At 53.0% G+C, this 124,967-nt stretch overlaps 6 protein-coding genes and 2 long non-coding RNA genes across 12 annotated transcripts; 5 read left to right on the forward strand and 3 right to left on the reverse strand.

Annotated features, from left to right (window-relative positions):
* Positions 1-2,605: 2,605 nt before the first annotated feature.
* On the reverse strand, positions 2,606-17,759 carry TTI1 (TELO2 interacting protein 1). 2 transcript variants are annotated; one of them, XM_052783104.1, is made up of 7 exons: positions 15,391-17,758; positions 14,711-14,899; positions 13,794-13,942; positions 12,796-12,936; positions 11,157-11,361; positions 10,357-10,444; positions 2,606-4,163 (listed from the first exon to the last, which is right to left on the reverse strand). In XM_052783104.1, the coding sequence occupies exons 1-7, from the start codon at positions 17,681-17,683 to the stop codon at positions 3,929-3,931; spliced, it is 3,300 nt and encodes a 1,099-aa protein (XP_052639064.1). In that variant the 5' UTR covers positions 17,684-17,758; the 3' UTR covers positions 2,606-3,928. The 2 variants fall into 2 exon arrangements, with proteins under 2 accessions (XP_052639064.1, XP_052639073.1); XM_052783113.1 differs by lacking the exon at positions 12,796-12,936 and having other exon boundaries at positions 15,391-17,759.
* A 257-nt stretch (positions 17,760-18,016) lies between these two features.
* RPRD1B (regulation of nuclear pre-mRNA domain containing 1B) lies at positions 18,017-60,053 on the forward strand. Of its 4 annotated transcripts, none has more exons than XM_052783143.1 (7): positions 18,017-18,381; positions 19,947-20,076; positions 21,234-21,367; positions 29,642-29,754; positions 31,618-31,744; positions 32,767-32,942; positions 59,138-60,053. In XM_052783143.1, the coding sequence occupies exons 1-7, from the start codon at positions 18,231-18,233 to the stop codon at positions 59,321-59,323; spliced, it is 1,017 nt and encodes a 338-aa protein (XP_052639103.1). In that variant the 5' UTR covers positions 18,017-18,230; the 3' UTR covers positions 59,324-60,053. The 4 variants fall into 4 exon arrangements, with proteins under 4 accessions (XP_052639103.1, XP_052639121.1, XP_052639131.1 ...); XM_052783161.1 differs by lacking the exon at positions 59,138-60,053 and adding an exon at positions 43,927-45,431 and having other exon boundaries at positions 18,023-18,381; XM_052783171.1 differs by lacking the exon at positions 59,138-60,053 and adding an exon at positions 43,805-43,837 and having other exon boundaries at positions 18,024-18,381.
* On the reverse strand, positions 55,949-71,211 carry TGM2 (transglutaminase 2). The gene is made up of 13 exons (XM_052783127.1): positions 70,938-71,211; positions 68,422-68,601; positions 65,685-65,927; positions 64,420-64,538; positions 63,455-63,583; positions 62,659-62,839; positions 61,496-61,631; positions 61,264-61,367; positions 60,901-61,140; positions 60,444-60,716; positions 57,569-57,729; positions 57,169-57,305; positions 55,949-56,878 (listed from the first exon to the last, which is right to left on the reverse strand). Exons 1-13 carry the CDS (start codon positions 70,945-70,947, stop codon positions 56,722-56,724), a joined length of 2,070 nt encoding a protein of 689 aa, XP_052639087.1. The 5' UTR covers positions 70,948-71,211; the 3' UTR covers positions 55,949-56,721.
* LOC128139972 (uncharacterized) lies at positions 63,590-79,527 on the forward strand. The gene is made up of 2 exons (XR_008234571.1): positions 63,590-63,941; positions 76,256-79,527. It is a non-coding gene; the product is annotated as an uncharacterized LOC128139972 (long non-coding RNA).
* Positions 79,528-81,664: 2,137 nt separating this feature from the next.
* KIAA1755 (KIAA1755 ortholog) lies at positions 81,665-92,267 on the reverse strand. The gene is given in 15 exon segments (XM_052783091.1): positions 81,665-83,168; positions 83,251-83,442; positions 84,184-84,306; positions 84,591-84,729; positions 85,675-85,823; positions 86,037-86,135; positions 86,514-86,630; positions 87,317-87,403; positions 88,529-88,622; positions 89,022-89,145; positions 89,825-89,989; positions 90,099-90,588; positions 90,590-91,399; positions 91,895-92,092; positions 92,172-92,267. Coding segments are annotated over 15 exon segments (3,777 nt in total). The 5' UTR covers positions 92,175-92,267; the 3' UTR covers positions 81,665-82,181.
* On the forward strand, positions 85,989-87,373 carry LOC128139978 (uncharacterized). The gene is made up of 3 exons (XR_008234574.1): positions 85,989-86,157; positions 86,427-86,906; positions 87,262-87,373. It is a non-coding gene; the product is annotated as an uncharacterized LOC128139978 (long non-coding RNA).
* A 9,426-nt stretch (positions 92,268-101,693) lies between the features above and the next one.
* On the forward strand, positions 101,694-111,553 carry LOC128139981 (bactericidal permeability-increasing protein-like). The gene is made up of 15 exons (XM_052783209.1): positions 101,694-101,971; positions 102,901-103,015; positions 103,546-103,674; positions 104,432-104,587; positions 105,067-105,130; positions 107,084-107,147; positions 107,628-107,719; positions 107,884-108,060; positions 108,283-108,342; positions 108,469-108,636; positions 109,064-109,131; positions 109,405-109,447; positions 109,819-109,882; positions 110,418-110,494; positions 111,218-111,553. The coding sequence occupies exons 1-15, from the start codon at positions 101,728-101,730 to the stop codon at positions 111,269-111,271; spliced, it is 1,575 nt and encodes a 524-aa protein (XP_052639169.1). The 5' UTR covers positions 101,694-101,727; the 3' UTR covers positions 111,272-111,553.
* A 455-nt stretch (positions 111,554-112,008) lies between these two features.
* Positions 112,009-120,003, forward strand: CDK5RAP1 (CDK5 regulatory subunit associated protein 1). The gene is made up of 13 exons (XM_052783221.1): positions 112,009-112,232; positions 112,929-113,032; positions 113,500-113,534; positions 114,261-114,361; positions 114,537-114,747; positions 115,582-115,702; positions 115,998-116,228; positions 116,481-116,578; positions 116,689-116,744; positions 116,841-116,971; positions 117,858-118,007; positions 118,435-118,575; positions 118,723-120,003. Exons 1-13 carry the CDS (start codon positions 112,010-112,012, stop codon positions 118,801-118,803), a joined length of 1,683 nt encoding a protein of 560 aa, XP_052639181.1. The 5' UTR covers position 112,009; the 3' UTR covers positions 118,804-120,003.
* The last annotated feature ends 4,964 nt before the right edge of the window (positions 120,004-124,967 follow it).

Consider the following 124,967-nt stretch of genomic DNA (forward strand, 5'->3'; position numbering starts at 1 on the left):
AGGGCTGTGCCCCCCACGCAGCCCCTCCGGCTCTGTGGAGCGGGGGGCAGCTGCCCGCTGCGGCCAGGTCTCCTCTGGGGTGGCGAGGGTGCTCAGCGGGCTGGAGCTGGGCACCCCTCCCGCACCCCAGGGTGCTGTCCCTGGCACAGTCCCGGACCCCGGTGGGTTGGGGGGGCTGCTCGGGCGCCTTCTCCAGGGAGGAGGGTGCGGGCAGGGCAGCAGAGAAGCCCCTGGGCTTGCTTGCAAACAGGCTGAGCTTAATATGCAAGTCACTGCTGGGGAGGAACCAGCCTCATGAAAATGCCATTTCCACGCAGTCACTCTTCTGGCCATTATCCCGCTTCAGACAAAAGCAATTTACTCTGCCTGTAATAAAGCAGGGGTGATAACGAAGCTGAGAAGAGCTGTGACAGGTGGCCCTGTGACTGAGACAGGCCAGCTTCTCCTCGCTGCCTGTGCTGAACCGCTGGCTGGAGACTGTGGCCGTGGGGAAAAATCTCTGGAAGAGCCATGAACCCTGGAGAGATCACCGGGAGAAACTGGCGCTGGGACTCTGCGGGTGTCTCGGTGCAGTCGGTTGTGCTGGAGGCCCAGCTGGGTGTTTGCAACCGGTTCCTGGGCACCGGGGCATGGACTGGTGCAGTGACCAATGCACCGACCTGCTCATCGGGCAAGGCAGGAGGGTCGCCTGGGGGAGCGGGCATCAGCCCTCCCCTGGGAAGGGGTGTCACAGGAGGGACAGAGTGGTGGGTCCTGCCCTGTCCCCGAGGGGCACGGCAGCACTGTGCCCTCGCTGTTGAAGGACCTGAGCACCCTGGTCCCTGCTGTGCCGGGGCAGTGACCCGCTGCCTCCGTGCAATGTGTCCTGTCAAGCCACAGGGTGAAGTGTGGCAGCAGCCCCTGAGCCCTGTCAGCATCTCTCTGGGAGCCCAGCTTCGCACACAGCAGCAAGGGCTCCATCAGCCCCAAAACCAGTCGCCTGCGTTATGGGGTCACCAGGAAGCCCATGCTGGAGCAGCAGCCCAAGGCCCCCTTCCCGATGGATGGAGCTGATTCCAGTTGCCGCTCTCCCACCCGCTCTACTAGATGGGGAAGATGGTAATTAAGAGAACTCTTCTAATTCCTCTCCTGTTGTCACAGCCCTCCTGCTGTCTGTACCGTCGTGCTCAGAAACAGCAGCCACCTCCCTCGCCTGGCCCACAGTCGGGATGGAGGTGGCTGCTCTGGGCTCTGGTGTGGTGCCGTGAGACCTCTGACCATGGGGCGCATCCCGGCAGCGCTGGGGGTCTGCAGCCCCAAGATGCCGTCCGTACCCGCTGGAGACAGCTTTGCTTCCAGGCCTGCCTGTGGGACCCACGGCTGCGCGGTCCCTACTGGGGCTGTTAAGAGCCTGGGAGTGGGACCTCGGGTGGACGTGACCCGAGGGGGATGTGTGTGCATCGGCAGGTGTGGGAGCAAGGACTCTGGGGTGACAGTGCTGCCCTTGAGCCTCACGCCCGTCCTCCTGCATGGTGGTGTGCCTTGACGTGGGCGCAGGCAGGCTGGTGTCCTCGGAGCCCACCGCTGTGTTCTGCAGGGTCCCTGCGGCTGGGCAGGATGGGCTGGCTGCTGCAACCCAGGCAGGTTTGCAGGGCTGGTGCTGGGGAGGTGTTTTGCTGTGGTAGATGCTGCAGATGCCATTTGGATTTATGCTTCTCCTTTCAGAAACATGTATAACTATTCTTCTTCTAAGCTTGCCTTGTCTCGGCAGAGGTGAACCCAGCAAGGCTGGGTTACTTCTGCTTCCCAGAGGTGACCAATTCAAACAGCACAGAGCATGTGCAGATGAATCACTTGTCCGTCTGCAGCCCGTGACTGGCTGCTGAAGCCTGGCAATAGCAGGGGTGCTTCTCGCCAGGCTGGTTCAAGGGTTGATACCAAGCTGCAGGAAGATGGCACAGGCTCCCCATAGCAAGGTTTCACTTGTACCTCCCTGGCAAGAGGTGCAGCCCACGACGAGCCCGTGACAGCCTGGTACTGCTGGTTGCAGAGAGGACAGGGAGAGGCGGTGGGTGGAGAGACCAGAACAGATGGTTTGGGCAGGAGCACCGAGTGCCATCGCGGTGCTGCTGATTTGTCACGTGTGAGCTCCAGCCAGCGCTGAAGGCAAGGCAGAGGCGGGTTGGATGCAGCATGTGCACCTGATGGATGAGTTTTATCAAGTGCTACAACAATCCAGAAAATTCTGCACCAACCCCAGGGGTGCTTTGGAGACCAAAGGTAATATTTCACCTTTCTGCCTCTCCTGTCTTCCCCTGTCAGATCAACTCTGAAGGGTTCCTTTGTACAAAATCCAACCCAGTGTTAAGCACTGAATATATAGTAAAAAAAGCATAAAAGGGTAAAAGCTGAACTGCAGTCCTGTCCTACCTGGTAAAAAAGCCACCGCCTTGTGTTTTTCCTGGAGAGGCAACCAGGAGGAAAGCCTGAACAAAACCAGGGAGACAAGGGGAGACAGCCTCAGCTGAGGGGGGTGTGGGCATGGGCAGGAGTGCCCTTGCTCCCAACAGTTGAGATGGCATTTGGATGCTCACCCAGGATCCCCAACAGTGATGCACAAAGCCTGTTCCATGTAACAATCAGTTTATTGCTTTGGGTTTTGCATTTCTGAGCTTTCTTACAAATTTACAGTCAAAATCTGTCCTTTTGCTTTACTAGCATAAAGCTTTCACAAGTGCCAGGAAGCAGCCTGCTGCCAGAAGTCGCTCTGGATGAAGCTGATGAACCCAGGAGACGGCGTGGTCTGGGAGCAGCCAGGTAAAGCAGCACCTGCAGACCGTCTCTGGGGACGGAGCCTGGAGGACTCGGGAGCTGGAGTACGGCACAGCAGCTTCCAGGCGAGTGGTGAGCCTGTGCCATGTTCTGGAGGGGAGGCTCTGTGGCAGGGGCAGCAAGCAGACCCCAAAGACTAGTTGTCCTCTCCGCTCGCTGCATTGCACTATACCTGCTCAAGCAAACCGTGGTACCACCGTGCTCACACCTAATGTCACCGCCTGCATCATCTGACCACGTACGTACCCACCTGGGAGGCAGTACTGGGGCACAGGTAGATATTTCATCTAGTTCTCCTTGGGGTTGGTGTTAAAAATCTGAGAGGTCTAAGAAATGGCCTGTGAGAATAGCAGACAATCTGGGAACAAGGAGGAGTCTTAAATCACTTGCAAGTTGTAAATCAGGGCTGGCCATTTTTCTAAAGAACCTCTCTCAGTGGTGAGAATCAGGGAACACAATGCATTTGGCCAGTCTCAGCAGCCAGTTTTAGCAAAATGCAGCTACAAGGAATGGCCTTGATGTTTCTAAGAGGATGTGGTGTTCTTGCCAGTAATACTGATGAGGAATTTATTCAAAATGCATTTTAGCATTTTCTGGTATTAACTGGTTTTAAAAAGAAAAGATTTTTAATGCACCCCAAACTGGATTCTCTCCCTGGGAAGGGTTAAGGCCAGAAAAAGCTTTTGTTTTGAGTTGGCAATCATTGTCCAGCTGAGAACAGGAGGGAGTATCACAGTTGTGAGGTCAGAGGGGTGTGGAGGGGGTGCTGAAGGGGCACCACCCAAGGACTGAGTGTTGGGAAGTCATTTCTGGAAAATGACTCTTTGTACTGAAGAACTTGAAATAGATGTATTATGACCCTTGGACTTCTCTCCAGCACCACGTGCAGAGAAGTACAAGTCTGGAGGAATCTGGGCAATGTACCCACCTCATCCTCAAACACTGTTTAAAAAAAATAAAACTTCTGCCCATGGGGAGGACAGCTCAGCCAGTGCCCCAGACAGGGCAATCCTTCCTTTGCCCCCAGAACGATTCAGGGCCTGAATGATGGGATTTTCCCAGGTGAGTTCTATCCCAGCGGTTCCTTTTTTCCCCTCCCAGCTGCTGTGTAGGTCTGTCAAGGAGAAGATGCCTCCTGTGTGCCAGCCCGCGGCATCACGCTCTCCTGCTGCTGCAGCCTCTCCAGCAGGAGCAGCACGTTGTCGGTGAACTCGTTCCGCTGCCTCCCCATCCCACTTAGCTTCACGGGCTGCAGGCTGATGTGGGGGGGTTCATACTGGTGAGGGCAGCAGACCTCGTTCAGGAGGAGCCAGGTGCTGTCAGGGTCCACTTGCATTAAGTGGAGGAAAACACTTTGGAAAACAGTGGGAAGAAAGGAAAGAAGAGTAAGGAGAAGGCCTTTTGATTGGCACCCAACTGGGTCATTAACAGAGAGCTATGGAAAGCTCTGATGTTGTCTGCAACCTCTGACAGCTGAACAGACTTGGAGGCTCATTAGATAGAGCCATTAAAATGGCTCCTGTGCCCAAGAGAAGACAGTTCAGTGGTTTCACATCTACTGGCAAGTGGGAGAAAAATAGTTGTTATGCTACACAGAAAGTTATCGACATCAAACAAGCAGGTGGTGAATAACTGACCCAGGCTTTGGTCTCAGCATCATGGGCTGCTGCTGGCAAAAGCCTTTCTAAATCAGCCTGTCCCAAGCGCTGGAGAGATGACTGCAGAGTATTGCATGTGCTACTTACATCTGGTATGTTTTGGACAATCACTCCTGCAGAGCTCTTAAAAGAAGTTGTACATGTTGTTCACCACCCTCTCTGTTTTTTGGGGAGTGAGGGGGTCAACCCATCTGTACTCGTCTCCCTTTTCGGAGCTGGTAAAAACAAGGGTACTTCTGGACAGCTGTCCAGGCTGGGCCACAAGTAAAGTTGAATGCTGTATTGAGGGCTTTTTGCTTATGTGAGGTCTCCCCTCATACCAAATCCTTATTAGCTGCCTCCAAATTTCTTCCTTCTGCACAGCACCTTTCACAAAGCAGGATTTTATTTTCTTAAAAAACAGAACCCCACCTTCATTAACAATAGAATGGAGGAAGAGAGGAATGACAGCTTCCTCTAATGCTTTACTGCTGTGTTGATGGTTTTCACTTTGAATTTCAATACCTCACCTAAGATGGGGGATTTGACTTTTGAGAATGCACTTCACACTTTTGACTCCAGCTGTGAGTTGCTGTAACAAAGATGCTGTGAAGAATCCTGCTGGAGAGCAGGAGGCTCCTAGGAGCAAAAGAGCAAATGGCTGATTTGCATGACCTACACTTACTCATTTCTTCCTGCCAGTTCTCATTGGCTGTAACCTTTGGGCTTAGCTAGGTCTGTGTCAGGGTTTAATGCACAGAAGGTGTATTAGGCTTAATGGGTATTAAGTTCTCTGGCTGTGCCATGTACAAAATAAAACTAGAATTTGCAGGCTGCCCTAACAGCACTGCAAGGCCTCCTCCTGCATGGTGCTGAGTACTCTGTGCTCCCACAGAGATTATGAGCGTGAAGGGTACTCAGCACTCGCCAAACTTATGGGTCAGCTTTCCCAGATCTCAGAAAATGCCTAGCCGCCATCTTCAGGTCTCTAGTTTCCACTGAAATCACGGGGCCATGAGGAGAACAACAGCTGGGCAAGGTAATGAGAAGTCAGATGGTAGGTCTGTCTCTGTTCCCCCAAGAAGCACAGGACAGAACCCCCCTCTCTAAAATCAAAGATCACCTGCTACAAAAGCCACACAAAATCCAGACTTGATGCTGTCAAAACTTTTCCCTGAAGAACTTTGATCCCTAAAGTGAGCTTGCTTCCTCTGCAGGCAGAAATCCCTTTTAGAAGCTCTACTCTGAAAGCGAGTGCAGTGCCATGGGTAACCTGAAAAAGCACAGAAATGAGATGGAGGCACTAGAAAGCGCTCTCACCTCTTCACAACGATCTTGTGACTGTATTACTTGCTACTCCATGAGTAGCCAAAGTTGTTGCTTTTGCCTGCCTGCCATTAACCACTTGCCTGTCTCTCAGTGCAGGTCTCTGAACAGCCATTAGGGAAGATGTTGTCAGTGCAAGCTGTTGGCAGTGTCCCCTCCTGAAAGCACTTGCAGTGCCTATCTGTCTGCTCCAGAGGAACCCTGTGTGAACGTGCTCCAAAGTGATAGCTGTGCTTCGCAACAACTGCATCGGCAATGTGCCTTCTTTCTGGGGGACGGCCAGAGGCAGGTGAGCTCACGGGGCTCTCCGCTCCCCTGGCTTTGTTACTGCTACTCTGCTGACTGGAAAAGGGAGGACTGGCTGGACCCGAGTGCCAGCCTCCCGGGTGCCAGACTGAGTAAAGTGCAGGCAGGCTCGCTGGGGCAGGGTCTAGAGCTTGCACCTGCTGACATCCCTGCACCAGTTCTCCAAGCCCTGCTGGCTGCCAGTGCTCTCCTGGTGCTCGCTTGGCCATGACAGTGCGAGCGTGCAGCTGTCTGCCTGCCAGCAAACAGCAGGTCCCAGTGGTTTCCCCTAGCTTATGATGGGCTGCTGCTGGTGGGCAGCTGCACAGAAATAATCCTCGCTCCTTATGGCTGGGGTGGATAGGATGGGGTGAGAAAGATGAATCACTGTGAAGTAAACATGGGAACAGGGAATACTATTCAGCTGACTTCTGCTTCTTCAGCACATGCACTACTTTACCTCTTATATTCACAGCAAAGATACTCTGCTCTCCAACCTCTTCCCAATCAGCTGCTCTGGCAAGAGCAACCCTCAAGAGATTAGCTGGTCCCTGGAGAATTCCACTGCCTCTTGTGCCCATAATGGCCTGAGGGTGTGATTATCTCCTGATAACCTAGAGTGCAGTGCGGCTTAAAGAACAACTTGACTTTTACATTTTCAAACTAACTCTGGGGTAGTTTCTAAGCAACCTGTTTCCATGGCAAAGAATCCTGGGGTTAATCCAGGTTTGTTTTCTGTTGTTGCTTTTTTTTTTTTTTTTACTTAAATATAATTTTATTGAATTTTGCCTTGTGCAGGTGGCTGTTTTAGTGTACTTCAGCCCAGCTTGTGAATGACAGCTGTCAATAAGTATCCAATAAACTACACAATCAAACCAAAAGAGGTATGCTCCATAATCAATTTTGGTATCTAAAAAGGTCCAAAAATAGCTCATATTTGTTCCAGTTATGCTGAACAACTTATTCTACTAGCAAAGAGCAGAATTTGGCTATTCTGTTGCCTTGTCTTTTCCCAAGCTCTAAGCAAAGCTACGGCACAGTGAACAGGCTGGCAAAAGGACAAGTCTTTCTGGCTTTTGCATCTCTGCTGAATGTTTAACTGATACAGTTCACCACAGACTTCAGTAAGAACTGGGGAAATTATTTCTGCATCCTGGAAAAAACTCTATTCCTGTCCAGACTGCTGACTGAAAGGTCAAATGGTAAACTTCACAGGCTGTAAACATTTATTAGGAATTAAGTGTAAATTTCAAAACAGTCACTTCAAATGAAAAAATCCAGAACTACTTGTGAAGTGTTGACACAGGCCAATGACAATTTCTTAATTTCTTTTCCTTCAGAGTTTTTTTCCCCTGGAGTGAAAAGCTTGTCAGGGATGATGCAACTTAATAAATTGATGAGAAGCTCAGATTTACATATTATGACTTTCAGTTTACACCATCTTCCCCCCCTGCCTTGTTCCTAATCCTTGGGCCCCATACCACCACCCCTTAGCTGTTCAAGTGTTTCTGGTCACTTTACCTGCAGTTGCACTGCCTTATTTTCAATGAAAGCAAAGACATATTTAGTGTTCCCTGGCTTTCCCAAACTCTTCTTCAGTAGGCTTGGGGTTTTTTTTGTTGGTGTGTTTTTTTTTTTTAAGCTTTGGATAATATTCCTCTCCTGGAATATTCCCAGCAGTCATCTTATAATAAAGCCTATTGTCCCATTTTCTCTTTGTCAGACTTTTTTTTTTTTTTCCCCAGCATCTATTTTTGCCTGTTGAGTATTGCATGAAGCTGCAGTTACAAAATTCACTTATTCCCACTGGTTTATCTAATAAAACTATAGCGTCCCATAAATGGGATTAAGCAGCCTCCTTGGGGCATGGTAACATTCCTGGACAACAGCCAAAACTCCTTTTTTTTTTTTTTTTTTTTTTTGTGTGTGTGTGTGTGTGTGGCTCCAGCACCTTAGCCAAAAATTCCTGCTTAGCCCTTCCCATACCTACAGAATCCTCACTTAGTCAGTGCAGGGAGTTATTGGTGCTACAACTGACTTTGTAAGACCTAACCTTGTTCTTGGCAGGTCACAACTCATGAGTTGAATAAGAATCCAAAAGGCTGAGCAAAGGCCAGTTAGTATAAATCAACGTGGCAAGCTGATTCCAAACATCTTTTTACCTTGTATGATTTCTGCAGTGATAAAGCTGAGTTATGTGACGTATGTTGGCACTCAGGCTGTGGCTAAGATTAGTTCTGGTCTATCTGTTTTTAGAAGCATTTAAAATGCACAATTTTTCATGTATCAGGCTGATAACATTGCCCTTGTCTAGATGGAAAGGGCCTTACATGTGACAACCTGTGTCAGTTTGCAGGATTACTTTCAGGCACATACAGAGCAAGGAAAAGGACTGGAGCTTACACGACTCTGGTCATTAAGCAGCCGGAGAAAGGAAACTGAAGCATGGTAGAGAAGTGATTCTTATCCTGGCGCTGGAGCCAATTGTTATGGTACAAACTAATTTTGACTTTTCCAAGCTGAAACCTCTTATTATGTGTACTATAGTTAAAAGTGATTGATATATGTTTAACTCTGACCCATCTGGGCTCCAAGATCAGGGATCAGACAGGACTAAACTGAAAAAACAAAAGAAAAAAAAGGAAAACTACAAGTGCTGCTATATGGATAGTTAACATCAGGCCAGACATGATGCATGCCTCAGTGCATATATGTGTCTGGCCAACAGAGCTACACATGAGAAAGCTGTTCACAGAAGACCTTGCTTTGTTCAGTGAAATATGTAATGTATGGTGCATCAAGGGCATAGGGGGAGCAGTGTAATGTGGTATTTCTCCCTTAAAATAGAATAAAAATAATATACAGGAGAAAAACGTTACTTGCCCTGAACTTTGCTGCCCTTTTCCTCCAACAACAGTGAGGTTGCTTCATAATATAGCTTCTATCACATCATAGGGCTAATTCAGTATTTCCCCCCACCCCTGCTGTGGGGGGAAATTGCACAGCTTTTCAGACTGCTTTGTTAATGATTTAAAAGCTTAAGATTCCAAATATCTAGATAAACCCTGGTGTTCTGCTTTCCATTCCAGCATTGCTTACACAGATGAACGCTTTATTGTATTAAGGTATGCAAGCCTAAAGTGAAGAACCCCTTTGCAGAACAAATGCTGCTGAAGCCTGCTGCGATGCAATAAAAGCCACTAAGGTAAAAATAAACCTACTCTCACCAGTGCAGGAATCCAAACAAAGGTACGGCTACAGCTTCTGAGAGCGTTCTCCCTCTAAACTGCTGCCCAGCCACACAAAAGCCCTTCACCCCCTGCACCCCCCTGGGAGGCCTGCGCTCAGGTGAAAGGGAACAGGCAGCTCTTCCCTGTTCAACAGCCTGCCCTCTGAAATCCGCAGTGCCTGCTGAACCTGCTCACCGCTGGCTTCCTCTCCCCTCAGGGGAGGGCAAGGTTGGCCTCACAGAAAGAGAGGGGCTTTTACCCCTGTCCTTCAGCAGAGACAGAGGTGCACTGCTTGCTTATTCACTTTCCATGTTCTGTAACTGGACTTGTTTCTTCTGCTGAAATCTCTGGCCTTGTTTCCAGGTGACAACATATGACAATAGTGATTTCTTATCCTGACAGCAGGAACGCGCTGAGCAGGATTTTGCACACCAAGCAGCAAAGTATGTCTGTCAACACTTCATAGAGGTGATGTGTGTTCACCTAAACTGTTTGTGCTCTTTTAATGTCTCCCAGCCTTCTCAGAGCAAGACTGGTGGCAAGACTGACAGCTTCCCAGACAAACTCTGGTCCACCTGGCAGAGCCTGGGTTGACGTGATCACAGGGGCCCAGGGAAAATGGAAGGATAACAGAAGCAAATCCCCCAGCCTGCAGAAGGTATTAAGTGATAAAATACATAGGAATGTCTGGCACATCCTCTTGCATAGCTGTCGCCCCCTCTGCAGTTTTATGCCACCAGTGGGCCAAGAGCCCTAAGTATTCTAGCATAGGAGGCAGTTAGAAAAAAAGCAAGTATCACATCTTCCCCCTCTGTCCCCAAATGCGCTGCAAGGTAATCTGAAAGTCAACGGTAACTTGTGGGCAAGCTAACCTCTCTAGCTCATTTTGGGTAGTAAATGATACTTCACCAGAGAAAGGAGTTAACTTCCATTAGAGACCCTTTTTGTACAGGACTCAAACCTGCCAGAGGGAGGAACGGGAAAGGTGCAAGAGGAAAGGGGTTACCGTGCTCCCTCTGTCCCACATTATTTGTACACCTGATACACCTGCATTTAAGAGACATTACCTCTGGGCAGCTTCCTGCAATTTCATGGGTTGCTTGGCACTGAGGTAAATCAGGCAGGCATCTGCCACTTTATTCAGGTCACTCTCACCTGCAGAAATGGAACAGAAAAGAAGGGTAGGAGGTAACCTACTCCGCGGCTGCTGCCTAACAGAACCAGCTCTAAATTGGCAGCAAGAGGCTTCTGAGCCTTTGAACTCTCTGACCCAGAACTCTTCTGACCTCACCTCTTAAGCATCTTGCTGCAAAGCTGGGAAAGCAATCAAGGGCATTGAGAGAGGAGAAGAGCAACTAGCCAGCAAACCTTCTCCCTCATCAAAGTCAGCTCCAGAAATTTAACCTAGGAGAATTTCAGAGAGTTTCATTCAGCAGAAGAATGTGCTGTGCTGCATTTAAAGGGTCACCCAGAGAGATGCCTCAAAACGGAACCAGGCAAGTTAGCCAGAAGTCTTATCTGGGCTCCAGTTCTTAAGTTAATTAAGAATAAAGCACGGCTCAACAGGCCTAGCTGTAGCAACCCAGGCACTCCACTCTATACCCACTTCTCATGCACAAGTGAGATGAGCAGTTAGATTCTGCAAGGTGCTGGAAATCTCTCCCATTTGCCTCTTGGGGAGTAAAGAGCAACCAGCCCCTCTTTACAGAGCTCTGAAAGAGGACAGATTAAGCAAGACCTGAATGGGATGAGGCTGGAGAAGATCAGAAGGGTAAGAAGCAAGTGCAGGCCTGGTCAGTTGAGATGAAAAGAGAAGAGGTAAGTCCAGCAGAGATCTCGTACAACCTATACTTTCCCTGGTACTCACCCATGTCCAACTTCTCACACAGAGAACCCAGTCCCTGCAACACAGCCAGCTGCAACTTGAAGGCAAGCGTGTGGTTGTACACAGGCCCAGCTCTGGCACTTGCTGGGGCTTGGCTGAGGAGGGAACTGGTCAGCTTAGGCAGGACATCTTTGGAGAATCTCTGCCTCAGAAAGTCCCCACACTTTTGAGCCAGGGTACACAGCACCTAGTGAAGAAATGTCAGTTACTGGAGGCTAAGTGCACTTACAGGTCTGGGAGGAGCTCAGCAATCCGCACCAGCTTGGGGGATAAGGCATTCATTCTGCCTTGATAATTTTTTTGCAGCTGAGAGCAATATGACCATACCTGCTACAGTTTCCCACAATGAGCAGAAGGCGAATGCTTGATCGACAGGCCGAGTGACCTGCACCCAGCTCTTCAGTTTCACATGGCTAACCTTCTGGGACTGCCCTTCTCTCATTAGCACAGTAAAGGTAAGAGTAGCTTGTGAAGCCTTATTCAGAATTGCTGGAGGAGTCTCTGATGGAAAATGCCATTACAATAGAAATCACCTTTGTGGTGGAAACAGTCCATCTTTACAACCATGCCAGTGAATGGAAAGGCCAACTGGCTACAGCATAGGGCACCCAGTGCTACTGGTGTGTGCCCAGGATAAAAACCAAAGTGGCTTAGAGAATGGCCTTAAACGCATATAAAAATGAAGGGGAGATCCATGGGGCCAACCCACATGGCCAGAACACTGTTCTCTCTTGGAACTTCACTAAGCTTGTGGTCTCAGTGTGCAGGACTGAGATGCTGGTTATGTTGTGTTTGGCTTACACCGACACTAGGCTTCCTGTCCTGAGATTTAGGAAGGAAGACACTCCTGGGGGATTTCTTATAACTAAACCAAAACTCAGTGCTAATTGTAACGGTCCCTTGAACTTTTCAAGAGCTAATTATTTTTTGTGTAGTGATCTCTCCCTTCTTTTAGGGCAGGCACATGTGAGGTATTGCTACTCTGAAATTCTATGGCTTCCTGAATTTGGCAAATCAAAACTCTCCTTTTATTCACACTGAAGGATTCTAAAATGAATCTCATTCTGCACAGCAGAGGAAGCCCTGTGAAACCCTGGGGCTGGCAACCTCTGGAAACATGCTTTATTGTCTAACTTGTGAGTCAGGACGGGAATGCAGTCAGTTGACATGGTCAGGAGCTCTTTAATAATGTTATTATGAGGCTAAGTCTTTGCTTAACCTCTCCCTTCCCCTGCAAATGCCTCAATCATGAAACAATTCCTTTGCTTCAGTCTAAGACTTACAAAGGGGGGTGCTGAGACTGTGGCTCCAGCAAGGGCAAGTTGCACTATATGGTGCCTCTGACAGCTGCTTAGACTGTAAAAGAACCGTTTTCTGCTTCCCTGCAATAATCACTAAATTGCTCTTTCCCCCAGGAACAGTGTCAAGGTTTTATCTGCGGACAAGCTGCAGTGGGAGTGGTACAAGCCTACTCACTGCAGGGTGGTGACCCTGTGTTCCAAACCACGTTTAAAAATCACTCCACAAGCTTAGTGCTTGTCTCACAAGCCACAGCAATGCCTGAGCCACTTGCCTTCTAAGCACCAGCTTGAAGGCTGTTGGCAGAGATTTGCTGCTGTACCTTGAAGGCTCTGAGCACTGCCAGAGGGTCATCACTAATCAGCCGGGTGACGAGAGCTGGCCAGACACGATGAGCCATGGGAAGCAGATGGTTTCCGTGAGGATGCAGCGCAGTTACACAGAGCTCTAGCACGTCCAGGACCTGGGCAGGAGGGGTAGGTAACAGACTTTCAGAGCGCCACAGCATCAGGCATTCAGGTGGATCCGCAGTGTCACGCCGGGGAGCCAGGAGAAAGGAGGGTTTTAATATAAAAGGGTACGGTTTTAGCTCGGCATGAACTGGGATAACTGAACAGTGCACAGAGCACAGGCCCGTTTGGAAAGGGACAAGTTGTACAGTGACATAACTGGCTGGGCTACAGAGCCGGGCTGGAACCAGGGCATGATTCCTGGCCCGATCCTGCAGGCTGAGCTGTGTGTGCACTAGGACCCTACCGCTCCTGTGGCATGGCAGCAGGATCACCTGGTAGGGCTGGGGCCTCTGTGGTAAGAATCTGGGTTATGCCTCACTGCTGCATTTTCTGTCTCGCTTTGCAGTTTAAAAGGAGGCCACCTTCAAAGGATTTTCATAATTTAAAAAAAAAACCCAGGCTTTTAGACCTGCTTATCATCACCCCAGGAACTTAAAAAATGTTCATCAGCCTGTGCACTACAGTCTGAGGAAGGGGGATGGGAGGCCTAGATGGGAGAAAGATGCTTCTGCTTCCTCCACCAAAGGCTGAGGCACAAGATTTGACTATCATGAGCATCAAGGGAAGGTGCCTGATACAAAGCCACCCTTAAGGTTCTGTTCAGCCTGGCTGCCGTTCCTAAACCAGACTACTCCCAGAAAACCATCTCACTTTCTCTTGCTAGACGTGGAGGGCCTGTCCTGAATAAGCATATGGCAGCACTAACCTCGTTACGGTGGGAAGCCCAACATGCATCGTGCACACGTTGACAAACTACCGGCCCCCTTCGTGGGCACCACCTGTCCCCTCAAAGCTGGCATTTACTAACCTTCAGCCGCACTCGGAGATTCCCGTCAGACAGCAAGTGGATGCACCTCTCCATCACATCTTTGGCCAGTTGAGCATGGCTTGGGAGTGGTGTTTCTCCTTCTGTGTCAGAGTTGTTTGGCTCCGGCTCAGCAAGGGGGAGAACCTCGTCTGGGAGACAAAACCATTACTGAAGCCATGAAAATGACTTGGAAGTCCTGGAAGATCACAATACCCACCCACAACTACTCTGCAAATTCTCAAATGAGGCCTTTGGCATTTTTTAACATATTTAGATACAGTCAAGTCTATGCCTGAGTTCTGCTAAGAGTGTGGGACAGGGAAGGTTTGCTTTCTTTACTGGACAATGCAGTTGGTCTGACATTTGCAGTCTCCCCTCACCATGGACTTATTTCCCATTGATTTTTATTAAAAATGAAAAGCCTGGGTATTTAAAGTATTTAAAGGTCAGGATTGCAGCATAGCCCAGTAAAGACTAAAAAGCTCCCTGTATGAATGTCTGCAGGGCCTGCCAAGGCCAAGTGAGAAGGGAGTGGTGGCATCATTAGCCAGGAGAAAATGGTACAGGGATTCCCAAGGGAGGGCGAGGAAAATGGTGTAGGATCCTGGAAAGAGGAAACTGGGTCCTGAACCCAAATGACCTGTTATGAGGTAAGGAAAAACAGAGTGTGCTTGTGTCAGAGCTAGACAAGCCTTGATCTGCAAGCATTTCACTCCCCGCCCTGCATAGAACAAAGCAAGAACACCCAGCAGCACCTTACATGAGCTAAGGTCAGCTCAAAGCAGACCTGAGACTGTCAGGAGCGTGCTAGGCTTTCAGTCTGGTCCCAAGTCCCCCATCTGACAAAAGGAAACATCACAGGTCACCGTCTTTCTCCAAGTTGAACATACTCTTCTCCAGTCACGCACAGTACTGACCTGCCTCCTCATCCCCTGTGTCAGGAAGATTGCCCTCTGCGATCTGCTTCTGTCTGACATAGTCAAGGAAGAATTGTTCCACTTCTTGCCTTGTCACCACCTGCTGCCCCTGGGACAAAGTCCCGCTCCACCATTCGGGAGTCTGCCTTTGTTGGTGTTCCTCACCGCAGGACGATCCAAACCACTGGACTGCAAAAGAAGAACTGATATATCACTACGCAATCACGATCCTCTCCTGCAAGTCAGCAAGGTACCATGGATTCCTTGAGAGATGAACACGACTCTCAAGTCTCATGGGACTGAACTACGGAATCCAGCACCTGCTGTCACATCACCGTGACCTCCCTGATGGTATGAGAATGTTGAAACCCCGATATAAAAAGGAATACACTCCATGTGCTTCTACAGAACATTTATGGGAGCAGTAAATCCATCTTTTCTCAATCACTAAAGGCCGTGTTCCTGCAAGTCTGCAAGCCGCACAAACAGAAACTGGTTGTGGAGAGGGGAAGCTATTGGTGATCTTTGCTTGAGAGCTGGCCCACCAAGCAAAGTAAAGTTGCCATCACGCTGCAGTACCTCAGCTACTTGAAATCTCCCACAGCAAGTCAAAAGATCAAAGACAATTACCCTTAGTTACAGTAAGACTGAATTATGCAAAGTAAACATCATTTAGATACCTAAAGCTGTCATTACTGAGTGGAGGACCCTGAGGAAAGTGGAAGCCTGGTTATTGTAAGACTGATCTAGCGCAGACAGGACATCTTGGATAACGTCTTCTACCAGTGGCAGCAAACTGGCATCTGAATGCCTCAGCATAGTGTCCAGGACCTGGGAAGCATGTGGCTGATGTGCCAGCTGGCGCAAATTCAGGGAAATCCCATTCACCAGATAGTCAGAATTCTCATTAATCAAACACTGCAAGGAGTCATAACTGCAGGCCTTGCATATGTCTACCAGTGTCCCCAGTGCCGTCTCACTGATGAGCAGAGTCTTGTCACCAGCCTTTTCCAACACCGGGTAGAGAGCTGACAGCAGAAGCAACCGGAACTCCTTCCCAAGGACAGCAGCGAAGCAGCCGACGCCTTCCAGCTGGATGCAGATCTGCCAGATGTTGCTGTTCATGGTGCGGGTCGTTACGTGTGGCTCTGGGGACGGAAGGAGAACGCTGCTGCACGCACCTCCTGGACGGGCAGTAAGTCCTGAATGTTGCACAGAGTGCTCATGGCTGATTTCTTCTGTATCAATGCTAGTGATCAAATACCAGTTTGCCTGGTCTGTGTACTCATCGAGAATGGATATTATGGACCCTTTGAGATCATCCATGTTCAGCGAAACTTCCCTCTCCTGAAGGACATCCACTCCCACTCCAGCAGCTCCTGCAATCAGCTCATTGAGGACCATCGCTGCCTGCTTTCGGTACATGCCAGATTCACTGTAGAGCCCCATGAAATGATCCACAAGCAAATAGAGGTTCCCGTAGTAGCCAAGAACACGACAAACTTGCTGAAGGAGCTGGAAAATTTTCTCCTCCGTGAAGAAGCGGAAGTATTTCTTCTGACATCTGCCTTTCTGCACACCATGCTGCAAGGAGCCCGAAGGTCCGCACACACCCTCGCAGCGTCTGTCTTCCACTATCTTCACATCTGTCACGTCCAGCTCCAGAACCTGCATCAGCGCTTTGGACAGACGGTGGAGGTGGGATATGGAGTTGAGGACAATGTTAATCTTGGGGCCTAGCAGCTTCAGATAGCCGAGCAACAAGCTCAAAGTGGAAACCTTGCCCGTGTCATCCTGAGAGTTCATCAGGCGAGGAAGAGCTGTGGCAAGGGAATGGAGGTTCTCGGAGAGGACATCAGCAAGAGCCCTGTTCTGTGCTACTATCCTCTGCTCTGCAATGCCTTGCAGAACCTCCTTACACCTGCTCTGGACTTCGCCATTTTCATCGTTCACTAGCCCTACCAAGGCCTTTAAAAGATGACTGAACGAGTCCACCAGCGACTGACTGCAGTTCCTCAGTAAGTGGTGGACCAATTCCACCAGCTCCAGTCTCACTTTCCAGTGGGGGTGAACTGAAGAAAATTCAACCATTTTATGCAGGAGGAGAGAGAGTTTTTCAGCAGTACTTTTACTCCAGTCAGGTCCTCTATGGACCATTAATTCTGATATTCTGCTTTCTTCCACTGGCAGCTTTTCTTTATTCTTTGCAATTCTGGCTAGCTGCGCATCAGCCATTACCAAGCCAACAATCAGATAAAAGAGTCTGATGGCAGAAACGGTGGGTTTGTGACCTTGTTTGATGTCTCCAGTAATAACCCGAGACAGTGTAATGGAAATCCCAGGCAGAAAAGAAGCAAACAAATCCCCACATTGCTGTGCCTCATCTTCATCTAGGTGTCGATGCTCCTGGCAGTCACACTGCAGAACTAGGACCTGTAAGCACTTCAAAGCAGAGATCTTAATTTGCTTTGCTTTTTCTTGCTCTGCTAGGCCTAGGAGCAAAGATACAGCAAATCCTAAGAGAGGAAGGGCGGAAGGTTGATACAGAGACCAGATAACATCCCCATAAGCTGAATGCATCAGGGTGTGGAGTGCCTGGATTACAGCCAGCTTTAACTCCTCTGACAGCGGGGCTGGGTTGCTTGAGCTAGAAGGGGGAGAGAGGCAGGTACAGAGCTCAGAAAAAAGCTCCTGCAGGAGCTCCTGCTTCTTCACACACGTTGCTGCCAGCACGGAGGAGATGCACTGCACCACGCTCTGCACCAGGCGCTCCTGCTTGGGCCCCGGCACCTTCAGGGCGAAGCGCAGGGGGAAGAGGACGTACTCCTGCAGCTCCTGCAGGGCCGAGGCGCTGACGGCTGCCAGGTGGGCCTGCAGGCGGGCCACGTTCTCCATGGTCTGCGCCCTCGTCAGCTGCACGCAGGCGGGGCGCAGGGCCCCGAAGGCCTCCTGGGGGGTGTCGAAGACGGCCATGCTGGGGCGCCGGCGGGAGGGCGGCAGCAGCAGCTGAGGGGAGGCGAGGTGGGGGGGAACGCCGGGGGCTGTCACGGCAGCGACCCGGGGCGGCCCCTGAGGGCCGGCGCGCCTACCTGCTCCCGTAGCGGAGCGGCCGCGTGCCGGAAGTGACGTGCAGGTCGCCGGGCCCGGCAGCGCGACAAAGAGCGCCCACCGGCGCGCTGCGGACGGAGAGCTGTGAGAAAAGTCCCGGGGGCCCGCGATGCGCATGCACCGCCTGTGGCGCCTTGGCGGCCTGCGGCGATGCGGCCGCGCATGCGCTGTACTTCCATCTCCCCCGCCCCGCCCGGCGTGCGCGGTCTGTGCTGGGCGTAGCGGTACGCCGCGTCTCCCTCCGGCGATCCGTACGATGCTGCCCTTCGACCTGCCGCGGCGGGGTGAGAGGTCGGGCGGCCATCTTGTGGCGGCGGCGGCGGCGGCGGCGGCGGCGGCTTGTTGTCGGTGAGGCTGCGTCGCGCCCTCCCCCGCGGGCGGAGCTAGGCCCGGCGCGGGCCGGCCCGCCGCCATGTCCTCCTTCTCGGAGTCGGCACTGGAGAAGAAGCTGTCGGAGCTGAGCAACTCCCAGCAGAGCGTTCAGACGCTCTCGCTGTGGCTCATCCACCACCGCAAGCACGCAGGGCCCATCGTCTCCGTCTGGCACCGGGAGCTCCGCAAAGGTACACGGGGCGCCCGGCGACGGGACGCGGGCCCGGCGGACTTTGCCCGTCGGCCGCCGCCTTCCCGCTCCCCGGGCCTCCGCCGCCGCCGCGGGCTGGGGCGGCATGCCGGCGCAACGCGGGGTCGCCGGCTCTGCCCGCCGCTCCGTGAGGGAGACGGTGTCGAGGGGCCGGTTCCTCCTCCTCACGGCGGTCGCGGGGCTCTTGGGGTCGGCAGGGCGAAAGGTTTGTGAGGCGGGCGCTCGGGGTCAGCGGGAGCCTGGCCGCCGTTCTCCCGCTGCTGTCGTTAGTTCTCGGAGGGCGCGGGGGGTGTTCGCGGGGAGAGGGTGGAAGCGCTGGCTGGAGCTGCGGGGTGTTAGCTGGGAGCTGGGGATGCTCTGCCGGGCCAGGCAGCTGGGTTGGAAAACAAAGACGTACTGAGCGTTTTCCCCCGGCTGTGAAGCGCGTTGGTGGCTGTTTAGCCCCTAGGTTTTGCTTTTACGTTTTACGCGTTTGGATTCATAGTACTTATCCGTCACAGAATTGCGCTAAGGGATTAGGAGATAAGCGAAGTAAAAGTGGTTGTAGAGATCTATAAAAACCGTTTGGTAGTATCATCCAGAAATATTTTGTGCCTTTTTTTTTTTCCTTGCAGATTAACTTAAGTTAACTTCTGGTAACTTCTCAAATTGCTTCATAATGAAGTCAGGGAGACTGCTAGTGTCCGTGTGGGTGCCCTGTCCCCACGGGCAGCTGTAAAACCAGCCAGTGTCACCTTTCTCATCCTGGGTAGCCAGCAGTGTTAGCCCCTTGGAGCAGATGGTGCTGATGAAGTCCTAGCTGGAGTATCTTTCATGTGATCGCTGGATAGTATATTAAGTATAGTATATTAAGTATGAATTTTTGAAAGATCCGAGTTTGGCCTGCTGTGGAAATAAGCGCTTTTGTTTTCTGCCTCGTGCGTGCGTATTCGCGGCCAGTGCAGTCTGGAGATCTGCATCTCCCACTGATTCTGGCCGCAGTAAAATAGAAAATGGTGGTGTCAAGATGGGAAAAGTTATGGTATACAGAAGAAATTTAATGTTGCTTTGGCACAGCATTGTCTGGAAAATATTTGAGTCTCCACTATAGCTTTCTCCTACAGTTTCATTCTGTTCTGAATTAAGTGGTTCTATACCAAGTTTTTTTCCTGAAGTTAATGAAAAATAAGTCTATTGTTACATTAATTTGCTGGTAGGTTAGAAAAGCTCGTTTTAATCGTGCGTTTAAAGTTTATTTCTTATGCAGCTTTCTTGAGAAGTGAGGTGTCACTGTCCACAAAACGTATTAAGCTCATGTTTGTCTCATAAATTAGTTAGGAAAAAAACCCAAGCAGAAGTAAGGAGATCAAGAACTACTTGACTTGAAGGCCTCTGATTTGCCTTGGTAACATGGAAATATTTTGAACTTTGCTTTTAGACTGAAAAGCTATAAGCAACTTTGAAAACCATGTTAATGATTCCAGGTGAACAAAGTGAGAAATAAACGCAAACTCTCTCTCTCTCTTTTTTTTTTTCTTCCTTCTTTTTTTTTTTCCCCTTTCCCAGCAAAATCAAGTAGGAAACTTACTTTCCTATATTTAGCAAACGATGTCATCCAGAACAGTAAGAGGAAAGGTCCTGAATTTACTAGGGAGTTTGAATCTGTTCTGGTGGATGCTTTTTCTCATGTTGCCAGGTATGTTGCTGTATTACGTATTTTTTCAACTTTTCTCTCTACAGATTTGCATTCTTATTATACAAAGTTTAATTCAATTGGATTTTGTTGGTTCGTTGTGGGTTTGGTTTTTGTTTTGGGTTTTTTTGTTTGTTTGGGGTTTTTTGTTTGTTTGTTTTAAGTCTCAGGGATGCTTGTACCCTCTCTCTAGTAGAGATTGGATTCTGACTGTTTCGTGGCTAGGAACTGTTTAGTGTTAATATTTCCCTTTGGGCAAACTTCTTTGTATGTGAATCAGCCCCTCACAGCTTTACACATTTGTTCTCGGCATGCAACTTCTATGTACTTTATTTTAATTGTTACTAAAAGATCTTGCAGATCTGTTCGTGGGCAGTGAAACTGAATAGTTGCATGTGTTTATTAAAGCCACATAATAAATGGCTCTTCCCCATTGTCAAAAGACTTTAAAAGAGCTGATGTTTTGGGTCACTGGATTCTCATCAGTCTTCTGGTTTGAGCATGGTTTCTTCTTGTATTGCTTGTTTTAACGGTTATCTGATCATTAGTCTCCTTGCTAGAGGAAGGGAGAATTTTATACATAAAAGGGAAGGAGTGATGCAGCTACCATCCTATCAAAAATGGACTATCATTTAGTTAAGATTTTCTCTAAATGGTGTAATAATTCTTATTATCTCAACTAAACTTCAGTGTTCTGTGTATTTAGTGGTATACTGTTCTGGATGGCTGTCTTAACTTTCAGTGCACTATATGAGTACATTTAAGTGCCTAATGATCCAAACAACCTGCTTTTTAATTGGGATGTTACTGACTGAAACAACTGTTCAAAGTTAACACTCTGAATTGTAAACATGTCAACTTGGGGGTATTTTATAACTCTTCTTGCAAATTCTGAATGATAGCAAGTTTCTTCCTTCAAAACTTTTCCTGCCCTTACAACATGGGAACATGGGGCACTTTGAGGCAATCTTTGGTTCCAGGAAAAGGGGAAAATTGGCCACAAATGTGTTTTGTACAGTTTGTCTCAGACAATATGAGAGAGACTCTCTCCAAAAGTGCAAACATTGCAATGGATGCAGCTGCTAGTTTGGAAGATGCTCTCTTAAAACATAAGGAATATTTTCCAGCCGAACTATAATTATTTTCTAATCTTTGAACAGAGAAGCAGATGAGGGCTGCAAAAAGCCCTTGGAACGATTGCTTAACATCTGGCAAGAAAGGAGTGTGTATGGCAGTGAGTTCATACAGCAACTGAAACTTTCTATGGAAGACTCCAATAGCCCCCAAACTAAAGGTAAATGCATATTGCTTTTCTTGTGTGCTGTATTTTGTTTTTTTAAATTGGTACACGTTTCACTAAAAGTACTGTGAGGAGTTGAGCTCTGGGCTCCTGTAGTTGAGTCATTGCCAGAGCTGGTCACGGAGATTTTTCAGGATTGTCTTGAGAGAAGTCTGATTTTCGTTAAACCAGCAGTTCCAGTTTGCAAGCGTGTTGCCATGTGACTTGAGGCTGGCAGTAAGCTTAACTTAAGGTAATGTCTGCTTCTGCTCATGCAGACAGAATACTCCAGGGCTGCCTTTTGATATGAATGCAACTACGTAGCGTGCAGGGAACTGTTGCTCCACCTTGAGAGTTAAAATTGTCCCACTCTATGTCTCTGAGAGTGGTCAGCTGGGTTGTTATAATGGTTTATTCAATATTGTTAGTGCTTTCATTCTCATATTAATTGTTTTCATTTTGTGTAGTTACTGTATTTTATTATGATTCAGCAAGGACTTCTTAATAATTGAAGCCTGGAATATATGCCCGGAAGCCCGTCTGTTTTCTTTTTTCTTACACCAGCTGATGTCATTTGGGGAAAACAATAACTTTGCATCATTTAACATCATTAGAACATCACGGTTATAACCTTATTACTCCATGAGAGACAGATGTGAGAAACTAAGTGTAAGCTTCTTGTGTTTACTGTGCTTTTATACCGCTTCGGCAGATATTGCCTCTTCTATAGCATCTGAAAGTATTTAACTGGTAGTACTGTAATGAAAAGAGGGAAGCAGTAGGATGCCTAACCTATGGAAGGTGAGGGTCATTAAAAATCAAGAGTGTTCTGGTCAAGGGAATATTTGTCCACTTCGCAGCTAAAGGAAGTGTCAGTGTTTTTCAAATCAGCTAAAATCACATTGCTGCTTTGACCAAATTTTGCTCTGTTCCCCACAGAGGTGCGGTGCTTTGTGAGAGAGTTGGCTTAGTCATTAGTAAAGTGCTCTTATACCGTTCTTAGGTGGTGAAAACAAGCAAGGTATGTCTACTGGAGTTGGTAGTTAATACAGAATTAATATGAAGACATGAGCATTAATATGAGACATGCATGTGAAGACATACATCTATGGCTGTCTTCACATGCTTCTTCAGGCAAAACTACTGGATGGGTGCTTTAGCAGTTTGCAACAGAGGCCTTCCAACTTAGTGTAATTTAAGTACGACATTCAGAAGGTATTGCCATTTTTCCCCCAAATGCTGGGAGACCAACTGACCTGACCGAAGGGGTTGTATCTTCCATATCAGGACAGAGGGAGTCTCTGCTCTGGGTGGTGGGAGAGGGGAAGGGTGGAGGGTGTACAGTCTCTACATGAAACAGCTCATGTTGGGGTTTTTCTGTTGTCTGGGTGCAATGCATGACACCTGTTTGTCATGAAAGGACAAAATTTACATGCCTGAATTCCTGTTGAACTGATGTAACTGAGGATTTGAAACTGTTCAAGGTACCTAGATAAGTGTTTCACAAGTGTTTAACTTTTAATCTAAACAAAACCATACTGTGTGTCCAAGAACCACAGCTGTGATTTCCTGGTGAATTGACATCCAACTGTCACTCGGTGTCCCCCTTCCTTTGGCTGGTGGTATCAATCAGTCCTGCTACTGTTATCGTCTCAACTTAAAAATATTTATACAAAATCAAACCCTTCCTAAGTGTAACAGACCTTTGTGGGGAAACAGAATGAAAAAATACAAACATTTTAAGAACTGCTGTGTGCACATCTTCACTTGGCAAGAAACTGAATTTTCTTCTGGGTAATTGGAGATACTAATGTAGTATCTTTTATTTGAGAGAACAGTTTAGGCCTTTTCATGAGTGTGAGTATTGCTGCCTTCTTGTCAATTCATTGTAAAAAAGAAATTGAGATTTTTAAACCAAGAGAAAAATAAATTTGAAAAACTCAGTGGAGTTCTGAGGTTTTTCTCCTTGTTTTGACTGGCTTGTTTTCAAATTAGCTTCTTAATGGTAAGAGCTAGTTTCACATGGGATTTTTGTGATTTCTAAGGTAAATTGATGTTTGTCCAGTTTCTGGTGGGCAACTATGTTGCAGAAGGCTTTGTTGTAGTTATTCTAGTCTGTTTTCAAGCAGGTGAACATAAGCAAGATGGACAACAACATATCGTGTTTTACAGGTATAATGTTTATCATAAACATGGAAAACCATAGTACACTGCTCCTCCCGAACCATTCTGACTTCCTGGTTTTGTGTACACCCAAGGTAGACATAGCTGAGAAATAGGTAGTATTAGTATCTGTAGATTGGTGCAAGGCTGTGCCATTAAAACAAAATTTTGAAGCTCCTTAGGAGTATCTGGTGCTGTCATAATTGTGTGTGATAATGCTGTGATAATTCTTTTCTTCAGCCTAAGGTATGGCAACAAGTCTGTGCAGGTGGCTTTCTATGGCTTTTTCATATTGCAGTGTCTTAAATTCCTGGGCTGGTCAGTGCTGCTTTCCGAACAGGATGTCTCTGCTTGGGTTGCAGAGTACCACTTACACTTAGAATTGTGAAACCTGCCAAAATAAAGCAGAGTCCTGTATCTGTGAGGAAAAACATCTTTAGAGCTTATCAGTGTGTGTTTCAATGGTGCAGCTTATTTCTTGTTTCATTAGTAGCAAGGCCTTGGGTAAACGTATAGCAATTCAGTTGGTGGCACATGCGAAGTTCCTGCCATGGAACAGAGTTGATTGCACAAATAATGAAGCTTTCCCTTCAGGGAGGCGGTGGGGAAAGAGTACTGGCCCTTTCTAAGCATTATGTTCCCTGGTTTTGACTTCCTCAGTGGTGCAGCATACTACTGTATTTTAGTCTTTTGGGTTCCTTAAGGAAATATGCATACACATAGAAATGAGCTTTTGAATATTGATATTTTCTATTGTTTTACTCTAAACGTATTCATTAAGCTTGCATTTGCTTTCTCATTAATCTCATTTATATTAGAATGTTTCTTTTTATAAACAATAGGGAAGAGAACCACCCATTTATCTTAAAGCCTGGGAAAACCAGGTCTGTAGAGGTTTGATATAAAATCCTTTAGGTAATATAACCTATATAGCTGACTTTTTTTTTTTTTTTTTCATTGTCTTTGTAATAAGCAGTTGAAGGAAGTCCTTGAATATGCTCTGATGTAGGAGTGTCACACTTTAACACAGAACTGAACTGCTACCCATCTGCTCTGGTTGTGTTTATATTGCAAATACTGGCACAAGAGGTCAGATCCGTATTAAAATATGGAGAAAAACATCAGAGAGGAGAGCAGGCAGGGATGCTTCCAAGAATAACTGAAATAAAGGCACCTGGAGACAGGACTAGGTATAATTTTGGAGCAGATCAACTCCAGTTATGCTTGACCTAGGAGAGGCTACCAACAAATGTATGTTGTAATGAGAACTTAAAACAATCGTGAAGTAATCTACCCCCAAAGAAACAAATGGTTAGAACAGTTGGAGGGCATGCTGGACCATTAGGTTTCTCTTATTTTGTTTTTTCTGTGTCTTCTGGTGTTCTGTGATGGTCTTCTGGTTTAGGAAAGCTGTCTATTTTTTGTTGTTGTATTCAGTGTTTTGTCCCAAATCACTTTCCAAAAGTGTCTTTCATATAAGTTTACTGGGATCTTGCACAACTTGCTAAATCCCTGCTGCTTAGAACCTGAAGCTTACAAAAGTTTGATTTTAGTTACAGTTTTGGGAGGCTTATTTTTTGTTATGCTGATTGAGGATGATAGCCCTGCCAACACATAAAATACCCCTTAAATTCAGCTGGTCTACCTTTCAAGTAAACAGTTACCTATAGAACTTCAGAAGTAGAAACCCTTGTGTATTGGTTTTGTGTGGCAAGGTTTTGGTAGTGGGTGGGGTTACAGGGGTGGCTTCTGTAAGAAGCTGCTGGAAGCTTCCCCTGTGTTCGACAGAGCCCATACCAGCCGGCTCTAAGACAGACCCGCCGCCGGCCAAGGCCGAGCCAATCAGCGATAGTGGTAACGCCTCTGTGATAACATTTTTAAGAAGGAAAAAAAGTTGGGACGGGGTATTCGGCAGCCGGAGAGAGGAGTGAGAACATGTAAGAGAAACAACCCTGCGGACACCAAGGTCAGTGAAGAAGGAGGGGGAGGAGATGCTCCAGGCGCCGGAGCAGAGATTCCCCTGCAGCCCGTGGTGAAGACCATGGTGAGGCAGGCTGTCCCCCTGCAGTCCATGGAGGTCCACGGTGGAGCAGATATCCACCTGCAGCCCGTGGAGGACCCCACGCCGGAGCAGGTGGGTTCCCGAAGGAGGCTGTGACCCCATGGGAACCCCGCGCTGGAGCAGGCTCCTGGCAGGACCTGCGGATCTGTGGAGAGAGGAGCCCACAGAGCAGATTTTCTGGCAGGACTTGTGACCCCGTGGGGGGCCCACGCTGGAGCAGTCTGTGCCTGAAGGACTGCACGCTGTGGAAAGGACCCATGCTGGAGCAGTTCGTGAAGAACTGCAGCCCGTGGGAAGGACCCACGTTGGAGAAGTTTGTGGAGGACTGTCTCCCGTGGGTGGGACCCCACGCTGGAGCAGGGGAAGAGTGTGATGAGTCCTCCCCCTGAGGAGGATGAAGCGGCAGAAAATAACGTGTGATGAACTGACCGTAAACCCCATCCCCGTCCCCCTGTGCCGCTGGGGGGGGTGGTAGAGAATCCGGGAGTGAAGTTGTGCCCGGGAAGAAGGGAGGGGTGGAGGGAAGGTGTTCTGAGATTTGGTTTTATTTCTCATTACCCTACTCCGGTTGATTTGTAATAAATCAAGTTAATTTTTTCCCCAAACTGAGTCTGTTTTGCCCGTGACGGTAATTGGTGAGTGATCTCTCCTATCCTTATCTCGACCCACAAGCTCTTTGTTATATTTTCTCTCCCCTGTCCAGTTGAGAAGGAGGGGGAGTGATAGAACAGCTCTGGTGGGCACCTGGCATCCAGCCAGGGTTAACCCTATCACACCTTGTTTTACAGGTTTGCCTGTTATTCTAGAATTACAGTATCTGTTAACTGGCATTTCCTTGCATGTTTCCCTGTAGACAGAAGTTTCTGCTCATGCAACTTGTCATATAACTGTATGCTTAACTGTCAGAAAAGGCTCATGATGTAGCTGTGCCGAGACTGATAAATCCTCATGTGAATTAAGGACTATTTGTTTTTTTTAAAAAAATCTGAGCCCTTTGCTTAGTTCCCTCCAGTGAAAGGCATTATCTATATGGGGAGTTCCTTACCATGTGGTGTGACTGCTTCTTGAATGAGGAGATGAATGTAACCAAGTCTTCATGAGAGAAGATAATAATTTTATATTGCCTTGAGATTTAAAAAAAAAACACATAAACCCACTGTTTTTAACAGAGCAAAGTTTTAAACTCTTTGTTATCCCTCTGAATGTGTGTGTACAGATTCCACAGTTGGTTTCTCTTTACTATGCATGTGAGCCTGGAGTCAAATTAAAGAAGCCTGTTTACCTGTAAAACCAGTCATCAAGAGATGAGAACAAAGAGGTGAACACCCTAGATGGGAAGATCTCCCTTGTTGCCAGCTTACAGGAAAAACTCATGCTTTGTCACTAAGGTCTTTGACACTGTAAGCTTCCTCAAGCCACTGGAGATGGTTTGAAGACTGAAAAATTGGTGGAGAAATACCTTTACACGTCTCTCTGGACACTGCAACAGCAGGATAACAACAACCTCGAGTTTCACTGCAAAGCTGGTACGACAGCAATTGTCTGTCATTCTGGAGAAACAAAGTGCTTTGCTCTTTGAAGGCTTTTAGGGAGTAGCTCAATTTCTGAGCTGTGAAGACCACCCCAACGAAGCAGGAAAGCTGACTTCATCCCTAGTAGTGGCTTCTCTATCTTCTTTATGTCTGTCAAGAATGGGCTCTTGGTTTTCCTGGAAGAAGCTGTCCATATTCTACAAGCATATCTTGATTGTTTCAGAAGATGCGTGTTACATACCATTGCTGAGTTCTGATCACTTTTAGATGCTTTTAATGCTTGCTTTCCTCTTTTCTTGTTGGATTTGACAGGCTTTTTCAGAAGTGTAGGCTGCAATGGATAAATTACTTCTGGCTAGCAGGTTTTGAAGGCTACCTAGGCAGGGTGTGTTATAATTTATGCCTTAGTTCCTGTTCTCTTTCAGGGGTCCTTTTCCACCATATGCTCTTGAGTTTGAAAATAAGTGTGGGTTGGGTTTTTTTTTCTATTTTGATGAAATGGAGCTGGTGTTTCTAGGATTCTTCAATGAGGTCTTCTGCTGCCCCTGTTTACCAATGCCAAGCAAAAAAGTGCAATGTCCACATTTATGTCATGCTATTCATGCCCAGAATGCTACTTCAAAGCTGACTGCTTTGTCCTCCTTTGCCTACTGGTCACTTTGTCCCATCAGCTGCCATTCATACGCTCAGGGAGTGGCCTCTCTCCAGGTAGGCCAGCTAGCAACTGGTGTTTAGGACTACAGATGTTCATGCACCTATCTTCTTCAGAGTGTTTCCAGTCAAGCTCACTTGGTCTTGTTCAGGTGGAAAATTCAATGAGTTCTGAGTCCTCTATGTTAGAGTAGTAAGTAAGCATAATACTGTGTCTTGTGGTAGACCAGTTAGCAACACAGCAGGAATAGCTCTTCAGCAATTTGAATCCCAGTTCTCATTTTCGTTTTTACTTGTGCGTGCACTGTGGTCATGCATTCTTCTATTGATTATCTTGCGTTTATCCTTTGTTGGTTAATTACTTTGATAAATACACACCAGTGATAAATATTGATGGCACATTGTATTGGGCTATGTAACTTAAAATGCTCTCTTTGGCCATTTTGTCATCTGCACATCTATTCAACTCAGCTTGTGTCTTTTGCATACCTCAGTGGATAACAGCTGTTTTTCTTTTTGATCTGGTATCTTGCTTGTCAGTCAGATTATTAAGCACTCCTTTCTGTCAGTTGTATACATACAATACTTAGACTGTACCCTTTTCTAGCCTAGATAGCTTTGCTCTAGCATATTCAAAAAATTCATTCGGTTTAGGGTAACTATGTTTTCTGTGCTGCTTTGCCTTGCGTTGAGTAAATCTGTTCTCTTAACAGAGGTGTGTTTGTGTCTACCTCATGAAGGTCGTTCAGCTTTTTCCCCACACGAGCAGGATGTACAGCACCTCTGACTTTCCCTCCATTAAAAAGTTTTTTCAGACATATGTCCCACCTAACAAGGCAGGCAAAATTCTGCATTTAAGGACAGACCTTTGTTTGCTTCCTTGTTAAAGTTGGGCAGGCTGATTTCATTTTAAATCAAGAGTGATCTTGGATTTTCCTGTGAATCAAACAATGTACAGACCCTTTCCCTTGAACTCCATGATTATCATGGCAAGAGTTGATTCCATTGAAGAGATGTTCTCAAGACTCTGTCCAAAGCTTGCTTACAAATGACCCTGGCTCTTATTAATTTTGGTGGCAAGTCTGAAGAATGATCTGTCTTCTTTCTTCAGAAGGTTCTGTAACTGGATCAAAGGCTGCATTAAGAGTTCTGACTCATTAAATAAACTGTCTGTTCCCTTTAAGGTAAGGTATGCTATGCCGAGGTTCATTTAACCAACACTGCCTTGCTTTATGAAATCCTTATTCCTGAATATTACAGGTTACCTGCTTGGAGATTGGTTCATGCTCTGCCCATGGCTGTTGTTGCTGTCACATCTTAGAGTTTCAGTTTCACAGAGCTGTCCTGAAGTCTTTATTTTGATGGAAGAGTGGAAGGTTGAATAACCAGCAGTTATTTAGTTGATGGTGGGACCACAGTGAGCATATACTTGGTGCAAAAAGATAACTTGAAATTCTTCTGTCCATATGTATCTTTGCATCAGTGCTTCATTTCTACTGGTAGAAATCCTGCATACATGGTATTAACCAGAGAATGTGAGCAGGGTTGAAGACCTGCCATTTATTGACAAATAGGACGTTTACTTTCCTTTCCTGCTTTCAGTGCAGGAGGCACAAATATGTATACAGTGCACACTGCTGATGTGAAGACTGTACCCTTGTACTCGGATGTACAGAGATACGTGTGTGGGCAAAATCAACCTTTTATTGCTGTTTTGCATTTGAGTGTTTGGAGTATGATGCCAACATTAGTATCCAATTGTGGTCATCCTTCTCTTTAGAGAGCCTAATCATCAGAGCATCTGGTACAACTTTTTTGAAGTAGAGATAGGTAAAGTGGGCAGATCTGGTGTTCAAATGAGTTGCTTATATGTGTCTTTAGTTGCAGAGGAGAAGAAGTCTTTAAAGCGGACATTTCAGCAAATACAAGAGGAGGAAGATGATGATTACCCTGGGAGCTACTCACCCCAAGACCCTGGTGCTGGGCCACTGCTGGTATGTGGGACGGGTTGAGAGTGGGAGTTCTGAAAGCCACCTCCCGTGCGGTACAGCCACAAGGTGGAGCTGCCAACAAGTAAAATGCTTTTAATGGAGCAATTCAGTTGGGGGTTGAGAAGTCCATGGAAGAAGAAATGGAACAGATACTTTTTTCGTATTGAAATAGTGTACCACTTCTGAGTGATTTCAGGTAGTCTAAACCAAGTTCTGAGTAGTACTACCACTAAAGAATCTCAAAGGACTGCTAGAGGAACAGACCATATTTAAATTCTTTCTAAGATCAGTGTGTAATCTCTCAAACCCAAAATTGTAACACACTTAAAACTTAATTATTTTTTTTTTGTAGGACATCTCTTTCCATGAGCTATTAAAAAGTTCAACCTTTGATAGATTTGTATGGAGTTGGTTAGGAAAAGCAGTTCTGAAGACTTTATTTTGACGCTGACACGTTAGTGGTGTGGAAATAGTAGGAATGAAATAGAGGATCATTCTGACCATTTGAAGCTACAAAATGAACATGTGTTAAACCATGTCTATGGTCTATCTGAAAAGGATAAAAAAATACACCATCCATCTGGTAGACTGTAAACATTGAAAAAAAAAAAGAAATAACAGTTGTCAAGGAAATAAGTGAGATTTTTTTGTTGTTTTTACCTCCAGATGCCCTGCAGCTTATGGTTTCTCTTGATGATAAGCATTGTCTTTGTTACTGTTGCAAATCATTAGCAGTGTGCAAAGAAGTAGTAAATATTAGGTAATGGACGACTTTATTTTTCAGATAAAAAAATTGTATTTAAATTTTTTCAGTGTTTTTATTAGTTTTCAAACTATTGAAATGTAGTTTAAAGATCAGTGGTGGTGTTTACAGGGCTAGTGTTCCAGTTTCAAAAACCTCCTGTTAAAACTTCAGTATTTTTTAAAATAAAGGAACAACACTTTTTTCTTCCTGTTCAGGGAGTCTGTCCCTCTCCTTTATTTTTTTTGAGTAGGGAGGAAATATGGTGTGTCAAGGAGAGGTCCTCTTAAGGTTGTCCTCATCCACATCCTTTTTAAGCTAGGATACGTTTTGAGTGTGTTCATTTAAACTGACACGTTTCCTCAGTGCACTAAAACCAGCTGAGAGATGAAGTTGAGGGGATACAGTGGAGTCCAGTTTAATTGTAGATTGCAGAGTTCTTCCAAAGAACCAGTTGAGCTAAGTGAGGATAGCAATGGCTTTGCAAAATCAGGACAATATAAAACTTGCTTTAACAGGGATACCTTTCCTTGTCATCAAAGTTTATGGTAGGTAACCAGTTACAAAATTCTAAATCTTACAGCGATGGAAAGGTGACAGAGTTTTGTTTGGACTGATACAAGTTTGGTTTAGGTTTTGGGCTTTTTTTGGTATGTCAGAATGCACCTTTGGAATAGAACAAAAAGGTGCATGTACCCTCCTGCTAGTCTAAGAGAAAGTGTCAGGGATGCTCAGCTAAAAGATACAGTCCCAACTTGGTGCAACACAAAGGGCTGATGGCTGTTTCTCAAACTGGTGTGGTCATGTACTTTTCAGCTTTGTCTTAAATGATCGCTTCTCGTAATTGGAATGAGAAGTTTTCCACTGCAGAGTCTTGAAAAAGGTGATCCTACTGTAATTATGCATAAGTTCCTAAACACTGGGATATTGTAACCTTAGTGAATACTCCCTGTGTTACTGGGGACTGTGTTACAGTTTAAAAACTACTTGAAGAAAATATTCCAAAAATGGTTGCTTTCAAAGGTAGGTGACCTCAGGTGTGGTGACCTCAGATGCAGTGGCCACATCCACAGGAAATGGCATAGAAATTACCTGGTTTTAATGTTGGCTAACTTGTCTTGTAGACCGAGGATTTGATTAAAGCCCTACAAGACCTGGAAAATGCAGCATCAGGAGATGCAACAGTGCGGCAAAAAATTGCCTCCCTGCCTCAGGAAGTTCAAGATGTTTCATTACTGGAGAAAATTACAGGTATGAAACTGGAAGATGAATGAACATGGGTCCAAAGAATAACTTAGAAATCAAAGTGTTTTTTTCTTTAAATCATAACAATGGATGGTGGAGTGAATTCCTGCTTTGGTGTCCTTATTTTGTAGCTCTTGAGTAATTAATAAATAGCAATCCTATGAAGTAGAATTGGAGATGAAACTTGCATAGCTTCTTCCATGTTTATTTTTGGCTTGGACCAAGGCTTTTTTACTTGGAAAGCATCAACAGCATTTTGCAAGAATGTAAAGGAAACACAGCCAGAGTTCTCAAATGGATGTGTTTGATTTTGAACACTTTGTTAGACAGAGTTTTATCAGACTGTGCTCAGTACACGCATACTCCTTGATTGCTATGAAAAAGTAAACTCTCCACCCCCATTCGTCTGTCAGTCCTTGTTTAAATGCACTTTTGCAATTGTATATGAAAAGTAATCTTAATAGAAACATTTAAAGGTTGAACTGGTTTGACTCTTGTTTCTGGAAGTGGTTTTCATTTAGAACTCATTATGAACTGGCACTTATTCAGTCCTTTATCATGTGCTCTAACAGCGTTCCAACTGTGTAGACTAGTGTGCAATTGATATGTTTGCTTGTATTGATACATTAGGAGTTATTCAGAGAAAAGAGGAATTAAAAAGTGCATACCATGTTTAAATGTGAAAACCACCTGATTTGTTTAACTGAAAGTACAGCCTAATGTTTTACTTTAATTAACCTGTTTATAGAGGCTGATGTCATAGATTTATATCCCCCATCACTGAGATCTCTGCAAGGATAAAATGCGGCCGATCATGTCTGTGTCTAAAACATACTATTCTTGGGTTGTTCGTCCTGCCTGTTTCCTTTATATCCCCTGTGATAAGAACTCTTATTTTCCTGTCAAGCCAGAAGTGTATTTATGAATGAGATGTTGTTGTGGGTGTGGCTGGTGAATTGTAGCCCTTCTGTCAAAGATAGAAAGTTTTAAACTTTGTCCTCTAAATTACCCAACGCTTTTGCATGTAGACAAAGAGGCAGCTGAACGTCTTTCAAAGACCGTGGACGAAGCATGCCTGTTACTAGCGGAGTACAATGGCCGGCTGGCAGCAGAGCTGGAGGACCGGCGCCAGCTGGCACGCATGCTGATCGAGTACACCCAGAATCAGAAGGATGTATTAACAGAGAAGGAGAAGAAGCTAGAAGTGAGTACTGATTACACTGGTGCCGGCAAGCCGATTGTCTCCCCAAATGCTGCTGCTTGACTCCTAATCTATGTGTTTCTCTCAAGGGAGATGGTTCTAGGTGTTATCTTTACATTTGGAGTAAAACAGGGATAAGAAAGCAGTGTAAAAAGTCTGGAGAAGGCAGATCTGTTCTGATGTTCAGTCTAGTATGTTTTAATACACATGGACATGAAAGGCCCAGAACTCCATAATTCTTAAAGAAAAATAGGCTCACCTATCAAAGTTTCTTCAGACTTGCCCTATTTTTTAATGAAATCCTCATTTCCAAAAAATCAACCTCCCTTTGCCATAATTAGCTGGGCTTTTTTTATTAGTTGTTGTTTTATTATTCTTTTCCTTATGCTTGGGTGCCCCTCATCTGCCTTCCCAGCCCCTACTTGATAAGGGGATGCAGTTTAAATAAGATCTTCTGGTATCCACCCTTTAATGGCTACTCTTACCTACAGCTTCTGTGATGGGGTGTAAATTGGGCTGATACGGAAAGATGATGACTCGTGTTTCCTAACATTGCTCCCTTGAACAAGGAGGGTAGGACACTGTAAAATGAGACTATGCTGACTGGACCTGAGCACCAGCTGCACGTCCTAGAGCGAGTGCAGAGGCTGCAGCAGCCAGCCATTTATCTGAAAATGTTCTTTCTCGGTGGAAGTTCTTTCAGCACTGCATCTTGGGACTAGTGTGGAAGTTTAATTAATGATTGTGGTTGTATGTCACTCTGCCATCTGTTAAACTGCCCCTTGGCGGCACATTAAGGGCTTCCTCTACACTGTCGGCTGCTAGTTATTATGAACAGCTGTTGCTGGGTGGGACATGAGCTGGTGTAGAGGACAAAATCTTCTGGAAGGAGACTGTGCTGTAGCAATTTCAGGCTCTGTTTACTATCATGACAAACCTAATCCTCTGAGAGCTAGGCAACACTGTTCTGAGGTAAATTTCATTTTGAGTGCTTTCTTTGTCATGTGTGTTTATATTAGAGTTTCACAATGTCTTGTGACTGTGAACATGTTGCTTTTCAAAGGCAACATTTTTTCCAAATCAGCCAAACAAGTGCTGATTCTGAGTTCAGAATTAGAGTGGATAGTTAATAATTCTGTTAGCTTGTTTAGCTTGAATTTCTTCAAGCATAGCATCTGTCTTATGACTGCGTCATTAAAAGGCACTTTCGGACAGGGATATGAAAGATGCCATAAAACTAAATTCTGTTTGGCACCTGATTTATTTGCTGAATACTAGTGGAAGTCTTGGGTCAGGATTTTTTCCTGGCTGAAAGGACACCCGTCTAGTAGAAACGCACATACATATATATATGTGTGTGTGTATATAAAAATATTGCCGTTTACTTTTTTAAAAAAGGCAAGAAATAGGCAGCAAAATGCTGCACAGCAATTTTTTAAAAAGCCCAGAACAATCCATAAACTTAAGTCAGTTTGAGACTGTGAAATTAAGAAATTCATAATGACAACATTAATTTACAATTTCTAATGCACTAGCTGAAATATTGTGACAATTGTGTTGGTTTTTGTTTTGGAAAATATAATAGTATCATAGAATGGTTTGGGTTGGAAGGGACCTTAAGGACCACCTAGGTAGAAGCCCCCTGCCGTGGGCAGGGACACCTTCCTCTAGACCAGGTTGCTCAAAGCCCCATCCAGCCTGGCCTTGAACACTGCCAGGGATGGAGCATCCACAACCTCTCTGTCCAGCCTGTTCCAGTGTCTCAGCACCCTCACAGCGAGGAACTTCTTCCTAATATCTAATCTAAATCTACCCACTTTCAGTTTAAAGCCATTACCCCTTGTCCTATTACTACATACCCTTGTAAAAAGTCCTCTCCAGCTTTCTTGTAGGCCCCCTTTAGGTACTGGAAGGTTGCTATAAGGTCTGCCTGGAGCCTTCTCTTGTCCAGGCTGAACAACCTCAACTCTCTCAGCTTGTCTTCATGGGAGAGGTGCTCCAGCCCTCTAATCATCTTCATGGCCCTCCTCTGGACCTGCTCCAACAGGTCGAATATCCTTTTGGTAAAGAAAGTTACTTGGAAATTGTAACTCTGGCAGAGGCAGAAATGTAATACTGAAAATTAAGTGATTCACTGGCTGAGCTACTCTGTTAATAGAAATAATCTTGCTGATGGCAACAGGACCACTTTTGCCCACTCTTAAGTGTAAACGCATTCTTTAATACGTTGGAAACTAAAGAATGATCTTATTTAATATCTGTTTAGCTTAGCGTCGTTGTCATTCTGCCAAAACAAGGTGGCCATAGTACTGTAGAAGTCTAAAATGAGTTGCAGGAAGTGTCACTCTTTAATACTTACTTAACATGAAGACACAATTCATACTAATGTCAAATCTCAAATCTTAGCTGAGGGATATTGCCTGATTAAAGCATTCCATTGTTCTTGAGTTGTAGAGGGTTAATAAATAGTGGAAGATGTTGGTTACAGATATGGCAGGCCGTATCTGCTCATCAGTTTTGTTTGAGTCTTTGATGTTCTCGCAGTAACGTTATTGATAAGCCTGGATTTTTCTTTGTAGTGCTAATAAGCATTTTAATAGAAGGATCTGAAATTCTTGTAGCAATTAAGAATGTATTAAAAACCAAAACATTTTCTCAAGCAAAGACTGAAATAAGAAAATAACTTAAAACAATCTAATTTTACGTATCTTCTTGTTGTATGCTTTGCTCTCTCAAGGTATCCTTTCCAGAATCTTTGGTACTATTGACTAAGTTTTTTCTCTTGTGAAGTGAGTTTCCTGACTCTCAGATGAGATGGCATTTTTAGATAGAAGATGGATTATTTACTTTGATACCCTAATCTAGCCAAGGCTGCTAGTTGGGGAAAGGAGTTTCTGATAGTAATATGACTCAGGGCTTTATTTTAAGATACGGAAATGTCTAATTTGGAAATCACTGTGGATATTTTTTTTATTTTATTTACTTACAAAGCAAAGTCTTTCACTATGATGGCAATGAAAGTAGCTAATCTACATCTTTTGAAAAGCAGCTTTTGTAGTCTATAAAGAGCTGCAGTTGTTTACTAATCCTATTAATACTATCCCTCGTGAAACACAGCAAATTCTCAAAACATACATAAACTCAGTGTATTTATGTCTAGTGGGCTAATGCTCAAAATACTTTGCAATGTCAAAACCCTGCAACACAGAGCTTTGTCATCAGTTGCAGAAAAGTTGTTTAATTAAGGGACAATATGGTGAGAAAGGTGGCTTTGGACAATGAATTACACTTCAGCATTGATATAGACTGGCGTGAGTAACGATTGAAACAACATAGTGCTAAGAAGCACTGGTAATTTGAAGGGAGAAAGCTGGCACAGACTGAGGATCATAACATATGGACAAACTCTGCTTTTAGGGTAGCGACTGAAAAAATTGAAAGTGTAATAGTTAGGATTACTTTATCTGGGGCTGGAGGGGGGGAGGTTGTGGTAATATGATTGTAGTCTAGAAGTGCTTAGAAGGAGAAGGTAGAATTCCTTTAATTCTGGCAATCAGCTGCAGAACAAAATCAGCTGGACCAAAGCTGATGCTGAACAGCCTATAACAAGGCATATATTTTTAAGGGTAAGTATTCCTTAGGTTAACTTAGTGAAAGGTACGGTGGATTCTGTCGTTCAACATCTGAACACTGAATTTCTTTTTAAACGGTGCTTCATCTCAGTCAGAAGTTGTGGGCTTGTACTACAGCTGCTGTATGATCTTCCATGGCCTGGGCTGGATCAGAGGTTGGCCTAGACTTCCATATAATAGGTGTCAGGAAATAAAATCTATTTTCAGACTGGCATAGAAACAAGAACTGCTGTTTCTATAAGAATGAGATAAGGTGTCTTCCTATCTCACATGAGTACTTCCATTTAAAGTTCTTGTGTTATTTTTGGCTATTGCTGCCCCTGTTACAATTACTGAGTACAATCAGCTGGGGAGGGTTTTTGTCCTTCAGCACCTGTGTCTGCAGAACTTCAAGGGGAAGGATTGTCTTTTGAAGTCAGTGTACTCTTCCTGAATGCATGGCAGACAAGTAGAAAAAGTCCAGGGAATCAGTTTGTATAAAACTGAAATGTAAGGGGGAGGTACCCAGGAGAACATTTCCATGTTGGTGTACCAGGTGACTCAAGTGAATTCAACTAAATAGACAGGACTAGAAGAATCAAGTGAAAGTAGTGCTAGAAAATGGCAACTTGCGTGGAAGCTTTATGGGTATCGAAAGTAACTACTGACAATAGAAAATTTGGAGTAAGTGCAGGGGGGGTTATTTTAGTCTAATGGGAAGAAGAGGGGGGGGAAATAGAGAGGAGAATGTGTATTCAGAGTTTTTGCTTTGGTTTGCAGTCAGTGATGCTGAGTTCTTCCCCATGCCCTCCAAATATTTCTGTACCTGCGTTTGTAAAAGGTGACATGAGGAACATGCTGTACTACATATATATATACTGTATATATTATAGTGTGTATGTGGGGGTATGTGTGTATACATATGAATATATCTGTGTGTTTGTATGTGTGCATATATATATATAAAAATATAAAGAACATATACTGTGCTTAAGATCTGGTTTAGGGGAATTTTTCTGATTGTTGACTGCACCTGAAAAATTGTGACTTAGAATCCTGCTGAGAGCTGTGAGCTTTCAGATGTTGGTGGGTTTTAATATTCGTGGCTTCAAGGCACCTTTAATAAGGTGTTAAAGCTGTGCCCATATGAATTTGCAAACCCTCTTTGATAATGCATCTCTGAAGGATGAAGTACAACCTCACTTGAGGTTGTCTGGACTGCCTGGCACTACACATTTTCTTGAAATAAGATTTAGTTCAGCGGGTTAATATGCAATTTATTGCTGTGTTGCTTCCACTGCTTAGGTTTTTGTTGCATGTCACTGTTGGCATGCCTTTGTGGCTGCTGCTTTCCTGTCAGACAAGAAGTCTTGGGTTGTGGTATATCCATTTCAGTGATTTAGCCAGGGAACAAGAGATGAAGATTTAGTTTTTCTGTCAGGAGACAACAATGTCGGTGTTTTACATGCATGCAAGTAGTGGAAGATAGCTGGGGGAACTAGGCAGCGGAGGGAGGTCTCCTGCTTTACACCCTGGGCAGGGCAAGAAGATCCTGAATAGGAGCACCCAAGCACAGAGTGTCACACTCAGGTCTATAAAACTGAACTGCTAATTAACATCGCAAAAAGTGACTAACTGTACATCAGTATTTCCAGCTGTGAGCCAGTCGTGCCTTTGGGTGTGGGACGAGAACGAAGGGTGTTCCATAGCAATATAATAAACTAACATTGTGGTGAACCTAGTTCTGTTGTGTGGTGTATGGCTCGAGGCAGCAGCTGTGTTTCTTTGCACAATGCAAAGGTAAAATTTCTTCACTTTGTAGGTACTTGCAGACATTCATAATTATAGTAGTACTGCAAATGAAATCATGCTAAAAAAAATAAAAGCAAATCAAAATAATCCAATATTAATATATAATGTTTTTATGCATTTTACTGAAGTGAACCAGTATATAACTACTCTTTTGCTTAGCAATCAAAAGGATTAAGATGCTTGGGGCGGTGAATATGTAGCTGTTTGCTTGTGCCCTAAATGTTGATTTTTGCTGTGAACGTAATTTGTGTCCCCCCCCCCCCCCCCCCCCCCCCCGTGTTTATTGTGGGAAGGATATGTTGCAAATGAAGCCAGGTTTTGTTGCCATTGTACAGTGGCAGCCCGGGCCAATTCTGGGAGAGCTTTTAAATGTTGCAAAGGCCAGTAGATGAGGAGGAGGCATCTCCAGCAGCTGGAGGAATGCTCTGCAGAGGCCTCTGCTGACTCTTCCATTGGACAACTTGAAGTTGTCCTAAGCAAAGAGGAGAGCAAGGAGACAAGTTGTGGTTTCAGAGCATGTAATTGTGCCAAGAGCAGAAATACCATTTCTGGTGTGATGAATGATGCTGCAAAAGAAAGAAGCCTTGTCAAATTTAAGAGTAAGACTGTGAACAAATTTAAGGCATGAAAATGAACTGTAGCTCTGTAAGGAAACACATCATTCAAGCTCTGATTCCTGGACTGCATCTTTCAGATGTGTTGTATAAAAACCTCAGGTTGTTTGTTTAGTGCTTCTGCAAAATAAGGAAAACTGGCTTTACCACTAGCATTTGTTTTCGCTTTGCTTTTGAGGTGGGTTCTGCTGCACTGAACTTATGAAATGGAAGATGTTTCCTTCTCCGTTATCTGACTTCTTGCAGGGGCAAATTGACTGTGTGGCTGTTAAGAACCCCTCAAGGCATTTGCCATGCTGACTGCAGTGCTGCTTTTGAGTTCTGCCAGGTACTGGAGAATGTTCTGTCCCCTTGGCCCTAAAACACACACTCCTGGAGTCAGGAGGTCAGGACACAGACAATGCGCTGTGCAGCTGTAGGTACTTCTACACTCTGCAGGTTTGTGGCTGCTTTGCCAAGAGGCCGTTTCAATGCAGCGCTGGGCTTGCGCTGGTTAGCCCTGCAAAGGAGGAGAGGCAGGGCAGCCTTGCTGCCAGGCTTGTGCAGCTGCCCGACTGCACCAGAGCAGATGCAGGTCATTTTCAAGGTGGCATGGGTGTCCTAGTCCAGCAAATGTCCAGACAAACTATTTCAGAGGACTTTGGGTTCTGGATCAGCCCTTAAATGTGTCTAATCTCTCACTTGTGTTCAGTTGAATTTGCATGAAAATAAGCAAGTTTATGGATCATTCATGTTTTGTTTCTGGCTCTTTTCTCTCTTGATTTTTGTGTGAATGTTTGTCAGCTGCCTTCTTTTGACCAAGACTACTTTTATTTCTAGAACTGTAGAGTTTCTTTACAAGGCAAATTCACGTCTGTTTTGCAGACAGACTCTTTCAAATTTGCTTTCTGTGAGGTTTGGGTGGTTATAACTGATGTGGAGAAAGCAGTTCGCCCCCCCACCAGTTAGTAATTCCGCTTGGCAGGCTGACCAATGCCTTCCATCGTCATGTGGAAAAGATTGATTTATGCTTATACAGTATAAAATACAGGATAGAATACAGTTTTAAAACTGCGTTTATTCAAACGGGACACTTGAGAGAATGTGGAACGAGGTGGGTTTGAAGGCAGGAGAAAAGTGCTGATACACTTGGTACACTTTACATTGGAGAAGGGGAATTTTGAACTGCTTTTGAAAAGGCCAGGAGGAGTAGCCTGGCAGGAGGTGGAATGAACATATATGTAGCATGCAAACTGGGCATCTTCTGCACAGATTTGTTCTTGAGCATGAAACTGAAATCAAACGGTAGGCTTTTTTAAAAATTATCTAACAAATTATCCATGCTAAAAAAACCCCAAAATGTTGGGTTGTCCTCTAGGTGTATATATATTGGAAATACTGATTAGTAATAATCCATGCTTTCTTAGATAATAAAGAACAACCTTGGGGGATGATCCCAAAACCAACAAACAAAAAACCGCCTTACTGTTCTAATTTTAATGTGCTGTGTCTAAATGTTCTGTCAGGATGTAAGACGAAGGCTGTTCACATACTCACTGAGCAGGAACTTGACTCTTCTTGCTTTAGAAAGCTTTTAATTTTTGCTCATTTTCTCCCAACACACTTCAGATTGGTCATTTCTTATAAATACATGGTCATTGTGACATTCTAATATGTTTTAATGAGTATGTTTTAAAAGTACTTTACATAGGTTGTGGCAAGTGGCAAAAGCTAAGGAATACCTAATCAACCTGCTATGTTAGTGTTGTATATTTAATGTTTTTAAATAGAAGTTTTACATGACCATATAAACGTATTAATGTCAAACACCTCACTTCACTACGTACTCTTCAAATTTCTGTTGAGTCTCTGGTGCATTTTTTTCCCTGACTTCTGTGGTCCTTTGCTTTCATACATCTGGCTCAAGCTACGGCATATCAAAACTGAGACTGACTGGCTGCTCTTCCTATTTACTTTATAAATTCTCATTAAGGATTAACTAGATGTTTTTCAGTAGATGCAATTGCTGTGATAACTTAACAGCATGTTACTGCTTGACCCAGCACAGGAATGGAAGTGTCCAGTGCAAATTCTAAGCTAAAATAAAATTAAGTCCATGCTGGGTAACTCGACAAGGTGAACCAAGCCATGCAGCAGTCCTCAGAATTGTTTTCCTGTCATGTCAATTACAGTCAGTTTTATAATGTTCAAACACTTCCATCAGATTCGTTCAGTGGTGTTTAATTCTGATTTTGCATTTGTTGCAAGGACTAAGTATCTAATTCACTTGGCCACTGTGGATGTAGAATGCCTCATACTAAAAGGGAATGTTGATTAGCAAAAGCATTTGTGTGGCACAGCGCCAGTTTTTTCTGTGTCATCCTGAAACTCCTGCTTACAGCAAAGATCTCATTATTTTGTCTAAAAAAAGCAAATAGCATCCAAATACTATTAATCTTAATGAAAGCTTACAATGCAGTGAGGCAATTAGCTAGACGCATGGAGTACAAACTAAGATCTCAGAAAGCAGAGGTTTCTTTTAACTGTACTTCATATTTTTTCAGTTTTATAGAATGGAGGGACCTTATGCAAAAATCTGCAAGATGCAGTTTCAGAGCATGTCATGGGCTACATGAAAAACATGGTTTCCCATAAAATCTGTTTCCAGAGTCCTACTTTGCAGGATATGGCCACAACTCAGTTTGTGAAAAAAGAAAAGCCCTTGAGCCTGGAAGGGGGTTACATGCCTCTGCTTATGCATATTCCTGAGCGGAGCTGAGGTGTATTCCTGTGGGATACTTGGAAAGTAATGGGCACACAGTGAACAATCCAGACTCGATAGAATTGATCAATTTGTGAGCCAAGGATGTTTTGTAGGCAGCAGACTTCAAGGATGCTTTGCTTGTGGACACATATTTAGCTAACGGTAGTAAGAGCATTCCAGATGCCTTTAGAAGGCCTTGAACAGAATAAACAAGAAGACAAAAAAAGAAAGATGCCAATTAGAAGAACACAGGTGCGCATTCCATGATAAAGGGAACTTGGCAAAGAACCTCAATTCCACAGCTTATCTTGACCAATTAGACTGAGACAAGTTTCGCATGTTTTAGTTAATACAACCAATTATGCCTTATGTTTATGCGCGTGTACAGTGTTGTTATAACCAATCACTAGGTGTAACTAGGCGCATGGCCAGCTCATGCTAACCAATCTCTAATTTGCTTATGCGTGAACAGTAACTAGAATGAACATATAAACCGAGCTATCTTGGCAATAAAGTGGCATCTGCTTGATCATATTGATTGTGTGCAGTGTCCGTGACTTCCGCGTCAACATATTCCTGAATAGTACAAGTGGCAAATACAAATAAAGGTGTCTTGTACTTCATACAAAGGATTACGTCTCCCTGGTAGGCGTTCCTTCCATGTTGCAGTAGGGCTTCAGAATTCTCTGCTTCTGGGAGCAGCTGCCCCGAAGTGATGGGCTGCCTCCAGGCTCTGTCTTTGATACCCTGTCTTTAGATCATTGCCTTGTTCTCCGTGTGGTGTGCCTGCCAGGTGCTTCAGGGCAGTCAGCACTCCCTGACCCGGCTTTGGCATCCAGTCTCTCAAGTCCTTTACAGCTCTGCCACAAATCAGCACAATGTTTCGGTACCAGAGCAGATGGAAAGTGTTAAGCGTGCAGAAGACAGTTCTCTAATGTAGTCTGTATTGTGTATCAAATCTGTCCAACAAGTATTCATCTCTTCTAGGAAATCTTGGTTCCTGGATTATTCCTTTAGAACATCGTTTCCATTCCTGAATTTAGTGATGTTTTTCTGAGCCAGAGTTTTTAATGGTTTGGGGGCTGTTGCTGCCTTTTATGTATTGGGTATATTCTCTCTCTCTCTCATAGGATTTAGACCTCACTGCTTTAACAAAAACTTTTGTGTGGACTAGTTAATGCCTGCATTAACCTACTAGTAAGGTAGGAATTACTTAGAATTGAATTGATGTGGTTCTCAAGGTGACTTGATTTTTTTTTTGTCATCATATATGTACAAAAGTCTGTTCAAATTGAGAAGGTATTTCTGATAGCTTAGTATTCCATGTAGCTCTCAGTGTAAAGTATCCCTAAAAATGAGGTTATATTAAGAGCAATCATTTCTTAAACATTTGAAGCTGTTAATAGTAAATCTGGGAACAGGTTGCTGCTGTTACTGTGTAGAAGAATTGCTCCTAAGTCTGTATGTTTGCCATAGCACAGAAAACAGAACAGAAGTATGGTTTGCATTCTTCATTTGTTGGCATGTTTTCTCAGAGCTGGGCTATCAAGCAAGGCATTGGAAAGATTGTCAGTCCCCTAAATAGTTCTATCAGTAAAGAAATATTGTTTGGATCTAATATAATTGTAATAGTCACACATTGTCTTCAGCTAAAAAACCATAGTGTCCTAGTCCTAATTGTCCACTAGAAGTAGCATATCCTGGTCCTCTTGTCAGTTTTGCCACAGAGTGGCAGGACATTAGTCTTCCCGTGGAGGTAGACATTGTGTTGTACCTGTTTTTACAGAATTCTCGTGCATGGATCTTGGCAATTCAAGCAGTATTCGAGGTATTTTCTTGGCTTATGCTGGGAATTTGCACCTTCTACCCATTTATTAGACTTGGAGGACTTGCCAGCTGCCTTGCGCTTCTTGATTTCTTTCCTATCTTTAGTAAGAATTATTACAGCAAAAAAACCCCACCTGCCGATACTCACTCTTGACAGTTTGGCATTCTTGAGAAAGCACTGCCCTTTCTTTCCTGGCTTGATATCCATCACTCCCTGACAATGTCCTGAATTATGATTTTTTTTTTTTTTTTTTTAAGACAGTCTTCTGGGAGTGACAAAAAGCAGTATCTGAATCCAGCCTCTTCCACCTTATATCTGTAAGCATTTGCAATACAATAATATAATAAATATTTTTACTGTCTATATCCCATGTGTGCAGGAGCTGGTGTTCTGCTGTCTCCCTGCCTCACACTATTTGTGACGTGCCAGCCTTGAGCACAGCACTCCGTTTACCGTCTCTCTCTTTCCCCAGTGTTGGCTTCCATGCTGTCTCGGAGAACTACGCCAAGTGTTGGAATGCAGTACTTCCATGGCTCTCCTTGCTATCTGCTTTTGTTCTGTATTCATGCTTAAAAATCTGGGGTGTTTTCCTGTTTTTGTTCTCTGTCTTCATAATGTGACTTTCTTGACTTGTTTCCTATTTAAGTATTTCCCAAAATGGTATGACTAGGGATGTGGGGTGCATTCTTATTTTGATTCTGATTCTTTGTCTTCCATTAAAACAAAACAGAGCCTTGCAATCCTGAATTAATGGGTGCACCTTCTCCTGAGTTTTTTGTTGTTGTTCTCCTCTAGGCTTGAGAACAGTACGCTTTAGTTTATGAAGCTGGTAGAGCTTTGTTTGAACTTGATTATTTCAGTATATATCCTATGTACATTAACAGAAGTGTTTGGTTATGATGGTATGTTAACTCACTGAGCCTCATAAAAGGATTTAAGTTTGAAATAGGCTGTTAAAGGACATTCTTATTTGGTGCTGGCAGGAAATTTATGGAATGTATTTATATCGCCATTCCAGGCGTAGGGGTATTCCGAGTTGTTGCAATTGACTGCTGCTCTTGCTATTCTAATTCAAAGTAATGGAACACAGAGAGTGTAAACTCATTGCTTGTAACCCCATAGAAATTGCTGTGCTTTGATATTTGGAGAAAGTGAAGAGAATTTCCATCATTGAGAAGGTTAGAAAGACTGGATTAAAGTTGTAACTCTTCAGAAAGATGTTTTGATTAAATGTGTGCCTAGTTTTATTTGATCTTCAAAGATAAACTTCTGTTCTTTGGTAAACTGTTCTCTTTGCCAAGTAATTAAGAAATGAAAAGTAAGTTAATATTACAACTGACTGTATGGAAGCCTATTCTGTCTATGATTTTTCTTAAGCTCATTGTTTTCTGCGTTCTGGAGATGCCACAAAAAATATGCCACGTGTAGTTGGGTAAAGACTGGTGCATTCCAAAAGATCTGATGTGATACTGTTTTTTTTATTACTTAAATAGCTGTCTTCTGTGACTTACATAAATGTTTAGAATCACAAAACTTTGAAAACTAAATAAACATCAATCTTTACTTGAGCTTCTCTATTAGATAACTTGGATATGTGTTGGTCTGCTCTTAAACAGCCTCTAAACATAATTTAAGAAGGTGTGGTTCGTTCCTTCATTTCCAGTGTCCAAACTCTTCCTCTCGCTTCTCATTATGAAATACTAGTCACTGTTATCTGGTGTCTCTTAGATTGTGGAGATTTCTGAAGATGGATAGATATTTCCCACTGGACTTTTAATGCTCAATCCAGACCTCATTTGTGGAAAAACTACTTGCAAGTTTCTTCTTCAGGGTTTTTTAACTTACCATTTTTCTCCCTTTGTAATAAAACACTTGAAAATTTTAGTTTCTATATTTTGCTCAGTTTCAATCGAGTGTGGATGTATCTTTCTCGGGTTTACATTTTAGTGATCATACACATACTTCTGTGTTGTTCGCTAATGTGCCGGTCTTGTGGTACAGCTGCTGTTGTTGCTAACATGAGTTGTCTAACAACTCCTAGAGGAGACCTTATTCCACAACCAAAACTTGCTTTTGATTTAATGACTCGAAGGGGAAAATTGGATTATCTAAATATTTGAAATTGATCAAGCTTGAAAAAAAAAATTAGCATTTTAGCAGCATAGTAGTAGCTCTTGTGTGCCTCATCCTGCTGCCTTTGTCAGCAGAGATGTGCCTGAGGAACGCTCTGTCAGTGTTCCTCCTCTGGCACCGGGTGGAAGTCAGGAGCCTGCGGAAGAATACAAGAATAGAGCAACTATGTAATGACATGTCTCAAAAACTCTACCAGGCCCCAGTGGGTATGGGTTTGGGGGCATTTTACACAGCTTCTGTTAAAGTGACACAGGGCAGGAATAGTGGTTTAGGGATGCCAAAGCCTGTGGACAGGCTGTGAATTTGGGTGCAGATGACAGGGTCTGCAGTCATGCCAGCAGTTGCTCAGAGAACCAGTGCCTTGCCACCTTCTTCTCTCAGAATCCTCACCTGGAAAATACTCCTGGCTTAACTAAAAGCACTGTTAGTTAACCTGTGCTTAATCTTCGTTCTCTTGTCTCTTTCCCTCAGGAATATAAACAGAAGCTTGCTCGGGTAACCCAGGTCCGCAAGGAGCTGAAATCCCACATCCAGAGCCTTCCAGATCTGTCACTGCTGCCCAATGTCACAGGAGGTCTGGCACCTCTGCCGTCTGCTGGTGACCTGTTTTCAACAGACTAGAACAAACGGTGTCCCCCAGTTTCCATTATTACCAGCAGAAGTAAGAAGACTCTGGTGTTGACTGGAAATCCAGTCTTCCAAGATCTACAGTAGGAAGGAACTTGCAGACCCTGCTTTCAACCTCTTGGCTGCTCATGCTCACCCTCTCTCTGTGTACATGGGCTCACGTTGAGGGGAGGAAGAAGAGCGAGTTTTTGTGAGCTCTAAAGGGAGTAGGGATAGTCCATATAGGCAAACTTTTCTCATATTTTTCCATACTCTTTAGTTGCTGTTTGCTCTTAGCACTTGTTACCCCCAACAAAAGTCATAAGAATCATGTACATACATACCTGGAAAGTTTTCAAAGAAAGGTTGACCATATAACATTTTTCCCCTGTAAAAGCATTGTATTATTTCTGAATAAGTCTTGTCTGGTTTAGTTGGGTTTCTGAACCTCATCTCTGAGAGCAGTAGAGTGACTGGTGGGCTTGGGGGGAGGGGGGTGGTGTATGCAGGTACTGTACCATGTCGGTGTAAGAAGGCATCTACTGAGCAGTGGTACAGAGAAATATTTTTCTTAAATCTACAGTTCCTCATACTGTTGTGGGACTGACATGAACATAGTTCTTATTTGGCATGTACATAAATTGAAACTCACCACAGGCAATAAAAATAAGCAGCTTTTCTTTGTGAATTAGACATAGCTTCATAATTCACACACTGCTGAGCGATGCAGAACTGGATATTACCTAAATGAGAGTGGAAGTAAATTTTGTTCTAGCTACCTTAGATTTATACCACATTTTTCCTCTTCATTATACAAAATTAGATGGTCACAGAAGCTTTGGTGTAACGAACTGAGAGGTTGGAGTGGTGTATTGCAACTGTTGATATCCCTGTGACAGGCACTGTCTGATCTACTCTCAGGATGGTTACATTAAAAATACTATTCTATAAATTCTCTCCATAGCTTTAGTGAAGATATTTGATGCACAGAAGTTAAATGTGGTATAAATATTTATTTATATAGAAAATAGACCCATATATATGCACATATCCTGTATGCACATGTATCATGTCCATGCATGTAGATATTAGAAGGATGTACTTAATTTTGTGTCACAGATTATTGCGAGTTGATTTTTATAATTGGGAAAAGTCAAAAAAAAAGAAGAGGAGGAAAGAAGGCAAATTTAAAATGCTCTTAATTCCATTATTTTGCTAGCTAATGTTTTAGGTGCCATGGATGTAGTTACATTTCAGTTTGTGTGTTAGGTCTAACAAGCTGGACTGATCACTGAAAACCATTCCAATTTGGATAACAATTCTGTTTAAATTTAGCACCTCTCACTGTAAAACATTTTAAGTTTCTGGAAACACTTGATCTGATAATACAGGTTTTGTAAAACAGAGGCTGAAATTAGTTGAAGTGATGTGCTGTGTTTGTGTCTCCCTATAGTCTTAAGCTGCTGTTGTCAAAGACATGAGAGGAAACCTACCTACAGAAATGCAAAGCTTGTTCTGCGTCCTCATTAATTTATTTTACAGGGTATTCAGTAGCCTATTCAGCATTCAGTTAAATAATACAGCATTTTTTGGTCATTAAGTTAAGAAGCTCACGTGCTTTTCTTACTGAGGCTTCATTTTGTCCTTTTTTTAAAACTCCTTGCACCCTTACTGCCCAGCCAAGAAATCTGTTTTTTCTCTTAGTTTACAGGAACTTTTCCAGTGGCAGAACTATTCTTTCCATGAATTGGTTTGATTGTACAGCCTTTTATGGTCCAAACATTATTTAGATAAAGCACTGTACGTTCTCTCTGCTTTTGCCAAAACTGAAAAACAAAAAAACCCCCACCAAACCTCAAAAACCCAAACCAAAAGACTCATTTCTATCCTGTCTCAGCTCATGGAGTTACCCTGAAGCTGTTTTAACTAATAATGATTTTGAACATTGACTGAATGTGTATCCATTATAGGACAAAAAAAGCTGTCTAAAAAAACCCTGATGTAGACAAATGTGTTGACATCTCACGCTGTTTTGGGCAGATCTTCTGTGAGAGAGTTGTATGTTGGTTGGTTTTTTTTTTTTGTTGGTTTTTTTTTTAATTGAAATGTTTTGATTTTTTTTTTCCAAATATATGTGTGTGTTTTATTTTGCTTAATTTAAATGAAGTCTTGTGGTTTTTAATTTTATTTGTTTTACTTTTTGGGCAAAGGGCATCTGGTGAACTGGGTGACGTTCTCTCAAGGTTAAACAGATTTCCCCAAGGTGTGTCTTTTTTTAACAAAAGCTTAAATCTGTATATGAATTGATTTAGGAATTAATTTAGACATATAGGCTGCCATTTGTGACAGCAGTATATTCTGAAATGTCTCATAGATATCTATTTTTGAATAAAGAGGGTGTCGTTGAATAGTAGTGGTTTTACTGTTTTTTCCACAATGCAGGTGTTGCTCTGGCACACGATAGGTTTTGTTTTGGGGTTTTTGCCATCTAAAGTCAGAGGCAGTGACTGCTGAATGGTCCTTACGTTAGAGTTTGTAGATGTAGACTATCATTTGTTTGTGTCAAGTTACAGGCATGCTTCCTGACAGCTTATAAGCCAAATCAATATGCAAGTTTCTCAGATGATTACTGCAACGAACAAAAATAAAATACGTTCCCCTGCACTAATGTCTGATTTGAGGGGCACAAGGTGCAGAAGGCTACCTTCTTAATTCATAAATTAAGTTATATGGAGGTCATGTAAATAATTACTCTTAAAAAAGTGCAAAGAAACAAACAAAAGCCAAACCTGGAAGCCAGGAAACTGGCTTTCCTGCACAAGCATCAGGAGCTGCTGTTTCAGCAGGGTCTGTGACACTGTGTAATCAAAGCCTTTCTGCTTTAGAGGCAGGGGGTCTTCACATCTTACTGGGTGTTAATTCTCTTAATTCTCTTAGAGGTTTGGGGCGGGAGGTTTAGGGGGTTCTTTACTCCAATAAACTACTCTGCAGTGGTCTCTTTGGGCAAACTTAGTGATTGTTTCATGTGCCTTGGAGAGTATCTGTAAAGCTGCTTACATTTTTATACCAATTGACAAATCTTCCATGAAAGAGACTATATTTAGTACTACTTTCATAAAGGGCTTGCAGAAGTTTGATATACAGTTTTCTGTGAGCAGGAGGGAGTCTGATGTAATTCCTTCCAGTGAAAAGCCACCTTCGTATCGTGTTTGTAGGAACTAGAGTGAGGTTTTCAAAGGCATAAAATGTGACTAGGTACTGGATGTCCTTTCTTGCCTTTGAGAATCTGGGGGGGGTTTTGTCGATTTTGGTTTTTTGGTGTGTTGTTTTTTTTTTTTTTTTTTTTAAGAACTGAAACAAATGCCTCCAAAAATATTTGACTGTTATGTGGCTTTCTATGCAGTTAACTACTTCAGTGCACTGGTGTGTGCTGTGAAGGGTATTGCTGTATAACGAACTAATGTTGGCTTATGTGTCGTAGAAGGTAAGAACTTGATCCTAGTTAACTAACATGTAAGTCTGTGTTGTGGTTTAACCCCAGCCAGCAACTAAACACCACGCAGCCGCTCACTCACTCCCCCCCCACCCAGTGGGATGGGGGAGAAAATCGGGAAAAGAAGCAAAACCCGTGGGTTGAGATAAGAACAGTTTAATAGAACAGAAAAGAAGAAACTAATAATGATAATGATGACACTAATAAAATGACAACAGTAATAATGAAAGGATTGCAATGTACAAATGATGCGCAGTGCAATTGCTTACCACCCGCCGACTGACACCCAGCCAGTCCCCCGAGCAGCGATTCCCTCCCCCCACTTCCCCGTTCCTATACTGGATGGGACGTCACATGGTATGGAATACACCGTTGGCCTGTTTGGGTCAGGTGCCCTGGCTGTGTCCTGTGCCAACTTCTGCCCCTCCAGCTTTCTCACTGGCTGGGCATGAGAAGCTGAAAAATCCTTGACATTAGTCTAAACACTACTGAGCAACAACTGAAGACATCAGTGTTATCAACATTCTTCGCATACTGAACTCAAAACATAGCACTGTACCAGCTACTAGGAAGACAGTTAACTCTATCCCAGCTGAAACCAGGACAGTCTGTAAGGTCGCAGGTTATAATGGGGATGACAAAGCAAGGCTGGCATAGCCTCAGAGCAGTGGAGGCTTTCTGTGGAGGTGGTGAGCAGTTGCGCTGCCAGGCGCCCAATGTCTCACCCCAGAGCAAGATTGCTGTGGGCTTAGTCCAGTTACTGCCTCAGCCAAGTGTTGATACGTTCCCTAGTCAGTTCTAAACTTTATGTATGTTTAAGATTAGATAGAAAAAGTATAAAATGCACCTCATGCCATCTGAAAAAAAAAAAAAAAAAAAGACCTTGTAAAATGTGAATGAAATGTCACCATAGACGCTGTGACAGTCTGGTAGTGGAGTGAGACTGGGACACGCGTTTGCCGGTGATTTCGCTTGCTTTTAAGGAAGTGCCACAGGTACCTGCTGCCTTTTTCCTGTTTGAACTTTGCTATGGTTTCTAAGGTTGGGGCTCGCCAAGTTTCCTAGGGCTAGTTGTATTTTAGAGAGTTTTGGATAAACAAGCAAGGAAAATGAGCCAGAAGAACTGGGAAGCTTGGGAAGCCTTGGAGGTTCAGTATTGCTGCAGTACAAAGATAAATGTTTTTGCATTAGCACTAAAAGTATTGGTTTTGTTCCACCTTAGAAAGTAAATTCTTGTCTCCATAGGCAAGTAATATGCAAGTGAAGTTTGAATCAGTGGTTTATAAAGCAGAAGGATAAAAATGTTTCTGTTAAAATATGGAAAGTAAAGAGTCTCAGACTGACAGCTTTGTGGTACAGGAAATACCGGGGGGTGGTTTCACAGTGCAGGAGGCTGTTTGATGGACGATGGGGAGGGTTGGGGGTAGAGGAAGCTGGCGCGGTTGAGCAGCACCTGATTTGGAGAGGAAGAATCAAAGTTTGAGGGTTTGCGTATCTGCAGGCTTAGATTTTGCAGCTTTATGCTTGCTGTGAGAGGGTCTAGTACGTGCCGGGGAGGGCCACCATGCTGGTCAACATGCTGACCCCACGGGGAGGCTTGGTGAGGTGTCCAGCTTAGGGCTTCTCTAGCAAGTGCAAGTTCCATATATAGTGAAAAGAAAGGTCGTGTGGAAAGAGGATCGAAAAGAAATGGGTGTGAATTACAACGTAAATGCCTTTGTGTCTTCTAGAGAGCTGCTGCAGCCTTTCCCTTCTCCTTCCTTCCCCTTTTTTTCCACTTGCAGGAATAGTGTGAAAAGTCTGCTGGAAGGCAACAGTAGGTGGAAAATGGTTTCTTTATTTGTATTTTTAGTAAAGGCTTCCCACAGCACCATTTAGCAAGAAGTTTAATAAAGGCTAATACCCTACCAAGCCTCTGCATATGCTAGAGCAGATGAAACTTCATGGTTATGCTGGTCCAGAATGCAGGAGGCTTTTAATGCAGGAGCCTCCGAGGCCCTGACGGAGGGGATCAGTGCTCCCGACTGTAAAATGCCCAGCGCAGGTAGACAGCACAGCGATGCGAAGGGTGGAAGACAAGGCGTGGAGGTGGGCTTCACCCACGGAGAGAGTGGCAGCACTGGGAATATGCCCCGTATCCCGTGCTTGGCATCCCCTTGTTCTTGTTACTGAACTGCCCGGCTTCTGCTGCGTGAATCAATGAAGCAGCCGTTCCAGTGAGATGATGGGACATCTGCCACTCTAATTGCCACAGCAGATGACAATCATCTACTCCGCTGCAGTTGTCAAATACGTTTTTTGAGGTATTTTGTGTGCTGTCCAGGCGATGGAGGCTGAAGTGTGTATTAATACAGAACACCCAGTTGTGTTCTCCCTGCATCTGCCTCCTGTATTTTCTGGCACAGAGTTAACTATGAAACATTTTTCTTCACCTAAAACTGTAAGTGTCTTCACAGGTTTTCTGATGCTCTGGGGTGAGAGAAGCTTAATATTTGTCTTGGGAGATTGAGTAGCTTCAGATAGGTCTTCTGTTTTGTTTTGATCAGACGCACTGCCAGCAGCAGTGGGAAAAACACAGAATCTCCTCTCAGCTTCCCTTTGGCTGTGTTGCTGTGGCTGTTCTGGGGTTTGCAGAGGAACCTGGTGGTGAAGCGCTGCAGATACCCCTGCCCAGATGTGGCAGCAAGCTGCTGGGGCCGCTTCTCTTGCATCCCTCAGCAGGTAGGAAGCCAGCCAGGGATGCTCCATGGGATCAGCCAGCGTGGGTTCCAGTGGTGCAGCCCCGGGAGGGAGATGTTTAAGGTAAACAAGCACTTTGGGCACAGAAGTACCCACCGAGCACACAGCAGCCTGAGCTGCAGGTGTTTTGCAGCCCCATCGAGCCTGGACCCTTGAAAGTGGTTGCAAAACATGCGTCTCAGGGTTTTCCTCCGCGCAGGGATTTGATACGGTACTGCAGTCCGGCTGGCTCACTGTGGTCAAGTGTCATGCTGCTGCTGTAATGAGTCAGTGTGAGAACTAATAATAAATTATAAGCACATTTAGGGTCTTGTTTTTTCTTTCTGGGAAGAGAGAAGTGGCTGACGGAAAGCACACCCATCTGCTGCAAGCGCCTGGCTGGCTCTCGCCAGTCTCCTTACTGGTTTGTCTGTGTAAGTCCAGCCTGGGGGACCTGCCCTGTGGAGCAGAGGAGAGCCGGGACCGAAACCACAGGGCTGGGCTGGTGGGCTGTTCGCTCCTGGGAGCTGCGTGAAGGGTTCAGGCAGGCACAGAAAGACTGTTTGAGTTGTAACTCTACTTGATGGCCACGCTGAAAGAAGCGTCTCTCTGTGGTGTCTCCTGTACCTCCCGTGGTCTTGGAAAAGGGGGATGGCTTCCCATGGGAGCTCTTGCTGTCTGGGTTTTATTACGTGTTTTTCTCTCACTGCTTGCTGGTGCCTCAGGTGTCCCGTCAGTCCAGTGATTGTAAAAACACGTCTGAGTTTGCGGAGAAGGAAGGAGAGCTTTGGAGAGGCAGTGGGATTTGAAAATCTCACAGAATCGCACTTGTGCACACTCTGATTTATGGTAGTTTGTTCTAGTCTCGATCCGTCAATGAAGGTAAGTTAAAGGTCCTCAAGTCTGAAATGAGTTTACAGTCGCTTCCTGGCAAGTCAGCATCTCTGGCAAGCTGAGATGTATTAATAACCTCTCCTCTACACGTAAACTGTCTCACGTTGCTTTGGCACCTGGGCTAATGCTGTATTACAAATTCTCCCATGCAATGGATGCTGTAAATATTTAATTTATAATTTATTACTTGCATGGCAACAGTGCCAAAGAGTCTCATGGATGTAGCACAGTACAGCGTTTGGGGAGCCAGGGATGCGTGCAGGGAAGCTGTTCCCAAGCTATGGCAGCCGACCATTTCCTGTTCTGCCCAGGAAAGGCCCTGCGGCGGCTGCAGGACCGGTCACGCTGTTCTCGCAGTCCTTAAAGGATGACTAAGAAGGTACTAAGAAGGTACGTGGGGCAAACACTCGTGGGCTTGACGGAGGTGCCTTAAGTAATTCATTAGGCTCTGCAAACAGTCTGGAAGGGGTGGTGGTTGCTGGATAATGGGGGAGAAACCAGCCCTAAAGAGAGCCAAACCCCAGAGCCAAACTGTAAATGCAGCATTTGGAGTCTCTTATGAGCTTGTTTCTTGTCAAAGCAGCCTTGCTCTGCCAGGCCTCAGATGGATGGGAGTGACCTTCAGAAATAGCTGTGCTAATGGTTATTTTATCAGGACCCAGCTTCGAACCAGAGGAGCTGCCGGTTATTTTTAAACCAGGCATTGAGCAGCTTGAAGCCTGGCTCAGCAGAGCTGCGTGTAACAAATGCTCTTTAAAGTAAGGCTGTGCATCATCGCTGGCTCTGAGGAATGTTCCTGACAAGGGAAGGCAGCGCCGGGTTCACGCTGTTAACTCCTTCGGGCACCGCAGCTCCTTTGTGGCTGGCTGTGCTGCTGGGACTTGTGTCTCGGGGGTTGATGCTGCCAGAGCTGGGAGCCGGCGTGGTCCCCACCGCTCGCCCTCCCGGCTGCAGGAGGAGGAGAGAGTCCCCATCCCTGCCTCTCCTGGAGCTCCTGTCCTGTTCGCACACGGCGGGGTGGGCACACTCAGCTTCCATCTCTCAGGAGAGCTGCTTATGGCAGCTCCTCAGCCCTCCTGTGGGCCGGACCCTTCCTCCCCTCCGGCATCCCCACTGCAGCCCCACGGTGGTCCCAGCTGCGTTCTCTGGTTGCATTTGAGAAAAGCAGGACGGAGAGATGTGGTGGTTAAACCTCCACAAGGTAAGGGGAGAAGGATCACATGGCCATCCTGGAGGGTTGTCTTGAAAGATTTTGGCAGCCAAATAACCCGCTGCCATGCACGAAGCCAGAGCCCGACAGTGCCTACCTCAGCCCCTTGGCTGGAGCAGAAGCTGAGGCTGCTGCCTGACCCCAGGGCCAGGATGGAGCACGGGCAGCTCCTGCCAGTCCTCCTGTGGGGCGAGCAGAGCCAGGGCACTGGGATGTCTGGCCGTGGACCCCCTGCCAGGCTCGGGAGAGGCGAGCAGCTGTGCCTAGAACTGCACATGGAGATTTTTTCTTGTCTTCAACAGAAAGGGAAGCTGGAGGACAGGTTGTCCTGGGTAGGAAATGCTCCCAGCTCCCCATCCACCCCAGATCGCAGCCAGGACTGGAGACCCCGACAGCCACCGGCAGTGTCGGGGTGACTGGGACCAGCCAGGTGTGAGCTCACCGAGCAGGGTCCCCTTGTGCTACAGACTGTCCCCCCATTCGGGCCGGTGGTGCCTGGGCCGGGTGCATCCCCTCTGCCTGGGGCTGCTGTGGATTTGGGAACCCTTGGCTGCAGCAGGAGACCACCAGTTCTGTAATGGCTTTTCTGGTGCTTGTTTAACAGGGGCAGGGAGGTTCCCGCGATGTTCACGGGGAGAAAGCAGGAGGGTTGTGTTCTGGTGTGAGAAGTGCTTGTCTTCAGCAGTGCCTTAACCTGTTCCAGGCTTGAGACAAATCCCTGCCCTCCTCCTGCATCCCTGTGCTCAGCCACCCCTTTTCCCTTGCTCCCAGGTTGGGTTTCTTGTGCTTGGGCTGCTGGCCTGCGCTTTCTCCAGCTGCGCTGGCAGCTGCCCATGGGCAGCCCTGACAAGAGCCTGCGTGTGCAAAATCTGTTCATTTCGTTTCCTGTACGGATTTTCTCTCCTGGTCTTTGTGCACAGTCGCAGCACCGTGCCATTCCTGCTATGGGAGAAACACTCTGGGAATGCATGGCATCTGCGTTAGCCCCTGCGGCTGTGCTGCATTGGAGGCTGAGCGCAGGTTTACCCCGTGCCGTGGCTGCTGCCGAGTCGTGCTGTGGGACTGGGAGAGCCGTGGGGGTCACCACTCTTTATGGGTACAACCCCTGAGCTGCAGAGCACCCCGAGAATGCGGGGCTGTGCCGGCTCTGCGGCTCAGGGTGGAGGGAGGTGGCTGAAGTGTAGCCGACAGCATGGCTTTAGTGCAGCAAAGCATCGGCCGCAGCAATAAATCCACAGCTTCAGTGCTGGGCTGGGGGTGAACTTGCCCCCCACCCACTCAGGCGCTGGGCGAGGAGCTGCTGGGCGCCTCTGTTTGGAGAGGATGCTCAAGAAGAGCCGGGATGGCTTTAAAAGTGAAAAATACAGTTTTTATTCAGTGCTTGCATAGTTAATTCATGTCAAGGAAACGTCCTGTCCCTCACTGCACAGTGTTTCCAGTGACAGGAATGGTTATTAAAGCAAATACCCTGCTTTACCTATGCAGTAGGGTTATATGCAGTATGTATTTCTATATAAATAGGTTTGTTATATACGTATATAGCATATGAACAGCTTTGTGCTCACAGTATACAATCTTTTCTCTACCAAATTGTGTTCAGAGAATTGCAATGGCATGCGTGAGCACAGCTGAGGTGCAATCAGTGCTGGAGAAGGTTGTTCGGCTGTTTGGTCTATGAAATGGGCGCTGTGGCCCGGGGCTGTCAGTGCTGCAGAAAGAGGAGGGGGCTGGCCGCTGCGGGGCTGTGCTGGGCTTGGGGGGGCTCTGGGGGTCCCTGCTGCACCCAGGCAGGGGGACAGGCAGGACGGGGACGTTTCCACCCCGTGGGGCAAGGGAAAGGCGGTGAAGCGAGCGGCTGGTGCAGGGAGCCTCCGAAAGCCCCCGGCCCCGCTATCCTGTCCCTGCTCCCCTCGCTTCTCTCCCCGCAGCACCGAGCGCTCCCGGGGGGGAGCGTGGCACCGTGGCCGCCATGTCGGGGTCAGGCTGGGCTTCGGCAGTCGTCCTTCCGCGCGCTGCTGGGACCGTCTTGGGCTAAAGCGAGTAGGGGGCCGGTGAGCCCCCCGAGCGGGAGGGGAGGAGGCAGGGTCTCTGCGGCGGGGGGGGGCGGCCACGGTGGCCACTCACTTGGGCTGGGGCGCGATGATGACGTTGCGGTGGCCCTTCACCCCCGTCAGCTTGTCGCTCTCGAAGTCCACCACCAGCTTGCGCAGTCCCGACTGGCTCGGCACGAAATCCAGCCTGACCTTGGTCTCCGCGTGCGGCTCCACAGGCTCCTCGCTGGGGGAAGGCAGGGGGTCAGTGGGGCGGCCCCTCTCCCTCCCCGTGCCCGGGACCCTGGGAAGCAGGGACCCCCCCCCCGTGGCATGGCTGAGCTCCCCCTCCCCAGCGAGGCATGGGGCAGAGATGCTCCGAGCCCCTGCGCCCCACAGGGACCAGCACGGCCCCAGCTCCCGCTGTGCCCATAGCGGAGCCGGACCCCAGGGCTGCCCTCCCTGGGGGGCGCCGGGCACAAAAACCTCCCCCTGCCCCGCTCCCAACGGCCGGGTGAAAGGAGGAAAAGCTCTTACAGCTCCTTGGTCTGCTGCCCATTGGTGAGGCCGGCGCCCTCCGCCACGAACACGCAGTTGTTCAGGGGGGCTGGGAGGGGGTTCACCAGGCTGATCTCCGCCACCAGCTTCCGATTCTGCATCGGCTCCCCTAAAATCTGCAAGCAGGAGGGGTTGGAGCCCCAGCACCGCCATGCCTGGGGGTCACGGTGCTCCCCCTTGCCCTGAGCCTGGCAGGTCCCTGGGGATGCAGCCCTGCTCAGCGATGCAGGACCTGCTGCCCGATCCCCACCGTGGTGGGGTTGCCCCAGCCCCAGGGCTCGGGTCCCTGGGACCAATCCCCCAGGATGATTGCAGCAACCTCCTGTCAATGGAAAATGTCCCACCCAAACCCATCCGGGACAGGGTGCTGGGCCCTTACCCTGATCTTGATCTCCGGATTCTGGATGTAGACATCCCTGACTGCCACGACAACATCGCCGGTCTGGTACTCGGTGAGGAGAGCCACCACCTTGATGAGGTTGTCCTGGGTCAGGCTCTCCCCATACTTCTCGTACAGGATGCGCAGGGGCACGGTATTCTCTGGAAGGGGAAGCAGAGCCGGGTCAGGGCTCGCCCCCTCCCCAACCCAGCGCCCATGGCCCTGGGCTGGCACCCGGCTGCTGCTGGGATGGTCTGGGCTCTCCAGGAGCTTCTCCAGGCGCTTTGCAAGGATGGGAAAGTCTCAGGGGAGCCGGGAGTCCTGCAGCACTGGGAGTACCCCTGTGGGGAAGGGGCACTGTGGGGTGGGCACGGCACCGTGAGCCCACAAACAAGCCTGCGCTGGGAGGTGTCAGTCCTAATCGCTTCCCAAAGAAAACAGGTTATAGTTAGCTGTCATCAACCCCCAAACGAGCTGCAGCTACCTGCAGCTGCTTGCCCTGTGCCCAGCTGGGTCCTCGGGGTGCTGCTGGGGTGCTGGGTGCCGGTGCTGGTGCCGGTGCTCCCACCCATGCAGGGAAGCAGGGCTGCGAGTGCCCAGCTTGGGGCAGCGGGCAGGGACCCCACAGCCTGGCCAGGGTCCCAACACCCAGCACCAGAAGGGGAAGGAGCCATGTGCCAGGGCAGGACCCTGGGGATGCACCAGCACCGGGGTCCCAGAGGGGCTTTGCCAGCCCTTGGCAGCCGGTGCTGGCGGCGGGAGGCAGCCCGGCTCCCTGGCAGCTGCCCTCGCTCAGCTCTGAGCGTGATTTATCCCAAAGCCCTTTAGGGACTGGGCTGTCTTGTGCTGAGGGTGGGAAGGAGGCTGAAGGCAACCAGCTGCAGAGCTGTCTTGAGGAAGGACCCCAGAGAGGCCGTGACCGCTGGAAGCAAAGCCTGGTGTTCCCGGGTCAGGACGTGAAGTGCTGCAGCACCGGCTGGGGCTGCGGGGAGAGGGACGGGCTCAGCACTGCTCCGGCTGGGATCCCTGCACCAGCACAGAGTGCAGGGGTTCCCTAAAGGCTGCAGGCTGGGAAGTCCTGGGGTCTATATTCCCAGGCGGGAGCTGGGGGGAGAAGCTTCAGGAGCTCGTAATTAAAGCTTCAGAGAAAATGATGTTGAATTAACTTGTGGACAGGGATGTTAAAGACCCTAAAGGCCAGCGGGGATCCTCCAGCAATGCACGGACCCCGCTGTCCCCGTCCGGCCCCACAGAAGGCTCCAGAGCAGCTCTTGCAGGTGCTGGTACCTGCCGGTGCTGGCACCGTGGGGAGGGGGTGCCAGCGTGAGCAAAGGCAGCGTCCTGCTTCCCTTCGCAGCAGCGACAGTGGGCACATTCGTTATTCCCTTCATGCAGCTCAAGAAATAGCAGAGTGCTGAGTGCTGCATTTGTTACGGGCCCTGTTAGGAGAGCAGATCTTGGCGTAGATTAAAAATTAGGCCATTCCAGGACAGCAGATGTATTACGTTTCCAAGCCCTGAAGGGTCTGTAGAAAACTGACATAAATCAAAACTCTTGTTTAATTACCAGGCGATAACGCTAATTTGTAACAAAGGCAAACAAAGGTTCAGCCAGCCCACGCCAGGAGAGCTCTGTGGCGAAACACCTGCGCAAGGAGAAGATGCTGAGAGCTTCAGCGCTGCCGTGACCAGCCTGGCCGACAAAACCCAGGGCTGTCTGCTTCCCCCCAGCCTGGGACCATGCTATCGGAGCTGACCCGGGGTCAGTCCCGCTCTCCCTGCCTGTGGGAAAATCCTGCCAGAGACACCAGCCTAGCCCAGCTCCGGCTTGCAAAGCGGAGGCGTGTGGAAGAGCAAGAGAGGGATGGACACGAGTGCAACAGAGCGCCCTGGGGATGGCAGCCTTGGGATGCACACAGCTTGCTCCCTCGGCATGACAGATGCAATGGCAGTAACTTTTGTCCTGCTCTAAATGCCTTTCCAACCCCCCGCCTGAGCAATGTTCCTTATCCTTTCATCAAAGATTAAAAATCCCCAGTGGTAGATAAATAAGGAGGAAGCCCTGAAGGAGGCATCGCTCACTGAGCAGCCTTGTGATGGAGCTGCAGCTCGCATGAGACCCTGCCAGCCTGGGGCTTTGCCCACCAAGGCGGTTGCTGGTGAACGGTGGTGATGCGGCACGGGGCTGCCGGATGGATAAATGCCCCGGCACTCGCTCTGGGTGCCGGCTGTCCCTACTGCCCAGCCCCAGGCCATGCTTTAACACTGCCATTATTGCACAGGATTAAACAGAAACCTCTGATTGCTGCCCCATGCCAGCCCAGAGTGTGCTGACCTGATGAACCAGCGGTGGTGGTACAACTGGAGGGGATACAACAACCCCTGCAGTGCTGGGCAGTGCCAAGCTGGAGAAGCAAAGACGGGGAAGGCTAAAAGTGAAACCTGGCCCTTGGCTTACACCATGTTTTTAGGGAGGCTGGTGCTGACTCCCAGGTCCTGAGCGGGGCTGCGGGGCTCTGTGCAAGCCCGCTGGTCCCATCTCCCCGTGCCAACCCCCTCAGTGGGATGAGCCCAGCTCTTACTGCTGCTCAACTGTCGTGCGGGTGGCTGCGACCAGGGTTTCCCCTCTGGAAAGCTGTCGGTGCGGAGCCCGGAGCCGGTGGCAGTGGCTCTCTCCCACGGGCTGTGAGGGCTGCCCCAGCCCCTGACCAGCACGGTGGTGCTCTGGTGGGGGGACCCATCCCCAGCCCCATCCCTCGCCCTGGCACCGTAGCCTCACCGCAGACCCCGGAGATGCAGTTGAACACGGGAAGATTGCTGACCTGACCCCAGCCCTCACCAAAGCATCCTCTCCTCACTGCTGGCGGGTCTCTTACCTGCCCGGGGCGCGAGGGTGACGTTCAGCAGGTCCTTCATGCCGCACTGGGGCCCGACGGTGCCGTTGTAGCTGGCGGTTCGAGCGCACAGCATGAGCCTGCAGACTCGCTCTGCGTCTGTGTTGTTGTTGATGACGGCAAAGACGTCAAAGTCGCAGCCGTTGTTTGCGCCCTCCGACAGCTTGATCTTGAGGTGCAGCCCCTCGTCCTCCTGCCTGAGAGAGCTCTTCTCGTGCTCTGCCTTCACAAACACTTCTCTCTCCTTTTCAGACCCTGAGGTGCATGGAGAAAACCTGTGTTTCCCAGGAGGTACCAGGAGGACGTGGTCTGGGCTGCTTTGCCCTGATCCCCGGAGCCCTCCTGGTGCAGTTGCTGCATTAATTAATCATTCCCCCGCTTTGTTTCCCAACAGCCACCCCCACCCCAGGGCGTCTCTGCCCCCGCTGCCGCCCCGTACCCTCCGGGTACTTGTAGGTGTGGGTGATGTCCTCCCTGCTGTCCCTGCCCACGCTCTTGGTGCTGATGTTCTTCCCCACGACCGAGGAGTGGGTGCTCTTCTTCTGCGACCCGTCACGCTGCACCACCCAGTACACAACGTCGGCGTTCACCTCAGCGAAGACGAAGGGGATGTCGTACTTCAGCTGCAGGTCGCCCTCCTTGATGGCTTTGACGGGGGCCGGCCCGCAGCAGAAAACCCCTGCAAGGGAGCGGAGACGCCGTCACCGCCTGGGGTTCGGCCGCCGCGGGGGGCGAGACGCCGTCGTGGCGAGGGGAGACCCTGCCGGGTCGGGACGGAGCACCTGCGCGGTGCACGCCGTACCTTCGCTCTTCTCCTGGGGTGTCGGGTCCAGCGCCTGCCAGCCATCGTAGCCGGGTGCCAGGTCCGGACGGGCCATCCAGGACTCCACCCAGCAATGGAAATTCCTGCGAGGGAAGCCAGGACATCGGGGCCTCAGCCTCTCCCAGTGCCCGCTGGGCTCCGGAGAAGGGCTGGAGAAGGGACAAACGCTGCCCCGGGGGTGGGCAGGCTGGGGTCCCGCCGTGCCGCTCACCAGATCATGTCCTTGGAGCGCTGCTCCTGCTCCCCCGTCTCGTTGAGGTAGCGGTCGATGACCAGGTTGCCGTTGGTGTCGTGGGCCGAGTTGTAGTTGGTCACCACCCGGCTGGGGATCCCCAGGCACCGCAAGACTGCGGGGAGGCAGGGCAGGGTGAGACGGGGGTCCCGGCACTGGGGGTCCCGGGTTCGCATGGCTCCCGTCCCGGGCAGCCCCAGGTTTGCACAGCCCTGCGTTTGCACAGCTCCCATCCCACGGAGCCCTGGGTTTGCACGGCTCCTGCCCTTCCCTTTTCCCCTCAAAGGGGTGCCCGGGGACTGATCCCCAGGACGGGATGGTTCCTGCAGTCGCTGTGGGACTCGGCGTGCCGCGGGCGAGATGGGTGGCACGCGGCACTGACAGTCGGCTGGGTTTTGATACTGCAGTAGAAAAAAGGCACAAAAGTGGCTGCGAGTGCTTCTGAGGGAGTGCATGGGCAGCAGCGCGCTGCAACCTCTTATTTAATCTCACAGCTGCCTTTTACTGCGAGCAGAGCTCCCTGGGGAACAGGGAGGTAGTTATAACGCTTCAAAGGAAGGCTATAAACTTCTGTGAGTCGCAGAAAATCCACTTTAGTTTTCTGCTATTTCTCTTCTCTAAAAAGGATCTCGTATATCTGCGATATATAAATGCACACGTGCACTCATGCAACCCCTCAAGTGCAGCGTTTTTCTCAGGACGAAACCATGCAAGCGCGCGCAAGTGTGCTTCCCAACAGAAGTAAGCCTGGAATTTTTCTTCTCTTTTGCCCCAGCCCGACTGCCCCGGTGGCAGTGAAATTATTTTGGTCTCAGTGGATTTATGACCTTATTGCAAACTTGACCTTAAAGCCACTTTCCTTCCTGTGCTGAGCATCCAGTCCCTCCCCCTCTGCCTGGCCCGGGGGCAGCACTAATTGAAAAGCCAGAGCCCTTTTCTATCATTTTTTCCCTCCATTTCCTGACAAATTAGAATAACAGAGAGCTTAATTGCTAAGCAATCATTCCAGGCTGATTGTAATCAGCCCTAGCTGTTCTCTTTGCTGCAGCACTGGGAGCGGTGCAGAGGGCCCGGGGTGGAAGCCCGGGTGGGGGGACACGGGTGACCCCATCCTGCGGGGAAGGGGAGACGTCTGCTCTCACCGGTACACGCCACGGCAGCGAAGACCCAGCACTGGCCATACTTGACTGGCTGGCAGCCAAACTCCTTCCACCTCTTGAGAATATCCACGCTCCCGATCCAGGCCATCGGGCTCATCCCATCTTCGTAATGGTTGTCCCACCGCCCTGCCAGCACCCCGCGGTCCTCGTCGTTACAATTTACCTGTGGCATGACAAGAGGAGGCTGGTGAGGGAGGGAAAGTGCCTTTTGCCAGCTCACACGTGCTGTCACACTCATGAGCCATCCTGGAGCCGTGCAAGAGCTCACCGGGATGCAGGCGGTTGCGGTGCAAGAGCACACCCCGGCACGCTCTTGCACCACGGCCGCCTGCATCCCAGTGTGCTGGGGATGCACAGGTGAGAGAGTGGGTGGATGGAGAGGCCGTAATTGGGATGTGCTAACTGGGGAAGGATTTTAGAAACATGTCCTCCTGCCTGGGAGTTTGGGTATGATTATCACCTGCAGCAGCCAGCGAGGAGCAAAGGTTGCTCCTGGGATGATGCGTGCTCACCTCTGCTATTTCTTTCCTCTTAAAAGAATCTTATATATACGTGATGTAAGAGCAATAGCAGGAAAGGTTGTATAGGGGATGCGAAACACGCCGGGGAAGGAAACTAGTGTAACTGGAGGGGGAATGGCAAATGCCACCTCTCTGTCACAGCTGTAGTTGCGAGCTATAGCTGGGGGGGGCGTTTGCACCCCAGGGAACGTGGGTTGTTGGGGAGCCTGGGGACACCCTGCCGGGCACGCTGGTGGCCAAAACCCTGCAGGACTCACCATGGCGCTCACCACCCTGCCGATGTACACGGGGTCGTTGCGGCGGGAGCAATCCCTATTCTGGTCCCTCAGGAATTTGGGGTTTGTGTCCAGCAGATTGAGGCAGATGGACAAGATGTCATCCTCGAACTGGTGCAGAATGGGGAGAAAAGGTGTGTGAGGTCCCCATGGTGCACAGGGGCTCTCCCGCCTCCATCCTCCCTCCCTGGCTCACCACGATGCCCTGCAAGCGGAGCTGCCGGGCACACGGGGGTCACGCAGCCCCCGGGTCCCCTCCCCAAGCCAGCACCCGCTGAATGACTTTCCCTGGTTCGTGCCACCGCGACGAGGGGCTGACGCTGCGGCCGGCGGAGGTTCAGCCTGGGAAGCCCAAGGGCGAGCTCCCGCCCTCGCGCCGGGGCCGGATCCTGCTTCCTGCAGCCGCCGCTGCGCAGGGGTCAGGCACGGACCTGACCTCTGGGGAAAACCACCTATTTCCCATCACCGGGTGAGTCACAGCCTTTCCCCGAACTGAGACGCAGATCCTGCGGGGGCCACGCGCACCCTTGCTCTCGCCAGCTCCGCAGCCCCTCCAGAACAGCCCGGAGCTCGGGGAGGGCGGCCGGGGCTCCCCCAGCACTGGAGCCCAGCGCGGCAGTGGGGGGCTGCAGCTCGGGGCATGGGTGCTGCCTTATCAGCACGGCCGGCACGGTGCCGGGGAGCGCGTTATCGGGCACCGGCTCCCGGCGCAGCGTGGCCACCCCGATTAGGGGCGCGCGCCCCTGGGGCCCCCGGGAGCCGTGCAGGAACGTTCCCTTCGCTCTGCCACGCTTCGAAGTCAGCACGTTCCCCTCTTGGAAAGGAGATCTTGGTTGGCTTGTTGCACTGTTGCGTGGCAGGGCCAGATCCTCCCCAAGGTGCTGGCTGCATTCAGGGTGCACATTCTGGGCTCGGCTGGGGGTCCCGGGGGTCCCTGCCCCACTCACCTGGCCGAAGTTCCAGGGGGTGGAGGTGATGTAGTCGCGGGCGCCCTGGTAGATGAGTCCCTGCTGGGACAGCACGTACTCGCCGCGCTCATCCTCATCTCGGAGGAAAACCGTGTCCTCTGCGGGGAGAGAAAGAGATGGGGACGGGGCTCTGCCCCGTACCCCCCGGCCCTGCTCAGGGTTCCCCCTCCCCAGGGATGGATCTGGTGGGAAATGAGGCAACAGGGGCTTGGAACTGCTCCCATCTGAAAAAGCTGTTGGAGAATTTCAACCCAGTTTGATTTGAGCTGATGGGAAGTTTTCAGCGGGCTTGTGGTTTTCCATTCTTTCTCATTTCTCTCTTTCTTTCCTCCCTTTTGCTTTATGGAGTTGGGTCTTTTCCCAGGAGCGAAAACCTCCCTGGTGGGAGAAACGAGCAGTGGGAACTGGGAGAGATCGCAGCTGAAGCCATTTTGCTCGCACAGCAGTTACTGCTGGAAAAATCACTATTTACTGGAAAAGTTTTCAGTAAAAAATCCAACGCATGCATCTCCAGACTAGCACTCGACAGAGCCCTGGGCGAGTGAAGCTTCCCAATGCCCCTTATCTTGGCAGAGCCAGCACCGAGCATTTGGGATTCAGGAAATCCACCGGTTTGGCCCCGGTCTGGCCGGGTGGAGCTGGGAGCAGGGCAGCACAGGACTGCTCCTCGGGGCAGAGGAAGGACGTGGATAGATAAAAATCCCAGCTGTTGTTTGCCCAGGGTCGTTAAACCCTGCAGCACTGAGCCTCCCTCCTCTGTCAGGCTGCCCAAATTTCACTGGGACAGTAACGTCCCTGGCAGCACCCAGAGCTCGTCCCTGAGCCGATAGCAGGGGTGGGAGGGGCTGGCCAGATGGGGGCAATGAGGAGCAATTAGGGGTAATTAGGGGCTTTTCCTCTGCCCACCAGGCTAGGAGCTGCTGCTGTTGCTGCTTAGGGCTTCACACCAGCACCACAGAGGTGAGCTCCCGTGGGGCACCGTGCGGTGGGGGCAGCCTGGAAGGGGCATTGGGTGTTCGGGGTGCTGGCAAAGGGGCTGTGTGTGTCCTGGGGTGGGGGATGGTGCTCGTGGCCCTGACCTGCTGTGGGGACCGTGTGGAGGTGGAAGCAAAGTGTGGATTTCTGCTTAGACCTCAGCTCAGGACAGGGTTTGGGGCACCTGGGGTCTGCCCCGGCAGAGCTGGGGGGTGGCTTGTGCTCACCTTGCCTGGGAACCCTAGGTCTAGGGAAGGTGAAAGCCTCACCTGGGTGCCAGGCGTTAAAGAGCAGAACGAAGTGCCCGATGTGGCAGCTGGTGCCCTGGTAGCCGGTGGAGGTCTCCAGCATCAGGCTGTAGCGGCCGATGCAGGCGCTGGTTGGGGAGCAGAGCGAGACGGAGAGGGAATTCCCGTCCTGCTGCTGGACCACGGCGCTCCAGCCCGATTCCTCTGGGAAATCGGTCACAGCAAAGTGGGACCTGGTTCCCGATGTCTCGATGGGGCAGGGCCCTGCCAAGAAGGAGCATGTCAGCTCTCCTGGTGCTTTAGGGGTCCTGGGAGCCCCACGCCCAGGGGGCTGTGCCAAGGGGACCTGCCCTGCAAGCTCCCCGCAGTGTTCCCGTGCCCTCCGCCCTGCGGCGGCTGCCCGGACCTCAGCTCTTGCAACCCAGGAATGTTTGCTGTTTGGTTTGTTGGGTATTGGGGGCGTGGGGCAGCCCAGCCGTGAGAAGCTCAGGCATGTCTCTTGCTGTTTGGGAAGGGGCAGGAGGGAGGCACTCGCCCCACGAGTGCCCCAGGGCCAGGAGAGCGGAGGGGGTGCTTGCCCCAGTGCCCACCCCAGGGCCATGTCTTCTCCCCTCAGCTGCACCCACTCCTGCCTCCGCTTGGAGCGGAGCTGCCAAGTCCCCGTGCCCGTGTAGCTCCATCCTGCTACAGCCCATGGCGTGGGGGGTCCCGGCAGAGCCCGGCCGCGAACCCCAGAGCCCCCATTGCCGGGGTGCTCTCGGCAGGAGCCCCGCTATGCGTGTGCAGCCTCAGGCGTTGCTGCAAACATCCCACGATTAGCCATTACATCAGTGGCCGAGGACAGCGTGATCCCTGCCGGCCCCTCCGAGCTCGCAGCCGCGTCCAAGCCACCTGCGCCCAGCCGGCTCCAAGCACCGCTCCTCTGGGGAGCTGTGATGCCCAGCCCCGGCCAAGCGTGGCTCTGCGGTGATGCCGGTGCCTGGGCACGGTTGGCCGGCAGCCGGGGCAGTGGTGCCGCTGTGGTCCGCTCACCCCCCCACCCCCCGCCAGGAGCACAGCCCCAGGCTGGTCCCCTGCCAGCCTTCGCCCGCAGCGTGGGCAGGACGCCAGGCGAATCGCCAAAAATACTCATGAACTCATGAGAGTGACACAGTTTCTCCTTTCTATCCTTTCAGGGAGGCCGGGTTGAGCTAACCCTGTCCTTTTGGCAAGGGTCAGCCTGGCCCTGCCATGGGGACAGGCAGCCACGGGAGCCTGCCTCATCTTCCTCCTCCTCCCTGCCTGCAAAGCCCGCAGCATCCCCCCACGCCCCAGGCGCCTGAGCAGGGCTCTTCAAACACGGCCACTTTAAAAATACAGGCTCTATTCTTACACGGAGCCATTCCCCTCTTTCCTGCGGGAGGTGGCAGGCGGCTTCGGCAGCTTTGCTGTCCCGGGGGAGGACAGGTCTGGCAGCCCCTGCCCTGACAGGGATGTGGGTCCAGCCCCAGGGAGGGACAGGCTGGGGCCACCTCCAGTGGGGTGGCATGGCCATGCACCTTTGCGAGAGCCGAAGTGTCTTTGTGAGAGCCGAAGCACCTTTGCCCCTTTTTCTGCAAGCTCCGGGGCTGCATTCCAGCCCGATGGCAGCCGCCGCCAGCCCATGCCTTTGTCCCGGGAGGCTGCGCCATGGGGCTTCGCCTCACTTGCAAAACCAGCCTGGGATTGCCTGGGATGCAGCACGACCTTATAGAAACCCGGCGAGTCTGAGGGTGGACCCCCTGCCATGGCTGCCTTGGGACTGGGGGGGGCAATGAGGGAGCTGGGTTTGTGTTTGTCACCCCGTGGCAGGATTGGAGCTTTTGGGGGGAAAAGAAAAAGAGCGTTTTACACTGCGAGGAAACCCGAGTGCAGTTTCGCTTTGAATTCTAGCCTGGTTGACTCAGCAGGATGCTGCATCTCCAAAATAACTCTTGCCCAAGAAATAGTTTCCTCCCCCTTCGCTCCGAGCTGGTGGGGGCCGAGCCCCTGCCCTGCGCCTGTGCCCAGCTCTGGCCGCAGGAGCGACATCCCCGTCCCCGCTGTTCCCAGCGGGCTCTTGCCAGGGCCGCAGCAGCAGGAGAAGTCCCCGGCAAGAGCCACAGGAACCTGCCTGATGCTGCGCCCGGCTCCCGTGTACCGGCTCTGGCACCGCTCGGGGGGGGGCTGCGGTGGGGCTGTGCGCTGGGGATGCTCGATGGGAACACTTCCTTTCTCCAGGGTTTGTGTTTCCTCAGCAAACCCCGCTCCAGGGATGTCCGAGTGATGGAGGAGGGGGGGGAGCAGGGGCGGCTGGGTAAAAAGACCATCTGCAAAAGTGCTGTGAAACCCTCTGGCTGAAAAGATTCGCTTTTGCTGATGTTTCTCAGAAGGGCAAGAGACTCGGGTGGGTTCCCCAGCTACAGCCAAGGCGCTTCCCAGTAAGCTGGCAGCTCTGGCACGTCCCTGAGTCTGGCTTGGGCATGGGAGGAGGAGGAGGCGGCGGCTTTTTGTTTTATTTCTTTATCGCTTCCCTTCAGCTCTCGTTACGGGGCCGTGTTTCTACCTTTCCTCTCCGTCTTGGTATAAAAGCTGTGCACAGCACCAGCCTCTACCGGGAGGAGATGGGGCACGTTCGGGGACTGTGTGCGACGGGGCACTGCCACGTGAGCACGGGGTGAGCCCTGGGGCAGGGGCAGAGGGCAGCTCGCCCTGTGGCATGCAGGCGCTCGCTCGTGGCGTAGGGCACGGCGTCACTCACCCGTCTCGACGTTGAAGGCGAGTTTGTCCACCCCCTCCTCGTAGCCCCTGCCCGAGAAGTGCAGGGTGATGATGAAGGGCTGCCCTCGCCGCACCACCAGCTGCTGGCAGCCCATCTCCACCGTCCGGTGCTCCCGGCCGTTGCGATCGCGCTGCAGGTCCCATGTCTCCAGCACCAGATCTGCAAAGGCAGCAGCGTGTACAGCTCTCCCCTCTGCCGCACGCTCCCAGCCCCAAGGTGCGGCCGTGCCCCACGTGTGCAATTGCTCTTATCTCCACCCCGAGCCCTGGGTTTCTGGACCTTGGTGCCGGGGTTTGGCAGCCTCCTCTGCCCAAGCCGCCCTGTCCTCCCCCCGGTGTGCCTGGCACAGCCCTGGGCTGGGCTCTAAGCATCCCTCCTGGAGGGGTCTGCAGGCTGGGCTCGCAATCGTGGGCTGTGAGCCCACCGGGGCAGAGGCAGCAGTTGTGCAGCCAGCTGGCAGCCGAGGTCGCAGCGAAGCGCTGCCCTCCTGACCAAGCTCTCTGCCATGTTTTTTGTGCTGTGGTGCTGCCCTCCACGGTATCACCACGGAGGAAGGGCACCGTGTGCTGCCAGGGCTGTGCCAGGTCCACGGCTTACGGCATCCAGCACTGGAGCAAAGCCCAGCGCTCATCTCCGCTTTCTGGGAGGCGTGGGGCCCATTGGCCAGGGACTGCTGTCTGTGTGCCCCCACCCCAAACAAGCACCGCTGAGCCTGGAGAATGCCAGGGATGTTTCTGTGCCTCAGCCAGGCCGAGGGCAGCTCTCCGGCAGCTTTACTGCTCCGTGACTGCTGACAAATTGGTGACACTGACTGTAAATTCAGTGACAAAGAGGGTGTCTGATTCCCTGGCCTCGGGCGCTCTGCCTCCCAGCCCAGGCAGGGCTGTGTGCCGGAGCAGCCGGCGGCCGAGTCCCCGCTGCGCTGGAGCGATGCGATATCATTCATCATCGCTTAAGGCCGGTGACCCTTGTGTGCTCTGCTGACCGATGAGTTAGTTGCCAGAATAAGCAAAAGTGTTTAGCGCAGGAGAGCACGCAGTGAGCTCGGCGCCAGCCAGGGACCGAGGCAGTTCAGAGGGGCGATGAACAGCTCGCCTCCCCCCATACCATGGCTCTCCCTGGCTGTGCCCTTCCCAGTGTCAACATTAGTGGTCACTGATCCCTCCTTGGGCCAGTGCCAGATGGAAACAGCTGACCCTGAGCTCGCTGTTCCCACAGCTAAATGGAAATCCTGCTCCTGGCTCTCCAGGCATGGGGACCGTGCGGCATCCAGCCCAGAGAGGCAGTTGGGCTCATCACTGGTCCCCACCACACTGCAAGAGCTGCTGCAACAGCTAAAACTGTCCACAAATAAGGGCAACATCCCTCCAGCTGGTCCACTGGGACCCTGGAGCAGGGACAGAGCACAGAAAGGTCCTTTCCCTTGCCACCTCTCCCTTTGTAAGCAGAAGCATGGCTCTGTGCTACATACAGCACATGAACTGTGTGAGTGTGAACCTTGCTGACACTGAGCCAAACTTCTTGCATCTAAGTGTGTTAAGAGAGCAGGACTGGGGCTTCTCCTTGTCCCAGTCACCCAGGGTTATTGTCCACAGTGGATTTAGCAAAAAGCAGATTTTTCAAAGCATGGGTGCCTCTTCCCAAACTGATCAGTGCCAAGAGATGGGCATGCAGGCGGCAGCGGCGTCCCAGGCAGCACCACACAGGAGCAAGAGCTGCCTGGTGTGTAGTGGCTCAGCTTCGTGCCAGGAGCTGGCGGTGCCTGTGTCAGTGCCCGACCCAACGGACCTGTATTGGTATCGCTGCTGTGGTGCCGGGACAGCCCGCGGCACTGCTGGGCACTGGAGCAGAGCGATACCGTCTCACCCAGGGGACTGCGCGCCCATCGGTATCGCACAGTCCCGTTTCCTGGGACTTTGGAGACAGCTCTGTGGGAGGCAAGGGGTTGTCTTTGCCCCCCCTAAGCTCGGAAAAGCCACCCGTGTGGAGGGATTTCTGAAGGCCAGAAGCATTACTTCTGACTGAGCCTCCAGAAATCCTCCTTAAACCAGGGTGGGATGTAGGCACATGTTCCTAGTCCAGCTGTCAACGCTCTTCTCCGAGAGCACTGAAAGCTTTAAATAGCACCAAACTTCATTCTGTAAACACCGGCGGCTCCCCGGCCAGCGGAGAGCCCTGCAGCTGCGGTGGGGGGACGGGACGAGGACAGGCCCCGCACGAACCCCTGCTCTCCTCCTCGTCGCCACCTCCGGTTCGCTCCTTCCCGTTCCCCATCGCCCTTCGGTTTACCGGGACTTGCGGTGAGCCGGCTCTTGGGCCGGCTGGCAGCAAAGCGACCGGGCGGGCAGTTAATGGCCGAAGGTGCCGCCGAGCCCCGGCGGAGGGAGCGCTTCGCTCCCGGGCGACCCCGCGCAGGTGCCGGGACGGCGGCGGGGGGAGCTCCGGGGGCCAGAAACCCCGGGCACCGGCGGGAGGGGATCGTCCTGCCGTCTTACCTTCGGCCATGGTGCCCTGCACCGGGGGGTGCGGGTGCGGGTCCTGGTCCTGGTCCTGGTCCTGGTCCTGGTCCTGGTCCTGGTCCTGGTCCCGGTCCTGGGGGAGCTGCCTCTTAACGCCCGCTGCCCGGCCCTGCCGCTCGCTCCATTTATACCGCGCCCGCCGCCGTCGCCGTGCACACCCCCGCGGCCGGGGATGGCCGAGGGAAAGCAAGGGAAAACAAAGTTTCCAGGAAACGGAGTGGTTTCGGTCCCACCTATTTAAAACACATCCCCCCCCCCGCCCCCCCCCCCCCCCAAAAAAAAAAAAGCCGTTGGAGGTTCAGCTCCCACTCAGAAGAGCCGGGGCTAGCTCCTGCCCCAGCTCTTGCCCCAGCTTCTGCCCCAGCTCCTGCCCCTTCCCCTGCCTGCAGGGCACAGTCCCTTGCTGCTGGCCCCTGGAGCCTCCCTGGGCAGAGGCTGGAAACGCTGCCAGTTAAGAGGAGGAGAGGAAAAAAAAAAAAAGTGGGGGGGAGGAGAGGGGCTGTGCAGTTCACACCAAGATGCCAGAAACTTGAGGAATGTTTTCTCCTTATAAAGTTTTCTTCCCCCGTGCCTTATCTCCACACCCGGCCATATCTGGCAAGGGATACAGTGGCTTGGGATTGCAGCAGCCGGTCCCCCTTCCCGTAAATGCATCCCTAAGAGACAGAGTGGCTGGAGGGAAAATGTGCCTGAAACTGCTGTTTGAAGGAAAATGCGCTGGAAACCTTGCTGTTTGCTCTGGGGCATGACGCCACGGGGAGGTGTGCACAGAGCAGGGAACGGCGCTTTCCCTGGCAGCCCTTGCCCCATGCACTGGCTGTCCCTCTCCTGCCCAGGGGTCTCTGGCCCCACGGGACTGCTAGCGGTGCTGCCTGGCCTGGCCTGGCCCTCCCTGGGCACCCCAAGGGTGACCCAACACACTTGAGACCACATAGCAGGGGCAGAGACCCCAAACCTCCATGGGGTCTTAGGGTTTGGGATTGCCCTCAGTACCTGAGCAGTGGTATGGCTTGTGATGAATAAGGTCTTGAGAAGTTTCACCTCTGAAGCAGAGTTTATTTAGTTACTGGGTTTTCTTCAAGTCACTTAAGCTGACCCGGGCCAGGACCAAGGATGGGTTTTGTTCCTGGAGGAGCCCCATGCCAACCTTCTTTGCCTGGCCCTTGGCCGTCTGCGGGACACTGCAGCCCCTGTTCCAGAGGCAGCTGCATGCTGGAAACCCTCCTCACCCTGACGGGTCCCCTCCTGCTCTCCCAGACCCCTCACCCTGTTCCCTTCCCAGACCCCAGGAGGTTTGGTGGTTCATGCGTTGCTCCAGGGCTGCTGTGGGTAACGAGGACCTTCTTGTGGATGGCAATGTCCTGAAAGTGGTTGGGGTCCGTCACTTGGTGTACTCAGGGTCACCCACAGGGCCCCACGCGCAGGCTGTGCCCCAGTAAAGCCCTGCTGTCTTGGGCTCTCTGGTGTCCCGGTGTGCCCTGTTCTGATCATGCAACCGGATCCGCTCCCCCGGCACTCAGGGCAGTCCTGGCAAGGGGCCCTTGGCCGCAGGCGATGCTTTCTGCTCAGGCATGCCCACAGCACTGTGCTGGGAGGGTTTGCAGCGAGATGTGCAACTCCTCCAGCTCCACAAAGGGCTTTTTGGTACAGACAGTGTCACAGTAAGGTCTGACCACGCCAAAAACAGATACCCAGGAGAAGCTCCGCGAGCCAGGGACTCCCAGCGTGACTGGACCCCGGTCCCGCCGCGGGGGGCACGCGGCTGATCTTGCAGCAGCGCTGCCCCGTGTTACCCGGCGTGGCAGCGGGCAGAGGGGCCCTGGAAAGGCAGCGTCCCCGGTGAAGGAGCTGAGCTGGTGCCGGCGCTGCAGCCGTGGCCGGCGGATCCCCCTCCCGCATCGTTGTCTGTGAGGGAGGGGAGGGAGCTTAGAGCGAGTGCAGCAAATCCTCGCTGAGCAAAAGCTCAGGGCAGCTGGTTTTAATGAAAGCCATCCATGCACCGCTCCAGCATGTGTGTGCACAGGCTGGGGCGTGCAGGTGGCGGTGAGGGGAGACTTCGCCAGGGGCACTGCTGGTGTCAGCACGGCCCTTCTCACCCCCACAGCCACTAACCTGGAGCAGTGCCCACCTCATCGTGGGACAAACCCGTCAGTGCACCCCTGCCATTACCACCAGGTCCCGCTCTCCTTGCTCGGACTCAGGAGGAACCTCTGAAAATACTGCCTTCTTCCTCCTCCCAGACCCCTCCGTGCTGGCAGCGTGGGCAGAGCTGGGTTGAGCCGTTCCCACGGATGCAGGGTGGGCTCACTGGCGGTGGGGGTCCAGGGGCTGCCCGGCTCTCTGGGCATCAGGTGCGCAGGAATCCCTCTTCCCTGCCAAACCCACAGTCCCGCCGGCAGCCGTTTTCACCTGCCCCAAGCTGGCCCCGTTCCCAGGGCTGCTTCCTGGGCACAGGAGCCATCGGCAGTGATGTGTGCCAGTGTGTTTGGGCTCATGCTGGAGGGTGCAGGGTCAGGTTCCGTCTGTACAAGCCCGCTCTTCCTCCCTTACCCTGTGTGAACTTTGGATGCACTCAGCAGCCTGAGGTCCCGCGCTCGGGATGTATTTAATTTGCTCCGGGTAACGTGTGACAAACAGCCCGTAATGGCACTGTCTGCCGCAGAGCGCGTGGAAACAGACTTCTCTCGCTTGGCTCAGAAGCAGGAACACTTCATCGCCCTGAGGGGTGTTGGTGTGTTTGGGGTGCGCAGGGCCGGGCGAGCCGGGGTGCCCGGCGCTGGTCAGGCTGTAGGGACTCATTTCTGTCTGGTTTTCTGGCCAAGCACAGAGCTGGAACAACTGACAGCGTCTGTCCCTGCTCTGGTACCTCTGTCAGAAGTGACAGGAGCTGAGTGGCTGGCTGTCCCCCGGGGCTGTCCGGGGAGCCCCAGGCTTGGTCCCAGCATCTCAGTGAGGGGAAACCTCCCTTGTTTCCGACTTTAGTGCCCACTTTGCTCACCACCATGTATTGCAGAGGCATGTCTGCCCAGGCACTGGAAAAAGCTGCACATGGAAGGCCAACCACACCGATGGCGTTATTTTTACTCTCCTTAGTAAGACAAAGTTGCATTAAGAGGGTGTTTGCACTGCCGGATGCCCAAAATAACTCCTCGTTTGCTCAAGGTGTTCAGCGGAGGACGGCGACTTCCCTCGTACCCGCCCCAGTCCTGGAGCTCCTTCAAAGCATGCTGGTTTCTTGCCTTCCCCGGTCCTGCGCGGGCAGAGCCTCTGTTTGCTTTCCTGGGTGTGTGCTGGGGAGGCTGGCAGCCCCCGGCTGCGCCCGCACATCCTGACTCAGTCTCTTGTGCAGGCAGATAAACAAGCCGTGAAAAGGGACAGTGTCTTCCTCTGAGTCGCCCTGTTGTCAACCGACTTTTAACAGATCTGCCCGTTAGCCTGCGTTGCCTTCCACCCCGGGGTGTTCCCCAAAGCGTGGCCCTTGGCAGAGCCACGAACTGCTGCCTCCCGCACCTCCAAAGCCGGGGTGACCCCGTCTGCTCCCCACCTTGTGTGGTGACCCCGCCAGCTGGAGCCCCTTGGCGGGGAGCCCGGCATCGTCCCATCCCTACCCCAGGCTCCACGCTGGGTGGCGGGTCCAGGAAGGGGGCGGCAGGGCTGGGCTGTGACTTCAGGAAAAGGTTAAAGGGTGAGAAAGTGTTTTATGCTCGCGATGACGGGGCCAGCAGGGAGAATTTGTGGCTGACCGTAGGGATCCTGGCACGTAAGGCGTAGCAGTTACCCCTTGCGCGCTGGAGCCGGAGAGGAGCTCTGATCTGCGAGCATGGAAAAATACTTCAAAAATGGGGGAAAAAAACCCTGTAGCTGCTCCGTACTTGGTAGGGACCAAGCCGAGGGCTGTGAAGCGGTGGCAGACATGGCCTGCAAGGGCATCGCAGTCCGGGATGAAGGAGGACGGGCCGGCAGATGGGGGAAGCTGGGGTCGGTGACTGTGGCACAGGCAGACACCGTCGTTCGGGGCAGGGGCAGCAGCTGGCTCTGTGCGGGCATCACTCCTGTTTTGCGGCTTTTGGTCACCGCTGCAGTGACCAGCTCTGGTGCTGGGCAAGCGGTTGAGCGAGATGGGCTCAGCGTTGTGCTGGGGCTCCCACGGCGGCAGGGCTTCGGGACCCGGCACAAAGGGGCTCTTGTTCCCGGCTGCGTGCAGCGGGCAGTGCCGGCAGGGCAGGAGGGGGCAGCTGCCCCCCAGGCCAGGCAGTGTAGGGAACGGGCAACCTTTCCTTTGGGAGGAGAAGTGGCTTTTCCAAGGAAAAGCAGATTGTTTTTCCACCTGGCACAGCCAGGTCCGGGGAGCCCAGCGTGCTCTGGTGTCGCAACCATGGGGCATCTGGTGGGCGCAGCCTCGCAGGGTTGAAGCACCCTCTGGTCATGAGGCACGAGGATGGATGTGCCGGCAGCATCAGATGTGGTCCTGGGCTCTGGCTCACCGCTCTCCGCACATGCCGAGCCAGAGGCTGTTACCGAGAAATGCAGAGTGCCAAACCAGCATCATCTGCGGAGAGGTGAGCCAGCCAGCTGATACACAGCTTCTCTGGAAAGCCCTGGGGAAAGGCACTCCAACCCGCTTCTGAAGGGGGGGTTGAGGAAGAATTTGTTATGTCACTGTCTTTGTTCTTAGGCCGAGTCCGTGTTTTTGTTTAAAAGAAAGGAGAAACACAAACCTCTCTTGATTTATTGGGTCTCTGACCTTGGCGGGGGGGCAGGAGGGCTGGGGCAGGATTTTCCTGGCAGGGCTCCCGCGGGATGGGGCAGCCCTTTCCCACTGCCCCACGGCGATGGGACCTGCGGGCGGGCGGCAGCAAGGTGTGCAGGGGAGATGGATTCTCCGGCCATGCCAAGCCTTTCTGAGCCGTGGCCCCAGGATGGCCACGAGGTCGGTCCCAGCCGCTGGCAGGGTCCTGCGGCGTGGGAGGGTGGGCTGCGGTGCTGCACGGGATGGACTCCTGTCCACTGCCAGCGGAGCTGCGAGCGAGGACACGGTGTTTTGCAACCTGAACTGGTTGAACCTGGTGCGAGCTGAATTCCAATCTCCCGGTGTAATTTCCCAGCAGTTTGCTGGAAACCCCCCAGCCCTCCCACCCCCAGGGTGCCTGCCCTTGCGAGGCACCTCTCCCCAGTGATCCTCCGCCACCCTCATTGCAGATGGGCTCCGATGGGGTTTGTGGGAGGAAAACAAGAAGGGTCTGCACTCCCCAGCCATGGCTTTGGTGTGTAGCATGCTTGTGTTCCTCTGCGAGTGCACGCGTCTGGATTTAAATGCCTGAAGCTGCGTGATTCCCAGGACTCGCACGTGAGTGATGTGCTTCCCCCGTGTGGGGGGTCACCTGCGCCTGCCTGTCCCCTCAGCGGCTTCCCGAGGTGGGCATCTGCCGGGCCCCGGGGTGAGCGGTGGCACGCTAGTGTTTTCCAGCTGTCCCTCGGGATGGGGCACCACTGGGATTCTGGAAAGCAGACAAGCTGGAGTTACATTTGGCCCTCGGAGTTCGACCCTTTGGCATTACCTTTCACCCTTCCTGTTTTCCTTTGGTATTGCTTGTTTCTTTGTTTTTTCTTTTTTTTTATGGCCACCCTGCAGCTCCCCAGGAGCACCAGACACCTCGGCCTGATGACGGGCGAGACCCGAGTTTGCTCTTTCGGAGCAGGAGCTTGGAGATAACAAAGCTGCTTTGGGACATCTCTGCTCGCTGCCGCTTCCAAAACTCTCGCGAAGCCGAGGATGGAGCTGCGTGGCTTTGTGTTGCCGTTCAGCTTCCTCTTGCATTAAGGGCTCCCTCCCTCTGTGTTTACCTGCTGAAGCCAGACCCGGCGCCTCGGTTGCCCCCCAGGAGGACAAATCCAGGCACGACTGTGTTTCTGCTGCGGCGTGAGCCAAGTCCCCATCCTGCACTTTGAAACGCTCGCGGCTGTTTGTGGCTGAGCCCTAACGCCAGGAGCTGCGTAACAGGAATGGGCCCACGGCAGCTCCGCTGGCACCAGAACTGCTGGGGGTCCTGTCCAGGGGGTTTGTGTCGTCCCACTTGTGGTTTTCCCTGTGCCTTTGCCTTGCCACCCATCGTCCATGCTTTCCTCCTTGCCTGGGGAAGAGGAGGGCAGTCCCCTGCCCTGGGGCTGGTATCCTTGCCTGACCCACATCCCGTCTCTGTCTGCAGGTTGGTTTTACCTTCTGCATCTAACATTTATTACCTTTTTTCCTTCAGAAAAAAGTATTTCTCCAAGCCTTGTGGGAACTCACCTCCACGGGCTGGGCTGGCTGTGGTGTCCCGACGCTGCCGGACCCCCGCCAGCCCAGCCTCGCTGGACACCCCCGGCCAGCCCATGACTAATGATTTTGCCATTTCATGGGTGGGAAAGAGACATTGATTAACTCCTGCACTTGCCTTTCTGGAAAGGTTATAGCTTAATTGGTCAGACGCAGAGTCATAAATCACGCGCTGAAGGATCAGCAGAGATAAGAAAATTTTTGCAGAATGTTGCAAAAACACTTTTTGGTAGGAGGAATCCAGCTGTGCCCACCCAGCTGTGGGAGCTGAGGGCAGCTGAGAGTGCAGGGCTCCTCCGAGGAAACAATTCGCCCTCCAGTGAGGGGCCGGAAATTCTCCCTTCTGTTATCAGTTAATCTCAGCACTTGCAAAATATCCTTTTTTTTTTTTCTTTTGGAAAAAGAAAAACAACAGGAAAGCCATTGTTTGCTTTATTCAGAAGAATCTGAATTCCATCTGTTTTAGAAGATGATTCTGTTTCTCCATGGGAAGTGCTATTCCCCTAACCTAAAAACTAAAATTTAAAAAGTCCCAACTTTTTCCTAGCCAAGGAAGGCAGTGGAGGAGGGAGAAAAAGGCTCTTCCCACCAGGGCAGAGGGAAGCAGACTGATGGCAGCACCTTCCCGTCCTGGGGACTCTGGCTGGTTCAGGCATCCCACCACCTCGGGCAGTTCCGCACAGTGCAGGCTTGGGCGAAGGCAAACACCGGCCAGCACTGGCCCAGCGTGGGGGTCCCTGCCAGCCCAGGGATCCCCCTGGCCCCAGCCCCAGGGACCCGCCAATGCTGCTGGCCAAGCGCTTGGAGCGGGCAAGGAATGGCATTGCAGATACGGAACATTTATTATTCATGTCAGTAATTATTTCTTCCCTGATTCTCCCCAGCATTTTACTGAGGAATTAGGACGTTAATATGAGGAATCTCAAAGCCACGCTGCAAACATCGCTATTACTGCTGCCGCACTGCTGCTGCTGTTGCCGCTGCACTGCTGCTGCTCAAAAATGGCAATTCAGAAAATGCCCCCAACTTGCTGGGTTTGCCCCAGCTCACCGGTGTCTGACCCGCGTCTTGATGTGCAGCAGAAGAGGGGCTCGGTATGGCCCCCAGCATCCATCCTGGTGGTGCCTTCTGCTCTCTGCCTTGACTGGTCTCTCTCTCCCAGCCACCAGGCGTTTGCTTTGCCTGAGTTTATTTCTTAAACCCCACATCCAGGTCTTCCTGGATTTACCTCCAGCTCCTTGCAGCCTTTGGGGCAGCCTGTCCCTTCCCAGCCTGTCCTGGAGCTGAGACCCGGCTGTTGTGGTCAGGTCACGGTCTGAGTCCACAGAGCCTGACAGCCAGCAGGGATGGGGGTGAGGGGGTGCTCCCCTGCACAGCCTGGGCCCAGGTGCCAAAATCTCTCCAGGCAAGGTTAGGGGATGCTAAGATGCAGAAACTGGCTTTGCTCCATGTGTGGTGATGATAAAGAACAGCAGCACAGATTTGAGTGCCTTTTCAATGGGTTCCCAGGAAACCGGCTATTTAAACAGAAGTAAAATAAATTAAAAATGCTGAGCACCTCTTTCATTTCAACGCGGAAGCTAAAATAGACATTGCTTGCCCCAGTCGAGTAAAGAGGCAACTTCCCGACATAGGGCCGTGAAGCCCAAGGCTTGGTCCCTGCCACTCCTGCCCTTCACAGATTTGGGTCATTTCAGCCTCTGACCTCGTATCACCACTGGGGATGGTGCAGGGGAACAGCAAAGTATAAAACATCTTCTGGGGCACTGGAGGTGTTATTCTTAGAAACAAGCAAAGCACCTTGGAATCAATACAAAGTTTTACTTGTGGCTGCTAGAGAGATTTCATCTCTTGAATTATATGATGCGATAGACGAGATCCCAATCCGGCTGCCACCCTATGTACCAGCAGCTATCTGTCCACAGCCAGGCTGAACGGCTCCCAGAATTAATTAGAATAATCAATCCCAAAAATTACAAAAGTATTGATTAGCATTTTTGTCTCTTCACAGCCTGGCAGTGCTGTGACTCCGGGAGCATTGCAGAGCGATAAAAAGCAGCCTCAGCTGTGGATGGAAGATGCTTATCCAGCAACATCACGTGAGTGTAGCAGCAAGGGGTTTATATGCAACGATGGCATCACCCAAACGCTTCCATGCAATATTATTTCAGTAATAATATTCTCATCCCTCTTCCTTGCTCTTGTTCAATTTACACAGTGGTTCATTTTTAAAACCTGTCTTATTTACTACTTTCCTGGACACAGTAAGAAAGCAGGAGCGGCGGAGAGGGGACCCTCCGCACCCGCCGATGCTGGGTGGGCTGATGCAGGCAGCTGCCCAGGTTTTGGGCAGCTTAGCCCCAGCAGACCCCGGCTGGTCCCAGGAGCTGCCTTGCCGTCGCACGGGTCCCCGCAGAGGCGTCCCTGCCCGGGAGCCGGTGTGCCTGCGGCGGCGATGGTGTGCGCAGCGCTCGTCACCAGCGCGCAGTCTGCCTTTCCCAAGGGAGATGAGTAACGTGGACGGCGCGTCCAGCCCGTCAAGGCACTGGCACAAGCCCAGGGCGGGACGTGTGTGCTGTGCTGGTCGCAGGAGGCTGAGCTCAGCCGCACGTGGCTGATAACAAGGACTCCTGAAGCCACGGGTTTCTGTCAAATGACAGGCAAAAATTGGTATCCAAAGAGGAATTTCGAAGGCGTGCTGCTGCTTCGGCACACTGCAGAGGCGAGTGTGTAAGGGGATGATACAACAAATCAGCTGTTTGTAGAGCAGAGAATTGAGCGAGGGAACCGTCAGGCTGGGCTTTAAATGCTTTTGGAGGTAGAAGAGATTTTTGGCTCTCGTGATGAGCTGGATGCCATCCAGGTGGGCACGGCTTTCACCAGCCGTGTGTGCGGGGCTGGGGAGCAGGCACGCTCGGCTGGCCGGTGCGGGGGGAGCCAGCCCCAGGCAGCTCATGGGGACGTCGGGGCAGAGGGGGGGCACATCTGTCTGCTCCTTCTCCAGATTTATTTGCTACATCATCTCTGCAGAAGGGGATTTCTGAAGCCCTTTAAACTCGCTGCAGGGCCAGATGGTTAGGCACGGGTAAATATCATAACATGAAGAGGTAGGAAAAGTGGCCTGGCTGGGGTGTCCTTGGTGACAATCAGGACATGGTGTTGATTGGCGAATGGAGCAAAGCCGGCTGGGTTCACCCAGGATGGATCATGCAGACCTCCCCCAGTGTCTCTCTATGATAATTACTTTTAAGCCAAAAGGAATAGGATGGACCTTGGCTAGCGGGATTTTGGTGAAGCAGTGATAGAAGTGCTACTAGGGAAATTAGTGTTTGAGCGGGAGAAGATGAGAGTTTAAAAGAACTGAAAAAACAGACAACGGGTAGGACTGGGAGCAGAAGCGATGTGCGGGAGGTCCCAGGGCAGTGTCTGGGGAGCAGGCTGGGATCGGTCTTCATTAACACTGTCATTAATGGCCTGGGCAGAAGGAGCGTGGTGCCGTGAGGGGCGGCTGGGACTGCAGCCTCCAAAGAAGAGCTCAGCGGGACTCAGCATGGGGATTTGGCAAAAACAAGGCTGAGGGGGGGTATGAGTGATGCTCGCAAACACTGGGCTGGGCAAGTGCCCTTTGCTGAGGCACAGCATCACGTGGGGCCGCGAGCCATGACTGCGCCGTGGCTGGGAGGAAGAGAGTGTTTTTCTGGAACGGCCTCTACGTGAGATAGTGCTTTTTCTACGATGTCTCTTGATTAGCTCATGATGCGACTGCCTGGGGTGGTGGGCGGCACAGCGCCCTGGCCCGGACAGCCTGTCCCCCGCCTGGCTTCGCCCGCTCCCAGGTGCCCAAACAGGTGGCGTGGCTCGGTGGGACATGCCCCCAGTGACGGGATCTCTGGGGACCCCAGGCTGTTTCGGACAGCTATCGGCGAGGTCGCACCCATCTCAGCCAGATCCCCAAGGCTTTGGGACAGCGCGTTCCCAGCGAGTGGGGAGGCTGGGCAGGATGACACCACCCTCGCCCATGTACTGGGGAGGACGTAGGATGGGAGCGAGAACCAGAGACGGAGACATTTAACCCTTACAAAAGGGAGAGGGACTCATTCTGCAAATGGCTGCAGCCTGGCAGCAGGGACTAGCAGGTCAGGGCACAACAGGGACGAGCCAGCAGCGGTTTGAGCAGGACCCTCCTACCGGCAGCGAGATGCTGGCGGTGGGCAGGAGACCCAGGCTGCGGCCACGGGCGGCACGGGTGGCACAGGAGGCTCTTGCGGTGGCACCGGCTGCCTGTTGGCACTGGGCTGGGGCAGCGGCGGGGAGCCTGGGCGAGCAGCCCGGCACCTGGCTCTGGGCAGGACGTGGCTTTTTGTTGTGCTCCACGAGGACCAAGCCGGGCGCTTCTCTTCAGGTTTATTAACATTAATAACATTAGTCCTACATTAACGAGTGCACACGAACAACATGCCTGCCATTGTTGCTTGGCTCGGGCTGCAGCAGCAGCATGGGGGACGGTAAAACCGCCTGGCAGAGGAGGGGAGCGCGGCAGGGCCGGTGGGCAGAAAAACCTCGGCACAGGTTTGTGCTCCCATGGGATGCTCTGAGCATGGCTGCTGACTGCGGGGAACCCTCACCACTATCCTGAGGCAAACCTGGCACTTGTAGGGATAAATGCACTTTAGGTGAGGATTGCAACACACCTAGTAGATTATTAACAGACCTTGTGAGGCTGGTGATGGGGTTATTGCCGTTCCACAGCGGGGTGAATGCTAAGTATGGGGAACTGAAGGATCCTGGGACCGAGGGTTGGACAATGTGTCCCAGTGTCCCACCTCTGAGCACGGGACATCCAGTTGGTGACCGAGAGACTTCCACAACTGGACAGAAACAGCCCCTACTAGAAGGGACTGGTTTTACTTGGCATTTGCTTTAGCTGGACTCTCGGTGTGATGGTTCTCCAGGTAAACAATCTGGGAGGGCTTTTCAGAGGGGCAAGGTGGTCTGGGATTCTGGAGGTCCCGGGGCAAAGCCAGGCTCGCTGCTGGGGCTTCTTCAGTGGAGTTCTGCGAGTCTGAGTCTTCAGAAGAGAAACTGCTCTGGCTGGAAACCTGGAAGTACTGGGTGGCTTCTGCCTGATTCTCTGCAGGCGGACCGTGTGTGCCGGAGGCTGAGACAGTCCCGTGGGGCACAGTGGTGGGACACAGTGGGTCAGCACCTGGAAAACGCGCCCAGGGAGGCAGGGTGAAGGAATGCCTCTGAAGGGGCTGGCTGCGCTCCTGAGCGAGGTGTCCTGCAGCTCCTAGGCAGGCTCCGCTCTGCGGTTTTGGGAGGGAGGCATCGGCAGAGACGCGACTGTGAAAGGCACGGTCGCCCTCCGGCCCCTGCTGGCAGCGGGGCTGCGGGAAGCTTGGCTCTGTGCCCACCGTGGGGCCAGGAACGCTGCTGGCCCAGGGCTGTCCTGGTCCCCGGGGCTGTCCTGGCCCCCCGGTGCTGGGCTCCGGCTGCTCCGCCGCCCCCCGGCCCCCCGACACCACTGGCTCGGGGCTGGCGGTTGCTTCGCAGACCGGGGTTTCCTTGCAAGGGGCTGCAGACCCTGAGCCGGGGGGGCTGAAGGAGTCTCCCTGCCTGTCGGCTTGCACTCCCCAGGCCTCCTGCAGCTCTGCCAGCATCTCCTCCAGGATCTGCCGGGTCTCCTGGTACCTGTGCCGTGCCTCGGTCCAGGCTGCTAGCCCTTGGCTGCTCTGCATCCTGCGCACCTGAGCCTTCATCTCCTGCAGCTTCTCCAGGGCGAACTCCACCGACAGCTTCTGGAAGGAGCTCTGCAGGCACTGCAGCGCCTGGCCCTCCCCGCGCTTCACCCGGGCTGAGCACTGCCTGCAGTCCAGCTTCAGCCCCGTGATCTAGAAAAGAAGGCAAGAGCGGCTGTTTTCACGGCTGCCCAGCTGGCACCGGGTCCTGCGGGAGAAAAGCCCACGCGCCCACCTTGCTGGAGAACCGGCCGAGCTCCCGCAGCAGCTCCCGCTCAGCCTGCCGCCGCTCCACCTGCCTGTAGAAGCTCATCAGCTTCGTCTGGAAAAGGGCTGCAGCCACCTGAAAGGGGTCTGCCTCGGGGAAAGCCGCGTCTCGGACCTCAGCCGCCTCCTGACACAGGGCCAGGCCGTGCCGGTACTGAGCCTGCAGGGACGGCAGGAATTCCGCGCTGGGGGAATGGTGCTGACCTGCTGCGCTGGGACGTGTGTGCAGGGTGAGGCTCTCTGCAGGTCAGCACTCAGTATCGCTGTCAAAGCTATCTGGGAAAAGTTTCTGGGCCAGCGAGAAGAAACAAAGAGAATGGGGATTCTCCAAATGTCTGCTCTGTCCTGGCTTGGCTCAAAACGCACAAAGTGCATCGTCCTGTCCCGAGTGGGGTCACCTTGCTTCGTCCTCCCTGCAGCGCGTGTAACTAAAGGGCCTCCATATCTAGGGGTATGGAGGGAACAAACCCTTGCCACCACATTATCTGTTGTCTGATGGGATGTCCAGGCTCCGCAGCCCGGCCCTGCGGGAGGAAGGGGGCTGCAAAGGACAGAGCACAGGAGGGGTTGGGAACAGCAGCCCCAGCCCAAAGCACGCCAAGAAGCAACGCAACCGCCCCCCCTCGCCAGGACAGGGCTGCCCAAAGACCCCAACAAAGCTGGGCTTCAAAACTGCAGCTTGACCCAGCCAGCCTGCGGACACCCGGTTTTGCTCAGAAGCCTCGTTCCAAACCTGGGGGTTTTGGGCTGATTGTATTGAACTTCGTAACGACATTCGAACATTTCCAATTTGGCATTTTCAGTTTCTGCGGAGTGCCAGGCAGGGGCCGGAGCCACCTAACAGCGCTGCTGGCAGCGATACCCTAGGCATGCGTGTTACAGAAAGTCCCCTCAAACATACTGTTGCCTGGACGAGGAACTCATTAAACCGCTCGGCAGAGCCCTGGAAGCTGTCGGGGCTCCACTCCTCGGTGCCCATCTCCTGCAGTCGTGCCACTGCCTCCCCGTCCAGCCAGCACCCGAGCTGCGAGAAAGAGCGGGGCCGAGGGTCAGGCGGGACTGGCCGCCGGCCGCAGCGCTTCCGCAGCACCTCCCTTTCCTTCCCCGACCGGGGCATCCCATCTCAGGCGTGGATACGCAGTCACCCCGTAATTAAAATCAAAGCTCAGGCAATCCTGTTATTCTCTCAGCTTCCTTTGCCATCAAAAACCGAGGAAATGTGCCCAAAATGCTCAGCTGTGGGAACACCGCAGAGGACAACTTCAACTTGCTGCTTCTAGAGTGGCACCCCGAGGATGCCCAACTGACCTTGCTGAACTTGGCCTCGAGCTCCCGGACCTTTTGGAGGAACTCCAGGCGCTCCAGGCAGCTGTTGGACTGGGACACCAGGTTGTGAAGCTCTTCCTCCAGCTGGCTGTACAGCCCCTCGGCCGACTCCATGCTGGTCCTGGTGGTCGGGAAGGAGAGGGGCCGTCAGTGCCGGCTGCCGCCGCGTGAGCTGCCGGCTCCTCCTGAAGACGCCGGCCAAGGCAGCTCTCCGGTGGGCAGGAGCCTCTGGATGGGGCAGCTCCCTGGAAGCTGGCGCTGGCACGTGCCCACCCAGGCAGCCAGGAGCCAAGCAAGTGGATGGCCAGATCCCAGCAGGTACGTGGGGTCAGGAGCCGACCAAGAGACCTCCTCTCCACCCGCCTCGTGCATCCTCAGAGCCCAGCCGGGACACGAGGGCACTCCCTGGGATGCACTGGGCTCCAGGCCCTGCATGCCAGGCACGCTGCAGGGGAGCAGCACCCTGGCCCTGCACGTGCCCTGACATCTCCCCATCCCACGGAGCAAGCTGGACGTCAGGGAACATGGGATGGGAAAGTGTTGGCTGTCAGTGCAGCCCAGCCCAGCCGAGAGAAGGGAGCAGAAGGGAGCAGTGGGATTAGTGCTGCATGCATGCACGGACTGCTGGACATGTGCATCATCGCCGGACATGTGCAGCGTCGCCGGACATGTGCAGCGTCGCCAGACATGTGCAGCGTCGCCGGACATGTGCAGCGTCGCCGGGGCTTGGCCCCATCTAGTGGCTTTGCCTGAGACCAGCCTGGAGGGCTCGCTGAGCAGCCCCGGAGCCTGGTCTGAGGGCAGGAGACCCTCGAGGGACCCGGGCACCTTCCCCAGCCGGGATGACGGGAAATCCTGCCCAGGGCTGCCCGAGACGCGAGCTCCAGGCTCGGAGGGAGTTTGCAGGGCAGGAGGGAGCACGGTGCCAGCTCCGGGGTGTGCTGGAAAGAAGCTTTTTCTCATGGGGACTGGGCTATCCCTATGGAGGTGGCTCTGTTGGCCAGTGGAGGAGGCCGGGGGTCCCTGGTGTTGGCACCCCTCTCCCAGCAAAGCCGCCCCCTCCTACCTGACGTCGGCCGAGGTGCTGAGCCGGGTGGCCTCCCTACGCAGCCGGGCCAGCACGGCCCCCCCCTCACGCTGCACGCACACCAGCTGTGGGTCACTCAGCACCCTCCGCATCAGCTCCTGGTGCCTCCCGATGCACGCGGCCGCATCCTGCGGAAAGAGGGTCGGACACGCATCTCACCTGGGGCCTCGCCTGGCATCTCCGGGGCTGCATCCCGAGGGATGAGCAAAGGGGACAGCCCTGCAGCTGGCAGCAGCTGGTATGGGAGCGATTGCACCGAGTTTCGGGGAACCGGGGCGAAATGTCACTGTGTGCTGGACTACAGACGGGCTCTTTGGAAAGCCCTACAACCTGTCTGTTACCTGCGTCCCCGCCAGCGCATCGGCGCTCCGCAGCTCCTGGATGCAGCTCTGCAGCAGCTCCGATGCCCGCCGGAGGCTGGCTGTGAAGGGATGCAATTTCTGCGGGTGGGACACACAGCAGGTCAGTGGGGCCGGGGTGGCTGGGCAAGCAGCGGGGCAGGAGGGCAGCCTGCCCACGAGGAGCAGGAGGAAGAGGAGGACGAGCAGTGCCAGGCCAGAGCAGGAAATACCGTGGGGCACCAGGTTAAAGCCAAGGAGGAAGGGAGCGTGGAGGTGGATGGGCAGTCACAGGCAGGAGAAGTCAGAAGCAGGCAGGAGGGGGTTGCCCTCCTGCGCTCGGGGGCTCTCCTTCTCCCTCCCCTCTCCTGGGCTTTCCTGTCACTTTTCCAGGGATGCCTGTGAGACACGAAGCAGCGGTGGGGACGGAGGGGCACCGCGGGGAGGTGAGGCGATGGCTAACGGCGTGATAACAGACACCTGGAAGAACTGAACCCACTCGCCGTGGCAGTACGGGAAGGTGCCATCCAGCTCCTGTGTCAGCTGGGAGCTGTCGACGTAGCGGCCCAGAGCCTTCAGCGACGCCAGGGTCTCCACCTGCGGGGCACATGGAGCTTGTGAGCACTGCAGGACCATGCCAGGTCCCTCCCCAGGGACAGCCTGGAGCAGGGGGCACAACCCAGTCCTACCCCAAGCACCCTGCCCAGTTAACCCGCGCCGTGCAGCGGCCCCGGGAGCGCAGCGTGCCAGTGCCGGCAGGGCTGAGCGCAGCGTGCGGCAGCTCCGCTCGGAGCAGCTCCTGCCGGCTCCGCGGTGTTTGAATGCATGGGAGATCGCCGGGACTGCAATAATCTGCCATGACAGCCAAGCTAGGTGATGAAGCTCATTAATATTTCACATTACATTAATTAAACTGAGCAGCACTAAAAGAACAATAAACCCTTTCAAGTTTAGATTTATTATCCCAGCGCCTGTGTCCGGCCACTGGAGGTAACTGGGAAAGCGCTTGGCTGCCCTGGGGCAGATTTCGCCTGCCTGCGCAGCCCAGCCAGCCCGAGGGCAGCATCTGCCTGTCCTGCACCCAGCACGGGGTGGGGGGGGACCTGCCCCAGCAAGGTGCTGCTCTGCCCAGGGTCCCCGAGCAGGGGAACTGGGGTCTCCAGGTGAGGGGACGGAGGGTCCCCCGAGGTGGGAGGCTCCTTTCACCCTGGCTCTGCTCTTCCCACAGGAGACAATGTGGGGACAGGAGGAGGGGACGGGGACAGGGACAAGGACAGGCTCACCTGCACCCCGGGCAGCCTCTCGCGGTGGGTGACCAGCTCCTTCTCGGCCAGCAGCAGCACGGTGTGGATGCAGCCCGGCGAGATGCTCTGCGGGAGGCAGGGAAGAGTCACCATGGCAAACCCCACGGCGCAGACCTCGGGTTACCCACGGTGATGCCAGGGCTCGGTTGCCTGAGTCGGCTGAGGCCGGTGAGCTCATTACAAAGGAAAAGGCTCCCGAGCTTGCTGGCGTGGGAAATGGAAACGGGTCGCTCGGGCCATAACCCCATCCCAACCACCAGCTCCCTGGCAGAAAGGACCCGTGGAAAGAGCCCTGTGAGCAAACCCCTTCACTCGCACCAGCGATGCTTCTCTGCGAGGGGAGCGTCAGGGCCGGCATGGGATTTATTGGACAGGCTGCAACCAACCTGAAGCCCCGAGCACACAGAGGCAAAGGGTGCTGTGGTGGGGAGGACCCCACGGCCCCCAGGACAGCACAGGGCACTCCCACAGCACTGCCTCAGCACCGGCATGGAAACCCTGCCAGGATGATTGACTGTCACTGCGGAGCCGACTACCAGGTGAGCTCAGCTAGCAGGATGCTGAAGGGGTTTGGGGCACACCGCGGTGTCGGGCGATAGTGGGACCGAGGCCAGATCCTGTGGGGCTGGGAAGGAACCTTCGGTCCCAAACCACCAGTGCCTCGCAACTGGCACTCGAGGAGCTGGAGAGATGCGAGCGCCGGGTGTGAGCTCGGTTTGGGGGCTGGGGGAAACGGGGTCTTTGTGCCCTGTTGGGGGATGGTCTGCGCCACTGCAGACGTGCTGAGAAATTAGAGATTTATCAGCAACTTTGGGAACAAAGCAGCGGTGAAGCACTGCCAGACCTACAGGGAGTCAGGAGGCAGGACTGGCCACGGGGGAGCAAGCAGCAAGGACATGGGTTGTCTAGACCAGGGCATTGCGGTGCAGCCGCAGGCAGGCAAGAGCTGCCTCGGTTAAATCCGCACCGCGATGCTTACGGGTAAAATCTGTGAGTAAGATAAAAACCGTGGCCCCAGGCACGGCAGCGCAGGGGGCTGTTGGAGAAGCTGCTGCCAGCCAGGCAACTGCATCACGCAGCGGGTGCAGGGGATGCTCTGAGGGACCCCCAAAGGGCGGCAGCACTTGCTCCTGGGCAGGAACCCCCCCACCCCGGCACCTCCATGGCACCGGCATGCAGACCCCGGTGTACCTGGACGGAGCGGAGGGCTGAGAAGAGGACGGGAGCAGGTGGCTGCTTCCTGGCATCCACCACGACAGTCAGCCCACCATCCTTCGCTTCTCGCCTAGCAAAGGGAAATACAGCGAGCAGGAGGCAGATTGCACCGGTTAGAAGCGGCACATAAAGTGGGGGTCCCTTGGGCAGGACCTGCTCAAAGCCCCGTCCCGCAGCCCCGCACCCCCGGGCAGCAGGGTGAGGGCAGGTGACAGCCTCATCCCTGTGGGATGCCCCAGCCGAGGGCAGCGCCAGACCTTCAGAAACACGCGCTTTTGGCAGAGCCGTGGCACAGGGTCCTCGGGGATGGCTGCGGGCGGGACCGGGGACATGGTGGGGATGCGTGGGATGTGCCCAAACCAGCACGTGCGGGATGCTGGGCATCCATCCCGGCTCGGCGCAGGGGCTGCTCGGGACCCCCAAGCCGGGATGCAGCCGGAGGGTCCCCGGCATCCCTTCTGGCCCTTACCTGGGGAGGGAGCGGAGGTAGAGGATGAGCCTCGCCAGCTCGGCAGCCGAGCACCACGCAGCCCCCCAGGCGCTGCCACTGGTGGTCACCTGCAGCAGGGTCCTGCCCAGCCTGTCCGAGCTCCCTGCGGGGAAAGGGGCGAGTGACCCCTCCAGCAGCCGCCCGCCGGCTGCAAACTCCAGCCCTGAGCAACCCCCCGCCGAGGGGCTGGGGCTCCCATCAGCCTCGCTGCTGCTCGCCAAGCAGGAACGGCTGCCGAGGGGTGCGGGAGGGGGCTCTGTCCTGGCTCGGCTCGGGGGGCTCAGCCCGGGTTAATACTGCGCAGCTGTGGCAGCGCAGCAGCCGCCCCAGTGCAGCCTCCCCTGGCCCCTCCAGAGGGGCAGCGCCGGCCCCCAAGGGCTCTCGGCACAAATGCCAGCCCTGGAAATGCCAGGGCAGAGCTGCTGGGGACATTTTTCCTGAAAAAAAGATGGGTTTCGTCCCTGTTTTTCAGCTCTTGGGAAAAGGAAGAAGCCAAATGTTTTGTGTTTGGCAGCTAAAAGCTGAACGGCTTCATTGGGGAGGAATGGTGTGGGAGGGCTGGCTGCAGCTGGGAACTGGGGCAGCTGCTCAGAGCAGACTGCTTGTTTTTATGTTTTTAATTTTTTTTGCCCAGCTGAAAGGAGATTTTCCGCTTGGGGGCTTTCTGGCCTCCAGCAAAGCCCTGAAACCTTCCTCCAGAATACCCTCTCCAGCAGCACGGCACTTTCCCTCTGGAGGCCTCTCCCGACATCCCCCCGAGGGTCCCGCGCTGCCAGCAGTACCTGGCAGGCACACGATGCCCGAGCGCAGCAGCCCGGTGTGCAGGTCCTGCCAGGCCGGTGGCTCCCAGCCAGGGGTGACGGTGCCGGGCACGGAGGGACCGTTCTTGCAGCTGGTGCTTTCCAGGGACCGTTCCTCCGCAGGGGCAGCGGCTGCCGCATCCATACCTGCCCGTGGGGACAGAGGAGAGAGGAGCTGGTGACGCTCAACGAGGCAGAGAAATGCAAAAGCTCCCGCAGAGCCCGGGCAGGCACCGCAGCCCCACTCGGACGGTACCTTTGCTGGCTGGCTTGGCTCTGCCCATCCTGGGCGAGTAGATGGCAGACATCTTCTTCCTGGCCCCTTCATGCTGGCTGGTGGCTCTTTCATCCCCGGGGGCCACCCCGAGCCACGGGCCCTTCAGGAAGGAGAACTTGTGGCTGGAGCCCACGGGGAGCCGGGGGCCGCCCTGCCGTGCCAATGCCTCCGCCGGCACGCCGGGACTCGCTCGGCGGGGACGGCGGGCGAGGAGCGTGGGGCTGCCAGCCCCCCTCCCATGCTGCGTGGGGGTCTCATGGGAGGTGGTGGGGGGCGGCTCAGGGCTGGGGCCGTCCGACTCCTCCAGGATAGCTGCCATCAGCCCGGGGCCGAAGCTCACCGGGTTCTGCAGCGCAGCCAGGTAGGAGTCACGGTGGCGGCACCGTGGGCTGTGTGGCCCCGGCTCCCGGCTCAGCTTCCTCCCCAGGCATGGGGTGCAGGGACCCTTCTCCAAGCTTGGCACCCCCCGTGCAGGGCCAGGCGTCTGCCCCCGGCCCCCCGTTCGCCCAGGGGAGCATCGCCTCGGCCCCAGCCCCCATCGGCCCTGCCGGGCGGGCGGGCGGCAGAGACTGGGCCAGGAGATCCAGCTGCTCCTGGGAGAGCTCCAACAGGTCCACGTACTCCCCCTCCAGGTTCTGGCTGATGATCTCGCAGAGGCTGGGCACGGCCAGCGTGGCCGGCTTCTTCCGCAGCCCAGCCTGGTCCACCTTGATCAGTCCCGGGTATCTTCCCTGGCTCGACTTCCGAGAGGTGACCTTGCAGCCTGGGATGGTGCCCACGACGTTGCCGTAGGGCGCCGGGACGTCCACCGCGCCGTGGTGCACGGGCGCGCTGGGTGCTGCTGGCTCCGCTGCGGTTTCAGGAGCGGGGCCGTGCCGGGCGCCCGCGGGCACGCCATCGGCTCCAGCCTTGGGCTTGTCGATGAACTCCGGCGTGGCAATCTTGCTCCACGGCAGCGGGGCAATGCCGTTCTCGGTGGCCACCAGGCAGGTGTGCAGGGGGGTTCTGGTCCGGTCGCCATTGATCTCCTCCAGCCACTCATTGGTGAAGAGCAGCGCGTAGGCGGCCTCGGGGACGGGCGTCTCCTCCACCGTGCGCAGGTCGTGGGAGAGGTGCTTGACGGTGATGCGCGCCAAGTGCTCCTCGCAGGGCTCCGCTTGCAGGTAGAAATCCCCGGGGCGCAGCAGGAGGGGGTTGAGCGGCGCGAGGTGGACGACCACTTTCTCGTGAAGACACAAGGGCCAGCCTTCATGGAGAAAGATGCAGTTAAAGTAGGGAGCCTAGGAGGGAGGAAGAACACAGCGCGTAAGCGAGAGCCCCCGCCGGCTCCGTACCCTCCTGGCCAGCCCCGCGCGGTCTCGCTGCCAGGCTCTGCGCTTCCCGCGGTGGGGACCGAAGAGCCCGGTGACCTGATGGGATGTCCCTGAGCCGAGCCACAGCAGGGCCCCGCAAGCCCACCCTGAGCCCTTGGCCATTCCCGGGGTGCCGCATGCTCCCCACGTGCCAACAGAGGGGAAATCCCCACTGGAGCCTCTCCAGGGGCGAGATAAGGTGACCCTGGAGTCCCTCCTCCACCCTTATCGCGGCGACGGCATGTGCCAGGCTCTGTGCCGGAGATGTCCCGGGGAGCTGGGCACACCACGGTCCCCTCTGCGGGGAGGGGAGGGGGACAGCGCAGGGCACGGCCGTGCAGGGTGTCACGCTATAGGGCAACCCCCCCGTGGCCAGGAGCGGGGCGCAGGGGCACCGCGGCGTGGGGGGGCATGCAGGCTTACGCAGGCTGCCTGCCGCACGTGCTCGAAGAGGCGCTTGGCCGGGATGAGGAACTGGAGCAGGCAGCAGAGCCCATCTCCCCGGTAGCTGGTCTCCAGCAGCCGAAACACCTGGCCCAGGACGGTGGGGGCCGTGGCTTCGAAGGGGGGGTAGAGGGCCTGGAGGGCACTCTGCACCGCCGCGTCCAGCGACCCGGCGTCCTGCGGGAGGAAAGCGTCGCTGGTGGGGAGAGCGGCCCCGCAACGGGACGCCGTCACCCCCCACGGAGCCTGCGCCCACCATCCCACGCTGCACCGGCACACCGCGTCTCTGCCGGGTCCCTGGTACGCCCACGCTGGCAACGCCGCTGAGCTCAGGGGGGTCCAAACTGTCCTGGGCTGGAAACTGGGGAGGAACTGGGTGTCGAGCACGCCAAGCACCGTGCAGCCGGCGGGCACAAGCACGGCCGGGTCCGGTTCCCAGTGTTGGGCTGTGGCTTAAGAAGTCCGAGATGAGCCCCAAGCGCAGCCTGCCGCCCCGCTCGAGAACGCTGGCCGTGCAGAGGCGGAGGAGCCGCAGCAGCCAAGGAGTTAAGCCGAGCCAGACGAGGAGCGTGGGGATGTGCTGGGCTCAGCGGCTCGCTGTAGGAATGCAGCGGATGGGAGGAAGGACAAACATCTGAAGATGGATGGGGTGTTTTGGTTCAGACTCATCGCTGAATTCGCCGAACTCAAAATTAGTCCTCTGAGCGTTTTCTGGGAAGCGCTCTGCTGGGTTACAGCCCCCTCCCCTGCGCCGCTTCCAGACCGGGACGAGGACGCTGGTTTTGTGCCACGCACAAACTGGTGGCTCTAAGTTTGCTCTCCCAGCTTTGCCGGAGACATCGGCTGCGCAGACCCGGCTGGCGCAGTGGGTACACAGAGGGAAGGCAGCAGATGGCTCCCGTTAAATCCCAGCTGCATTACAGCCAGCGTGGGGGTGACTACAGACATGGCTGCCAAAAGGAGCCCATTGGCGAGTGGGAAAGACAGAGGCTTCTCCAACTCCTTGGGGGATATTTCTGCAGGACAGGCTCCAATAAACAACAAATCAGGCTGGCGCGGGTGGGCAAATGGCACCTTTTCTGCTGGAAATGGTGCTGCTGCGGGAGAGATGCAGGTTTCCACATGGTGCAGGGTCAAGCCCAGCCTGGCCAGCTGGGGATCTGCCACTCTGCAGCGGGACATCTCTCCTCCTCTTCCTCCTGCAGAGCGTGGTGTGTGCTACCTCTGCCAGCTGCTGGGTACCAAGGAGCCCCTAGCTCTGCCACAGGCTGCAGCCCACGGCAAAGCCGAGCCCGTCACCTGAGGCTGGGCTCCAGATTTAAGGGTGGACGGACCCCAGCACCGCAGGCAGCCGCCACAGGGATGAGCATCCTCCTGGCAGCTGGGGCAGCTGCCAGGTCCTGCACCTTTGGCAGCCACGGCTCACCGTCATCCCCGTGCTCCTGCACGGGCATCCGGGAAATCAGGTGGGATTAGCTGAAGGTGGGATTAGCTGAAGGTGGGCGTTAGTTTCAGACTAATCCCTGGCCTGGGAGCCCATACAGAGACAAAGTGGCCTTGGTTAATTCAGCTTAATTAGCTTTAATGCGCTTTAGCTAAAGCACTTTGCAGTCAAGCTTTGGTTAATTCTTGACTTTTTCTCCATGTCTCCTCACAGGAATCTCCTGCCCTTGGGCCTGGCAGGAGAAGCCATGGGTCCTGGGCAGAGCAGAGGGAGACCAAGTCCCTTCTTGGTGCCCCGATCGGCAAGTGCATTCCCCTGCCAGGCTTTCTGCCATTGGACCACTGGTGTTCTCACGCTTGGTCTTTGCACAATTCCTAAGAGAGACAGACGGGAGACCTTGCTCTGGAAAAGCCCCGCTGCAGGGTAAAGCCCAGCTCCCCTCTCCGCCTTGCTCCCGCGGGACCCCGGCACAGCCGCCCGCTCCCAGGCACCGAGCCCAGCCGGGTGCCCACCGCCTCCCTGCCTGGCACCACCGAGCTCGGCTCCTTCCCCATCCCAGCACGGAGGTGAGGAGCCGCCGTCTGTAACAGCAAAGGGGGATCCGTCCAGCTCCTAATGGTGCCACGCGATGAGCCAGCGCTGCCCGCCCTGCCTGCGCTTGCCTTTGCCAGTGCCCGCTGCACGGAGTCACCCTTGCGCAGCCCTGGCACATCCCCAAACCAGCTCTTTTGAAACCAAACTAAACTCTTACTTGCCGAACTCTTGTGGCACTTAAAAAAGCAAAAGAAAACAGAACGAGTAGCCAGGTCCCATGAGACCGGGGCTGCCAGGGCTCTGCTCTGGGCAGGCTGCTGGGGAGGGCTCTGTGGGGCGGTGGGGGGCACAGGCCACGGTCTGACGGGGTGAAGGCGCACGCTTCCAGTCAGCCCCATCCCACACCCACCGTCTCTCACAACAGCATCCCCCCCAAACCCCAGAGCAGCCTTCCCCGGCTGCAGCACACGTAGCCCAGCTCCCCGGCCTTGCCCAGTCCCGCACCTTGGCAGCTGGGGAGAAACGCCTGGAGTTTGGGTAAACCGGCTGGGATAAACTTGGGGCGTCTGGGAGAGTGGACAGCCCTGCTGCGGGGGGAAAAAAGAAAACCTTGCAAATCATCGCCAAAACCCCAGAGCAAAGGGACGCGCCAGGGGATGGATCGGCTGAATAAACAAAGCTGCTCCCCTGTCAATGGAATAAAACCGCCCAGGACTCCATCCAGCAGCGGGGACTGCGTGAGCCAGCGTCCGCAGAGAACTACTGACTGATGGAGGCACCAGACGTAGTCTGCGTAGTGCTGGGGAATATTTTGGCCTGGAATGACTAAAAATGTTTTCACTGAGTGTCACAAAGCTCTTCATCACTGAGGGAGGATTTTGGGGGAACCATGGTACAGCGGCTGAGGCCAGCCCAGCTGGGGAGCCGTTAGAAATCCAAAAGCAACCAATTAGCCCACGTCCCTCCGCCAGCTGCGAGGGAGCGCAGAACCGAAACAAAAGGCATTAGGGAGCATAAGGAGATTTACATTTGCAAAGCTATTTCCATTTTAATAAGCCAAAGTGCTGTTAAATAGAGATTGATATTTCTCCCCAAATACCCATATTTTTTAAAGTGGTTTACACCAACAAGGCGAGCTGCACTTTGATGTTTTGGTGCTGTGAAGTTAACTCGTACCCAAAGCCACAGGGTGACTCAGCTCCGTCTCCTTTCTCCCTCCTGCTCAGGAAAGAATGAGGTTTGAGTGCCGGGACCAGCCCTGAATAACAATTCTTCTCCCTCTCCTGCAGCTCTCGCTGTCAGCAGCTTTGGCAGGGCACGATGCAAACGCTAACCAATAGCCCCAGCCCGGCAGAGCGGGAGGCCAGCGCTCAGCCCAGCATCGCCTGGGAGCCCGGGGCAACGGCGTGTGCCGGCCACGGTGACAAACGAGATGGCCAGCCCCGGGGACGGATCCGTTGAGCGTCCCGTACCTGCGTGCCGGGCACGGTTCACGCAGCAGCACGCGCTCGCTGCACCCCGTCCTCCCGCCAAACTTTCCGAGGAAGTTTCAGCGTCGCGGGCGGCAGCCCCGCAGGCGCCTGCCACCTCCGCCATCGCGCCCGACCTTCGCCTTCGCGCCCGACCTCCGCCTTCGCGCCCGACGCCCACCCCGTGCTCGGGAGGGCCGGGGGCCCGCAGGTGCCCGCGGGGGCCGGGGGCGAGGGGGGAAGGCCGGCGGAAAGGATAGGAAAGAAGAAGGAATTACCATGTGTACTGGGAAGCGGCAGAGGGGCCGGGGGGGCCCGCGGCACCAACTCTCCCTTCCCTCTTCCTTCCTGGGGGGCCGAGCGCTGCCCTCCCGCCCGGGGCTCTCCCGCCCGGCTCGGCTCGGCTCGCCGGTCCGCGGGCGGCTCTTCGCCGGCCGCCGGCGCCTCCCCGAGCTGCGGGCGGGGGCGGGCAGCCCCGGCCCCCCCGGGCTCCGTCCGCGCCTCGTCTGGGGGAAAGAAAAAAAAAAAAAAAAAAAAAAGAAGGAAAAAGAAAGAAAAGGCGAAGAAAGAGCGAGCGCGGCGGGGCGGGCCGGGGGAGGGGGCTGCCGGGGGGCGGTCGGGAGCTCCGCCGGGCCGAGGGGGGGGGGGGGGGGGAGCGCCCGCCGTGTGTTGCCGAGGCGGCGGGAGCTCCCCCCGACCCCCCCGGCGGGTGCCCCGAGGCGGCAGCGGGCGGGGGCGGCGCCGGTTCCGTCCCCCCGGGGGCGTCGGGGGCGGTACGGGGGTGTGTGGGCAAGACCCCCGGAGAAAAAAGCAGGAGGGCGGCAGCCCCCGGCGGGTCCTGGCCCGGCCCCCCCCGGCCCGGGGCGCTCCGCCGTGGTCCCCCCCCTCGTTCGCCCCCGGAGCGGCTCCGGGCAGCTCCTGCTCCCGGCTCGGGGGATCCTTCACGGCACCGTGTGTGTGTGCGGACATGCCGGCGTGCTGTATTTGTGGCGGTTTCCCTCTTTTTAAATAAACACAGGCCCGTGCTGGTAGGAACCACCAGGGCTGGTCTGTATTCAATACAGCACTTCGCACAGCTCGGAGTTCCCATTTCTGAATTGGCCTGAAAGCACAGCAGAAGAAAAGTGTCTCTTACGGCTCTGGATGTTTCAACGACAGAAAGTACCCACTTGAAGGCAGAATTATGTGATTTAGCGACAAAAACAATCGGTGTAAGAGCCAAAGCCACAGATTTGGTCTATCCTAACGCAAACCACTGCTGCTCGGCACAGCTCTTCCATCCCCGGGCACGGTGTCGAGCGCTCTCAGACCCTCTGCTCCCTGCTCAGGCTGAAGCCATGTTTGCCGTCGTCTTCGTGGGCACGGGCTCAAGGACGGGACCAGAGCTGGGACGGGGGAACGGGAGCGGGGACGGGTGGGACGGCCACAGCGTGGGCCGCAAGCTGCCGGGGTAGTCTCAGGAACGAACGTTTGTCCAGGGATTAGCGAGCAGCCAAAGGACACGCTGTGAAAACAAGCCGAGACGGGAGGAGGTACAGCTGGGTTGCTGGCATGTTTGGAGGGAGGACGGCGCCAGGGAGGGCTTGCGTTTGCTTCCCATTTCCTTGGGAGCAGGAGAGAGCCCTTTCGTCACTGGTATAGATCATGAGTGCTGCAAGGGCTCAAGCACCAGCAGTCATGCTGGGTGGGCAGAGGCTTGGCCGTGGGGAGCGGGGCTGGAGCACCCAGCGGCAGCCCACCGCACGGCTCCGGGCCCGCAGGCACTGCCACTGCTCTGTGCAGGGCTGGCCTTTGGCTCAAACCCCATCCAAGCTGTTTGCCCGGGATCCCTAATGCAAACTGGGGTCTGCTGGGCCAGCTCCTCCCCCACCAGCAGCCAATTGCTCCTTTAATTGCATTAGTTCACATACTCTGCTTCAGCCTTTTTATAGTTTCTCTGAGTGTGAGGGGAGTATGAGCTCATGCTCTGACCTTCTTTAATTGCATGGTTACCTCTGAAATGAGCCCAAGAACTTGCTTTGGCTCATGCACCTTCTGACAGGCACCGGGGCTGGGCGAGGAGGCTGCAGGCGGGGAGGAAGGCAGTGTGACTGACTGGGTCCTGGTACCAGCAGGTAGGATCCCTTTGTGTCACTGGCACTGGTGGGCAGCAGGGGAAGGATGCAAAGCCAAGCCCAGAGGGACCCCCTCACCCCCACACACTGTGGAGTGCCCGAGGGCAGCAGCTCCCTGCCTGGAGCCTGGGGTGCTCTTATCAGCTGCACTCAACTGGCCCACCCCGCAAATGCACCCAGCGTGGCTGGATCCAGTCCTCCATTCCTGCAGCACCCCAAAGCAGCTCCCTGTGCCCTCCTGTCGCCCTGAGACAGCAGAGCTTGCAGGTGGGAATTGGGGTGCTGGGGACCAAGCCTGCCCAGCCAAAGACAGAGTTCCTGGGTGCCCCTGCCACCCCAGGGCCCCTGACCCCATGAGCTCACCCTCCTCTTTTGCTCCCTTTCTCCATGTCCTGTTTGTCCCGAGCAGCTGCTGGGACAGGCTGTATATGGCCTCTTGCCCTGCCCCTCCGCCGGCACAGAGCCACCATTCAGATCCCCCCTCAGGCTCTGCCTGAGGTCACCATTCCTGCATTTTTATTTTTACTTTTCTGCAAAATCATCCCCCTCTGCTCTTTGCATCCCCTTTTGTCTCCCACGAGGCTCCCAGACCTCGTGTCACTAGCTGGCGTGCTGTGAGAGGAGCCCGTCTGTCTGGGGGCAATGGCAGCCCTCTGCGGATGGAGAAGACACACTGGCTGCAGCGCTGGTCCCGGGGGGACTCTTGGGATGTCACCGGGATGTTGGGGTGGAGGGAGGGCAAGGGTGGTGGACCCAGCATCAGGGACGGTCTCTGGGGCTGGGCTCCTGCTGGGATCCTCATCGCTTGTGGCCGTGTCCCTGCACCCAGGGTCCTTGTCTGCCGGGCGCAGCTGCTCGCTGTGCCCCGCAGGGCTCCTGCTTCATTAGCTCTTGAGTCCCCGAGTATTTCCATTTGCCTGTTTTTGATGCAGCGGTCAGGGCTGGCGTCAGCACCGACCCCATGCTGGCGGAGAGCCCTCCTGGCTCCAGGAACAGCCGTGGCCGGGTCACGCCGATCCTGCAGCTGGGAAAACAACAGCGGAGGAGCCCCCGCGTGTTTCCCCGGCTGTATTTTTAGATGCTGCTGGATCAAAGGTTGTCAGGGACTCGCAGGTGACGGTGGGCAGTGTCAGGCTGGTGGTGATCCTGTGCACGTGGGAGCAGGCAGGAGCCGCACCTCCACAACATCTCGATGCTGACTGTTTTGCTGAGCTCTGGGTGAAGTCCCTGCAGGTCTAGGGATGACCATGGTGGCCACAGGTCCTGGTCAGAGCCCTGTCCTGTTGGTAGCAGTGAACTTGTCCTGGCTGGAAATGGATAGGGGGGAGGTTTTATTTCTGGCTATGGACTTCTGTTTTCCAAGTTCCCCCCAAAACCAGCTGGGTTGCTCTCACTTTTGTTGCCAAGTCCCCCGGGTTTTCCCCTGCGTTTCCCCAGCAGAGTGTTCTCCAGCCCACAGCTCTGCCCCGCAGCTGCAAGTGAAAGCCTGATGAGTGGCAGCAGCGATGCCTCTGGCACCAGCACACGCTACCCAGGCCCTGGGGAATTCCTGGGGTGGTTGTGGCACCGTAAGAAACAGATGCGGCCAGATTTCCTTGCAGAAGGCAAACGTGTCTAGGTGTTCTTGCTCGCAGCCCACGGAGCAATAATGCCAGCCGCACTGTTCTGCATCTGCCAAAGCCGTCCTGAGGACAGCTGGGATGCAGCCAGCCCTTGCCAGGGGCTCACCTGGGATGGGGCTCGCTGTGGCAGCAAGCCCAGTGGACCCGAGCTGGTGGCTGCTGGGGATGGAGCAGGGCCACAGCCCAATCCCCACAGTCATCGTCCCCCCCCGGGGAGCCCAGCACACGATTGCAGGGTGGTTTGGGCCATTGCATCATGCAAGAGATGCGGAAAGAGCTGCGGGCAGGATCAGGAACTGCCCGCACGTGCTAAGTGTGTGGGGCCAGAGAAAGCCCTGACCTGGGGAGCGGGGGGTGGCCTGGGGACAGCAGGGAGCGGGTCCTGACCTGCAGCCCTGGCTGAGGGACAGCCGGCAGCACAGGAGAGGGACTGCCTGCAACTCCCTGCCCTCCCGGCCTCTTGGCTACCGTCTGACGATGGCCCTTTCCTGCATGTACAGCCCAGCAAACCCCAGCCCAGCTCCAGCAGCCCTGGGGGGACTAGTCCTTCCCCAGTGGAGCAGGACCCGTGCTCCTGGGACTGGCAGAGCAGCCCGTCAGCCGAAGCCTTTTCCCCTCCGAAGGGTCAGGTCGGGCAGGGCAGGATTTCATGCTCAACTCACTGCTGGCATCCCTCGCACAAAGCACTAGCGGGACCAGCCCGCATATCAAGCGTTAGATGTGGTTTCAGCTGTTCCTTGCCAAACATGGGAGTGTTTGGTCAGGGTTCGTGCTGTTTGAAGGGGTTTTTTTCAGTGCAACTTTAAAATTTGCTCAAACCCAGAAGGAAGACTTTCTGGTTTTGCTTCCTCTCTGTGCTGCTCCTTATAAAATTTCATTTCTCCTGATGGAAGAGGTTCTGGTTCCTCAATGCTTGTCCTGAATGTCTTAAATATTGTTTCGAAACCACCCTGCTGAGATGTGGTGTCACGGATAGGAGGGTTTGCGGAGCTTCTCCTCCGCACTGAGCAAGACCCAGCAAAGTGCTGGTGACGGGCAGCAGCACGCTCGTAGAGCCGTGGAGGCTGCAAGTGGGGATTTGGTCCTTTAACCTTCTCCTCTGCTCTTGGCTGCTTCTTTCTGGGCAAAATGAGCTCTGCCCATGGGCTCCTGGCCCCCAGGGATGGATTGGGGCTGGCACTGATGGGAGGATCGCAGCCCCTGGATGCTGTCTAGCTGCCCAGGACACATGGCTCTTCCCTGGGCTGTTTGTCCCTCTTTGGCAGGCACCGTCAGCACCAGACCTGCTGCGTTCCTGTGTCCTTGTTTTCCTGCTCCGGCTCTGAGAGCCGACGATGACGGCAGTGCTGCTCTCCAAAGCCGTAGCCACACGTGCACATCTGGTGAGTGTTTGCTGTGTATCTGCCAGGCAGCCCGCAAGTGTTGCGGTCTGAAACTCTGGGGAAGAAAGGCAGAGTGGATCCGAGAGCCTCGACCTCTCAAGCCCTGATCCTCCATGTGCCAGGTTCCTCCAGCACAGATGCCCCGGGGCTCCACTCACGCTGTCCCTCAGGGCCTCCTGGGGCTGCAGCCATGCCGGCTGTGCTTGAGCAATAGCTGCATTTCACAAGCGCTTGGTTCAGGGATGTTGCCTCTGGCAACCAGGACTTCCCTGGATCCAGCATGAGATCTGCCTGCATCAGCTGCCGTGGTTTTCCTGTGTCCGGTCCTGCCACTTCCCCAGTGAAAAATGAAAGTAACTTAAATAATTTCTTCTTCCCTCACCTCTATCCTGCAGCCCTCATGGAGGGTCTGGCTGGCCCCACTCTCGCCGCTCACCCCTGCCCAGCTGCACCCAGCTCCCGCACCCGTCTCCAGCCATCGTGAGCCCAAGAGCTGTGACATGGCAGGGCCCCAGAAGTTTTGCCTTTGGGGCTTGTTCCCGGTGTGCTGGATGTCTCCTCCGATGCACGGCTGCTCTGTGACAGCCCCGTGTGGGGGGCTGGAGGTGCAGGGCACCCCGCTGATTTAGTTGCCCCCAGTGCCCTGCTGCAGCCACCCAGCCCTGGGGAAGCTGCTCCTTTGCCAGCCCTGCTGGGTGCGGGGGGACTTCAGGGTCTGCTCGCAGGGAGTAAAAGACACTGTAACTTGTTTTCTTTAGCCTTTGCTATGCCCCAGGGCCGCCCTGGTTACAACCGGTACCTTTGGTGGGTCTGTGCCGTGATAGCATCACCTAATGCCCAGGAGCGCAGAGCAGACCGGAGCCCGGTGGGACAGGGGTGGGGGGCAGCAGGGCTGGCAGACAGCTTGAGGGCAGCCCGGGCTGTTCCCAGCCTTTGGTCGGCACAGGCAGAGCATGCAGCGAGAACGTAGCCCCATGGAATGCAGCTGGCAGAGCCGAACCCGTGCCCGCACCAGGTCTGCTTCACTGAGCACCTGCTGCTGCTGCAGGCAGGGACCCTTTGCACCCAGTGGAGAGCTGGAAACTGAGCTGTTGCCTCCTGGTTTTTGCTAGCCCTTCTCTGCCTGCGAGGAGAGGCACCGGGTGTGCCACTGGGTGCAGGCGTGCCATGCTGTGCCATAGGCGCAGGTGCCACCGGTGCAGAGGAGCGTGGTGGCGGCCGAGGAGGAAGCCCTGCGGCTCCGGAGAATGTGCTGCGTGGGCTGCGGCAGCAGCTCTGCGTGCCTCCCTGGCCTATGGTTCCTGTTTTGGCACGGATATAAAGGCGGCGTGGGCAGGGAGAGCCCAGCAGGAGCGCGGTACCGCGGGGCAGCCAGGATGGGAGCGCAGAGCCTGGCGGCGGCTTGCGGGGTGCTGGCTTTGTGCCTGGCCCTCACCGGGGCCACCAACCCCGGCTTCGTGGTGAGGATCACCCAGAGTGGATTGGACTATGGTGGGTTCGGCTTCTGATCTCCCTCCTTGCAGATGTGCTGGCGGCTGAGGCGCGGAGCTGGGCGCCTGCTTGGAGAGCGCAGTGTCCTGGGGCAGGATGGGGGGGATCTTTGGCCGCGGGTGCCAAATGCACCATCGCCTGGGGCTTCCTGCTGATGTACCTGTCTGCCCCCCACCGTCATGGAGACCCTGTGAGGGTCTTGGGGGGCTGTGCCCAGGCGGTGTCGAGGGAGGCACAGGGCTGGCAGGGCAGGAGGGTCCCACTCCCATGGCACGGGTCCGGGCAGCTGAGCTGTGAGCCCTGGAGGAGTGAGCTGCGGAGGAGAGAGGAGGGGGGGAGCTGCAGGGGGGCAGTGACGGAGATGGATGGGCCCCACGCTGGTTTTATTGAGGCAGGCAGAGCCCCGGCTCCAGCAGAGCGCTGTTATGGATTGAAATACACTGTGTGAGAAACAGCTCATTTACCCGGCAGCTCTGCCAGCCGTGTGGGAGAGGAGGACGTGACTCCCCTTCCCAGATGGATGCAAGGATGCAGCACCCGCTCAGGTTGTGCTGCTCTCTGGGACGTGTGCTCCATCCAGCTTTGCCCACCGGCGCTGGGCATGGAGCAGCGCGGTGCCCAGGACCTCCCGCACACCTCGCACAGTGCCCAGTCCAGAGAGCGAAGACTGGGACCTCTCCCCCCTTTCCGTGCTTGGCCACCACCTTCCCCTGGGGCTTGCAAGCAGGCGGGAGTGGGAGTCAGGCAGGTTGCCTGTGTGCTCACAGGGCTCCGAGCACAGAGATTAGCTTTAAAGATAGCCTGAGAGGTGGAAAGCAGCCAGGGCATCTCCTGGATGTTTCCTTTAACCCTTTTGCTGTGCGCCCGGTGCATGCTCCCAGCTCCTGTGGGAAGCGCGTGGCCGTGATGCTCTTCCTCATCCCCTGCAGCCCATCAGCAGGGGATCGCCATCCTGGAGAAGGAGCTGGCCCAGCTGAAGCTGCCAGATATCTCGGGTGACTTTCGTGTCCGGCACGTGGGGAAGGTGCACTATGAGATCTCCAGGTGAGCCCTGCCAGCGCCCTGGAGTGGCTCATTGCCCCCCCCAACCCATGTGAGGGGCAGGAGGGCTGGGGGAGGACAGGAAGCCCCCAGAGCAGCGAGGACCATCCTGTCCCCTCCACAGCTCCCAGAGATGTTGGCCCTGTCCTCGGTGCAGGCAGAGACGCTCCTGCCCAAAGGGAAAAAGGGAACCGGGGTGACGGCACTCTGGGTGCGGGTGGGTTTTGCGCAATTGAAGCCGAGGCGGTGGAGGTGGCCCAGCCCCTGCGGAGGTCCCAGCTCCCCGCTGCCCCATCACCTCTCCGCTCCTGCTGCGCAGGGTTTCGAGCTGCTGTTTGGATGGCTTCAGGGACCCCATTTCCAAAACACGCCACTTTGCGCGTCCCTGCCAGGCATCACTTTGCTGCGGCAGGACGGGAGCTGGGATGCTGCAAGTGTGGTGGTCCCGCTCCCTCCCTCCCCAGCTGTGTGCCCAGGGGTGAGGCACCCCTGTAATGTGACTTTTCTCTTATTTTTTATTTATTTATTTTTAGATTGGACCTTCGCAGTTTCAACTTGCCGTACTCGCGGATTTCCCTGGTCCCCAACGTGGGCCTGCAGGTCTCCATCTCCAATGCTTTCGCCGAGGTGGATGGGAACTGGCGGGTGAAGATATACTTCATGTGCGTGCCCAGCTTCCCTCTTGCCTACTTAGGCGCTTCACGCTGCGTCTCCCTCTCCGGGTCTGGACAGGCTTTTTCTCCTCTCCATCTCCCTTGTGTTTTGGATAGCTGTTGCTTCGCTCTCTGCAGATGCGCTGACTTGTCTTTCCCACAGCCGGGCTGCAGCCGCTGTATTCCCGATGCACGCCTGGGAGCCCCTCGCCCTGGGGGACCCCAGCCAGGTTTCCGTCCACACCGGGAGCCCTCGGAGCTGGCCATGCAGTGTTTATCCTGCTTGCAAGTGGTTGGGGAGACAATGCGAAAGCCGTCTCCCCTCTTGTGGCACCTGGGGGGTGCAGGACAGTCCCTCGTACTTGCTTGTGCTGGGGGGCACCTTCCTGAGCACCCGCAGGGACAGACCTGAGCCGGGACTGGGGGTGGGCAGAGGACGCTGCCACCCGTACAGCCACTGAGATGGATAAAACGGGCTGGGAGGCAAGAACAAGGTGGACAATGGACAAGCTGTGCATGAACTCTCCTGTCTCTCTTCCATGTCCCCTATTTGCTTTTGATCCTCTCTATTTAAAGGTTACCTCTCCTAGTTTATGTTCCAGTGAAGTTTGGTTTCCCTGAGTTTCAAAACTTTCCTGGTCTTCTCTGGGTGCTCACTACAAGGGAGAGCCTGAGCTAGATAGATCCATCCCAAACCTGACTTGGGGTCCCTTTGCCAGGACTTGGCATTGAGAAATGTCCCTTTCTCATCCTCCCCTCCCTGCAGCCGGGACCACGGTTCATTTGACCTGAAGGTGGAGAATGTCTATATCAAAATCAACCTGAAGCTGGGCAGCGATGCCTCTGGGAAACCCACCATTGACACCTCTGACTGCAGCACCCGCATCTCCAAAGTCCGGGTACACTTTTGGGGCAAGCTTGGGTACGTAACTTCACTGTGAGGCCTGGAAACACTGTGTGTTAGCCTGTCTGCCATGGGAACGTGGCTTCCAGGCCCTGGTGCAGGGAGTAAGATGTTGGTATCCGCAGTCCCTTGGAGGCTGCCTGTTCTGCCTGCAGGCTGCCTGCACTGGCACACCACTAGTCAGCTGTCTCCGGACTCTTGCATATACTTCTCATCCAGATGTGCAACTGAATGAACTTAAATCTGGCCTGAACTTATCCTGCTGTGGCTGCACATTTAAGGGAGATTTAAGACAGTCACTAGACTTGTGTGCATGTGGTTTACAAGCAGGTCCGTTTGCAAATGTAAATGCTGGGGCAAAGCCAGACGCCAGATTGGTATGGGAATGACGTTCCCCAGTGTCTCGCATCCCTAGTGCCTCCCTTTCCTGGGCAAATACTTCTGCAGCAACCTCTGAGCTAGAGAAAGAAGGACTCCTCTCTGTTTTTTCTCTGCAGATGGCTTTACAACCTCTTCTATGGCGCTGTTGAGTCCAGATTCCGGAATATTTTGGAGAGCAAGGTATGTGAGCAAAGGAGGGCAGAGCTCTGGTCTTTAGCCCTCACTTGTAGCTGATGTCCTAGAAGGATCGGAGCACATGTAGGGATTTAACTAGAGCCAGAGCACATGGGTGTGTTGCCAATTTGGTGAAAACCAGAGGAATGGGCATTGCTAACTACAGTCTCCGTAGTGGCTCAGGCTGAATTCAAAACCTGCAGCCTTTGCCAAAGCCCAGCGTAATTGGTTCCTAATTAACAAAGACTTTTCTTTCCATGTGGTCAGCTAATTAGATCCTATGCCTCAGCCAGACTCAGTGTAGCAGAAGAAACCTGATCAGAGCTGTCCTTTGAACGGCTGCACTCCTGTATGCTTTGGGGAGCAATGGGGGAGAAATTCTCATTTCTGGATTTCAGATGCTTGCTGTCTTGTTTTAACGGGGTGCATCAGGGAGGCCCTGGTACGGGCCGCCCGGTACAAAAGCCTACATGCAGGAGACCTGCAACAAGACATGGAAACAAGCTGTTAGCAATAATTACTACAAGGCTAACTGGCACGAGTTACAGCCTCCCTGGATGTGAACCTTGCTCAGGAAGGAGGCAGTTGGAGAACAAGCAAATCCCACTCCCGCAGCAGATCCCATCCTGCCCGGGCACTATTCCTGATGCCAGGTAGTGGCTTTCCCAGGGCCGCTGGGAGCTGTGGCAGCAGATGGGCTGGCAGCAGGGGTAAAGCTGGGGCTCAAAGGCCTTTTCTGCTGTTTTGCCTCCTGGAAGGAGGGCAGCTGTGGAACTCCGAGAGGACCTCTGCGCCTCCTCCGAGCCCTCTTTGCCCCACACATGTTTCTCAGTGTCTTTCTCCATGTGCGAGATGGTGCAAGGGGCAACGGGCAGGAGAGGGCAGGGGTTGGGAGTGCTCTGCACCGGGACCCCGGGGAACATCCCGGTCCCAACCCAGCCCTGGCAGCCCGTGTCTGCCTCGCGCTCTCGCTGCACACGCTGGGGCAGTCCTCGTGCCCCCAGTGCCAGGGGGACCCGGCCACTGGGAGATCCCAGTCACTGGGACTGGTGCTGCATTTGCCCATCTGCAGCTCCGTCCTCCCAGGCGGTGATGGGGCGTTTCCAGCACAGACAGAGGAGTATCAGCTGGGCACAGGGAAGAGCAGCAACCCTCTGTTGATACGGCCATGCCCAAAGCTCTGTCCCTCCCCAGCGCTGCACAGGCAGCGGCTGTGTTGCTGTCGGCGTGGTCGCTGCTCCTCCGGAGCTCTGCATCTTGCCATCAGCTGCTGCAGGCTGGATGCCCGGTCAGACAGATGATGGCCTGATCCTGCCTGGCGGTTTCTGTGCCATTATGGGGAAAGCATTGCAAGAGAGCTTGTGCAGATTATCTCAGCCGTCTGCAGGACTGTGCCCTGCAGTAAATTTCCTGGGCTAGTGTTTAGCCTGCAATTAAATCCCCCACTAATGCCGAGGCTTCACCCGCGGATGACAGCAGCAGAGGGATTTGCTCTTCTGTCTTGGCAGCACAGAGCTGTAGGAACTCAGGACAGCTCCGCTTTGTTGGTGCAATTAGTGCTCCTGCCCCTGCAGGAGTGAGTTAACTCTTTCAGTTGCTCTGCTTCGGCTAAGTCTTGGCTGCTCAGCACAATTCATTCCACCATGGGCCGCAGGAACAGGCTGAGGGCGCACATGAGATTCTTTCCAAGCAGCTGAACTGTGCTTTGGGAGCTTGCTGTAAGCAGATATTTGCAGGTATAAACCTTGCTTGTATCTTGGACACTTAATTAATGTGCCGTCTGATGAGTAGAGACAAATATCACTCTGTGCTCTTTTATTTAAGCAGGCTTTTGCAAGGAATAAAACTGGCACTGGGCAGCAAAGCAGAGTACGGCTGACGCTTTGACCCCGGGGGTGTGAATGGGCTGCCCCCGGCAGAGCTGCCCCTGCTCACCTTCGCTGTCTTTCTTGCCCGCAGGTCTGTGAGAACGTGGTCACGTCTGTGCGCAGCGAGCTCCAGCCTTACCTCCAGACCCTGCCAGGTACCGGGCGGGCGGGGGCTGCACAGGGTTTTAGGAGCAGTTCTTCCTAATGTTTCCCAGCCATGAGGACAGCGTTGTATCTTGTGCCCCCTCCCCATTTCCTTGTATTTCTGCACCCAAGTTGGGCTGGGGAGTACTACATCAGCAGAGATTTGTCACTGTGCTCCCTGTCCAGCCGCGGAGACGGCTCGTCTGCACGCAGCCTCCAACGAGCCGTGCCCTGGAGCTGGTGGGGGCATGGGCTGCCTTAGCCAGGGGACCCAGACCCTTCCTCGGGTCCAGGAGTTAGTCTGCATGGCTGAGAAACAGGAGGGAAATGTGATCTTTAGCTTCTAAACAGAAGCAAGCACATATGAACCTGGTACTGAGCTGTTGCACCAGGAAGCCCGGGCACGGCACTGGATGTCGGCAGAGGCAATCTGCTCCTGGCTGTCCCGTGTCTTCTCTCCCTCGCTCATCTGCCTGCCTTGTGTTTTACAGTCACAGCCAGGATAGATGACAAGGCCGGGATCGATTACTCCTTGGTGGCACCCCCAACTGCTACCGCCCAGTCCCTGGACGTGGACCTGAAGGTGAGAGGCTGCCCTGGGAAAGCTTGATTTGGCTGATGCCATCGCCACAGGCAGGTGGGGAACCAGGTTTAGGTACCTCCTGCAAATGCTGTTTGCCAGCCAGCATTGGCGGGTGACTCCCACCACCCTCTGCTCTCCTGCTTCACCTCTCTCCCTCCTCACAGGGCGAATTCTTCTCCCTGGCCCACCGCTCCACCGTCCCCTTCCCTCCGCTGGCGCTGGCCTTCCCCCCGGATCACGACCGTATGGTTTACTTTGGGGCATCCAGCTACTTCTTCAACACAGCCAGCTTCGCCTACCACGCAGCCGGGGCTCTGGTCTTCGAAATCACAGACTCCGTGGTGAGCAGCGCAGGTGGGACAGGGGCTGTGCCCGCGGCTCTGGGCAGTGGGTTCAATTTGCAGAGGAGCTCCGGTGGCAGCCTGCGGTCTCAGAGGACCCCCCCAGCGAGCTGCCCAGGGGGCTGAGAGCTGGGGGCCGTGGGATGGGGCCGGGGGGGGCTGATCTCGCCGTGGGCTCGGCCGTGCCGCATCGCCCCGGCGTGACTGTTCTCCCCCCCACAGATCCCGAAGGGCATGGGGTTCCACTTGAACACCTCCACCTTCTCAGCCTTCATTCCCCAGGTGAGTGGTTCCAGCCCTGCCCCCCCAGAGCTCCTGCCGCACACAGGCTTTGCTCTGTGCAAGGTGGTCTCCCCCAGGAACGGGGGTTTGTGCCGCTGTCCCTACCCTCTCCCTGCTCCTCTACAGCTAGAGAAGATGTATCCGGACATGCCGATGAAGCTCAGGCTGTCCGCCCCTTCTGCTCCGTTTCTGAACATCGGACCAGGGGGGCTCTTACTCAAGCCTGTCGTGGATATCCAGGCTTATGCCATCCTTCCCAGCTCCAGCCTGGCTCCTCTCTTCCTCCTCAGCCTGGTGAGTTTGGGCACAGCCTTGCAGCGGTGACTGTGGTCCTGGCTGGGCAGCTCCGGGTGTAGCCACGGCTCCAGCTGACGCGGTGTGTCGGTGAGCTCTCCCCTGCTTCTCAGCGGGGCAAAGATGTGAGTTTTCACTGTGCACCGTCCTCCCACTGCCTTCAGCAATGCTGAGCCATCGCTTGCTGAGCTCCTGCCAGGGGAGGTGCTGGATGCTGTCCAAAATCAGCCCAGTCCTGGTACAGCTGGGGTGTCCCCAACAGAAAAATACCTGAGCTGACTAATGCCAGGTTTAATGCTGTGTGCAAACGTGCCCCTGGATGGGCAGCGGTCCCGCTGCGTTTTGGCTGGTCGGAGCCGTTCCCCCGGGTGTCTGGTTTGGGGTGAGGTGGGGTGAGCACTGCCGGAGCTGTGCTCTCTCTCCCCAGACAAGCAATGTGTCTGCTGTCATCAACGTGAAATCTGGCCACATAGTTGGGAACCTGACTGTGGGCAGGTACGGAGCGGGAGCAGCAGAGGGCTTCGCTCGCACAGCGGTCTGAGCACAGCCGCCGCAGGGCAGAGGGTGGCTGGGGGGTGCTTCTGGGGGCTGTTCTGTTCTGGGATGGAGGTGAGGTGGGGAGGTCCCGGGGATGTGGACCTGGTGGGGAGGGGATGAGCTGGGGCTGAAGGGAACAGGATCTGCGTGGCCATCGACGGGTGGCACCGGGGTGGGAACTGCTGCCTCCATTGGGACAGCCTTCACAGCACCACTTCTGTCTCTGTGCAGGTTGAGGCTCTCTCTGAAGCATTCGGATGTTGGCACTTTCCAGGTAAGCTATCCTTGACCATGACCAGAGCCCCCAGCATGGAGGCGAGAGCCTGCTGGGGGCCAAGGAGAGGGCTCAGTCCCCCCTGGCCCCCAACATGGGACCTGGGGGTGCACCCAGGACCCCACATTGACCCATAGACACCTCCTGTCTGAGCCTGCAAGACTGGGAGAGGATGCAGAGCCAGATGCCATTGCTTCTTTCACCCCTACACTTCCCACCCTGCCAGCGTGACCAGACAAAGCCACTGGTCTCTGGCGAAGCATGTGCCCATCCCAGCTCCTCATCTCATTTCCTAATTATCCTCCAGTGCCTGGTCATCTCCTCTCCTGGAGGTTAAAGCTCTTTTCCTTCCCCCTCTCTCCACTCCCCAGGTGCGAATGCTGCAGTCCTTAATGAACACCATTGCTTCCACTGTGCTTCTCCCGAATCTTAATGGTGAGAACCTGCTGGGGGGAATGGGGGGTGTTAGAGTAGTCACTAGCCATGTCGCTCCATCTGAGCAGGCCCAGCTCACTAATTAAATCCCTGTTGCCAAGCCTGATCGGTGGGTAAAGCCTGCAGGAGACAGCAGTAAAAGTGCCTGGCAGAGGCAGGCTGCAGGCTGCAGCGTGCGGGAGCCTCTCGGTGCTGTGACATGCATCCAGCAGTGAACACAATGGAAAAAATGAGCACGACGCACATCCTAATGCTTTCCAGACCCTCTCACCGCTCGCTGCTTCTCATGACTCCCCAGCAATTCGGGCCGGAGCGGGGCTGGTGGCTGCCAGGGGCCCGGGGGGGGGTGGCACAGTATAACATGCAGCCCCCAGCCCTTCTGTGGAGCTTGGGAGGAATTTCCTCTGCCTACCCGGGGAGCAGCGGGGGTGAAGAAAGGGCCAGGGGTAGGAGGTGGCTGCCTGCTTTGCATAGCCTGCGCTCCCTCTCGCTCCCACTCCCACCCCAACGCAGCCACGTGTGTTGTCTTTTCCAGAAAGGTTAGCTGAGGGTTTCCCTCTGCCACTGCCGGACAGAATACAGCTCTCCAATATCCTCGTGAGGTTTCACCAGGTGAGTGAGGGGGAGCACCCGGCCCCGGCTGGAGCCTGTCCTGCCGCCCCCAAGCCCCCCGCCTGCCGGCACAGTGCACAAAGCCAGTTCCCCCACCTGTGCTGGGAGGTGGCAGGCAGTGGGATGCGCTCGGTCGGGGTCCCAGCAGCACAGCCACAAACCAGAGCCCAGCTTTTCTCATCTGCGTGGTGGGGGTCTGGGCTCTGCACCCCCGCGGCAGCACCGCATCGTTCTCCAGTTCTTAGACCGGGGGCCCGAATTTCCCACGATGCTTTTTATAGCACGCACAGCTCTGCAGCAGGGTTAGCCCCGAGCCCCCACCTTCCCTGGCTGGCAGAGCCTGGCGGGACGCTGCGTGTGAATACAGAGCAGCTGCTGCCGGACACATCTGCCTGTGGTGGGACAGGCAGCGCCTGCCAGACGGGGTGGAAGGAGCTCTGCCAGGTCCTGGGGAGCGGAGAAAGCCCCTGTTGTGGGAGACCTTGGGGAAGCCCCCGAGGGGTTGCCACGACGGGGATGCTGAACAGTTATGGCGAGGCATGGCTGTGAAATGTCTTCAGAGCCCTTCCACGCCTAAAATTAGGCACAGGGGCTGGCAGAACCACCCGTGCCCATCCATCCTCCCTCCCCGAGACGGGGTGGGTGCCGGGGAGCGTGGCTGCCTGCGAGAGAAAGCAGCTGCCAGGGCCCGTCGCAGCCCCACGCTTTCTCTCTTTCTCCCAGAATTTCCTGCTGCTTGGAGCAGACGTCCGCTATCAGCCTCTGGAATGGAGATAAGGCGACGAGAGGGACCTTGAGTGCCAAAAAAAAAAAAATGCCCCCTTCGCCCCTTCCCTCCCCCTGGCCCTGCTGCCGCAGCTGAAGACCCCCGGTTCTGCCGCAGCGTCCCTCTCCGCCCGCCTCGGCCTGGGCAGAAGCACCCCCGGGGGCTGAACACCACGTCCCCCAGCCCCAGCATCACCCGGTGCTGCTGAGAACTGGGGGTCCCTGGCCCCCCCCTCCCCTCCCGCTTCCCCTCTGCCAGGGGCGGTTGGTGGCAATAAAGGCGGCCGGCGCTGGGATGGTGGCTGTGGGGCTTCTGTCGCTGTCTGAGCCTCTGGAACCTTCCCTGGGCCCTCCGCACCGGGCCCGGGGACTGCTCGGGGGCGGCCGCGGGGTGCCATGAGCTCCCCCCCCCCGCCTCCGCCAGCGGGAGGGCAGGCGCCCGGGAACGCTCGTTTCGGCTCTTTTTATGGCTGCGGTCGGTGGCGAAACGCCACGGAACACCGGGTTTTTCATCGTGGTTTACACTTTCCCGCGGCGGGGCCGTCCCCGGCCACCCGCGAAGTCCCCCGGCAGAAGGACGGGCCCGGCGGAACGGCGGCGGCGCGGAACGCAGCGCCGAGGGGAGGGGGAGGCGGGGGGGACCGCTTATGGCGGCGCACGGTGGGGCCGCCCTCTCGCCGTTCGCGCCCTTTCCCGCCCCGTCCGTCCCTTAAAGCGTTCCGCCTGGCCGTCGCCGCGGTAACAGCGGCCATGCTGCCCTGGAGGCGAGCCCTGCGGGTGGCGGGGCTCCTCCGCTCGGCCGCCGCCGATCCCCGCCCCGGGACCTCCCGCCGAACGCGCTGCGGGCCGGGCGAGCGGCCGGTGGGGCGCGGGGTCGCGCTGCCCGCGGGGCCGGACCTGCGGCAGTTCCTGAGGGGAGCCGCCGCGGGGGAGCCCCGGCCCGAGCCGGGCCCTGTCCCCGGCACTGGGAAAGGTCTGTGGGTCTGTGCCGTCCCCCAAGCCGCCCCCGCTCCGCGGGCGCTGCTGAGCCCTGCGCGGCGGTCCGGGCTGGCGGGGTCAGCCGTGCCCCGCGGCCGCGGCCTTGCCGCCTGGCCAAGGGCGGCCGTAATGGCCGGTGCGGGCAGTGGTGTCCTGCAGCCGGAGCGGAGAGTCAATGTGGCGTGCGCAGGGGGTTGTTTGGGTGCTTTGGGGGCGCCCTGAAGGGGATTTTGGCGTTAGAAGAAGTCCAGCTCGTTGGCCACATGCTCACTGGTGTGTCTCCCCACGCCCTGAGGATGGGTTGGGGAGTGGGTTGCTCTGGCACCTCTCTGCAGTCCATGTGCTGGGCTGTTGTCCGCGGCCGTGGCAGAGTTATCAGGCTGTGATGCCCTGGGGAGAGGGGTTTCAGTTCACTAAATGGTATATCTCCGTAATAACACAGCTTCTGCTTCTCTGCAAGCCATAGCACAGATCTGTTGTGTTAGAGTGATGTGCTCTGAGGTACTGGGCTTTCCCAGAGTCCGTCTTTATTTTTGGTTTATCTTTTCTGCAAGCGAAGGTAGCTTTTGTGCTGCTTGCTTGACTCTCTCCAGTGGTGGGACTGGAGGTTCCTTCCTACAGAAAAGGTCATAGAAGCAGGTTGTAGATGAGAGCTGAGGCAGGTTTCTGCATCACACCACCTTTGTTGCAGTGTACCTGGAGACGTATGGCTGCCAGATGAACGTCAATGACATGGAGATTGCCTGGGCCATCCTGCAGAAGAATGGCTATGCGAGGACAAAGGAGTTGGATGAGGTAAGGCACCTTGGCAGCTCTCCTGTAGCGCAGGCCTGTGAGGGCGTCACACCACTGCTGTGCCTGCGAGTCTTGGCTTTTGTCTGGAGTGCAATCCTGCAGGATGTTGATTTTTTGCAGTCTAAGTTCTGTGGAGTAAAGGAGACTATTTAACACGTGTGCTAGAAAGCTGCGGGTTGTCTTTTTTCTTTAAACGGCTGGGTTCTCTCTCAGCTGGAGAGGGATTGGACACAGCAGGACTCAGCTTTGTCTGAGTTCACCACTACCATTTAGTGGAAGACTCTGCTTGTCTTCTGTTAGTTTCTTGCACCTTTGTTTGTTGAAACCCACCACATACTTGGGCAGATCTTTTTCACTGAGTTAAGTGAGTTTTACAGTCTGCCTCTTCAGGTTACCTGAGCAGGGCATGAGTACTTACTGTTTGGCTTTTACAAATTCTTCTTCCTTTTTTGTTGTTTTCAATTTAGGCAGATGTGATTCTCCTTGTCACCTGTTCTGTGAGGTAAGGAAACTTGTGTCACTGCTGGTTTTGGACAGCTTTTAAGGAATTACCATTTGAAAACCAAGGCAATAAATGTGTTGTGTGAGGAAAAGAGCATACAGATGTGAAACTACCTGTTTAGTTGAGGGTAGAGCTAGCTGATGCTACAATGTATAACATTAATTGTGCTATGAATTGCTTTTCTATATAGTGAGAAGAAGTTCTTTGGTAGCGTAAGCTCTGTGTGTATGCCATGGGCAGGTAGAGACCTGCACAGATTTGTGCTTTAATGATTTTTTTAATGTTGTTCTGTCTTATCTTGAAGTGACTGTCTCTCTAGTACAGGGTCTGTACTTCAGAAATTTGGGAAATACGTTTAGGGGCAATTTAGGATATAAATATATAGGGAACTTTGCTTGTTTTTTCTGAATGCAGAAGATATAGAATGCTCATTGTTACTTGCAAGGCAGCTCATATTGCAGGCTAAGCTCTGCAAGAGCTTAGTCCCTGAGTTGTTTCTACAGTGCAGATGCTCCCAAGTGAGTGAAATGATAGTAGATAAGATGGAGTCAAGACATAATCCACACACCATGAACGACAGTTACATGTGTTTTCAGCTAGATCCATCAGGTTGATGATTCCTCGTCTTTAGTTGAATTTTCCTCTTAAAGCACTTGGGCTGCTTCAGGTTGGAGGACCATTAAAAGCGCAACAATCAGAATAACCACTGTTTTCCTGGCTTCCCAGGGAGAAGGCAGAGCAGGCTATCTGGAATCGCCTGCGGCACCTCAAGGCGCTGAAAGCCCGGCGGCAGCAGGCTCGCTTACCTCTCCGCATCGGGATTCTAGGTACCTGGCGGGATGTGCAGCCGTGGTAGCACACACTGTTGTGCCACATCCCATCGTGCTGCGTTTCCTCTTCCCCTCTGGTGGCACTGAGCCTTTCCTGCAGGGTGAAAGCAGCTAGTGAAGGGGTGCGGAGGGTGGGCACTTCCTCACAAGGACCCTTCTCCTTTGGCGGCAGGATGCATGGCTGAGAGGCTTAAGGAGGAGATTCTGCACAGGGAGAAGCTAGTCGATATTGTGGCAGGCCCTGATGCATATCGTGACCTTCCCCGGCTGCTGGCCGTGGCAGAGTCTGGCCAGCAAGCTGCTAATGTCCTGCTATCGCTAGATGAGACTTACGCAGATATTCTGCCTGTCCAGACTAGTGCAGGTGGCACAACAGCTTTTGTGTAAGTACCTTTCTTTCCTGTGCATGTTTCTGTGGTCCTGGTTTGGAAATACTGCTGTGCGGAACAGACATGACAGTGACAGCAGCTACCCAAGAGATCCAATGCCTGGTTGCACTCATTCCCAGCAGCCCAGAGGCATGAGTCTACCAGACTGTGTGTTTGCTGCTTCTTTGCTGTCTGACTGAGCCCTGGAGGGACTGCCCCATGCTCTGGCTGTCTGCGGGCTTCTCTTATTCTCCTTTGAGAACGTTGATTGTCTAAGCCTGATGCTGCACCGAGTGATTTCTGTCCCACTGACATCTGTGCCTTTCTAAAGTCTGTGCCTCTCATCCCCTGCCTTCTGCTATGTCCTGCCCCAGGTTCTCCTATTTAATTCTGCTAATCCTCCATGCGTTGTAACTTCTGTTGGTTTTGTTTCCATTTGTTTATTTTTGATAATAAGATTCCCAAACAAGAAATCAGACTCTGCTCAGTGTGGCCATAAAGTACAGAAGGACAGTATCACCCTCTGTAGGAATAGGATGCAGAAGGATCTTTCTTCACTGCCAGATTGCAGTGCTAGTCTGTGCCTCATTAGTTGCTTTCCAAGTTTCTTGGAAATGTGCACGAAAAATTAGGAGCTATTTGCTAGGGGCAAGCAGAAGCCAGCTCTGGCTGGAAGGATGCATAAGGGGAAGCTGCAGAGCTGTGTTCAGAGCTGGTGCTGTGTGTGCTGCAGGCCAGGGGAATTGGCTGTAGGCAGCAGTGCTGGGCCAGGTCAAAGCAGGGCAGGATGCAACATGGATGATTCTTCCAGAGTGATCGTAGTATGACCTGTACTTTACCTCTCGGCAGATCTATCATGCGGGGCTGTGACAACATGTGTAGCTATTGCATTGTGCCCTTCACCCGTGGCCGTGAAAGGAGCCGCCCCATCGCATCCATCCTGCAGGAAGTGCAGATGCTCTCGGATCAGGTGAAGCAGAGCCTCCTTCCCACCTGTGCCCACCCATGGGAGGAAGGATGGTTCTCAGTGAAAGTGTTTTCAGTGGTACCTTTGACCAATGACATCGCCTTTATCTGTAGAGATGAGGTTACCATAGGGTTCCACCAGTGGCTTTTTGATTCCCCCGTAATACTCTGAGACAGACAGGGAAGGGAGGGCTTCCCTTGGAGACTCCTCCTTGAAGTAAGAGTAAAAACATGGCTGCCCTTGCACCTTAGCCATCCTGACCGGGTTATATTTTTTTCGCCTCTGTTTATCTTTGTAGGGAGTGAAAGAAGTGACCCTTTTGGGTCAGAACGTCAACAGCTTTCGAGACATGTCTGAGGTGCAGTTTCAATCAGCGGCTGCCCCAGTCCTCAGTCGTGGCTTTAGCACAGTCTACAAAGCTAAACCAGGAGGCTTGCGCTTTGCACATCTTCTAGACCAGGTTTCTAGAATTGATCCAGAAATGAGGATCCGTTTCACCTCGCCACACCCCAAGGATTTTCCTGATGAGGCAAGTGTAAACACCTGGATCTCTGCTTGCAGGCAGGCAGGCAGCTCTGAACTGCTAGATGTGGGCTGTGCTTCCTTCCCAAAGGGAACATGGAATCGCAGAAGGGGAACAGCAGCTCCTGAGAGGGGAAATGGTTATGCTAAAGCCAGCAGATTTGCAATTTGCTGGCTTTTACCTGGGGAATACTCTTCCCCTTGGCATCCTGGTAGAGTTGAGCTGTCTATGATGTTGTCTCCTGATTGCCCATCACAGGTCCTGCAGCTTATCCAGGAGCGACACAACATCTGCAAACAGCTTCACCTCCCAGCCCAGAGTGGAAGCACACGAGTCCTGGAGGCCATGCGACGAGGGTGAGTGATCACCATGTGGAGTCCTGTGCCTTGCCCTCTGATTTAGGGTGCTGGTTTCTCCTCGCCAATGTGGTTTTCTGATTAGCAAATCCACGTGTTGTTCATCGCAGATACACAAGAGAAGCATATTTAGAGCTTGTACACCATGTGCGTGAGTCCATTCCAGGTAGGGGCTCCCTTTATCTTGGTCTGAGCTCAGCATTCTTGAGTGAAGTGTTCCTCTCTTCCTTGAGGGAAGTGTAAAGCAGTGTCTCTGTTACAGGAGTGAGGTTAAGCAGTGATTTCATTGCCGGCTTCTGTGGAGAGACAGAAGAAGACCACCAGCAGACCCTGTCCTTGCTGCGGGAAGTTCGCTACAATGTAGGCTTCCTGTTTGCCTACAGCATGAGACAGGTGAGTGTGGGACCTGATGGAGAAGACTGTTACCTCTGGACATCTCACCTAACTCCTGAGTGCTGTTCCTCACAGTAAGACACTAAAAAAAAAAATCTATTGAAAATGACACCTAAAGACTCATTATATTGCTAGATTGTTTTTTTGCTGCCATGCAGCCCTTCAAGGGCATGTGTTGCTGCAAGTGCTGCCTTTATGCCTGAAAGGCTTCCAGCTCCCTTTTGTGAGTGTAAGGCTTGATTACTGATTGGGTGACCTGGTTCTGCAGATGTTCCGGAGTGATTGCAATGAAACAGCCATGTCTGCAGAGACCTGGCTGCAGGTCCATTTTTCTTTGTTGATGAGAAATTGTGCTGATGTAGGGAGTCTCTGTCAATCGAGTCTGGTGAGAACTGGTGAATTTTCAGAAGGTATTTCCATGAGAAGAGTGGACAGTTGACAAGTCTCCTTTAGAATGCTCCCCATAGTGTAAGATGCTGACGGGGAAGAGGACAGAAGGTTGGGAAACATAAGGAAGCAAAGGGATATGGGTCACGTTTTAGCACATGGGACTAGAAGTAGTAGAATCCATCGCCTGTCTTTGTGGACAGACAGGCAACAGATGCATCTCACGTGGGAGATGCAGCACTTCTGCTTCACACAGCCACTGATACTCAGCGCCCTACATCAAACCTACTACCAAAAAGGTGGTGCAGGAAGAATGTGAGGAAATCAAAGATGTTGCTGGTGCTTAGCACCTGAAAATGTTCCTTGAGGTTGTAAATACAAACTGTAATGCGTGGAAAGCTGTTGCTTGAAAAGCAGCCAAGCTGGCTGGGGTCAGACAAGGTTTTGATCTCAGACTGTCTGGTTATTCAGGGGCCACACTTGCTTTGTCTGTTTACAGAAAACCCGGGCATATCACCGGCTCCAAGACGATGTGCCTGCAGACATAAAAAAGAGGCGGCTGGAGGAGCTCATTACTGTCTTTCGAGAGGAGGCTGCAAGAGCAAACGAGGCGATGGTGGGCCAGTCTCAGCTGGTGCTGGTGGAGGGGGTGAGTGTGCCTGGAACAGAGTTGCACTTCTCGCCTCTTGCCGGCCGAGAGGCTCTTAGGCTGTACACAGCAATCGTCACCTTCCCTTCTCACTTTCCTCACACAATCCTAGGACTCCAAGACCGTGTCTTCACACTTAAGCAGACAGCCTGATTTTTCCAGAGCACTGAGCTGAGCACAGAGGGATGGGGTACGCCAGACATGTCTCTGGGCAAGCACTGAATTAGTGCAGGCTTTGAAACATTGCCTTTGGTGTGTGGGTGTCAACACAGCAGCTCTGGCCCTAGGACTTTGTTACATGGCATGCTTAACAGTGTGGAATGTGGATTTAATACTGGCAATAGTGCTCAATTAATTCCTGAGGCAATAAAGCCCAGCAGTGAATCAGCTATTGCCATGCAGGTAATGTTCCCTGTCCTCCTTTCAGCCCAGCAAGCGCTCTGCCTTGGAGTTGTGTGGGAGGAATGACGGCAACATCAAGGTGATCTTCCCTGATGCCGAGATAGAGGATGCTGCGGGCTGCAAGGCTCTGGTCAGAGCCCAGCCAGGGGACTATGTGTTGGTGAAGGTGACCTGTCTGCAATGCTTGTTTCCTTGGGCTCTTTTCCTTGCACAGTGCTGTTCTCTAGAGCAGCTGCTGCCAGAAGAGCCTAAAATTAGAATGGATCCTCCTCAGCCTTTCTGTTCCTGAGGACTGTTGTGCTGTTTCTTTCAGGTAACCTCTGCCAGCTCTCAGACCTTGAAGGGAGTTCCGCTCTGTCGTACTAGCCTCTCCCGCTCTGCAGCTTGTCATTGAGGTATCCCTGCTGCCGGTGGACAGAAGCAGCACATTTTCCCCAGGAAGAAACAAGGAAGTTTGGTCAGATGGAGATAGGGTAGAAACAGGGAGATATATGTGTATTAGAATATGTATATGAAATATTAGTAAAATATATATATTTCTGTTTTGGCAACAACCTACCCCTCATAGATCTGTGCAAGTTTGTAGGCAAAAGGGATGGAAGCTGTGTATGGATTTGCCAAACCCAGGTACTGTGTAATCTTTTGTTTTCACTTGCCCTCAGGCTTGGCCCACCCTTGCAGTGCTGCAGGTCTGTCCTCTGACTTTGATCATGTCCTCTCATGCAGCCCAGCTTGGGAAATTTATGTCTGCAGAGCAGGTCATTCCTACTAGCTCAGTTGAATTTAGGAGTTGCAAAAACTGGTAGTGCCTGGAAAATAAAGCTCCAGTAACTGCTGGAGAATGGTAGGAGTACTGCCAAAGGGGAGGAAGAACTCAGAGAACAGGAGAAGATTGTGATCAATTCTTTCCAAATATTGGTAACTTCCCTATTTGCAAAATGCTTGGAAAGGGCAAGTAAGAACCTGCACCGTGCCTGTGTGATGGAATATGGCACTGAACTGTGGAATACAAAATGGTGTTTAACATGCACAAGTGATGCTTAATCTGTTGTATCTGAGGCCGAGGGAATGCAGCCTTGCCCTTGTACTGGGGATATCTGGATCTAGGTTAGAGAGGTTTTCCCTGTCCCCAGGCCTAAGGGGCTGCATGGTAAGGACTGGCTGCCAGCCGAGGGTTATCTCTAGCCTGTTAAAACTTTAGGTGCAGCTTTGTAATCCAAACATCTGTGGATGTCCTTCCCTTTGCTCACTAGAAGAGAGACGTGGTTGTACTGATTTAAATGGCCAGTAAGTTCCTTAAGTGCATCTTACAAGAGTTTCTTGTTTTTATCAGCCTGTAGCTAACTGTGGCTGCACTGTGTCATATTCCAGCCTGGTCTGCTAAATTCAAACAAGTACCTGTAACTTGTAAGTAAACTCTTACGAGATGTGAGAGTCAGCCCTTTTAATATAGGTAATCATTAGTAAAAGAATTCATTGTGAAAGGCTCTATCCAGTGACAAATTTTGAAGGAAAAGCTGATCAACTCTTACAGAGAAGTCACAACATGAATTTGCAGAATTTTAAAATAAACATAAAAGGGTTTTGCTAGAAAGTCTTCTCTCAGCTCTTTCTGGAATATAATTGTATCTCTTTGAAAACAGCATGGTTCACTGAATATTCATTAGACCTTAGTTTAAGAAACAAACACATTATTATTATCTCAGAGCCGATTCTCTTCTCATAGAAGTGAATCTGCACGATCCTACTCATCAGCGTGGGTTCTGAGGTGCTAACGAATACACAGTGCCGTTCTGTTCTCCTGCCTCCAAATGGGAAAGTGTCTTGGGCCCAAATTCACAAACCACGTCTTAGACTTCTGCTGCTTAGTGAGCGTCAGCCTTTGACCAGTGGGTTTTTAAGGACAAGGCAGTGAGAAGCTGTTTGGTTTGAAATACCAAAGGAAGCAGCAGGGTGTATAAGCATCATCCCTCAAAAGTGGCAGGCACTGAAGCCAGCGTGCTTGCTAATTAGAACAACCAGCTAAGTGGCCCAGTTTTAACTGCCCTGCAGCATCTCTTCCAGCTCATTTTCCCCATGCATCTTGAAACCGTGGCCCAAGCCAGCACCCCCTGAAAAGGGGCTGACACCCACTTTTCACTGCTCATGTTGACCTTCTCCCCAGCAGCACCTATTCCAAGTGAGAAATGCAGACTGCAGTGTCCCTCCCCACTCCATCCAGTTTTGAGGCCAGCTGCGGTCGTTTTACAATCATTATTTTAAGAGCAAGAGACTAATGAGGAGGAGAGCTGGGGTTTACGTTTTGATGAGAAGGTGATAATGCTCACTGCACAAACTCCCCAAGGAGCTGTAGCGCTTACCATTTGCCTCGCCTCCTTAGTTTTTATAGACCTCGGGAATGAAGGCTGAGGTTTTAAGGCAGCAAAGCATCCATTAGGAAGCGCTTACAGTGACCTTGGAGGCTGAGTTAGTCTTTTGGCACTGCCTGAAGTCAGGAATGTTTTTTTCTCGGGGGCTAGAGGTGGGATGTAGTTTCTGTATCTCGTCAGGAAATTTGCTTCCTGAATTCAGTTGTTGGGAAGGCTGAACTTGTGTATGGTGTTCATTCTGCCTTGTGCTCATTCTTGTACATTTCTTTTCCCAGCCTGAGCAGGGATGAGAGTCCTGAACTCCACAGGACTTTAAATCTCCCACACTGATTTATACCTGTGCCTTCTACAATTGGAAGCTGAAGTGTTGCGGTGTTTTGACATATCTCAGTGATGGAAGGGTTTGTTTTGCTGGGATTGATGCTGTAAGACAGCTGTGGGTTCAAACCAAAATACTGGTTAGTGTAAGCGTGCACTGTATCTCTGCTCTGTAGAGAAACATGGGTCCAGGAATCGGTACCCAGGCTTGGTGGGAACATGACTATCTGGGATTTGTTACCAGCAAAGAGGCCTCCTAGGTTTTTATTATCCAGAGTGCAGTGTTTAAAAGCCTTAATTTCAACCAATTTTTGTAAGAGTCCTCATGAGATACATTTTGTAATGAAGGTCAGTCCTCACCTCCAGTATCCCAAACTCCTGGAACAAGTTCTGGTGTGTTCCCAAGGAGCCCCAGGAGACAGCAGCCCTGTTACAGTTTGAAAGCTGGATCCTAGTCTTGTTCTTTTGGAAAAGAGCTGCAGGCAGCCCCTGCCAGGCTCCAACTGCTTCTGGGCACCGGAGGAGATGTTCCTCAGAGGCAAAACGCTACCGGTTGGATGCTGGGTGGTGTTTTGTTCTAGGGATGACTCAGAAGTCTTCCTCAGGTCAGACCCACAACTCTAAATCCCTCCTCACTGTGCAGCCCCGGTGGCGTTCTCTGTGCTCAGCCTTCCTGTATCCACTCACTTGGGATGGAAACTGCTAGCAATAACACCACCAGACCAGAAGTCACCAGCCTCAGGAAGTTAAAAAAAAAAAAAAAGGGAGCAATGGAAGTATTTATTCACATGGTTTTGGGGTTATCTGCTTGCTCTTTCTGCTCTTTATATTCCTATGGTTCCAAGTTTATATTCCCGGTATCGGGCAGAGTGAATTTCCCAAGTGAAGGAGACCAACCAACTTTTAACCCTGCCCTGAACCATTCCCACAAAAATGCTGTGTTCGGGTCATGCCCTGGAAAAGGTACAGAAAAAAATCACAGCAGCGATCCATGTCCAGGTCCTTTGCTGAGGCAGATTCTTTAGGTAAGAGCCAGGGGATTAACGGGATGTATGTGAAAAGGACAGAGCATAAGCTTGAAACGCCTTTGGCGAGGAGCCCGAGAGCCACACTTGCTAAAGCACACTAGTGCTAAAGCACACTAGCCACACTAGGTGCAAAACTAGACCAGGCTCATTAAAAGCCTGTGGCCAAGGTGGTGAACCCTCACTTGCCATCTGCAGGGCTGGGCACCGAGGGCACTGTGGGGGAAGGTGGCAGTCCTTCAGCAAACGAACCGACCTGCTAGAAAAACAGCTTAAACTCCATCCGCTCAGAAAAAAAGGCAGGCAGCCTCCAGCCTGTGCGAGCCTCTGGGGACTTCAGTCGGATGCCTAAGCGAGACACGAAACGGCCCTTGGGACGCTCCTGCTGACTTGTGCTGTGCTGGGCACAGGCTGCGGCATCGCCTGGGAGCCCTCCCGAGTCGGGTCACCGCTGTAGCTGTGCCGGTAAAGCACCGGCGCCTGGGGACACCGGCTGGTGACTGCAGCTGCGGCCCTGTCCAGTATTACCGGTATGTAGTGATAAAAATTGGGGTTTAGTGCTGCTGAGAACAGGTCTGTGCTGTCAACCGTGCCCAGGCCAGCCAGCTGCAGCGACAGCGAGCGTTCCTGCCTGGGGCGCAGGATGGCTCTGCTGGGCTCTGTAGCCTCTGCCCTGTAACTTGTGCCACTCGGTTTGTTTTAATCTAGTTTTTCATTAAAGCAGAGTCTCATTCTGAGCGCAACCTCTGCTGCCAGAGCAAAGCAGCTCTGGGGACCCATTCTCCTTCACACCTCTCTGACTCCCCGACTCCCTCGAGTGCCTCCTGATTTACAGCAGGATGGGGCTGGGCTTGTAGGTAAGTGTTAGACATCTTAGTGTTACACAGCAACTCACAGTGCTAGTAACGGCAGCGCTGGTGCTCTGCCCTGTCGTGCAGCCTCTCGCACAAGCAAGGAGGCACGTTAGTCCCTCCAGCCTGTCCCGCTGCTGCAAAGCACCAGGATTTATGCAGTGTCCTGCCTCCCGCGCTGGACGATGTGCCGGGCTGTGGTTATATCGGCATCTTGAGTGCTCGGCCAGTCCTTTCGGGGGTGAGCAGAGCCCTGCCCAGCCTCACCTCTTCAACAGCTCCCTCCTTCCCAGGGAGTTGTCCCAGCGTCCCTCTGGAGAACACACAAACTTTTTTTGCCTCCGTCCAGCCAGTTGTGCCCCAGTTACACCCATGGGAAAACACCTATCGAGGCATTTGGGAGATCAGTTTTCTGAGCACAGACCTGAAGTGCTGGGATGATATTTATTTTCAGGCACTAGCTGTGCCCTGAGGCACCTCCTGACACCGGGATTTCATAACACACAACCTGCACGCTTTCCTTTTCTGCTCGCAGTGTGTGTTGAGTGAGGCTGGACATCACCACAAACACACAAAGAGCTTCACGTGGTAGAAAGGTCCCTGCCAGAGAGAACAAGAGCCCGTTTGTTCTCTGCACCCCCATCACACAGCCCTAAGGAGCGAACCTGTTTGTCCTCAGGTCTTGGCTGTGCTTACAGAGAGGAGGGACAGACGGCAGCGGGCGCTCTGAGCCAGTGTTCATCTGCTCCTCACTGCCGTTTATTGGCCTAAGGACAGTCTCAAAATAGATGCCCATCGTTGTCTACGCTACTCCTACGCAGCCTTGCTCCCTTCTCCAAGACGCTCTGAGCAGTTGGGCTTTTCCCAGTGCCAGAGCCGGCTGTGGTGTGTCACATCCTTCCCCAGAACCACCAGTGGTCTGCAATCTGTTTTCCCTCTGCATATCAATGAAGCTGGAGGGAAAGATTGACGTTTTCCCTGATGGCAGCTTGTAAGCACAGTTTGCTTTAGGTCAGCCGAAGACCTCCGCTCTGCTGAAACGGTGGCAGGTGACGAGAAGCATTGACTCTGAGCGATGTGCCAAGCAGCCTGCCAGGCTGTGCCGGGGGTGAAACGCTTTCCTTCCCTTTTCTCATGGGTTTTCACTTTAGCAGACAGGCTTCATGCACTTGCCAGCCCTTTTCCCCCAGGCCTCCTCCTCCCCCCTCCAGCAGCACTGCTGTGGGCAGGTTTCCTTTGGTGGCTCTTCATCACCATTGCTGAAGCTAGCTCTTTGCATAAAGCTTAGGGATTTAATGCAACATAAAGAATTTTTTAAAATGTTTTCAATTTCTAAAATTAGTTACATCATTAGTTCAGTCCTTTCTGGAACTGGCTGCAGTCAGGTTCCAGCAGGAAGGTTACGCCGGCTCCTTTGCAGCTGACGGTGAACTCTGCTATGCTGGAAACGCAACAGGGTCTCCGTCGCAGCAGCGGGCAGCTGCCGGGTCCTGCTCACCTCCCCTGTGTCACCCCACTGGTGTCCTCCCCTCCCCCGGCCAGCCCCAAGCTGCTCTGCAGCCCAGCCAGCGCCCGCTCCCGCCGGTAGCGCCGGGGCTGGCGTTTCCGTCTGTCTCCGGACCCTCCCCATGGCAATGCGCCTTCCTGGAGCAATTCTGGGCTGTGAACTGAATGTCAATGACAGAGGCGCTGATGGTGAATGGCAGCTCCGATTTTTCAGGGTTTTGTGAATTCAGTGTGTATCTTACAAATCTGTCACAGTAACTGCTGTTCTCTGGGGCTTGGGAGTCCTGTGGCTTTCCCTCCTCCCTTGTGAGCAATTTATTTCCTTTACTGACAGCTAACTATTGACTTCTCGTTCTCCTGAAGATGAGATGTCCTGTCTCATCAGGTTTAAATTAGTTTTATCTTTAGACTTTCCTATTAATAAGCTCTCATCGTGGTGTCATTACTTGATATCTATTTTCTGATGTTTTTCATTAACGCCTCTATATC

Source organism: Harpia harpyja, chromosome 1, assembly GCF_026419915.1.
Source record: "Harpia harpyja isolate bHarHar1 chromosome 1, bHarHar1 primary haplotype, whole genome shotgun sequence".
Taxonomy (NCBI): domain Eukaryota; kingdom Metazoa; phylum Chordata; class Aves; order Accipitriformes; family Accipitridae; genus Harpia; species Harpia harpyja.

Bases quoted from the DNA above. Each gene is read 5' to 3' on its own strand.
- TTI1 (XM_052783104.1), bottom strand. From the start codon at position 17,683: ATGGCCGTCTTCGACACCCCCCAGGAGGCCTTCGGGGCCCTGCGCCCC. The intron at 14,900-15,390 runs GTATCTAAATGA...CTTCTTTTGCAG, and splicing joins CTCAGTAATGACAGCTTTAG to TCCAGTGGTTTGGATCGTCC. The intron at 4,164-10,356 runs GTAATGTCTCTT...TGTTTTCCAAAG, and splicing joins TTGCAGGAAGCTGCCCAGAG to TGTTTTCCTCCACTTAATGC.
- RPRD1B (XM_052783143.1), top strand. From the start codon at position 18,231: ATGTCCTCCTTCTCGGAGTCGGCACTGGAGAAGAAGCTGTCGGAGCTG. The intron at 18,382-19,946 runs GTACACGGGGCG...CCCCTTTCCCAG, and splicing joins GCACCGGGAGCTCCGCAAAG to CAAAATCAAGTAGGAAACTT. The intron at 32,943-59,137 runs GTGAGTACTGAT...TTTAATTACCAG, and splicing joins AGAAGGAGAAGAAGCTAGAA to GCGATAACGCTAATTTGTAA.
- TGM2 (XM_052783127.1), bottom strand. The intron at 61,632-62,658 runs GTGAGAGCAGAC...GCCTCCCCGCAG, and splicing joins CGCTGCCGTGGCGTGTACCG to TCTTGCGGTGCCTGGGGATC. The intron at 56,879-57,168 runs GTAAGAGCTTTT...GCCTTCCCCCAG, and splicing joins GGGCAGCAGACCAAGGAGCT to CGAGGAGCCTGTGGAGCCGC.
- LOC128139981 (XM_052783209.1), top strand. From the start codon at position 101,728: ATGTGCTGCGTGGGCTGCGGCAGCAGCTCTGCGTGCCTCCCTGGCCTA. The intron at 101,972-102,900 runs GTGGGTTCGGCT...CATCCCCTGCAG, and splicing joins CCAGAGTGGATTGGACTATG to CCCATCAGCAGGGGATCGCC. The intron at 107,148-107,627 runs GTACCGGGCGGG...TGTGTTTTACAG, and splicing joins TTACCTCCAGACCCTGCCAG to TCACAGCCAGGATAGATGAC.
- CDK5RAP1 (XM_052783221.1), top strand. From the start codon at position 112,010: ATGCTGCCCTGGAGGCGAGCCCTGCGGGTGGCGGGGCTCCTCCGCTCG. The intron at 113,033-113,499 runs GTAAGGCACCTT...TTTTCAATTTAG, and splicing joins GGACAAAGGAGTTGGATGAG to GCAGATGTGATTCTCCTTGT. The intron at 118,576-118,722 runs GTGACCTGTCTG...TGTTTCTTTCAG, and splicing joins GGGACTATGTGTTGGTGAAG to GTAACCTCTGCCAGCTCTCA.